This window comes from Girardinichthys multiradiatus, chromosome X (assembly GCF_021462225.1).
Source record: "Girardinichthys multiradiatus isolate DD_20200921_A chromosome X, DD_fGirMul_XY1, whole genome shotgun sequence".
NCBI lineage: Eukaryota > Metazoa > Chordata > Actinopteri > Cyprinodontiformes > Goodeidae > Girardinichthys > Girardinichthys multiradiatus.
This window is the reverse complement of record NC_061817.1, coordinates 25647308-25764519: the sequence shown is the minus strand read 5'-3', so window position 1 is coordinate 25764519 and position 117212 is coordinate 25647308. Positions and strand designations below refer to the sequence as shown.

The following is a 117212-nucleotide window of genomic DNA, read 5'->3' as shown; positions in this document are numbered from 1 at the left end:
TTGCTGAGGAGCACAGCCTTATAAAAAATAAAAATAAAAATTATCAATAGAGAGACATTGAATGCTGAAGGACCGAACTAAGCTCTTTGTCAGTTTACTGCAGAAGCCAGAACATGTTACAAAAACTGAAGTTTTCTACATCAATACACTTTTCAGAGAAATCAAGGACATTCTGAGTTGGAAAAACACAAAATCATTTCTTTTGATTTGAAGTTAATCAGAGTGTGTGTATCTATCTATCTATCTATCTATCTATCTATCTATCTATCTATCTATCTATCTATCTATCTATCTATCTATCTATCTATCTATCTATCTATCTATCTATCTATCTATCTATCTATCTATCTATCTATCTATCTATCTATCTATCTATCTATCTATCTATCTATCTATCTATCTATCTATCTATCTATCTATTATCTATCTATTATCTATCTATTATCTATCTATCTATCTATCTATCTATCTATCTATCTATCTATCTATCTATCTATCTATCTATCTATCTATCTATCTATCTATCTATCTATCTATCTATCTATCTATCTATCTATCTATCTATCTATTAATCTATCTATCTATCTATCTATCTATCTATCTATCTATCTATCTATCTATCTATCTATCTATCTATCTATCTATCTATCTATCTATCTATCTATCTATCTATCTATCTATCTATCTATCTATCTATCTATCTATCTATCTATCTATCTATCTATCTATCTATCTATCTATCTATCTATCTATCTATCTATCTATCTATCTATCTATCTATCTATCTATCTATCTATCCATTCTGTCTGTCTGTCTGTTAAATGTTAGAAAGCCATGTATCATTTTGTTTCTACTTCAGTTATGTGTTTCATCTTGAACTGTGGAATAAAACACAAATAAAACATATTAATTTTTGTAGTTGTAGTGCTACAAAATGTTCAAATGTTAATGGGTGTGAATACTTTTGTAAATCACAGACGGACGTCCGACCGGCCGTGATAGAAATAGATCACACAGAAATGGAAAAGTGTCATTAGTATTAGCTCCTCTAAATCAACAATTTGTGATGCTATGTCTCTACTTGCTTTGCCCATCTGGAGAGTGATAATTGTGCTAATTTTTCTTTACAGAACAGCTTAAGTTTAGTCAGACTGGATGGATCTAACCTGTGAAGAGCAATTTGAACTATTTTCTTGTCATGCTAAATTGGATTTAAATCTGGAGTTTGACTGGGCCATTTGATCACAGGAATATGCTTTTTATGAAACCATTTCATTGTAGCTTTGATTACATGTATAAGGTTATTGACTTACTGGAAGGTGAACCTCTGCCCCGTCACAAGTTCCACAGTCTCTTAACAGGTGTTCTTTCAGGGTTGCCCTGTATTTAGATCTATTCGTCTTCCCATCATCTCTCACCACCGCAGCTACCCTGCTAAAGAAAAGCTTTGCATCAGCATGATACATCCACTACCATATGTCAGTAAGGGATGGTGGGTTCAGGGTTATGTGCAGTTTTCAAACACATAACATTTGGCATGTAACAATTCAGTTTTGGTCTTATCTGGCTTCCATGTGTTTTCTGGGTCCACTACAAACTTTAAACAGGATGTCTGGTATGGTTGCCAGATTCGTCCACCTGAGCTGTGGATCTTTGCATCCTCTCAAGAGTAAATATGGCATCTTTACTGCTTCTACAATGAATGCACCCTATGTCAGTTTAGGTTGATGCTGTCTGTTCACTAATGTTCTTTATTAGACATCTCAGGTTACTTCTGGTCGTCAGTGGACCGTGTTTTGCACTGATCTCTCTGTAACCTTTATATCTTATAACCAGTTTATTATATTAGGCTCAACAGCAGTCTTATGGCTGCAGCAGTGTTTCTTTGTTATGATGAAAAACTGATACATGGTCATATTTCCAACATAATGTTCCAAATTCTCAGGCATTTACTCTAAAGGTCCTTTTAATTAAAGTAGGCTCTTCAAATGTGTGCATTTTTTGCAAAATGTACAAAACATGTTCAGATGTTTTTATAACTTATCTCTGGACCATCTAGAATACAATGTGTTCTTGTGTTTGTTGCTAAGTCTCTAAGTTGGTGAAGAATGAGTCATATTTTCCTGCAGTTTTTTTTATCTCCTTACCTTTGAACTCTGTAGTTTTATATTTTGCCAGCACTGAAAATAATATGAATGGAAATATTTGCCAGAATACCAACATCAAAGAGCTCCGATGATTGTTTTTAACGTGGAAATTCACAGAAAACATTTTGAGATATTAACACTAGAGGGCAGTAATAAGCAACAGTTGATATAAAGTTTGAATCTGATCATTCTTAATTGTTGGCTCAACTTATGTTCACTTTTGCTGTCACTGCAAATGATTTAAAGTCAAATTAAAAATAATTCACCATATAGGTCCACAGATATGTTTAAACCATCATCGTTAATCGATAATATTTCCCACCAAAATCCAAGTTATAAAAGGTATATTTCCTCTCCTATGACATTACTGCAAACCGTTCTTTTCTACGCTTCCTCCTCATCCTCCCCCCCTGTTTCCCAATCCTCGCCTGCACGTCCTCCCTGCTCCGACCTCATCACACTTTTGTTGGAAAACAAAGAATGTCCAGGCATCTGTTTTGAGGAGAAATAAAGACAGAAGGTGCCAGGATAGAAAAGGAGGAGAGCGGGAGGAAGCGTCCAAAGCTGAGATGAACTGATCAGGAAGGCACATAAAAGAAAATAACCAGACAATTTCAACCAGAGTCTCGCTCTGAGACTTAAATTAGACAGCTCTGAGTTAGAAATGTCCCATATTCGTCCTGGGAGCCTTTTTCATTGATTTCCTTGTACCTAATCTCTGTGCACCTTGGCCTTTTCTGTTGTCTCAAAGAATGTCTTTGTTGTTTCAAGGTGGAGCTGGTATTTCCTGTATATCCTGCTCAGTCAGCGGCAAAACCCACTCATCTCTCCCGCAGTTTATTCTCCCTCACTTAGGATATCGTTTTCTCACTCAGGATGAGAAACTGATCCTCTTTATCTTTCCTGTAAACAATCCAAATTTCAGTTTAATTATTTCACAAATTCCAAACAAATACACATACAGTACCTAAAAAAGATTTTTAGGTAAATAATTATGCATAAATGCATAAAAATGTGACTTCACAATATCCCATTAGAGGCAATAAATAAGTAAAAAGCAGAAAGGCAAAGATGAGGCTGCTGGGAAGGAAATACAAGTTTTTTCATGGGATTTTCTGGTAGGCGTGCTGAAAAATCCTGTCGCACTTTTCTATTTATAACTTCTCCAGGAAATTGACATTTTCTGTTACGGTTATTTGCTGCATTGTTTTACGCCTATGAAAGATCTGTAGAAAACGAGATGATATGCATTATGACATATTTATAGATCACGTGCTGTTTTTTTTTTGTTTTTTTTCTTTTTGTCTTTCTCAGATCTCCTGAAATTTAATGTCCAATTAAAGCTGTTTCTTATGATATCAAATAAGGCTTTTTTTTTTGGACAGATGGAAGCTGTGTCTCCGTGTCCACACATTTTATATAATAATTTGGTTTGAGTCTGCCCTGTTTACAGCGGCACTACTAAGGGTGTGGGGGGTGGGGGTGTTAGAGGGGCAATGGCCACCTTTATAACTTGGCTAGCAGGACCGCTTTATTTACAGGTCCTTCTCAAAATATTAGCATATTGTGATAAAGTTCATTATTTTCCATAATGTCATGATGAAAATGTAACATTCATATATTTTAGATTCATTGCACACTAACTGAAATATTTCAGGTCTTTTATTGTCTTAATACGGATGATTTTGGCATACAGCTCAGGAAAACCCAAAATTCCTATCTCACAAAATTAGCATATCATTAAAAGGGTCTCTAAACGAGCTATGAACCTAATCATCTGAATCAACGAGTTAACTCTAAACACCTGCAAAAGATTCCTGAGGCCTTTAAAACTCCCAACCTGGTTCATCACTCAAAACCCCAATCATGGGTAAGACTGCCGACCTGACTGCTGTCCAGAAGGCCACTATTGACACCCTCAAGCAAGAGGGTAAGACACAGAAAGACATTTCTGAACGAATAGGCTGTTCCCAGAGTGCTGTATCAAGGCACCTCAGTGGGAAGTCTGTGGGAAGGAAAAAGTGTGGCAGAAAACGCTGCACAACGAGAAGAGGTGACCGGACCCTGAGGAAGATTGTGGAGAAGGGCCGATTCCAGACCTTGGGGGACCTGCAGAAGCAGTGGACTGAGTCTGGAGTAGAAACATCCAGAGCCACCGTGCACAGGCGTGTGCAGGAAATGGGCTACAGGTGCCGCATTCCCCAGGTCAAGCCACTTTTGAACCAGAAACAGCAGCAGAAGCGCCTGACCTGGGCTACAGAGAAGCAGCACTGGACTGTTGCTCAGTGGTCCAAAGTACTTTTTTCGGATGAAAGCAAATTCTGCATGTCATTCGGAAATCAAGGTGCCAGAGTCTGGAGGAAGACTGGGGAGAAGGAAATGCCAAAATGCCAGAAGTCCAGTGTCAAGTACCCACAGTCAGTGATGGTCTGGGGTGCCGTGTCAGCTGCTGGTGTTGGTCCACTGTGTTTTATCAAGGGCAGGGTCAATGCAGCTAGCTATCAGGAGATTTTGGAGAACTTCATGCTTCCATCTGCTGAAAAGCTTTATGGAGATGACGATTTCATTTTTCAGCATGACCTGGCACCTGCTCACATTGCCAAAACCACTGGTAAATGGTTTACTGACCATGGTATCACTGTGCTCAATTGGCCTGCCAACTCTCCTGACCTGAACCCCATAGAGAATCTGTGGGATATTGTGAAGAGAACGTTGAGAGACTCAAGACCCAACACTCTGGATGAGCTAAAGGCCGCTATCGAAGCATCCTGGGCCTCCATAAGACCTCAGCAGTGCCACAGGCTGATTGCCTCCATGCCACGCCGCATTGAAGCAGTCATTTCTGCAAAGCGATTCCCGACCAAGTATTGAGTGCATAACTGTACATGATTATTTGAAGGTTGACGTTTTTTGTATTAAAAACACTTTTCTTTTATTGGTCGGATAAAATATGCTAATTTTGTGAGATAGGAATTTTGGGTTTTCATGAGCTGTATGCCAAAATCATCCATATTAAGACAATAAAAGACCTGAAATATTTCAGTTAGTGTGCAATGAATCTAAAATATATGAATGTTAAATTTTCATCATAACATTATGGAAAATAATGAACTTTATCACAATATGCTAATATTTTGAGAAGGACCTGTATATAATATTTGTTTATAAATATAAAGTGAAAAAAACACAATTTAGTGTCTTAAAATACAACAATTTAATATTTTTTATGCCACTGTCATTTCAAAAAGTAAACTTTATGTCTTACATAGATTTATTACACCCAGAGTGATTTATTTCAAGTGTTCATTTCTGGTCAGGGCTCCTTTTGCATGAATTCCTCCATCAGGGTGGCGTGGCATAGAGGTGATCATTCTGTGAGTCTGCTGAGGTGTTAAAGAAGCTCAGGTTGCTTTGATCTCACCCTTCAGCTCATGTGGATTGTTAGCTCTGGTGTCTCATTGTCCTCTGAATAACACCCCACAGATTTTCTATATGGTCTAGGTCAGATCAGTTTGGAGACAATCAAGCACAGTGGTCATTAATGCAGGTATTAGTGCTTTTGCAGTATGAGTAGGTGACAAGTCATGCTGAGATAAATATTTCCATTTTGTTTGTCAGCAGAGACAAGCTTGGAGGGCTCTAAAACTGTCCTGGTAGATTATGGGAACTTTGGACTTAATAAAACACAATGGACCACCACCAATAGATGACATGGTTTCCCCGAACCATTATTCCTGTTGCTTGTGAACCTTTTTCTACTACACTGTTTCCTTCCACCCAACTTTACAATATCGTGCTGTGAACAATCAGCTTTCATGTAATGGCCTTTTGTGGCTTACCATCATTGTGGAGTGCAGCGATGACTGTCTGCTAGACATTTGTGAAATCAGCAGTCTTCCTCATGATTATACAGGCCATAACATGGTCATGACCTAACATTTCTGAATTTTTGGTTTTCATGAGCTGTAAGCCATATTCTTTAAACTTAACACTTGAAGTGTCCCTCTGTATATAGTAAATCTATTTTAATCTAATTGAAACATTAAAATAAATAAACTTTGTCATGGTGTTTTAATTGATTAAGATGCACATTTATTATAGAGAACTTTGTAGAGGCACCCCTGTCAGTTTGATCCTGATAGGAAGTCCTCAGCATGATCACCTGCTCCATTCAGAACAGATGCTTCTCCGTCAGGACGTGAAAGAGTTAAGACTGACTCTGCATGCACCGAGCACTCCTCCCTCTCTCCCTCCCTACTCTGCTCTCCATCCATTTTTTTCGATCTGCGTGTATATGTGTGTGTGTGTGTGTGTGTGTAATCTGCAACCCAGAGCTTGGATTTGAGAATTGCACACGCAACTTTAGTTTGAAAACAAATCATCACGTTCAGTTTCAGCTTATTTCCGAGTGCTACGGGTTTCCTCTGCGTTTCTAAACATCCATACTAGTTGTCCCCTGCCAAGAGGCAGCTACGGGATATGTCGAGAGGCGGGGACCTCTCTCTTTCCACCTAAATCCTCCCCAAGTTGGGACCCTGCTGACGTGCTATGACATGAAGGTAAGAGCGGAGGAATTGACCAAGACTTTACGGCAGAATTTTCTGCCACGGCTTCGTCGATGTTTTAACTTTTAAACTCGGAAACATAGCTGAGTCACCGTCACATACTTTCACCTAAGCGATCGTCCCACTTGACGCAACAAGGGCACCAATCAGCCGTCCTGGTTTGGGACAGAAGGACAAATAAGTCAGATTTACTGCCGGGTTTAAATGTCTCTACACGTTTGTTGAACAAATCTGAACGTTGCTCAGAGAGCACATGTTTCTGATTTGGGAGTTATTTTAATGTTGCTGCTGAACGATTAGTGTAAGAGAAAACCTATGGCTTCAAACGAGATTTCGTGTTTTTAGAGAAAACTCTGAAAAACTGTTTTTTTTTTTTTTTTTGTATTTTAATGTACTTAAATTCTAAAGGCGCTCTTGGTTTTTACGGTTATAAAATGTGAATGTCTAAATCAAGGTGCCAGATCTGTCACAAATACTTTCAATTTATAGAAGCACTCAGATTAGATGTAAAATTTGGAGAGTTTACCTGTCGCTTATGATCTTTGATCTTACTATGAAGGCTGCTTCTTTTGTACTAGATATATTAAAACATCATTTGTCTGCCTTATTAGCTTTGAGGAACAGCATCTCTACAGGAAAGACTCGTTTTAAGCCCGGATGTAAGCATGTTGTCTGTTGCACTTTGGTGATTCGGGTTTTAGGATTTAACATGCTGCCACAACTTCACCCTTACTACCATTTAATCTTATCAATTGTCTTATTCTACCTTCTTAATCATGTAACCTATCAGCTTTAGATTTGTCAACTTTTACTCACCAAAAGGATTATTTTACCAGTTACAAAATAGTTGTCAGAACGATCTGGGTTTATGAAACCCTGTATTTAGACAAAATAGTCACTGTTCAAGGACAAGTGACAACTCTTACAACCTTTAAGGTTTAGTCTATTTATTGAAGTTTTCAAAACTTTAGACTGTAACCTTATATCTGCTGGTCTGATGTAATCAAGCTAGAACAACAGGGAGGATCAGTTCCTCCCCTTTCTGATAACACTCAGAGGTAAAACACAGTTGGCGAGTTGTACCTTTGTTTTTTTTAAATCAGTTATTGAGTTATTTTAGGTGTTGTTAACTGATAATGGCATAAAAATAAGTTACAATTGTGTGAATCTAGTGTCCTTAGCATGCTAACAATGCAGATGATCACATTATCTTTGTGTTTTTCAAGCAGGACCACAGTTGTGGACATTACTGAAGTTGGAAGGTTGTGTTGACCTTTCTGTATTTCTCAGCTGAACTGAGCATATATCTTGCCCAAGACAGTGGGCTAGCTATCCTGCTGTTTGTTCTCCCCTTGGCCAGACGTTAAACACAGCAACCATCATGCAGAGTTCATCGCTTCGCCGGCAGATGAAAAACATGGTCAACAACTACACAGAGTCAGAGATCAAGGTCCGAGAGGCCACCTCCAATGACCCCTGGGGACCCTCTACCTCCCTCATGTCTGAAATAGCAGACTTGACCTACAATGTGGTGGCCTTTACTGAAGTCATGGGAATGATTTTGAAGAGGCTGAACGATCACGGCAAAAATTGGCGCCATGTTTACAAAGCACTCATGTTACTAGACTACCTGGTCAAAATGGGCTCTGAGCGTGTGGCCAAATCATGCCGGGACAACATATTCACCATTCAGACGCTTAAAGACTTCCAGTACGTTGACCGAGATGGACATGACCACGGTATCCATGTCCGAGAGAAGGCTAAGCAACTGGTGGCTCTGTTAAAGGATGACACGAAGCTAAAGAGCGAGAGGAGCCAGGCACAGAAGACTAAATCACGGGTGGGGAGAGGCAGCGCTGGATACAAGGGAAGCCACAGTGGGGATGATTTCAACAGATGCAAAGGATCACCATATCTCAGCTGTGAGTAGCACCAACCTTTACAAAACACAAGCATACTTACCTTGAGATGTTACATAACTTGGCAAATGCTGACCCGAATGATATCTGAATGTTTGCTGCAGATGTGACCCGTCATTGTTGAGGAATGCACACATGACAGCTAAAAACATCATCAGATAGATAATATTATGTGGCTGCTGAATGTTAAAACTACATATTCTTCTCTGCTGACTTCTCACATGTGAATCTTTATTAAGATCCAATTTATTCTATTCTGATACCCGCATCTCAGCCCGATATTTACAGCTCAGGATGTTTTAATGGAGCACCTGCTCCTCTTGTTATGGTAAAATGTCAGTCAGACTCTGCCATCACAGTTGGACATCTGCATTCCTTTCATTCTCCTTTACCGTCATGTCAGCTAAACTGGATTTACAAAAGAAAGGGGCCCAGCTGGTGTCCCTCAGAGATGAAACATCAAGTGTCCCAACATTGCTGCGATTATCCTGGTTAGGTGGCATACAGTGCCTAAAAGAGTATTGATACCTATTGACCTTGTTCAGATGTGGTCACATTACAAACTGAAACTTTATTTAAAATGTATTTTATTAAGTGCAGTGAAAATAATGCATGTTTTAAAAATGTTTTAGAAAGAAAAATCTGAAAAGTGCGTCGTGCATTTATATTCAGCCACCCTGAGTCAATACTTTGTAGAGCCACCTTTCATTGCAATCACAGCTGTAGGTCCTTTACGGTGTGTCTTTATCAGATTTGCACATGAAGAGACTGACATGTTTGCCATTCTTCTTTGAAACATAGATTAAGCTCAGTCAGATTTAATGGAGAGCATCAGTGAATATAAACTTTTAAATATCACCACAGATTTGATTGTATTCATCCCTGGACTTATTATTCTGGCCATTCTAAGAGATGGATATGCTATGCTCTAAAGCAGGGGTGTCCACAATGTGGCCCTTTGTTGAAATAATATTCTAGTTTAGTTTATTGCTGAGCAGGTTGAATGAAAAGAACTCAAAATGTTTAATAAAAAAAAAAATAAATGATTGGCCCCTGAATACGTTCAGTCCAAAGTTCAGACACCATTGTTTTAAAGCATTATAATGTCATTCTGGCTGTGATTTATGTGTCATTGTGAACCTTTGCCCCTGTCTCAAGTATTTTGCAACCTCCAACAGGTTTCTTCCAGGATTGCCCTAAGTTTAGCTCCACCCTACTTCCCATCATGTCAGATAAGCTTTTTCTTTCTCTGCTGATGAAGTATTCCCACCATGTTTCACCATAGGGATGGAATGTTTAGGGAGATGTGCCGCATTAGTTTTCCACCAAACATATCGTTTTGTATGTAGGCCAGAAAGTTCAGTTTTGGTTTCATCTGAAGAGAACACCTTCCACATTTTTGCTGTGTCCACATCATTGCTTGTGAACAACTGCAAATTGAACTTTGCTTTTTTGCAAGCATTGTTTTTTTTCCCTTACCACTCTTCCATAAAGGCCAGATTCATAAAGTTCGTCACTAATAGCTGCCTTGTAGATAGATTTTCTAATTAGGTGACTTCTGGAGGCAGTTCATTGCATTGGATTTTATTTAGGGATATCAGAGTAAAGGGAACCGAATGCACATAAATGCTAAGCTTTTTTTTGTTGCACAGGTAAAAAAAACATGATGATAGCAAACTAAACAACAAAAGACAATGTAAACATTGGGAGCTGTAACTAAAATTAAATGTAAGCAAAAAGCTAGTTTTTTTAGGCAAAGTTTTGTTAGGTTCAAATCTTTTAACATTTTGTATGTAGAATATGTTTATTCTAAAAGTTTATTCGACAACGGGTTTAAGTTTTGAAAAAAGGGGACAAAAATAGATGTTCTCTGCTTTTTAAATGAAAATTGAAAGTAAATATATTATCTGATTCAGTGCCAGTTTCAGCTGTAAAAACAATAATTAATCCACAGCAAACATAATAATCTACAGTATTTCAATGTGTTTTGGGAGAGAGGAATCAATTTAACCCCATTGACCTTTCTGTAGTGACTGAATTGCAGTTTGCTTTCATAAATAAACAAAATCTTACAACAAACACTTTCTACTTGAGAATATTTCCTTTTTCTGGTGATTAAGTGATTTTACTTGACTTGATTTGTACTTTTTACTCAGTAAAGAAAACCTTGATGTCTCTGATTAATCAGCTACTGCAAACAGCTCAAACCACAAAACACATGATGTGAAAACCACAATCCCTTTGCAAACATGGTTTTTCTGCAGTATACAACACTTGAGCACTTATGTGGTCTGTATGGTGTTCATAAAGGGTGTTGCGAGCAGAGCTTTGGTTTCATAAAACACTATTTTGCTCCATAGTGATTTCTTCAGCTTGTTTCATGAACATGGACGTGTCCTCAGAGAGTATCTCAATGTTTTCTTACTCATCAATTTTCCATTTTTCCAGCCCATCATAGATTTTCCTTACATATTTATCAGGGCCCTCAGCTTTGGGTTTTCAGTGATTTAACAGGCAGAATTTATGGTTAGCATGGACTTTTTCATGATCTTCAGCTGTCAAAATGCTGATGGATGCTGTAAAGGTTAGGAGGTTGGTAGAAGTTCATTTCCAGCTAGTAATTCAGATGAGACTTGGGATACTGAGAAGCAGCACTCTGGAAGTGATTGGAGCTCAGTTTGTGAACAGGCGGACTACCTCCCTATTTTAACCCAGTGACCCAAAGCCTGGCACCCAGACTGGTATACTGCCAGACTTTCCTCAGTCAGTTCCCCAAATCCACACATGCTTCCTGCGATCCTCTCAGAGGATTTGGGGTTATAATGTGGGCCCAACTCCAAATCCAATGCATCAATTCCTCTCCCCCACCAGCAGCCTTGCTCTCCACACAGCAGCACCATTGTTTTCAGCACAGGCAGAATTGGGCAGGCTGTGGCGAGCCATGCCAGCTAAGGCCTTAAACAAGGGGCAATAGAAAATTAACATGCAACAGGGCAGGCTCTTTCCTGACCTTAAAAATCTTAAAAATCTGTGGTGTTTTTTTTCTTTCTCCTTCTCTTTTCATCTGTCAGTCTATCTACATCCAACCAAATGTTCCCAATTTCTCTCTCTAAAACTCAAATCTCTCTTCCCTTTCTGTCCTTATAGCCTCCCTTGTAGCATCCCCTTCATCTCGACTTGGCCCAGACCTCGAACAAGCCATTCCAGCATCTAGTGGAGAAGAGGAGCTGCAGCTGCAGCTGGCTCTGGCTATGAGCCGAGAAGAAAGTGAAAAGGTATCTCTAACGGGCATAATACAAACACACACATACACCAACACACACACACTCCAGCTGAGTGTGCCTTTCCAGCATACATCTGATGAAGGAGACTTCTTAGCTGTGGTGCTCCACCCTCGTAAAACATTAAACAGCTCCTGCTCACTCACTTTTCCTGGCTGTCGTCTATGCCACCGCTTTCTACAGATGAAAAAGATGCACTTGTGTGTTGTCAGTGACGGCACCATGACCAATCAGTGTGAGTGATGCTGAAGAATGGGTAACCTGAGTGAGTGAGTGAGTGAGTGAGAGAGGGAGAAACCAAACAGGAAATGTGTATCGATCCTTTCCTGAAGACCCACACTCTGCATCAGTCTTCATGGCAAGGGCAGAGTTTGAGACCTTTGCTCACTTATAACATATATGGGCAAGCTTAATTTGAATGAGAAGTTGATCAGCATATATTTGCTCTTTGTACTTAAAAAATACTTATTGTTGTATTATTCAAATGATTTCTCAATGTATTCAGCAATAGCATGGTTAGGACATCTCCCTTTGATCAGTGTTTCTCTTAATCATTCCTGCTTGACTCTAGCCACCTCCCACAGTGGACATTGATGAACATACTCAGCTTCAGATCGCAATGAAACTCAGCAAAGAGGAGGCCAAGAAGGTAAAAGTAAAGCTGGACCAGCAATGAGCCTGCTTTTGCCTTGCAACTCCATGCAACTCCATGCACTATCCCCTTTTTCATCCCCTACAGATCTAGTTCATAATACCCATGCTTTAGTCACTTTTTAAATTGGACAAGGACATCTTTCTCCAAAGATGAACCCCCTTCTAACCTCATCCATCTTTATAACTAACCAATAGATTTCTTCTTTTAAATCCATTTGGTTGAGGTACACATCCCAGATACTTTGGGCTGTTGCTGAAAGGATTCAGCCCTTCACCTTTATTGGAATGCTTTTACATTATTGCATGCAGAGTTAACCAGGAAGATGTCCAAACGTTTTTTTGCTCTGATCACAATGTAAATCATGCGTAATTCCTCTCACAGCCAGTCAAACGTGCACCTGCTCCCGCCCTGGAAATAGACGAGGACGCCCAGCTCCAATTAGCCCTGAGCCTGAGCAAGGAGGAACACCAGCAGGTAGTTACAACAGTTTGATGTTTAGCCAACTTCAACACCCTGTTTAACCTTTCAGGTTTTAAAATGATGACTTTTTAGCCTTGCGTCCCTATCATTTATCTATTCTTATTCTGTTTTTGTCGGTCTATACTTACATACAATGAATCTGCCACTTTAATGCGCTGAAATCTCCACTCTTTAACCAGAGAATTCTCTACTAGTTGCCAACTGTGTGCCTAGGCTGCCTTAGGACAATGCAGAGTCATAAATATAACATAATGTGACAATATGTGTATTTTGCCGAAAGCCGTCACACTTAAAGGCATCCATGTGTCTGTATCTGTTTTTAGGAGCAGCTCACTCGCCGAGGAGATGATTCTGATCTCCAAAAAGCTCTGGAGGAGAGCAAACGTGAAATGCAGGGAAAAGGCGGGGTATGAATACTTCAAACATTTTATTGTCTGAAGTGTTCTGAAATAATAAGTTAGTGTAACACCTATTTATTTCTTTGGTTTGTGTCGTCAGACGGCCTTCATGGACCTGGTTGATATTTTTGCGGTACCTGCAGATGCACCTCCCAGGGAGATTTGCTGGAGTAATGCTACACACCAGGCAGCAGCTGGGGCTAAGGCTACAGACCCCAGGGACTCCCTGGGTGAGCCTTCAGGATTCTTACTCTTGACCAAACAAGTACTCAATGGGTTTTTATGTGATAGACCAACACTATGTAGTTCATCAATTTAAAGTGGAAGGAAAAACTGATTCATGTTTTTTTATTCTGCCTTTAGAATTCACCTTAATAAGCAAATACATTCTAGTTGCATGTAATCCAATCAGTATAAATCCAGATGTTGTGTGAAGACCTCAGAGGTTTGTCGGAGTACATCAGTTAACAAACAGCATCACAGAGACCAAGGAACATACAAGACAGGCCATGGAGAAGTTGTAATGAAGTTTAATGTATGGGTAGCTATAAAACAATATTGCAGGCTCTGAAGATGTTCAATCCCTCATCCAAAAATGGAACGTTTATGGCACAGCTTCAAACCTACAAAGACATGGCCGTCCACCTAACCTGAGGAGCGAAGGAAGGAGAGCAACAATAAAAGAAGCAGCCTGAAGGCTCATTGTAATTCTGGAAGAGCCACAGAAATCCACAGCTTAGGTGGAAGAAACTATGACAGGACAACTATGACTGGCACACTCCACAAATCTGAATTTTTAATGAGAGAGTGCAGAAGAAGGTAATTGTGGTTGTGGCTGTTAGCCAAAGTGTCATGCAGGAGGCACAGCAACAAAAGCTGCTCTTGTCAGATGAGACAAATAAATTTACATTTTGGCCTAATTGCAAAATGATATGTGTGTCAGAAAACTAACATTGCGCAACACTCTGAATACACTTCCCTTACAGTAAAACATGGTGGTAGCATGCTTGTGCTGTGAGGATGCTTTTGTTCTACAGGGACATGGAAAATGCTCATTGCCGAGGCCAGTTGAAGATGGATGAAGCTAAATAAGGGCGATGCTGGAAGAAAACCTGAGAGCCTGCAAAAGACTTGAGACTGGGGCAGAGGTTCACTTTCTACAGCCCTTTAAGCTACTATGATTAAAGCAACAAATGTGTTAAAATTGGTGAGAATCCGTGGGAAGACTTGAATAATGACAGGTGGTCTCCGTCTAATCTGATAAACTTGAGTTCATTTTCTAAAGAATGGAGTCAGGAATGATTCGATAAAGTATTGACACAGGGGTCTGAAACCAAATTCAAGATTTTTATTTGTAAAACATTTTGAAAACCAAGCATACCTTACATTCAACTTTAGAACTATGTGCTACTTTGTGTTGATCTATTACATAAAATCCTTATAATACATACTTAGGTTTGTAAAGGTAACACAACAAAATGAGAAAAGATTTAAGGGTATGAATATATTTGCAAGGTACTGTATTTATAAAGCTGTTGTAGCTAAATATTATTGCATAATCTGTACATAATAACCCGTACATAATCTTACATAAATGTACACTTTAATGTATATTTTTGCAATTAAACTTTTCTGTTTCGGCGGTAACTACGTTTGCTGACTGTTGATTTACTGCTGTTTTGTTAAATGAAGACTACGTCCCAAGAGCTGATTCTCCCTGGATGGTGCCACCTTCCCACAGCCCCCCACCACCGTGGGAACCTCCAGCGTACCCCTGGAATGCCCTGCAAGATGTCTCCCACCCCAAAGCCCAGGACTGGACAGCTGGTAAGTGTGAGTCCTCAGACACACTCATACAACTAAACAAAACAAATACAACCGCCATAAATTCTGGTTAATCTACAGCCTCCTCTAGAGTCGATCCATTCTTAGCTTTCTCAGACAAAACAGCAAGTAGAGGAGCAGAGAAGGAACCTCCACCTCGAAGTGGAAGTCCCTCAGGTACATGTTATTCTTTAACCAAGCCTGTGTCATGTTTTGTGCATGCCACATTCTGACAGTGTTGCTATTCTCTCCCGCTAGATGGGAATCTGTTTGATGAAGCAATGGATGGTGGTCCAGTGAGTGTTAATGGTCGAGATGAGGACGTCTCTGACCTCTTCGACATGTCCGGTCTCAGAGACAGCCTTGCCAACACTAAGCCTCGGAGATGCAGGACACCTGAGTCCTTCCTCGGGCCAACAGCTGCTTCCTTGGTAGACCTAGATGCGCTGATTCCCATGAATCCCTCAGCCAAGACCACAAATCCATTTTTAGCAGGTATTTTTGCACTATAAATGTTTGCAAATTTGCTTTCAGCTTTACGTACCCTGTATAAAAATACACATAACCTTTTTTCTTGCTGTCTTGCATTAGATCAGATAATATTTTTCCTATTGTAGGTCGGTTAAGGATGACCAAAATTATTATTATATGCTAAATACCTAAATAATGCTAGATTTATTTTTTAACTTTCTCCTAATTCAGATGTTTACATAAATGTCCTTAGCTTTTGGTAGAATTGCTTTTTAAACTGTATGACTTGGTCCAGACATTCTGGGTATTCTCTCACAACCACACAGAAGTTTTCTTTGTTATTTCTCAAAGGAAACTAATTATATATTTTTTGGTTAAGGTCCCAGTGCTCCTTTAGCTGCCAATCCATTCCAAACGGAGCAGCCGAAAGTCAGCCTGAATGAGATGAGCTCTAGTTTCACCTCTCCAGCTCCCCAAAGCAACTCCCTGCCATACAGCGCCTCACTGCCCCTGCCTACAAGCCAACAGTGTGCCACCATTCCTTCGTCACTCACTCACCCCACTCCGCCTGGTCTGGAACTGCCAGTGAAGCTCCCCGAGCCTTTGTTGCCCTTCTCCTCAGCCAGTAATGAGGAAATACAAGCCACACAAATCAACGTGAACCCATTCTTATAAGGACCACCCCAACTGGAAAAATATGGGCTAGAAGAAAGAGGAATGCTATTAGTTTATGCTCTTGGAATAACACTGATTTTGCAAACCAAAACTGCAGCCCTAAAGACTTGTATGAGAAGCCTATTATTAATGGTTTTTATTTTGTATAAAACAGTAATCCTTATATTCGCACAAGCTAGTTCTACTCCTCACAACGACCAATGAAAGCTGTTGAACTGTTACTAATGAGTTACAAATTCAAACGAAACAGAAGCACACTTTAATATTACGTTGTACCGATCAAAGGCCTCCGAAGTCTCGCAACGGGCATCATGACAACCTGTTCAGCGCCTGAAACGCTCCTGCATCAATTCATTTAACCGATGTTGCTTCTGTGGACCACTATTGACTGGTTTATTCAATGCATATATAATTTGAGAATAACTGTGGAATGAAATTACACTTTGTGCTTTGGATTTCCAATATGCAAGATAGCATCTGGAATGTAAAACCATTTGCATGTGAAATACTAACTCATCAATTACAGCAGCAGAAACTACAGCCATTTTCTGCATGAAGAATTATTTAGCCTTTTGTTCTCATCTCCTCTGTTATCATCAGTATATTTAATTAGAAAATAATCGCCCAAAGTAAAAAAAGCAACATAAAACAGCTGTTTGACTCTTTGCTTTACATTTACTGGATAAAATCTTGAGAAGAGTTACACAAATAAATCAAAATGTACTGAATTGGTAACAACAGTTTAATTAAATAAAGCATTCCAGACACCAATGAAGGAAAGAAATAAAAAATCACATATAATGGTAAAAAATATACAAACATTTATGCTCTGCCCCAACACTGATAATGGTGTGAAAAACTATTTGCCACAGAAATGGGTGCGCCTTAGTAAATTAAAATGTCACTGAAAAGGTCATATATTTTAGTAATTACAATAAAAAAAGAAACATGTAGATTCATTAGACACATATTTATGTATTTCAGCCTTATTTCTCTGGTTTATTTTGATGCTTATAACTTACAGCTAATGAAAACCCAAATAAAAAACAACTTTAAATACAGAAATGTTATGTCATGACCATGTTATAGCCTACAAAAGAATCATGAGGTAGACTGCTGATTTGAAAGTTTTCCAAAAGACAGTCAATGACACTCCTCAACAGGAGGATAAGTCACAAAAGATCCTTGCTAAAGAGGTTGGTTGTGCACAGAGTGATATATGCAAGTATATTGTTGGAAAGTTGAGTGGAAGGAAAAAGATCCCAAAGTATTGAGCCACACTTAAACGTTTTTTTAATTGTTATATTATGTTGGATTTGCATTAGCTCTAAGGAATTATTATTGAAATTTACAAAAATAAATGCTTGAAATCTGCACTATATGAGTTTTTTTTTAATTGACCTACTAAATAATACACTTTTCAGTGAGATTCAATTTATTGAGCTGCACCTGTATGGCTTTTTAATAGTTTTACAGCCACTTGAGCACCATCCTCCACCTGATAATTCTTGCCACACACAATATTGTGTTTTTAATCCAAGCTCTTAAGTTTGCAGGTAAGAAAAACTTATTGTAAAGGCAGATCTCAGTGGCCTTAAGAGGTCTCCTTGGATTTAACCCAATAATAATCCACAGCCAGTTTTAAATCAGTCCATTTTTTTCTCAATAACCCTTTTTTGTATTTCATGTGTGATTTAGGTCATTGTTCTGCTGAAAGAACTTAACCAGAACCTAATTTTAGTGATACATCTCCCTTTTTGCACTCTTTTATCAACACTTAAGAAATTATCCATTCTTAGGTCTAAGCACAGCTATATGTAACTGCACTTTTCACAGTGGGCTTCATTTTCTTGCCTATAAATAAATATGAAAAGTTGTACTTTGGTTTCCTCTCTAAGCAGCACAGTATCTTGGAGCGACTGTGACCCACTTCTCACTGCTTCAGCAAACATTTGTACTTCTTCTTGAGTCTTTCTCTGAATATTAATTTCCTTACTCGCTCATATCTTTGAAAGATAGTTGGGATGTTTTATAACAATATTCTAATTATATACAAAAGCAGGTAATTAAAATTAGATGCAAAATAGACTTTCAATAGTTTTTAATTCTAACTTAGAGAACCAGTAGTAGGCTCCCTTTAAGTACATTGTCTTTATTGCTAAGTTATACTGCTCTTCTCTCTTTTATGAACTTTTAAAACTGAAGAGGAAAAGTTTAAGTCAAACTCACATCCTTATTTAGATCAGATTGTATTTAATCTTAACTTGCAGTTAAATCACTGCTCATCAGGCCAGAATTTAATTAGTTGGAGTGACCCGTATAAAAGATAATTGGCAATGAAACCTAAAGTCGTGTTACTGAATAAATGTCATGACTTTTTCATACAATCATTCAATTCTTCCATAAAATAATTTTACACATCTCCCTCTAAATGTATCCTTCCTTCAAGATTTTCTTGTATATTATTCAAGGAACCAAGGGGCCCCCACAGTTTGTTTTCTTTTGATATGTCCCATAATTGTTCTAGAGTCTAAATGTGGCATCAAATCACCTGAAAGCAAAGCTGTTACTTTGAACTGGGAATGTTGATGTAATTGTCCATAAGGCTTCTCCAAGTTCTCGGAGAGAAATATCCAATGCATTTTCACTTGACGGCGACAGACTCCAGCCAGCTCAACACCTCTTGCAGACCCTGTCCAGAGCGGGCACTGGCCTCCAGCGCTGTGACAGGCTGAGGAGCCGATGCGATGATGTCATCCATTCTGAACAGTGACTTTATCTCTGTAAGGCTCATGATGCAAGGCATATCCCTGAGGAAGGTTGTAATGAAACATCAGAGAAATACAACATAGCTCAACAAGCTCGATCTAAGAAACAAAGTCGGGAAATTAGATCTTAAAGTGACTTCAAGTGAAAACTGGGCTCATCTGGATGGATGTGGATGTCGTACCTCTTGTTGAAGAGAATAAGCACAGATGCATTGCGCAGAGGCTCAGCAGAGAGCACAGACAGCAACTGGATACAGGAGGAGGATATCTGAACAATGTTGGCTGAATCCACCACGAACTATATAAAAACGAAATAAAGATTCAAACTAAGAAAACAGTCATTTTTTTCAATTGCTAATATGCAACATGTATACAAAGCCCATACAATGACAGAGAAGCAGTCCTGGAAGTAACTGGGCCATATGGGGCCCATGCAGCCTCCAATTTCCCTCACCGTCACCTTCTTCTTTTTCAGGGTCAGGTCTGTTAGGTTGGTTCCTACCTGCGGAATAAATAGTGTGTTGACATTATGGTGATAACGTGCTGTCAGAGCCGACCCAAGAGTGTATCTATGGGGCCCTAAACAGAATTCGATTATGGACTCTTCCAACTACCATTTCTCAGCTTCACTCATTTTTCCTTCATAAAAATGTAATATTTGGGTGCAAAACTGCAGTAAACAAAATGTACCACCCCCATGAAAATGAGCTAAAGGAGCTTTTATAAACACCCTAATTTTTCATGCCTTTATTTCTTGTAATTTTGATGATTATGGCTTACAGATAATGAAAACCCAAAATCAATGTCTCAGAAAATTTTAATATTAGACAACACCAATTTAAAAAAAGTATTTTGAAAGTATAAATGTTATGTTGTGGCGATATTGTGGCCTACACGATCATGGGGAAGACTGGTGACTTCACAGAGGTCCAGAAGACAGTCATTGACATCCTGCACAAGGAGAGTGAGCCACAAATGTTCATTGCTAAAAAAGCATGTTGTTCACAGAGTGCTGTACACAAGCATATTTGTAGAAAGTTGAGTGGAAGGAAAAGGTCTGTTAGGAAAAACAGCACCAGCGACAGGGATAATCACAGCCTTGAGAGGCTTGTGAAGTAAAATCCATTTAAGAATTTGAGGAAGTTTCACAAGGAGTGGCTTGAGACCCATTACGCACAGACAAATCCTACACCTGAACCACAGACAACATCAGAAGCTTCTTATCTGCGCTAAGGAGAAAAAGAAGTTTACTGCTGCTCAGTGGTCCAAAGTCATCTTTTTAGATGAATTCGAAGTTTGCATTTCATTTGGAAATAAGGGTCCCAGAGTTTGGAGGAAGAATCCACTTTGCTTGAAGTCTAGTGTGAAGTTTCCACAGTCAGTGATGATTTGGGGTGATCTGCTGGTTCCGGTCCACTGTGTTTTCTGAAGTCCACATTCAACACCATCTACCAGGATATTTTAGAGCACTTCATGCTTCCTTCTACTAACAAGCTTTATGGAGATGCTGATTTCATTTTCCAACAGGACTTGACACCTGCCGACACTGACAAAAAAGCTGGTTCAAAAACCAAGCTGGTTCAATGACCATGGTGCTACTGTGCTTGATTGGCCAGCAAACTGGCCTGATCTGAAGGCCATAGAGACTATGGGGTATTGTCAAGAAGAAGATAGAACAGACGCCTGACCCAACCATGCAGATGACCTGAAGGCAACTACAAAGCAAACCTAGGCTTCCATTACACCTCGGCAGTGCCACAGGTTGATCGCCTCCATGCCATGCCGCATTGATGCTGTAATTCATGAAAAAGCGGTCCCAATCAAGTTCTGAGTGCATAGAAATTAACATACTTTCAGAAGCCAGGCATTTTTGTTTAAAATATGTATGTTTTCATATTGATCTTATGTAATATACTAAATTCCTGTGGCACTGAATTCTGGGTTGTCATTATCTGTAAGCCAAAATCATTAAAATTACAAACAATGAAAGCTTGAAATATTTCACTCTATGTGTAATGAATCTATACATGAGTTTCACTTTCTGAAATTAGTAACAAAAATTTTAACCTTTTACGAAATTCTTTGTCCTTGACTGCACCAATTGTACATTCATTTATGTAAAAGCTATTTATTAGCACTTCTGATGGTTTGCATCTAATTAAACCAATAGCACAAATATGTCTCTACAGTTTATATTTGTGAACCTGTTCTTTTAGTATTTAAATGCACAAAGTAGACAGAAATATGCTACTTGTACATTTCTAAACCTGATTTCTGTGGGAATTCTGGCGCTCTTAGGAGAAACGTGCTGGATTCCCCAAACAGCTGCTAAGTTTGCTTTTCTTTGGGCCAGCTTTGGATGGTGTCACATGAAAACGGCTTACTGTGGGAAGAGTGGATGGAGGCGAACCCATTTCACACGAACCATGCAAACTGATCAGTTAAAAAAATCTGTAAGGAAACACAACCAAAGCAACTGCTATGGCTTAATTTTATCTGTAAAGACAAAAATTTGTTTCATTATTTAAAATATTGTTTTAAAAGTTATGTTTCAAGCTATGTAACATAAAACATCTTTAATAACTTAACGTGTTGTTTCTAAAGGCTAATAACTAAATTAGCCGTTTAGCTTATCTAATCCAGTTTTTTTCCAGCGTCAGATAAAAAACATCCAGAAGAGCATAAAGGATATTCTGTAGGCGTTTAAGTAATAAAGTCTTTCCAACACCAGTTGCTCCAAGAAGTATACACACTTCTTTGCTGCTCATTTTGCGTTTTCGTGCACTGACGTAGCGGGTAAAGCCCGTGGTATCATGTTTACGATGTTGCTTTTACTTGACAACCATGGTGACGCCCACGTGACCATGGAACTTAACAGCAATAGGTCGAGTTAGAAATCAATCATCCCAGTCCTGCCTCTGATTGGTCGCAATATAAACCGCATAAATAAAGCGGAAGCAAAACAATTCTCATGCTCTAACAAGAGTACTCATTGGTTCACACGACGGAAGCTGTCAGAGATTCCTCTGATATCCTTAACTTTTGGATTCGCATTTTTTTGTTTTCATCTTGGGGTTTTATTTAGAGAAAAAATAAAAATAAAAGAACACCATGGAAGCTAAATTAAAGAAAGAGCTCGGGACAACCATGCTGAAATCAACTGGTCACGCAGGCGGTGGATGCATCAGTGAGGGACAGAGTTACGACACTGATCATGGGAGAGTGTTTGTAAAGATCAATCACAAAAGCGAGGTGTTTAATTTTTTTTTTTTTAGTTATCATAGTGCCTTTCCGTTTAACTGATTGTTGTCTAAATCGAGTTGTACTTTCGGGTTTTTGCATCCATGCCAAATTAGGACATCAGTAAAAAGGATTTGTGTCAGCTGCAACACACTGAATGCATTTGCCAGTGCAGTTATTGTTCCAGTGAAAGTAATGTAGTTATCTACAGAGGCATACCAACCTGGAAATTACAGGAAACCATTGTCTAACGACACTGATCGACAACTATGTTTACTTTTGCACAGGCCAAGTTGATGTTTGATGGAGAGATGGCGAGCCTGGAGGCCATTTTAAAGACAGAAACTGTCAAAGTCCCAAAGCCAATGAAGGTGATTGAGCTTGACACAGGGGGCTGCGTATTTGTGATGGAGCATCTGGACATGAAAAGTCTTAACAAGTGAGTGCTGTTTTCTTCTGTGTGCAGTGCTTTGAAGAAGAGAGGCACGTTACATTTTCTCACATTATAACTTTATTGGGATTTCTGTTTAGCACAGATGAACTATGTTTGTGAAGTAGTGAAATAACTGATCCATAATTTTCCTTTAAAAAAAAAAAACAGAAATAGTTTGTAAATTTGCATTCATCCAACTTAGTTAATACTTTGTGGAGCCACCTTTCATTGCAATTATTGCAAGTCCTTTTGCATGTCTTTTATCAGCTTTGAAATCTGAAGACACGTCTCTATTATTTTTTTACATAAACTAATACTTAAGGGATTTTTGTAAATGCGCATACAAAAAAGAAAACTGTATCATTTTCTTTCCTCTTTGCAATTATGCACTACCTTGTGTTGGCCTGTCACAGAATAACACAGTAAAATTCACTGAAGTTTCTGGTCCGATATAATTTTCTTTCTAAGATTACTCTTTGTCAAATCCACTGAGCAGGTACTCAAAACAGCTAGGAGAGCAGCTGGCGGATCTGCATGTTCACAACAAAAGACAGACGGAAAAGCAAAAGAAAGAGCAGCAAACAGTGGGTAATTCAATTTAATTAAGTACCTCAGTGGATGCAAACACTGGGCAACACTGTATTCACAAGCACATTTTCATTGCTGCATAGTTCCATTTTTATTATCAAATGACACTTGTGAACTAATGTTTTTTTTTTTTTTTTTTATGCCACCCTTTTCAGGTAAAGGAGCCAGACAGACGGAGACAGCTCCTGTTGAGAAATATGGCTTTGGTGTAAATACATGCTGTGGATATATAGCACAGGTAAAAATGCATAACTACATAATGTATCTTGAAACATTGGAGTCAGAGTCTTTTAATTCTTTTTTTCTTTACCTCTTCAGGAAAATGAGTGGCAGAGCGACTGGGTGCTGTTTTACTCCCAGCAGAAGCTGCAGCACCAACTGAACTTGGTGGAGAAATCATATGGAGATCGGGAGGCAAGAGAGCTGTGGGCAAAACTACAGGTGCACCAACTATCAGAAGATTTCCTTACCTCTTTATGACACCCTCAATTGTCTGACAATGCACACACATACAGGTCCTTCTCAAAATATTAGCATATTGTGATAAAGTTCATTATTTTCCATAATGTCATGATGAAAATTTAACATTCATATATTTTAGATTCATTGCACACTAACTGAAATATTTCAGGTCTTTTATTGTCTTAATACGGATGATTGTGGCATACAGCTCATGAAAACCCAAAAATTCCTATCTCACAAAAATAGCATATTTCATCCAATACTAAGTGTGGAGCGGACCAACCCGGACTCCTTAGTAATCGTCGTTGGCGACTTTAACAAAGGTAATCTCACCCACGAACTCCCCTAATATAGACAGTTTATAAAATGTCCGACCAGAGAGGACAACATTCTGGATCACTGTTACACCACCATCAGAGATGCTTATCACGCCGTCCCACGTGCTGCACTGGGCCAATCCGACCACATCATGGTCCACCTGATTCCTGCATACAGGCAGAAACTAAAGCTCTGCAAACCTGTTGTGAGGACGACAAGGAAGTGGAGCAGTGAGGCTGTGGAGAATCTCCAGGCGTGTTTAGGCTGTACAGACTGGGATGTGTTCAGGACTACTACCAACAGTCTGGACGAGTACACAGAAGCTGTGACTTCCTACATCAGCTTCTGTGAGGACAGCTGTGTACCATCATGCACCAGGGTGAGTTACAACAACGACAAACCCTGGTTCACAGCTAAACTCAGAAGGTTAAGACTGGATAAGGAAGAGGCCTTCAGGAGTGGGGACAAAGACATATACAGAGAGGCAAAGTACAAGTTTGGCAAGGCAGTGAAAGAGGCCAAACCACTGTACTCTGAGAAGCTCCAAAACCAGTTCTCAGCCAACGACTCTGCGTCTGTCTGGAAAGGGCTCAAGCAAATCACCAACTACAAGCCGAAAGCCCCCCACTCCATCAACGACCGACGCCTCGCCAACGACCTGAACGAGTTCTACTGCCGCTTTGAAAGACAAAGGGACAGTCCTGCAACCATCCCCCACGACGCCCCCCCAACAGCTGCAGCCACAATCCACCACCCCCACCTCCTCAACCTCAAGGGGGGCCTTGGCACCTCCAACCCCCACCCTGAAGTTCCCCCCCACCAGCCCCCTACCCACGCTGAGGACGGCTCTTTCCATCCAGGAGAGGGACGTCAACAAACTCTTCAGGAGACAGAACCCCCGGAAAGCTGCTGGTCCGGATTCTGTCTCACCAGCCAGCCTGAAGCACTGCGCTGATCAGCTGTCTCCAGTCTTCACAGACATTTTTAACACCTCACTGGAGACATGTCATGTGCCAGCCTGCTTCAAGTCCTCCACCATCGTCCCTGTTCCCAAGAAGCCAAGGACCACAGGGCTTAATGACTTCAGACCCGTCGCCCTGACCTCTGTGGTGATGAAGTCCTTTGAGCGCCTTGTGCTCTCACACCTAAAAGACATCACCGACCCCCTCCTGGACCCCCTGCAGTTTGCCTACAGAGCCAACAGGTCTGTAGATGATGCAGTCAACCTAGCCCTTCACTTCATCTTCCGGCACCTGGACTCCACAGGAACCTACGCCAGGATCCTGTTTGTGGATTTCAGCTCTGCCTTCAATACCATCGTCCCAGCTCTGCTACAGGAGAAGCTCTCCCAGCTGAGTGTGCCCGACTCCACCTGCAGGTGGATCACTGACTTCCTGTCTGACAGGAAGCAGCGCGTGAGGCTGGGGAAGCACGTCTCTGACTCCCTGACCATCAGCACCGGTTCCCCCCAAGGCTGTGTTCTCTCTCCTCTGCTCTTCTCCCTGTACACCAACAGCTGCACCTCCAGTCACCAGTCTGTCAAGCTTCTGAAGTTTGCGGACGACACCACCCTGATCGGACTCATCTCTGATGGTGACAAGTCCGCGTACAGATGGGAGGTGGACCATCTGTTGGACTGGTGCAGCCAGAACAACCTTGAGCTCAACGCTCTAAAGACAGTAGAGATGGTTGTGGACTTCAGGCAGAACCCAGCACCACCTGCCCCCATCACCCTCTGTAACTCCACAATTGACACTGTGGAATCTTTCCGCTTCCTGGGAACCATCATCTCCCAGGATCTCAAGTGGGAGCCAAACATCAGCTCCCTCATCAAGAAAGCCCAGCAGAGGATGTTCTTCCTGCGGCAGCTGAAGAAATTCAACCTGCCAAAGACTATGATGGTGCACTTCTATATTTACTCTCACTCACTTAAAACTGTGCACATATATTTATATTATATTGTAGATATGTTTATATTGTTTAATTTGTATTGTATTGCACCGACTACGCCAAAACAAATTCCTTGTATGTCCAAAAACGTACTTGGCAATAAAGCTTTTCTGATTCTGATTCTGATTCTGAAAAGAAAAGTGTTTTTAATACAAAAAACGTCAACCTTCAAATAATCATGTACAGTTATGCACTCAATACTTGGTCGGGAATCCTTTGGCAGAAATGACTGCTTCAATGCGGCGTGGCATGGAGGCAATCAGCCTGTGGCACTGCTGAGGTCTTATGGAGGCCCAGGATGCTTCGATAGCGGCCTTTAGCTCATCCAGAGTGTTGGGTCTTGAGTCTCTCAACGTTCTCTTCACAATATCCCACAGATTCTCTATGGGGTTCAGGTCAGGAGAGTTGGCAGGCCAATTGAGCACAGTGATACCATGGTCAGTAAACCATTTACCAGTGGTTTTGGCACTGTGAGCAGGTGCCAGGTTGTGCTGAAAAATGAAATCTTCATCTCCATAAAGCTTTTCAGCAGATGGAAGCATGAAGTGCTCCAAAATCTCCTGATAGCTAGCTGCATTGACCCTGCCCTTGATAAAACACAGTGGACAAACACCAGCAGCTGACACGGCACCCCAGACCATCACTGACTGTGGGTACTTGACACTGGACTTCTGGCATTTCCTTCTCCCCAGTCTTCCTCCAGACTCTGGCACCTTGATTTCCGAATGACATGCAGAATTTGCTTTCATTCGAAAAAGGTACTTTGGACCACTGAGCAACAGTCCAGTGCTGCTTCTCTGTAGCCCAGGTCAGGCGCTTCTGCCGCTGTTTCTGGTTCAAAAGTGGCTTGACCTGGGGAATGCGGCACCTGTAGCCCATTTCCTGCACACGCCTGTGCACGGTGGCTCTGGATGTTTCTACTCCAGACTCAGTCCACTGCTTCCGCAGGTCCCCCAAGGTCTGGAATCGGCCCTTCTCCACAATCTTCCTCAGGGTCCGGTCACCTCTTCTCGTTGTGCAGCGTTTTCTGCCACACTTTTTCCTTCCCACAGACTTCCCACTGAGGTGCCTTGATACAGCACTCTGGGAACAGCCTATTCATTCAGAAATGTCTTTCTGTGTCTTACCCTCTTACTTGAGGGTGTCAATAGTGGCCTTCTGGACAGCAGTCAGGTCGGCAGTCTTACCCATGATTGGGGTTTTGAGTGATAAACCAGGCTGGGAGTTTTAAAGGCCTCAGGAATCTTTTGCAGGTGTTTAGAGTTAACTCTTTGATTCAGATGATTAGGTTCATAGCTCGTTTAGAGACCCTTTTAATGATGTGCTAATTTTGTGAGATAGGAATTTTGGGTTTTCATGAGCTGTATGCCAAAATCATCCGTATTAAGACAATAAAAGACCTGAAATATTTCAGTTAGTGTGCAATGAATCTAAAATATATGAATGTAAAATTTTCATCATGACATTATGGAAAATAATGAACTTTATCACAATATGCTAATATTTTGAGAAGGACCTGTACTGTGTTCCTTCATTACAGCTGAAGATCCCTGAGTTTTTCACCAATGTGGAGATTGTCCCTGCCCTCCTCCATGGAGACTTATGGGGAGGCAACACGGCAGAGTGTGCAGATGGCCCAGTCATCTTTGACCCAGCTTCCTTCTATGGCCATTCAGAGTTTGAGCTGGCTATTGCTGGGATGTTTGGTGGCTTCAATAGCTCTTTTTACTCTGCTTACCATGATAAGATTCCTCAAGCACCAGGCTTCGCGCAAAGAAGCCAGCTTTACCAACTCTTCCATTACCTGAATCACTGGAACCACTTTGGAGGGGGCTACAGAGGCTCTTCAATAAGGATCATGAAGAATTTGCTCAAATAAAAACTCTCACAGATACTTAGAAAGAAGCTTTAAAGTCATAATCCTAAACCAGGTAATATATAGTTTGTTTATTAGAAAAACATATGGCAAAGAGATAAAGATACAAAAGAATCTCATCACAGAATTGATAAAATGTCTATTTGCCCATTAGAATTTCTGTGATATTGTGTTGAAAATGGAAAAAACACATTAGCATTACTAAAAAAATTGTAATGCAATAGCTCTTCTTACATCAGTGTGATTCCAAGATTTGAAACTGCAGCCAAATCAGTGAAGGGTATGTTTCTTTAAAGGTATTGAACCTAAAAAAAAGAAATGCTAAATAAAAAGAAAATAAGGTCATACTGCACAAAAGGTTTTGTACAAGACTCTTTTGACATTTTAGGAACTTGTGTAGCCTACCTACCCATCACTAATTAAACCTATGGACAGTTTATGACTAACTTTAATCTTGACCTTATCTCAGTCTTCCTTTCAGCTGTTTATATAATCAGAATTTCCCCAAACCTGCTCATCTGGGGGTAAATACTCAGGTGTGAGTTGACCTAATGACCAACTCGGATTTGGTTTAGCAAAAGAATAATTGCAAATTATTAATCTGCACTTTACATAACTTTTATTTTTTTTACTCTGGTGTGTTTCCTCTCCTTTAGATCTTCAATTGAATGTACCCAAAGTAAATTGCAGTAGTATGCAAAATGTGTTAGATCATATGCAGTCTTGCGAAATGACCCTGATTTGCATTGGTTGTCAAACTGTTTGATGTTAAACCAACAATAAATTATGCAGCGATTCCAAGCATTTGTCTAAACTTTTTTTTCCCAGTCCCTTTTAATACTTTTGAACAATTATATATGGATTATATAAGTAATTTAGTAGCTGTGTGTGTATACATAGAGAGAGAGAGAGATGGTAACTGTCATACTTGACAAATCAAATTTTAAATGTCTCATAGTGAGAATGCAAAGGAAACACTTAGGTTTTGAATACACACTTTAAATATGCTCCAAATTAGTGTACTTGCAGTAGCTACAATAATTGTAAAGATAATTTTACTTTAAAAACAATGAGTACCAATTAATACTGAAGATGCGAAATTATTTTAAGCTAATTAAAATATGTTGAGAAAGACTGGATAGAAAGATTTTTCACATCAAAACGAACAATTAATGTTCACTTAAAAAAATTTAATAAAACTGCAGTAGGACCAGTAAGAAAGAAAGGGCATTTTGTTTGTCAGCAAGCAGACATGCAGCTACTATTAGGAGATATGTGGTGCAAAAGGCAAGACAGAAACATGACTGCTATAATAAACATGAAGAAAACCCATCATAAAACTAAGTTCACAAAATAGGAGGTCAAAGACATGTTTTTTAATCGAGAATTTAGCGTGGTCTAGATTCTAAACTGTGAACTTCTAGAAGATGCAAATTTGAGGATGTTTAGCTTAAGTAAAATCCGATAATAGTTAATGAAGGTTAATGACGAATAATTTTTATTTCGTTGTTGCTGCTTTTTGTGATCATCGTCGCCTTTCTTTCCTACAGTTTACCACATTTATTATCTCTTTTAGGAATCTTATCGCTCGCCGTATCGACGTGGGGCACGTCCAGTGGGGGGAATTCTGACTTTTGAATGGGATCCGGATCTTTTGGTTCAGTTCACTAACAACAGCCAGCTCGTCCAAAGTGGCTTTTTATTTACCTAGACTTATGGGGATTACCCATATTTTTCATAGTAATCATATGTAGGTTTTTGGCTTAAATACTTTGAATTAGTCAGATTTAAAACTGACATGACTTGGATTTTTGTGTAAATTTTTTTTTTACCATTTATCTACGGGAAACCACTGAATATATAAAAAAATCAATAAAAAAAAAACAACCCAGATTTTTCAAATTAGCTGAAAAAAATGTATCTAAACATATATAGAAAACATAATTAAAATAATTCATCATCTTTACCCACTTATTCATGTAAGGTCGTAGGGGGGCTGGTGGCCCTCCTCCAGCAGTCATTGGTTAAAAGGCGGGATTCACTCTGGACATGTCCCCGGTCCATCACAGGGTGACACAGACACACAGGACAAACCATACACACACTCACACCTAAGTGCAATTTAAAGTAACCAGCTAAACTGACATGTTTTTGAACTGTGGGAGGAGGCTGGTGTACCCTGAGAGAAATAACTAAACAAATACCTAAAAAAAAAAAAAAAAAAAAAAAATCTAATACTTTTAAAAAGAATAAGATTCATTTATTGTAATTTTATGAAGCAGTCAAAAAAATCAAAGGAGAAACCAATGCATAATTACTGCTTAATTAGAATTGACCTGATATGTAGAGTAAAATCTAATTTAAACGTTGACGAAGTCAATAAATAGAAAAAGATGAGTTTTCAGTTTTAGCTACGTATTTGCGCCAGGCGGTGCACAAAAACCGGTTCCCATCGTTCATATAAAAGAGTTTGCAAATCCTGCCGGCTCGGTCGCGGTCGTCACATCATCGTTAAGGGGTGGGGAACGTCACTTCTCCGTTATTATGCGCCAGCATCCTTACAGTTAAGACAGTACGGTTGTTTTTTTTCCCCAAGTAGAATTATTTTACGCTCAGTCTGCACTTCACACCAACACCCAATACACTAATTTCTTCTTAAAAGTGTTTTTCTTACTGATTCGGTCGCCTCGTAGCTTTTACCAGTTCATTAGCTAGGCTGAGATGCTAACATTAGCTAGCTGAGTCGTGCAAAACGTAGTCAAAGAACCGCCTGCTACAGACGCTTTCTGTGGGTAAAAAACACCGTCAGTATGGCCTTATCGGAAACAGAAAACAGTTACCAAGGAGGAGAAGAAGAGGCAGATGTTATTGTTAAAACGTGTGTTTTGGGAGGTTTCAGCGAGAGCAGTGAGACCCGAACACTCATCGGTAGTCTGCCAGAGATCCACGAAGACGAGCGAGTAAAGGAGGTTGCAATTGAGAAGTTCAAAGGTGCTGCAAACCACAATCAAGTATTTAAATCACGTTGGATTTTGAGCACAGTCCGTAACAGTTTGTGATTTTTATGTCCACAGTAATAATGGACAGATACCAGGAGCAGCCTCATCTGCTGGATCCACATCTAGGTACACTGCAGGCATAACTTAAAACACTATTTTCTTTTGGCAGAGAATGAGAAGTGCATCTATATACTTTCCATTTAATGTATTCTAATAGAATGGATGACAGAGATGCTGCTGAACTTCACAAGGAGTGAAAATTCACCCCCTTCATTGGTTCACCTGAGCTTCAAGTTCCTCTTTGTCATTTCTAAGGTCAGTTAAAAGTTTATCTGTAAGTGATCCAAGCTGCATTTCACAGATTTTTCATTCATTTCACGTACTTAGTTGCCTGGTTGATTTATGTAATTTTTTTCTTTTCTCCTTAGGTGAGAGGCTATAAAATCTTCATGCAGCTTCTTCCTCATGAGGTGTCTGATGTCCATCCAGTTCTGGAGCTGATGTCCAGACAGGATCCCAAAGACTTAGAGGTACCTTCTGTCAGACTTTACTTTTTTTAATCCGAGAGATATTCATTCAGGCAGTTACAGCTAACTGCTAGCTATCATAATAATAGTAATATAAAAATAAGTTGAAAATTCTTTGCTTCGGACTAACAACTACAAGTCCTTCTCAAAATATTAGCATATTGTGATAAAGTTCATTATTTTCCATAATGTAATGATGAAAATTTAACATTCATATATTTTAGATTCATTGCACACTAACTGAAATATTTCAGGTCTTTCATTGTCTTAATACGGATGATTTTGGCATACAGCTCATGAAAACCCAAAATTCCTATCTCACAAAATTAGCATATCATTAAAAGGGTCTCTAAACGAGCTATGAACCTAATCATCTGAATCAACGAGTTAACTCTAAACACCTGCAAAAGATTCCTGAGGCCTTTAAAACTCCCAGCCTGGTTCATCACTCAAAACCCCAATCATGGGTAAGACTGCCGACCTGACTGCTGTCCAGAAGGCCACTATTGACACCCTCAAGCAAGAGGGTAAGACACAGAAAGAAATTTCTGAACGAATAGGCTGTTCCCAGAGTGCTGTATCAAGGCACCTCAGTGGGAAGTCTGTGGGAAGGAAAAAGTGTGGCAGAAAACGCTGCACAACGAGAAGAGGTGACCGGACCCTGAGGAAGATTGTGGAGAAGGGCCGATTCCAGACCTTGGGGGACCTGCGGAAGCAGTGGACTGAGTCTGGAGTAGAAACATCCAGAGCCACCGTGCACAGGCGTGTGCAGGAAATGGGCTACAGGTGCCGCATTCCCCAGGTCAAGCCACTTTTGAACCAGAAACAGCGGCAGAAGCGCCTGACCTGGGCTACAGAGAAGCAGCACTGGACTGTTGCTTAGTGGTCCAAAGTACTTTTTTCGGATGAAAGCAAATTCTGCATGTCATTCGGAAATCAAGGTGCCAGAGTCTGGAGGAAGACTGGGGAGAAGGAAATGCCAAAATGCCAGAAGTCCGGTGTCAAGTACCCACAGTCAGTGATGGTCTGGGGTGCCGTGTCAGCTGCTGGTGTTGGTCCACTGTGTTTTATCAAGGGCAGGGTCAATGCAGCTAGCTATCAGGAGATTTTGGAGCACTTCATGCTTCCATCTGCTGAAAAGCTTTATGGAGATGAAGATTTCATTTTTCAGCACGACCTGGCACCTGCTCACAGTGCCAAAACCACTGGTAAATGGTTTACTGACCATGGTATCATTGTGCTCAATTGGCCTGCCAACTCTCCTGACCTGAACTCCATAGAGAATCTGTGGGATATTGTGAAGAGAACGTTGAGAGACTCAAGACCCAACACTCTGGATGAGCTAAAGGCCGCTATCGAAGCATCCTGGGCCTCCATAAGACCTCAGCAGTGCCACAGGCTGATTGCCTCCATGCCACGCCGCATTGAAGCAGTCATTTCTGCAAAAGGATTCCTGACCAAGTATTGAGTGCATAACTGTACATGATTATTTGAAGGTTGACGTTTTTTGTATTAAAAACACTTTTCTTTTATTGGTCGGATGAAATATGCTAATTTTGTGAGATAGAAATTTTGGGTTTTCATGAGCTGTTTGCCAAAATCATCCGTATTAAGACAATAAAAGACCTGAAATATTTCAGTTAGTGTGCAATGAATCTAAAATATATGAATGTTAAATTTTCATCATGACATTATGGAAAATAATGAACTTTATCACAATATGCTAATATTTTGAGAATGACCTGTATAGTGGTTTTAAATAAATACATTTCATAGTATTAAATCCTAGCCAAATGTTTTAGAATTTATTAATCTGAACATAAATTAGACTCAGGTTAACATAAAATGACTGCTGTTTAGTAGTTAGGATCCTGCTATCATGTAATTATGTTGGTTGTGGCAGGTTACATTTGTGTGCACATGTTCATCATTTCACATTTCAGACTTGGGAAACGCGCTACATGTTGTTGCTGTGGCTGTCCGTGGCCTGCCTAATCCCGTTTGACCTTTCTCGTCTGGATGGTCACCTAGAATCAGAAGGTGTTAAGATTAGAGAGCCCGTCATGGAGCGTATTCTCGCTGTTGCAAAGGTAACTTATGGATGAAAACGTAAACACATTCAGGTTTTTCCAACAGTACAATGGACCCAGACACATAACAGAGCTGGATCTGGGATGAATAAAACAGGATACGTTTCTGTAATGGCCCCAAGATCAACTATATGGAAAATTGGAAAGACTTTGTTTTGAGTTATATATGTGAGCCTGAAAGAAAATCCACAATGACTTTAAATGTATGCACACAAGTGTTATTTTTAAGATTAGTTGGGGCCTGCCATAGCAATGCATAGGAGAGCAGTGCATTGCATTGCGAAGCAATGCAATGCACTGCCTCCATGCAATGCATGGCAGGCACCTATTACTATTCACCTCTAAACTGGTCTCTTTATTATTTATTTTTCTTCCGTCTCCGTTAATGCGGCCCGAACCGCTGCGTGCACCCCCACAATATATACATCAAAACGACCGGCTCGGTCCCGTGAGGTGTGCTATTACTTTTATTGGCGTTTCGAGTTACCATGGCGACGTAATTAACGAAAAACCACCCCCCCAAAATCCCCATAGGAATGAATGGAGTCAGGGGTGAAGAAATCCTCAAAATTCACTGTTTTTGAGGCTCTACTGTATCGCCATACTTTCACCTAGAAAAACAGTTTGACTTTCAGTTTGTAGGAAAATCCGTCGGCTCTTCAGAAGTGAAAACGGTTTGTTGATAACTGCTACGGTTTCTCTAAAATTAGACTCCAAGCGACACAAAGTTTGAGAGAAAATCACTCTCTTAACAGTGGAGATGGCAGTTACTAGAGTGTAGAAAGAGGGGATTTTTTTCAGGAAAAATGAGTTTCAACTGGCACTCACGGCCACAAATTTCGCTCTACAGCCACAATTTTCGGTCAGATTGTAGGCCCGGGCCTCTGCTTTCACACAATAATTTCAAAATTGTTCTAAGTCTCATAGATTTCTGTCAAAACACCCTCGATCGCCAAGACGCACAGGAATTCTGTAGGCCTTCTCCCATGTATTTTCAATGAGAGCTTGACCTGTAATCCACGAGTGACACCATTTCTTTCCATAATCATATTTTATACTGTGAATGACATAGAGCTATGAAAATATCCATGATTGGGGACGAGGGATAGCTGTCGCCCACAGTTTAAAAAATTTTCAAATACCATGTACGGATTCCGAGATATTAGACTTTGTTCGGGAGCATGTTCAGGCATTTTTGCCTTTTTCTCCATTTTCCCTTACTTTTTACCCAGTGTTGGGTATTTATTATTATATTTTCACTAATAAAGGATGAATATTAATGTTCCCCTGTCCGTTCTGATAAAAACGGTCCAAGAATGACATCGATCGCCCCTACGGTTTCAGAGTTATGGCCAGTTGTTCGGGAGCATGCGCCTCCATGTTATAAAGCCTAGACCAGGGGAGACAGAGAGAGAGGTGCTGCGTGAGTGAGAAACAGCAGGTGTCAAGTTACACTGACGCTCTTTGCTGATTGGCTGATTCATTCCTCACTGTTCTATTTATAGCTCTGTGTATCTCCTACTGTATATGTCTGGATGTGATTCTGTCTTTCTTTCTGCCTCTCTGTGTCTCACACTGGGACACACACCCACACACACTCACACTCAGACACACACCCACACACACTCACACACACACACACACACACAGACACACACACTCACACACAGACACACACCCACACACACATGCATGGATTACTATCTTTCTGAGGACTTTGCATTGACTTTCATTGATTTTCATTCATTTCTATGGCTTAAACCTGACCTGACACCTAACCCTTTGACCATCTTCATAGGGGGCAACTACATGGCGGCCATGTTGTGTGGGGAACTTAAACAGCATGTACTGCTGTTCCAACACCCAGACAACAGTGATTGACCCTAAAGGTCAATTTCTTTCATACACCCTCCATGCTTACTAATGATTATTTAAAGCTTATAATAACATACACAATGGTTTTACAATAGCAAGCATGTTCTATATAACTAATAGACATAACCCAGACCTGAAAGGACAACCATGCTGGATTTTCAAAATAAGACATAATCTGCTCTATAAAATAAAACCCTTTAAACAATAGATGATTGCAGGAGTGGGCTTCACACTACTGTTGGAGCTCCCCCAGTATTGGAAATAGGACCATGTTGGCCTTTTAAAATAAAGCCTACTGAAACTTTCAAAATAAAAGCCTCAACCCCCCATAGTTACTATGGATTTTGTGAGCTCACAAGAGCATAGAAAAGGATTTTGAAATAGCAAGCGGGTTCTATTTAACCAATGCAACTAACCCAGACCTGAAAGGACACCCATACTAGGTTTTCAGAATAAGACAAAACATGCTCTACAAAATAAAAGCCTTTACACTTTAAACAATAGATCATTGCAGAACTGGGCATTACACTACTGTTGGAGTTCACCCGGTGTTGGAAATGGGACTATGCTTGAAATATGGGTTACTGAAACTTTCAAAATAAAAGCCTCAACCCCCCATAGTTACTATGGATTTTGTGAGCTCACAAGAGCATAGAAAATGATTTTTAAATAGCAAGCGGGTTCTATTTAACCAATGCAACTAAACCAGACCTGAAAGTACAGCCATGCTGGACTTTCAAAATAAGACAAAACATGCTCTACAAAATAAAAGCCTTTGCATTTTAAACAATAGATCATTTCAGGACTGGGCTTCACACTAATGTTGGAGCTCACCTAGTGTTGCCCATTTAAAATAAGGCTTATTGAAAATTTCAAAATAAAAGCCTGAGTCCTCCAGAGTTACTAGTAATATTTTAAGCTGATTATAGCATAGAATATAGCATAGACAATGACATAAAAAAAAAATAGCAAGCTCTGGTCGGAGCAAAACGCACCAAGAGGCAGGCCCCGTCTAAATTTCTTCCGAAATTTTCTAGTTCATTTTTGTTGTTCATCTTGTAATATCCAATCCAAACAGAAAAAAATATATATAACATTCAGGAAACTTGATTATATGCCACTGTATATAACCATTCTAGGAACTGTTGCGGTATTCTTCTGTTATTTATTTCTATGCCTTTCTTTTGCTGAGTTCTACTGTAATACAGGTGGAGAAATATCACCATCAGCTGTCTAAAGGCGCTCAACTGCTGTTAATCATGTTAATTAATCTGTCGGGGTAATTGTTTCCTCAGTATGTATTTTCTGCTTAAACCATCATTAATTTATTGAAGATATATGCAAATTACATACAGATAAAACCAGATATTTACATACACTATATATATAAAGCTGCACCCTTTTTTACTCACTTTCTGACATTAAATCAGACAAAATATTTCCTTTTTTAAGTCGGTTAGGATTGAAAAAATTATTTCTATCTCTAAATGCCAGAATAATGAGGCAGTGATTTTTTTAAATAACTTTCTTTAAATTAGAACTTTTACATACATTTTCTTAATGTTTTTTTTTTTTTTTTGCTTGTTTGTTTTTATAGACTTACCTTCTTGTCAGTGACTCTCCTAGAGATGCTGCCTCAGTTCTTGTCTCAAAGTAAGTGCAACAGTTTTTTTTTGGTTTTGTTTATTGTGTTTTTCACGGCTAAACTTATAATAAATAGTAATAAATAGTTGTGTTGTTAAAAAAACAGAGCAATACAAAATAACCATGGTATTTTCCTTTCTACTTATCTCAGTCTGGCCCATGCCAAATAATGTTATTATTTATTGTATTCTGAAATATTAAATCTTATCATGATTTCAGTGGCAAGCTATTTAAAGTAACTGCATAAAAAAAACTAAGTATACCACTAAGAATTGGTTGACTTTCATTTTGACAAACTACATTAGCTAATATTTTGCAGAGAAAAACGTATATAAACTCATATTTGTATTTCACTATACTGAAAGTAGAGTCAAAAAACCGACTAAAATCAGCTTGGAAAAATTGCAGTTGTATCTGGATTGTTAAAACGAAACAAATTTCATGTTAATAAACCTGAAGTGCTGGAAACACCCGTCTTCATTGTCACTAGAGGGCAGTGTTTTTCATGGATTGTCTTAGTTGTGTCTGCAAGTGTTTGTCCTCATAAAACCTCTAATATTTGTTCTGTCTGATTGGACGTGACCCTACAGGTTTATGACGCGCCCCGATGTGAAACACAAACGTCTCGGGGACTTTCTGGACTGGAGTCTCACCACTATATCTCAGACCAGTGCCCACTCAGTGATAGAAATCATGATGCTGGATGGTGTCCTGCAGTCTTTGGTAAACTCCGCACTCAAGATTTAGCGTGCATGTCCGTGTGTGTGGGTGTGTGAAGACGGAGTGTACCTGCTCATTTTTAATCAACCTGCAGTATTTTACAAGAGCTGACATGATTGGTATGCTCTACACAATAGTTAGTGTGGTTTTAACAGGTGTGTTAGCACCTGCTGTCTGTTTGGGATCTGTTACTTCAAGTGCCTTCCGAGAGTTTAATCCGCAGCTTTAGGCTAAACGGTTTCTAGGTGAGAGCCATACTGGGCAAATGTGACTAAGTTCAGTGTTTTGGGCATAATGCCTCACACATGACCTCACTGAAGATGTCTTCTTACTGAAAAATGTTTTCAAATAAGTTTTAATGTGTATTAAGATAATTTTTTGGACCTCTACAGAGGGAACATTGAGATCATTGGAACATAAATCTTCACAACGTGTACAGATGCATATCTTAAATCATGCTTTGGACTTTCAAATCTGGCTAAGTGGGCTCTGTGACCAGAATCCATATAAATTTTAATGAAACTATTGCAAACCACTCTAAATAACTAATATTTAAGCAAATTATAAGATAATGGTAAGAATGAATAAATAAATAATTGTTATTTTTCCAAGCAAAATAATTTCTTAAAGCTGCTGCCGTCTGTCAGTATGTCTTCTTTGGTCTCTGAGCTAACTTTAAATAATATTATAATTTTTTTGTGTCTAATAGGCAAAGCTTTTCAAACATGGGAAACGAGATGACCTTTTACAATACGGTAGGTCCCATTTCTCACTTTTAAAACTTAGGTTTATGGATAAGTAAAGAATACTGAGAAAATTCTAATATTCCTCTTTATTATTTGTCCTGATTTCCCAGCTCCTATAGTTCTGCGTTGTCTAGAGCAGAAGGAGTTATCAGAGAGCAGCGAGGCTAAGCTGCGAAAGATCTACGTCAAACTAATTCAGAGACTCGGCCTTACCTTCCTAAAACCACGTTTAGCTGCTTGGAGGTCAGATATTATATCAACTTACGGCATGTGCTCCGTTTTACTCCAGTAATCGCATGGTTGTTGTATGAAAAAATAAGTTTTTCAAATGAAGGAACCTCGGATAAACTGATTCAAAATTACTAACAATTAGCAATGCTGTGTCACAAAACCTTTTTGTCATCCTCTACCAGTAATGCATGCAAAACCTCGGTTTTAAAAGATGACTGTGCATATTTCCAGGTACCAGAGAGGCAATCGCTCCCTTGCTGCTAACCTTGCTATCTCTCACGCTGCTGCAGCCGCTGCTGCTGTCTCTCCTGAGACAGAAACACAAGAACAGGATGAGGACTATGACATTCCTGAGGAGGTGGAAACTGTGATTGGTAAGTTATCACCTCCCATCACTTTCTAGTGAAATTCTACTGCTTAAGAAAAATAATGTGAACTTTTTTGTTTTCCAGAGCACCTGCTTGTTGGCCTGAAAGATAAGGAAACAGTTGTGCGCTGGTCTGCAGCAAAGGGGTAACAGTGGTTTCATATCACCCAGCAAATTTGAATGGTGGATTAAAAAGTCCTCCTTGTTGTTACTTGTCTTTGGCATTGTCCTTATGTGTAGTAAAGATTAATTTGAACCTTTCAGCATTGGGAGGGTGACTGGGAGGCTTCCTCAGGAGCTGGCAGATGATGTGGTTGGATCAGTTTTGGACTGCTTCAGGTAGGTTTATGCTTTGGGCACATTGACTCTATTCATGAGTTACTGTTTCCCATTTATATTTTTTATATTTATTTAGCTGCAGCTTTTGTTTTATCAAAAGTTCTGGGATACTTTGACAAGATTTTTATTATTCCACCAACATGTTCTTTGTTTTTGTGTGTGTATTTTCTTCAGTTTTCAGGAAACGGATAATGCCTGGCATGGAGGCTGCCTTGCCCTGGCAGAACTAGGAAGGAGAGGTCTGCTGCTTCCATCACGATTGACTGATGGTATGTGCACTCAAGTGGAATTCACATTTGTATCAATAAATGGACAAACGCTTTTATAAATCTCGTCTTTATTTCTTACAATACATTTTTACTGGTATTTACATTGAAAACGTATTTTTACATAATTGTTTTTGCTAAAGATACCTGTAACAGCACGTCTGTAAAATAAACAAGTTTTTTTCCAGACTTGTAACGTTGCACCAGTCTGGCCTTTCATATCGTCATCTGCTGGGAGGCTTTAACTCTCGGTGCTCAAATCACTAAAAGTATTTTGATGTGAAGCCCTCACCTGCTGAAGGTCATAGATACAGTCTCATTACAACGATTCTGCAACAGTCACAGTTTAGTTGTTAGTAGCAGCGAGTCCTCCTCCTCAGAGTTCGCCCTGTTGCTTTTATTTTCTTGTTTGGTTTTTGGCATTTGCTCTCACTCTGGTCACTGCTTCGTCTTTTCAGGCCAGTCGCTTTAACTCTTTTAGTCGGCTTGGTATTTTTCGGAGAATCAGGAGTTGCAGAGTCCATTGATTTTTTAGAAGGCTGGGCTTTAATGTAAAAATCACCCGAAGAAGCTGCAGAGCTTGCAGTGGCAAGTTGGCAGAGAGCCAGAGCTGCAGTCTGCCTCTGGTCATATGGTTCTTCATCCAGGTCTTTGTCACCTCTCTGTGGAAGGTCCTCTGAAGGGCTTGGAGCAGAGCTGTATGTGGGGCTGTGGCGAGAAGCTCGGAGGCTGAGGTTCAGTGGAAGCTCTATGCCTTTCACTTTACCTGCATCTAAACTCATCAGCCTGTGTTCAGGTTTCTCTTCATGGTCCTGGTTTCTTTTTGACAGGTTAAGAGGTGCTGCATAATCTGATTCCTCTTGATGGTCTTTATCTGACAAGGAGGAATGTAGACCTCTTCCATTGGGCCTGAAAAGGACATGTCAAAAATGTTAGAGATCACAAACAGAACAATTTTGCTTGAAAAGCAAAAGAGTAAATAATCAAAATTTTTTCTTACCCTCCATCTAAGTGACGACGCCCTAACTGAAGCAAGGTTTCTTCATACTCCTCTTGCCTTGAATCTTTTGTGACTGCTTCCACAACGATTGGTGTCTGTCCAAGGTGGAGAGAGGTCTCCAACTCACCAGTGGTCATGCACTGTGAAGACTCTGAATCTCTCAGGATGATGTTTGCTTGACTGGGTCTGTCAGGTGATCCTAAAGCTGAGCAGCCCTCTTTAGGACTCAACCTGGTTGCTTTGTCGGCATTTTGGCCGTGGTGACTCTCCCCTTGGGCAGAGTTGTGAGCGCTGTTGTGACTGGAATGCGAATACATATATAAGTCATAATCCTTATGGCCAAAGCTTTGACCATAGCCATCCAAAGGAAAGTATCTGTGTCCTTTAATTGGCATGGAAAGCTCATCGGGTCTGTAAAGGGCATAAGGCAGAGGTGTGGCTGGATGAAGAGTGTGGCAATATCTGTAAGGATAAGGAGGGAATGGGGCTCCAAGAGGTGGGGCAAGGGGTGGTTGCACCAGAGATCTTTGGGGATCTATGAAATCTGGCTGGAAAGATGGAGTGTTTGGATCATTTACAGGGATGTGTCTTGAGAGATAGTATGGTGGATACAGGGGTCGCTCAGGCATGAAATAGTGAGCGTATTCAGGAGTCATGAGAGGAGTGAAAGATTTAAATGGAAGAGTTCTGCCCCAAGGGTTGGTTGGATGGTTAATGTTAGAAGCCGGTGAATGCTCTCTCCTCTGCACAGTTGACACCAAGGCCTCAGCACCGTCACGGTTAGGCGTGACAGGGGAGAAAGCAGATGGGCGTGGCAGATCCTTGGTCTCATCATTCTCTGCGATTTCTCTGTCAGTGATTGTATTTGGTTTTGCAACACTCTGGTTGTCCTTATTCACTGGACTGTCACACCCAACATCTAATTCTTCTGTATCATCTCTGCTTTCTTCTTTCTTCTCTTCCGTTCCTTGCTTCTCGGGACTTATGCTTCGGACTGCTGGAAGGACATTTATACAATCCTTAGATTTGACAGAGACTACCTTTGCCACAGCCTTTATTTGTCGGGGTGTGTGTCCATTTCTTTGAGTCACCAAGGAGATTGAATTTTGACATAAATTGTATTTCATGTGATTAAAGAGATGAGACTTCTCGTTACAGGTGAAAGGACACTGGAAACATTGGTACTTAAAAGGTTTGCCTGGTGGTCGAGGAATGTAGTGAGGCCTTTTTGGCTTGCGTTCCTGATCAGTTTCCATCTTGAATCTGACTTGCTTTCCTGAAAGAAAAATATAATGCATTCTAGGTGAAATGGTAATGCCAGTGTTGAATCAGTGAATGTAGCCTAAAAGGTATTTGTTTTTACTGAGGACGTTGTAAGCAGTCCCTTAAGTGATGGGTTGTTTAGAGTTGTTTGACTGGTTCAGAGGATGGCTTATTGTCAGTGGAAGTTTTAACCAGGTGTTTTTCTAGTTGCATGGCTAGAAAAATCTCCTGGTGCACAAAACACCACGGCCTCGGGCTACATTTGTTCCTACACACTGGAATGGATATTAAGCAGAGAAATATTTAAAGTTGAAAACCTGTTTGCTTTATGCAAAACTCTACCCACATTTTTTGCATATATCCCAGTCCAGTCTTGGTTTAGTTTGAGGTTTATTGACTGTAGGAGACACGTGGCTTTTCTAACCCTGCCTGCTCACTTGTCAGTCCATTTTTAATATCTCTCTAATCATCTTCCTATAAAGTTAGAGGGCTGCTAATTCACAGAGAAGACATTCATTCCCTTAAATTTCGCAGACCTGGAGGGCATGCAGAGACTCGCTTTCTCTTACAGCTAAACTGTGTGCTGTCAGCGTGGGAACTGCAAGTCAACCTACCAACCAATCTGCATCCCATGACTACACCTGCGGGATGCATTAATCACTCGATAAGCTTACTGCCAATGAAGATTTCTCATACTAGCTCATTTTCAGAGCACCCTAATGTATCAACTGAAATCGGTTTAGAGAAAAAAAGCATCAACACGGGTTCCATCTGAAGCATTTGCATGTTATACGCTTTGAATTAAACATCACCTACAGATGTTATTTTAGGACTGCTGGGTGTGCATTGAGAAACCTGCTCACCGTGCGCTGTCGCAAGAAGTTGTCACTCAAGTTTCAGCTAAAGTAGCATGCAAGGACACTCCTTTTCTGAAGAACTCGATCTCGCTTGAAAATACCATTTCTTTTTGTATTATGAATATACACCAATCAAAATGATTTCCTTTAAATTAACGGAAGATTACATCCAGAACACATGAAGTAGAGCAGTTATTTTCCTATCTTTGAGCAACAGTTTTTAAATGCTGTAGTGCTAAGTTCATAAATAGCTTAAACATATAACAAAGGCATGTGTACATCACTTATATATCACCAATAGCAGCTGTCTTAACAGAGGCAAGATGAGATCTGTATATAACAGGTGCACAGCTTGCCTATATCATATGTATCTACAGCCTAATTAACACAATCTGACGGTATAAGCTAATTTTGCCTGATGTGGGTTTAAAAAATGTTATGATGTTCTACTTTTATGTTAACTAAACAAGACATAAATGGAACAAATATTACCTTTTCTGAGTGAGGCAGCAACGTCTGATCCTGTGTGTGAAGCCCACGGAGAGGTGATCCACAGTTCACAGCCGATGTCAGTATCTGGTTTAGAGCGCTTGTTTTATTAGCTTAGAGCCTAGAATGCATTTGTTGGATGTGTGTGATGGGAAGTGTGATCTTAGCTGTGTGGTGGCTTCTCCTTTGTAAGGTGTTGTCTCTCTAGTGGGTGGTGCTCCAGCCCAAACAGCAGGGCCCTCAGGCAACAGTGATGCACCTGATATTAGTCAGGCCTCAAGCAATGATTTAAATGTTGAGTTGGAGACCGAACTCTTTCTGGATCCTTATCTGTTATTTGTTAAAATGGTCAAACAGGCCTTACTGCACACAGACTTTACATAAAGTTTGTAAAATGAAGTTCAGCAGGAAGTTGAAGGGAGCTGCAAGTCATTTGCATTTACTACTTGTTCTTTCTATGTGATGTTAAAGGGTTGGTTTCCATGAAATATGGTCATAAAAACCATACATTTGTAGTTTTGAATATGAAAAAATGGAACAATAAGTAACTATTTGTATTTCTTTTCCCATAAGAAATTTGAATAATATTTCTTATACCCACTTGGACAAAAGATTTGAAGTTGGGTAAAATCCTCAATATTGTTTTCATGGAGCTTTTTTTTTGTCTGATCTCTATCTTGAGATAAACTCCTCATGTTTGTTTTTATATTTTTTCAGTCGTGCCGCTTATAATCAAGTCACTGAGCTACGATGAGAAGAGGGGAGCATGCAGTGTCGGTTCCAACGTGCGCGACGCTGCCTGCTACGTCTGCTGGTCTTTTTCCAGAGCTTATGAACCTAAAGAACTTCAGCCATTTGTCACCCAGATTGCAAGGTAACATCCATCTTTTTGTTGCCACTATTGACAACTCTCAAATGCATCTGTCACTAGTAACTCTCTTAAGACAAAAATTATGTAAAAATCACCTGAAATTCTTTTGTATTTTCTCTTTTGGCTGAATATTTGTCAAAAAAAACCCCATTAAGTCCATTAAGTGAGTGCTGATGACCCCTTTTTCTAAAACAACTTCATTTTTTCAGTTTTACTGTGTGTTTCGGACTGTGAGAAATCTGTTTGGCAAGGCAAAATAAAATAAAAATGTAATCCTTGCTGCTGACGGGAGACTCAGCACACAAGAACATGTTTAATTTGTGAGTGATAGTAGTGGTAAATTTTGTGGTGATAATTTAATCTTTGTAATTTTAGTGGAGACAAACATTAAATGACCTTAATGTCCATGAACAAATCAGCCTCAGTGGTTATAACTAAAAATCAGTTCAGTAATTTGTCAAGAAAATGACTTTGATCTGAAACATTATTGCCACCTTTTCATCGGGTTAGCTACTACACTTACAAAGAAGACTAGATTTTCTATATTATTATTTATTCAACAAACTAACATGGAAAGGTAACAGTTTAAGTTTGCTGAGGAATCAGTTAACACTAATGATGAACTAAAACTGAGGATTATAAAACCTACAAAACTAGTAAACTATAGGAAAAGTTGTTCTACTTGTCAGATACACACTTAATTGAGGAAGAGTTATTTAAAAGAGATCAAGACCCTGTTTGGCTCAGGCTGTAATGTTTTGCTTTTGTTCTCTTTTCGGAATCTTCTATATTTGGATTCAGAAGTGGGTGATATGCTTAAAAAAGCTGCCAAAATTGATGTGTTTCTTCTTGGTTGTCTCTGTCTTTGAACACACAACAATCTCTTGGCAGTGGCGGCTTACTGGAGAGGAGTAATTGTGTTTTTTTGCAAAAGCAAAATTGTTCAACAGTTTGGAAGGACATCCTAAATATTTAAAACGTCACTCCAACCGCTAAACTAAATGTTCATTTTGTCTAAATCCTAATATCCAACTAGCAACCTTCAGTGGCCTCATGTATGAAAGAGTGTGCAGCTGGAATCGAACCCACAACCTTCTGATTGCAAGACAACTACTCTCCCTACTGAGTGAGAGCGAAAGTGTATGCTCCCATGTATGCAGCATGCGTAATACTCCTGACCTCGCTGTGTATTTTCTATATTTCTGTTTCGTAAAACCATCTAAAAGCAAGTTTCTAAATGCAATATGGTCGAAAAATACAGCTGAGTTGTAATTTCATGAAAAACTGCTTTAAATCCACTTAATAGTGGTGGAATTTGTATTCCTTTGCTGCATTAGAAAAAAAGAAACTGCAATATCAATAAATACCATATTTTTTGATTGTGAAAGACCTTATCCTTCTTTTTTTGCATTGAATCTTCACAGTTTGCCTGTAAGCTGTAAGCCTGAAACCAGTTTTTCTGTGACGTGTTGATACCGCTGCCTATCCAGCTCCAGTTTATTGGTTGCTTTTCTAAATACACATTAAATTATGCTGGAGGGAAGAGTAACTGCTTTCATGTGAAATGCGTCATGCAGTCATTTCAGGAAATTGTCAGTTGATAATAGGCAGGAAAATGTGGATTTATAAAATGTGTGCTGGAAATGTTGTATAAAAATATAATAAACTGACCAAATAATTTTCAGTTCAGTTTATTTATATAGCGCCAATTCACAACACATGTTGTCTCAAGGCACTTCACAAAAGTCAGGTACATACATTCCAATTAATCCTAACCATTGAACAGTGCAGTCAGAGTTAGTTATTTATTCAAATTGGATAAAATGTTTTTCTGTCTAAGGAAACCCAGCAGATTGCATCGAGTCAGAGACTTGTAGCATTCCCTCTTCCTGGATGAGCATGTAGAGACAGTGGACAGTCCCTGGCGTTGACGTTGCAGCAATCCCTCATACTGAGCATGCATGTAGCGACAGTGGAGAGGAAAAACTCCCTTTTAACAGGAAGAAACCTCCAGCAGAACCAGGCTCAGTATCAGCGGCCATCTGCCACGACCGACTGGGGGTTTGAGAGAACAGAGCAGAGACACAAAGAGAACAAAGAAGCACTGATCCAGGAGTCCTTTCTATGGGAAGGAAAAGTAAATGTTGATGGATGTAACTCCTTTAGTCGTTTCACCTAGAAAGAAAGAACAGATAAACTCTGAGCCAGTTTTCAAGGTTAGTCTGAAAGAGAGCACTTTGAGTTTGTTACAGTTAAGCTCAGTCAATCGCCATGTCTAGGAGAGAGAAAGAGTTAAACACTAAAAGACAGGGCCATGCGGATCATTGGTAGAGGGTGAGCATTAAGTTGTTGCCAGCAGAAGCTCGGACGATTCCCCTCTCCAGAAAGGTGCCACAGGTAGACACAGTCAGGCCAGGTGTAGCTTCTAGGAAGAGAAAAGAGGGAGAACAAAGTTAAAAGCCGAAATAACAGCAAATAATGCAGAATTAGAGAGCTGTGTGAGAATGTAGCAAAGAGGGTAAAAGTGGACATTATGTCCTCCAGCAACCTAAGCCTATAGCAGCATAACTACAGAGATAGCTCAGGATAACCTAAGCCACTCTAACTATAACCTTTATCAAAAAGGAAAGCTTTAAGCCTAGCCTTAAAAATAGACAGGGTGTCTGCCTCACGGACTAAAGCTGGGAGCTGGTTCCACAGGAGAGGAGCCTGATAACTAAAGGATCTGCCTCCCATTGTACTTCTAGAGACTCTAGGAACCACCAGTAAACCTGCAGTCTGAGAACGAAGTGCTCTGTTAGGAACATATGGAACAATCAGATCTCTGATGTATGATGGAGCTAAATCATTAAGGGCTTTATATGTGAGGAGGAGAATTTTAAATTCTATTCTGGATTTAACAGGGAGCCAATGAAGGGAAGCTAAAGTGGGGGAAATATGATCTCTCTTTTTAATTTTCATCTGAACTCTTGCTGCAGCATTTTAGTGTTGGAGGTTTCATGGCTAAATTGGAGCAGCCTGGTAGCCAGTCTTCATTGATTGCACATTGCACCAGTAAGAGCAGAGTGTGAAGGTTCAATTAGCAGGGTAAGAGCACAGTTTTGCTCAAAATATTGAAATGCACACAACATTATGGGTGACATACCAGAGTTCAAAAGAGGACAAATTGTTGGTGCACGTCTTGCTGGCGCATCTGTGACCAAGACAGCAAGTCAAGAAAGTGAAGTTGAACTTCTCCCATGGCCTGCACAGTCACCAGATCTAAATATTATTGAGCCACTTTGGGGTGTTTTGGAGGAGCGAGTCAGGAAACGTTTTCCTCCACCAGTATCACGTAGTGACCTGGCCACTATCCTGCAAGAAGAATGGCTTAAAATCCCTCTGACCACTGTGCAGGACTTGTATATGTCATTCCCAAGGCGAATTGATGCCGTGTTGGCCGCAAAAGGAGGCCCTACACCATACTAATAAATTATTGTGGTCTAAAACCAGGTGTTTCAGTTTCAATGTCCAACCCCTGTAACTGCATTTTGTGGACATCCTGATAGTAATGATTTACAATAGTCCAGCCTTGAAGTAACAAATGCATGGACTAGTTTTTCAGCGTCACTCCTGGATAGGATATTGCTAATTTTGGCAATGTTCCGGAGATGAAAGAAGGAAATCCTTGAAACCTGTTTAATACGGGATTTAAATGACATGTCCTGGTCAAAAATAACACCAAGGTTTTTTACTTTATTATCAGAGGTCAATTTAATGCCATCCAGGTTAAGTGATTGACTAAGCAGTTTCTTTTTTAAAGACTCGGGTCCAAAGACGACAACTTCTGTCTTGTCTGAATTTAGAAGCAGAAAATTGAAAGTCATCCAAGTTTTTATGTCTTCAAGACATGCTTGTGGTCTGTCTAACTGGTTGGGCTCATCAGGATTTATGGATAAGTAAAGCTGGGTATCATCAGCATAACAGTGAAAATGTATCCTATGCTGCCTGATAATTTGACCTATTGGAAGACTATATACAGTACAGACCAAACGTTTGGACACACCTTCTCATTCAAAGAGTTTCCTTTATTTTTTGACTATGAATATTGTAGCTTCACACTGAAGGCATCAAAACTATGAATTAACAAATGTGGAATTATATACTGAACAAAAAAGTGTGAAACAACTGAAAATATGTCTTTGATTACTGCTCCGCACACTCTTGGCATTCTGTTGATGAGCTTCAAGAGGTAGTCACCTGAAATGGTTTTCCAACAGTCTTGAAGGAGTTCCCAGAGATGCTTAGCACTTGTTGGCCCTTTTGCCTTCACTCTGCGGTCCAGCTCACCCCAAACCATCTCGATTGGGTTCAGGTCCAGAGACTGTGGAGGCCAGGTCATCTGGCGTAGCACCCCATCACTCTCCTTCTTGGTCAAATAGCCCTTACACAGCCTGGAGGTGTGTTTGGGGTCATTGTCCTGTTGAAAAATAAATGATGGTCCAACTAAATGCAAACCGGATGGAATAGCATGCCGCTGCAAGATGCTGTGGTAGCCATCCTGGTTCAGTATGCCTTCAATTTTGAATAAATCTCCAACAGTGTCACCAGCAAAGCACACCGACACCATCACACCTCCTCCTCCATGCTTCACGGTGGGAACCAGGCATGTAGAGTCCATCCCTTCACCTCTTCTGCGCCGCACAAAGACTCGGTGGTTGGAACCAAAGATCTCAAACTTGGACTCATCAGACCAAAGCACAGATTTCCACTGGTCTAATGTCCATTCCTTGTGTTCTTTAGCCCAAACAAGTCTCTTCTGCTTGTTGCCTGTCCTCAGCAGTGGTTTCCTAGCAGCTATTTTACCATGAAGGCCTGATTCACACAGTCTCCTCTTAACAGTTGTTCTAGAGATGTGTCTGCTGCTAGAACTCTGTGTGGCATTGACCTGTTCTCTAATCTGAGCTGCTGTTAACCTGCGATTTCTGAGGCTGGTGACTCAGGTGAACTTATCGTCCGCAGCAGAGGTGACTCTTGGTCTTCCTTTCTTGGGGCGGTCCTCATGTGAGCCAGTTTCTTTGTAGCGCTTGATGGTTTTTGCGACTGCACTTGGGGACACTTTCAAAGTTTTCCCAATTGTTCGGACTGACTGACCTTTATTTCTTAAAGTAATGATGGCCACTCGTTTTTCTTTACTTAGCTGCTTTTTTCTTGCCATAATACAAATTCTAACAGTCTATTCAGTAGGACTATCAGCTGTGTACTGTATCCACCTCCTGCACAATAGAGGCTGACATTTTTTCGGGAGTCCCACGGGTCAAGGGATTCCCATGGGAATCCTGCGGGACGGGAGACAGCATCAGTAAAGATCACGTGATTGGGACGGTACAGGATAAAAAATGAACGGAATCAGACAGGAGCGGGAGCTAACCAATAGGAGGGAAAATAAACTAGGATCAATTGTCCTTGGAAATGTAAAACTGGGACTTTGTTATAAACTTTAAGGAAAAAAACTTGGATCGACACCGCCATTTTGTAGTTTTTTTCCAAGAAGCCTATACTATAATGCGAGTCAAACGAACTAGACGACCCACAAGCCAACAGTGCTTCTACTCGATGTTTTCCACCTGCGTTCAGAATGGAGGGAGCAAACGCAGGTGGAGAACTGGTCGTGGTAAAATTGGATTTGCAATGTAAAGTCAGAAGTAAGGTCTTATCTATTAAACTTATAGAGCTGACAGAAAAGTCGCAAATAATACCGAACTTCAGGAGAGTTGAATGTAGCGCTGTTAAATGTATTTAGTCTGCTGCTTGTAAAATGTATTTAGTAGTAATCAAGTACACCTGTGATTAAGGCACACTTGTAAGGCAAATTCTGGATTAAATCAGCCCTGCATCTCTTTATTCATCAAACCAAAAGTACCCTCATGTGTCAAGTCTCATCTGACCAACAAAATTGCTGCATGTGCAGCCAAGATTTAAGAGCCTTTGCCACAGTAGAGGGGAAAGGTACGGAACCCGCGAGGGGACATGGGGGAATTTTTATTTTTTTTTGCGTCCCCACGCAATAGTTTTGCGTTTGGCATTTTGGAACAGCAGCACAGATGACAAACTGCTCATAAAACAAACAGCACTGATATGGCATTGATATGGTTTATTTGTCATATGCAGGTTAACACGCAGTCAACAATGCGATGAAATGCTTAGGATAAGAAGAACCATTCAAATCACGATAAAAACAAAAACACTAATGGCGTACAAAAAAAAGTACACATCAGCAGCAGCAATAAGGAAATAAAGTGTCACAGATGTGGTTTCATGCAGTATTATGGTCCAGAGTTCAGTAGTTTGACAGCTTGTGGATAAAAACTGTCTTTTAGTCTGATTGAAGATCATTTTATTTAAGGCCGATTTCAGAATAAAACTCAATAAATCTCAAAACGGGTGTAGTGTTTGTTTCATTTTTGCACTTATCTGGTTTGGAAACTATCCCACAAAGTATTGCGAGATAACACAAAGATTATTGCGTGAGAACGCAAAAAGTATTGTGAGCGAACGCAAAAGTATTGCGTGGGGATGCAAAAGATAACAAATTCCCACTTGTCCCCTTGCGGATTCCGTAGAAAGCTTAATCAAGGGAAGATATTAAATAAATATGTTGTGAAATAGAAAAAAATTAAATGTACCATTAAATGTACAATTTATTTAATACATCATTAAATATTAAGTGTACCACTAGTTACGTCATGTCGTATTTAAAATTATACTTAATTATTCAGTGGCACATTTAATTGCATTATAGTCCATTTCATGATATAATGGTACATTTATTGTTTCTAATGATGTATTAAATAAATAAATGGTACCTTTAATTTAATGGCACATTTAATGTTACATTTCTTTCATGTTACATTTACTTCGCTTATGGGACATTCACAACATTTATTTATTTAATGATGATTTTATTGTATTAAATTTGTCCAGTTTGACCCTCCATTCTTGATGCCTGTATAGGAGGTCATGTCAGAATTTGAATCAGGGAATTGAAACTTGCAGGGAAGGGGTCCCTGAGGACCAGGGCTGTGAACCATTGAGGTACAGTTTCTAAATTGTGAAGGTAATGCCTTTTTGCACTTTTGTTCACCAAGTACAGTTCGCTTGCTCGGTGCATTTTTCTTTAATTTCAGCAATTTGAAACATAAAACTGATGTCATTGTTCAAAGAAAACAATCACTTAATAAATGAGTAAAATACAACTATGTACATCTTGTTTATTCAGCTAAGATAGACATGGTCTGTTTCCTTGTTTGATATTTTATTATTTCTTCATTATTATTCTTTTTACTTTAACTGGCCTTTACTACAACTAAAAACAGGGACCTAACTGGTCCTTCAAACAAAGAAATTGCCAAAAGACTAAATGAAGAAAACAAAAATGGGAGAGTCACAGGAGTGGGAGTCGTTCTAAATGGGAGCGGGATGGGAGTGGGAGTCAATTTACCAGGAGTGGGATGGGACAGGATTTTTTTCGTTATGCTGGCCTGGGATTGGGATGGGACAAGAAATTTTTCTGTGGGAGCGGGATGGGACAGGAGAGAAAATCCACTCCCGTGTCACCCTCTACTGCACAACACAACTGATGGTCCCAACCCCATTTGTAAGGCTTGAAATCCCACTTATTAAACCTGACAGGGCACACCTGTGAAATGAAAACCATTTCAGGTGACTACCTCTTGAAGCTCATCAACAGAATGCCAAGAGTGTGTGGAGCAGTAATCAAAGCAAAAGGTGGCTACTTTGAAGAACCTAGAATATAAGACATATTTTCAGTTGTTTCACACTGTGTTGTTCAGTATATAATTCCACATGTGTTAATTCATAGTTTTGATGCCTTCAGTGTGAAGCTACAATATTCATAGTCATGAGACCTGTTTGAAGAGAAGGTGTGTCCAAACCTTTGGTCTGTACTGTATAGTAAAGAGAATTGACCCAAGTACTGAACCCTGTGGTACTCCACAATTAACCCTGGAGTTTAAAGATGATTTATCATTTACATGAACAAACTGGAATCTGTCAGACAAATAAGATTTAAACCAGCCTAGCGCAGTTCCCCTGATCCCTACAGCATATTCCAGCCATTCTAAGAGAATATTGTGATCGACTGTATCAAATGCAGCACTGAGATCTAACAGAACCAGTACAGACACAAGTCCATTATCTGAGGCCATAAGAATATTATTTGTGACTTTCAGCAGAGCTGTTTCAGTGCTATGATGAGCTCTGAAGCCTGACTGAAACTCTTCAAACAGGTCATTGCTGTGTAAATGCTCACACATTTGATTAGCAACTATTTTCTCAAGAATTTTAGATAAGAATGGAAGATTGAATATAGCTCTGTAATTTATTAAGTCATCTCGATCAAGTGAAGATTTCTTAAGTAAAGGTTTAATTACAAGAATCCTTAATGAGGACTAATATATCGAGGCACGTGACGTCGCCCGGTACAGCGAAGCCGGGGTCCCACCCTGGAGCCAGGCCTGGAGACTGCCGGAGAGCGCCTGGTGGCCGGGTTGCTCCTCGCGGGACCCGGCCGGGCCAAGCCCGAACGAGACACACGAGGCCATCCCCCAGTGGGCCCACCACCTGCAGGGGGAACCGTGAGGGACCGGTGTAAAGAGGATTGGGTGGCGGACGAAGGTGGAGACCTCGGCGCCCCGATCCCCGGATGCTTCGACTGGCTCTAGGGACGTGGAATGTCACCTCGCTGGGGGGGAAGGAGCCTGAGCTTGTGCGGGAGGTCGAGAGATATCGACTAGAAATAGTCGGGCTCACCTCCACGCACAGCGTGGGATCTGGAACCCATCTCCTTGAGAGGGGCTGGACTCTCTTCTACTCTGGAGTGGCCCATGGGGAGAGGCAGCGGGCTGGTGTGGGTGTGCTTGTTGCCCCCCAGCTCAGCCGTCTTGTGTTGGGGTTTACCCCAGTGGATGAGATGTTCGTATCCCTGCGCCTTCGGGTTGGGGATAGGTCTCCGACTGTCGTTTTGGCCTACGGGCCGAGCAGTAGTGCGGAGTACCCGGCCTTCTTGGTGTCCCTGTCGGGGGTGCTGGATAATGCCCCTCCCGGGGACTCCATTATTCTACTGGGGGACTTCAATGCCCACGTGGGAAACGACAGTGACACCTGGAAAGGCGTGATCGGGAGGAATGGCCTCCCCGATCTGAATCCGAGTGGTGTTTTGTTATTGGACTTCTGTGCTAGTCATGGACTGTCAATAATGAACACCATGTTCAAACATAAGGGTGTCCAGGACACCCTAGGCAGAAGGTCAATGATCGACTTTGTTGTCGTATCATCAGACCTTCTGCTGCATGTTTTGGACACTCGGGTGAAGAGAGGGGCTGAGCTGTCCACTGATCACCACCCGGTGGTGAGTTGGATCCGCTGGATGAGGAGAAAGCTGGACAGACTTGGCAGGCCCAAGCGCATAGTGAGGGTCTGCTGGGAATGCCTGGTGGAGCCCTCGGCCAGGGATGTATTCAACTCCCACCTCCGGGAGAGCTTTGACCAGATTCCGGGGGGTGTTGGAGACATAGAGTCCGAGTGGACCATGTTCTCGGTATTTATTGTCGATGCTGCTGCCCGTAGCTGTGGCCGTAAGGTCTGCGGTGCCTGTCGCGGCGGCAATCCCTGAACCCAGTGGTGGACACCGGCAGTAAGGGATGCTGTCAAGCTGAAGAAGGAGTCCTATCGGCCGTGGTTGGCTTGTGGGACTCCTGAGGCGGCTGACGGGTACCGTGAGGCCAAGCGTGCTGCGGCCCGGGCTGTGGCAGAGGCAAAAACCCGGGCCTGGGAGGAGTTCGGTGAGGCCATGGAGAAGGACTACCAGTTGGCCTCGAAGCGATTCTGGCAAACCGTCCGGCGCCTCGGGAGGGGGAAGCAGTTCTTCGCCAACACTGTATATATTGGGGGTGGGAGGCTGCTGCCCTCGACTGGGGACATTATCGGGTGGTGGAAGGAGTACTTCGAGGATCTCCTCAATCCTGCCATCAACCATTCCCTGGTGGAAACAGAGGCTGGGGACTCGGGGCTGGACTCTTTCATCACCCAGGCTGAAGTCACAGAGGTGGTTAAAAAGCTCCGCGGTGGCAGGGCTTCGGGGGTGGATGAGATCTGCCCTGAGTACCTCAAGTCTCTGGATGTTGTGGGGCTGTCATGGTTGACACGCCTCTTCAACATTGCATGGCGGTCAGGGACAGTGCCTCTGGACTGGCAGACTGGGGGGGACCCGAGGGTGTGTTCCAACTACAGGGGGATTGCGCAACCAAGGAGGCTGAGGAGTGCGCCAGGGTATTGGAGAGGAGAGTCCGGCCGATAGTCGAACCTCGGCTTCAGGAGGAGCAGTATGGTTTTCGTCCCGGCCGTGGAACACTGGACCAGCTCTATACCCTCTACAGGGTACTCGAGGGTTCATGGGAGTTTGCCCAACCGGTTCACATGTGTTTTGTGGATCTGGAGAATGCATTCGACTGTGTCCCACGTGATGCCCTGTGGGGGGTGCTCCAGGAGTAAGGAATCCCTGTACGAGCAGAGCAGGAGTTTGGTCCGCATTGCCGGCACTAAGTCGGACCTGTTCCCAGTGCATGTTGGACTACGGCAGGGTTGCCTTTTGTCACCGGTCCTGTTAATAACTTTTATGGACAGGATTTCTAGATGCAGCCAAGGGCCAGAGGGGGTCTGGTTTGGGGACCAGTGGATTTCGTCTCTTCTTTTTGCAGATGGCATGGTCCTGCTGGCCCTCTCTAGCCACGACCTACAGCGTGCGCTGTGGCGGTTCGCAGCCGAGTGTGAAGCGGCTGGGATGAAGATTAGCTCCTCCAAGTCAGAGGCCATGGTACTCGACCGGAAAGGGTAGCTTGTCCTCTTCAGGTTGGAGGGGAGTTCCTGCCTCAAGTGGAGGAGTTCAAGTATCATGGGGTCTTATTCACGATTGAGTGAAGAATGGAGCGAGAGATAGACAGACGGATCGGTGCGGCTGCCGCAGTAATGGGGGCACTGTGCCGGTCCGTTGTGGTGAAGAGAGAACTGAGGCGAAAAGCGAAGCTCTCGATTTACCGGTCGGTCTATGTTCCTGCCCTCACCTATGGCCATGAACTTTGGGTCATGACCGATAGAACGAGATCCCGGATACAAGCGACTGAAATGAGCTTTCTCCGTAGGGTGGCCGGGCACTCCCTTAGAGATAGGGTGAGGTCATCTGGGAGGGGCCTGAAGTAGAGCCGCTGCTCCTCCACATCGAGAGGAGCCAGTTGAGGTGGCTCGGGCATCTATACTGGATGCCTCCTGGACGCCTTCCTCGGGAGGTGTTCTAGGCACGTCCCACCGGGAGGAGGCCCAGGGGACGGCCCAGGACACGCTGGAGGGACTATGTCTCTCGGCTGGCCTGGGAATGCCTTGGGCTCCCCCCGGAGGAGCTGGCGGAGGTGTCTGGGGAGAGGGACGTCTCTGCTGAGTCTGCTGCCCCCGCGACCCAGTCCCGGATAAGCGAAAGACTACGAGTACGAGGTTTAATTACAGCTACCTTAAAAGCCTGTGGTACATATCCATTTACTAAGGATAGGTTAATCATATCTAAAATGGGGCTGGTAATCAGAAGAAACACTTCCTTAAATAATTTGGTTGGGATTGGGTCTAACATAAAAGTTGAAGGTTTAGATGAAGCTAATATTTCTGATAACTCAGGGAGCTCCACAGGATCAAAGCAGTCCAAACACAGATCAGGTTCTACAGTTACTTCCATTGTTGTCTCACTTGCTGAGGATGAAGTAATCATCTTCGGGAGTATGTCCAAGATTTTATTTTTAATAGAATCTATTTTATTTTGGAAGAATCCCATAAAGTCATGACTGCTGAGAGCTAAGGGAATGGATGGCTCAACAGAGCTATGACTCTGTGTAAGTTTAGCAACTGTACTAAAGAGAAACCTAGGATTATTATTGTTCTCTTCACCTAGAATCCTCGAGGTGTGTAGAGCGCCATTTTCTCTCCAATTTTCTAACATTGTGCTTTAAAGTACACAGCTCTGATTTAAGCCATGGAGCCAGCCTCCTATGAATAATTACCTTCTTTTTCAAGGGGGGCTGCATTGTCTAATGATGAAGTAACACTGAACAAGAGAATCAATTTGTGAAGGGGCAGAAACAGAATTATTGCCCTCTATTGTGCTTTTCTGTGATAATGAGGAAATCAAAAGTGGAACAGATTCTTTAAAGGTTGTTACAGCATTGTCTGATAATGATCTACTATAATGAAATTTTCTTTCAGGTGTGGAGTACTCAATTAAATTAAACTCAAAGGTTATTAAAAAATGGTCAGACAGGACAGGGTTATGAGAAAATATTGTTATGTCTTTACACTCAATGCCATATGTCAGCACAAAGTCCAGAGAATGAAGACAAAGGTGGGTAGGTTTGTTAATGTTTTGAGCAAAGCCAATTGAGTCTAAGAAAGCATTAAAGGCTATATTTAAGCTATCATTTCAGTGTCAACATGAATGTTAAAATCCCCCACTATAATAACCTTATCTGTATTTAACACTAAATCAGATAAAAGGTCTGAAAACTGATTGAGAATAAGGGCCTGGTGAACGGTACAAAACAACAAACAGAAGTGGTTTTAGTGCTTTGCAATTTGGATGAGGAAAACTAAGGATTAAATATTCAAAAGAGTTGTAGCTATTGATTGGTCTGGGACTAGTCAATAAATCGGACTGAAAGATGGTTGCTACTCCTCCTCCTCGCCCAGTAATTCGAGGAATGTGAAAATTTAAATAATTTGTAGGAGTTGACTCATTTATAGTAACATAATCCTCTTGCTGCAGCCAGGTTTCTATGAGGCAAAATAAATCAATCTGATTGTCACAAATCAGTTCACTAACTAGCAAAGTCTTTGAAGAGAGAGATCTTATGTTCAGTAAGCCACATTTAATTGTTTTATTTTTCTTTTCGGTCTGAGTTGTGTTTATTTTTATTAGATTTTCCCGATTTCCTCGTTTTAGATTATTTTTTAATCTATTCAATTTTGGCCATGGGCGAGACACTGTCTTAATAGGGTAATGGCTGGGTAGCAGTATAGAAGCTGCAGAGAGGAGTGTTAAACTACGACCCTGCTTCCTGGTCTGAACCCTGGGTTGTCAGTCAGAGTTTTGGAGAACTAATAAATTCGGCCAGATTCCTAGAAAGAAGAGCTGCTCCATCCAAAGTGGGATGGATGCCGTCTCTCTGGATCAGACCAGGTTTTCCCCAAAATGTTCGCCAGTTATCAATGTAGCCCACATTGTTTTCTGGACACCACCTAGACAGCCAGGGGTTGAATGACAGCATGCGGCTAAATAAGTCGTCACTGGTCAGATCGGCGAGGGGACCAGAGAAAATTATGGAGTCCGACATTGTTTTGGCAAACTTACACACCGAAGCAACACTAACTTTGGTGACCTCCGACTGACGTAACCGGGTGTCATTACCGCCAGCGTGAATAACAATCTTACTGTATTTACGCTTATCCTTAGCCAGCAGAGAGAGAAACAGCAGAACAGGTAGCCATGGTGGAGCTAAAGCTAACACTAAGCTAGCGACCCCTTACCACTACTAGAAGAACCGTGTAAGACATGGAGAGTCCCCAAACATTAAATACAGCAACAGAAAGTATGTGTTTTAACTTGCTTATGTATTAGAACAAGTAAGCGATATCACAGCAGAGAGAAATCAGATCAAACGAGAGAGCCTTCACCCACCAAACAATCCACCGAGCGCAACAGCAAAAACAGGAAGTGACGAATACGCCTTACCACGCCTGTCCAGCATAGGAGCATCAACTCACATTCCTACAGCAGAACATGAGCCTCAAGGCAACTGAAGGCAATTTTCATTTTACAAATAATATACTAATAATAATGGGGATTTTTTTTTCCCTATCACTGTGGTGCCATAGTTCTTGAGTAGATTGGTTTATGTTTAAGGCCAATTATCTGCTTCACTTAGATCTTTGCACTGCCAGTTCAAAAGTTATACAGTGGTTTATCTTGTCTATTCCCTTGGATGTCGTTTTTCAGGGGTCTTTTCTTGTATTAAATCCACAGTAGAAAAGTAAAAAAGTATTATTTTAAGATTTGCCCATCTAATCTCTAACTGGGGCAGAGACATCGATCATCACCCAGTGAGGTGCACTCAGTCTTTGTTCACAGTAACGGTTTATGTCATGCTTTCTTGCCTTGCAAGTATGTACCTGCAGCCTCTGACTGTGCAGACCAGCTCTGCAGTGTCAGAGTTAACCCCTTTGCAAATCATCAGCAGAACCTGGGACAACACCCTCCCTTTTCCCTGGGCCACAAGACTGCCAGGTTTCGCCTGCTGTTGTAGGTTTCGGTCGCCGTTTGGCAGAAATGCTGGGACAAGCTGGTTCCTGCTCTATTATCAGAGACAAGTCCTGAAAATGTGCTTTTGTGAAAATGGCACTTAGTGACTTGGGGGCACATACAAACAGTTGTGTTAATGCAAAGTTGCAACTTGCATGAAAAAACCTGTTCCCCTGTAGCATTTTGAATATATTTTTCTCAGTGTTACTTTAGGTTTAGATGTTGTACAGAGCTGGTTTGTGTTTCCAAGCCCTCTGGGGCCAGAGCAGGTCTTTAAGGCAAACTGATGCAGTTGGTAAATCACCATGCCTCGCTCTGGCTGTTTGGAGTTGGGGTACATGCTAGAAAAGTAAACAAGGTCAGCAGCCGTTTCTTTTCTCAGCCTGTCACTGCCGTGTATATGTAAGCAACCCCCCACCCACACCGCATTCTCGCACACACTCCCTCAAATTTTCAGATAATGTAGTGTGAAGGGATTTAGTGTGAATAGATAAAACTTCTTATGTTGTTCAAGAGTCATGGGTAATGATACTGATGGTGTTGAACCTATAAACTGTGAGGCACCTGAGTTTGTAATGGTCTGTCTCTGGTTTCAGAAGAGTGTGTTAAATCTGTATGATTGTTTCACATATAATTACATTTTTCCACAGTGCCTTGCTGATCACAGCTGTGTTTGATCGAAATGTCAACTGCCGCAGAGCTGCCTCTGTAAGTTCTCTCCAATAAAATTTATTAGACTGCTTTTCTAATGATCCTGAACGACAAAACTTGATTTTGTGTCTCTTCATCTCAGGCTGCCTTCCAGGAGAATGTCGGCAGACAGGTTTGTGACTGAAGCTTTGGCGACCTGAACATTATGACATTATAACAGTACTAGCCTTATTTGACATTTATTTGTTAGCAGATATACAGTTCATGCTCAAACTTGCCTCATGACGAAAATATTTTCAAGAAAATGGCCTTCTAGTGTAGCTACAGGGCACCTTCAAACACGGAAGGTGCCAGTACACCTCGGGACCTCTTTAGATTTGTCATTACTTGAATAAGGAACGCTGCCACTATGGCTGTCATCTCAAATGTAGCTGGGTTTTGTTGCAACACAGACTTCTTAAGGTAATGTTCTGAAAATGCTCCATGCTTTTTTTTTTTCCCCATTAGGGCACCTTCCCTCATGGTATTGACATCTTGACAGCAGCAGACTACTTTTCTGTGGGAAATATCAGCAACTGCTATCTGAACATTAGGTGAGAACAGTGTTGATCCATAAATGCTGAGGTTTTGTTTCTGTTCATTACAAGCTGTTCTAGTGCACAACACCACACTGTTATATGCATTACCCTATAGTTGCAGATGGTCACAACATTGATATATTTCAAGTGTTTATTTCTGTCAATGTTGAGGATTTTGGATTAAAGTTAATGAAACCCCATGATGCATTTTCTGTGGAAATTAGAAAACGAAATATAAAAAATTAAAACATATCGCGAAATGTCTGCCTACTGAAAAGTATGCATATTTATTGCACAGTTTATGCATTCAGTACTTGATCATGCCATGTTTTGCATGAATTATTGCATCAGTGCAGGGTGGCATGGAGGAGATCAGCCCTTGGCTCTGCTGAGTTGCCAGCAACTACCCAGGTTGATCTAATGGCAGTCTACAACTCGTCTGCATTGTTTGGTCTGGTGTCTCTCATCTTCCTCTTGACAATCCCCCCTAGATTAATCGTCACTGACTGTAGAAACTTCACACTAGACTTCAAGCAGTGTGGATTCTGTGCCTCTCCACTCTACCTTCGCATTCTTGTACCTCAATGTCCAAATAAAATGTAAAATACATTTTTGATTCTAAACAGGACTTTGATTTACTGAGAATAAACGCAGTTATTTTTCTCTTGAGCCCAGATAACACGCTTTAACATTGTCTGTGGTTCGGGTTGGCTCAACACAAAGAATGCAACATTTGTCACCCATGCTTTTTGAATCCCTTCTTGAACACTTTAATTAGTTTAGCTTCAAAATCCCCTCAAGACTGTGTTCACCCCTGTTGCTTTTGTATCTTTCTTCCCCCCACATTGTTTTCCTTTCACTCAATTTTCCAATGATTTAATGGAATGCATCACTCTGGGAACAGCTTCCTTTAGCAATGATCTATTGTGGCTTATCCTCCTGGTGGACAACCATCAAGTCAGCATCTTCCCCAGGATTATGTATGCCTAAACATGGCTATAACATTTCTGCATCAAAAATCCTTTTTTATTGGTCTAAAAATTTCATTCAAATTTTCTGAGAAATTGCATTTTGGGTTTTCATTATTGTCAAAACAATAACAGAAATAAATGCTTGAAATATATCAATGTCTGTGCAATTAATCTGTATAGGTTATATTTTTTTTATGAAATGTAAGAAGTAAATTAACTTTTTGATGATCCTCAAATTTATTGGCATGGACCCATAATGACATATATTATAGCAAACAAATGAAAGTAGTCCGCACTGTAACTGAACCCTGGAGCTTTGTCACAAACAGAGCCGAGCAAACATCACCACATTGTTGGTATAGAAATAGGTTAGCCTTAGGGTATGACTGAACACAGAGGCATATATAAAAAAAGATGAGTCTAATAGATTTTTCTGTTTTTAAGATATTATTGAGACATGTCACAAATGACTCTCATTGTTGGGATATCTTAACACTTTGTTGTTTCTGCTTTCAAAGTGTCTACATAGCTAGTTTTCCAGAGTACACCAAATCCATCATCGACCATTTGATATCCAGAAAGATCAACCACTGGGACAGGTAAGCACCTTTACCATTTCTTAGTAAAACCATTATGATGATGGTTTAGATTCTGATATCTTAGGAAACACTGGTTGCTTTGTTTTGTTTTGTTTTGCAGTGCGATCCGAGAGCTTGCCACAAAAGCACTCCACAATCTGACGCCTCAAGCACCCGATTATATGGCAACAACAGGTAAAATATGTCGCCTTACTTGTCCATCAGCCAGTGTTAAGCTTTCAGTTAAATAGGCCTGAAGAAAAAAATGTTTTTTTTAAAGAGTTGTGAGTAAAGATGGTGCTCTCTTTAAACTTTATTGTTTCAGTTTTGCCACAGCTGTTGACCGCAGCGGTGGCTGTTGATCTCCACGGTCGTCATGGAGCCATTCTTGCATGTGGAGAAATCACATATGCTTTGTACAAAGTCGCACTTCTGACCAACAGGTAGACTTGAAATATATGAAGAAACGTGGTTAAAAATAAATAAACCAGGTTTTTATGCAACGTAACAAGCTTCTCAGTATCATTAAAAAGAGAATAAGGTGAGTAATAATGCTTTCTTTAATAGGAGTGTGATGGATATCATTTCTCCAGAAAGTGTGGATGCACTGAAGAACATTCACAATGTGGTAAGTTCCTAGTAGCACTTGCTGTCTATAAATTGTGGTCCGGCTGTCTGATGTAACTGATTGAAATTTGCTGACACTTTCAGCTTCATGAAAGAAAACAATACAGGTAAGCAGAAATGACCTGTTCAACTTTTTTGCTTGCAACATTGTAAAATAACTAAATGTTTTTCCATATAAATCATTTTTATTTCCACAGGGGCTTCGGTGGAGGGCTAATGAGACCAGCAAGTAGGTTAAAAATGTATTCAATGCACCTAAAGAAGATATTGCAGAAATTAATAAATAAACCTGATATATATTTCTTCCACTTTTTTACTTAGTTTGTAGTCTTATAGAAAAGTTGTCCCTGTCTAAAATGCCTTTCAAGGACGACCCCATAATTAGTAAGTAAACTGAAGGACAGATTTAGTTTTATAGTAGTTTTTTTATTCAAAGCTAAAGGTTTCTGATATGTTTTAGCTGGGTGGCAGTGTCTAATCGATGACACCATAAAGAGTCTTCATCTCTTTTCAAGTGGACCAAAGATGAACATTGTTGTAAGTTAGGTTTGACTCATTTCCAAATATATAAAGCCATACTTCAGTGCAAATATCTGTAAATATACATCTTGTACGGTAATTTAAAAATTTCTACAGATAGAAAAGACTGTAATTGTTTGGGCCTTTACAGCATTGAGCTTTCTTTCCTTCAATCTGCAGGTTGCCGTAGTAACAGCCTTATCCGCCTTGTGTGAGGAGTACTACCAGGACAAAACAAACCAGGCTGACGCACAAATACAAGGTGGGTTTCCTTGTTGTTTTTCCTGTAGACCTTAAATAAAAACATTTAATGTTTTATCTGCCCACTGCAGTTTTATGACAGTCATTCATGTCCGCATGCTTAGATGTGCTCATATCCCAGTACCTCGATGGGCTGAAGAGTTCCCAGGTGCTCACTCGTTGCGGATCTGCTCGCGCCCTCGGCTGTCTGCCGGGATTTATGGTCCACAGCAAATTGAAGCAGGTGGGGGGGTTTAAATATGTGTACATATTCAAGTTTGTTTATATTTCCTCGATAAACGTTGATTTTGTGTTTTTTTTTTTTCTGTCTTAGATCTTTGAAGGCCTTCAGCATATGTGTGCAGTCAGCCAGAAGGAGGGGAATTTCACGGAGGCAAGGAGAGATGCAGTCAGATCAGTAGCTCAGTGAGTGTTCTTAAGCATTTTGCCTTATGTTGCAGGTTTATCATACAAAGGTACCTTCTGTTTGAGAACACATAGCTCTGTCAACACTAATACCAAAGTAAACTGAGGACTGACTCTACCAGAAGGACCAGAAAGGCATATCCATCCATCCATTATTCAGAGATTATTTTACATATTTCCTCTAAAGTCAATTTCTTTTTAAATCTACCCCATTCACCTTCTCTTTCTGGTTTTCATATTTTCATTTTGGATCACTTTGTGAACTTGTTTCATCTTTCTTGTCAGGGTCTTTATGAAGGCAGGAGTTTGTCGCCACGGCTGCCCTGACTCCGTCCTCTGCTCTGAGAATATCGCTGAGGTGTATGGCGTTCTTCTCAGCAGCCTCAACGACTATACAACAGACAGCAGAGGGGACGTAGGGGCCTGGTGAGTTCTGTAATCTGCGGGTTGGTCTCCTGCCTGAGGCTTCTGGTGGTTTTTTCCTGACAAAAATACATTTCTCTCATGTAGCTTCAGGCCATGCTTGGCGACTTGGGGAATGTCACCTGGCTTGTCACTTGCCTTTACAATAAGGGATGGGCTCCCTTTCTAAAGCTGTCTAGTAGTAATTTTCTTTGCTTTCTTTTGTTTCATTTCCTCCTGCTTCTTCTCACATTTAATCCTCCTGCTGGTTTTGGAGCACAGCTTCCTCAAACAGTCCAGACATTTTTGAAGTTAAACTTAGTCATGGTGCAATCTTCAAATGTGTCATGCTTCCATTCATTAGGCTTGACTTACTTTTTGGGTGCCTCCTTTTTCTTTGATCCTCAATGAAATCAGAGGTAATTTGTACATTTGCTCCATGAGCTTAAGGGAAATCAACATCAACACCTCAATTTTACTTCAAAAGTTAACTCTTTGCTCTCTTTGTCAGGGTAAGAGAGGCAGCAATGACAAGTCTAAAGGAACTCACTTTGATGGTGGCCAACAGTGCTCCAGAGATCCTTTCACCAAACCTGTGGGTAGTATTCTCAAAATGTTCAACAGCTTCTCCTTTTTTCTACTCCTTGCCTTTACATCCTCATTTATTTTGACTTGTTTTTGAAGGCATTGCTTACTGAAACTAGGTGAAATGACAGTTTCTTAATTTCTGCTAGGTCTTAAGGAACTGTCTTTATTATATTATCTGGCTTGTATACAGGGTGAAGTCTATGATGTGCTGCCTGGCCCAACAGGCTGCAGAGAAGATTGACCACTACAGAGCCCATGCTGGAAACATCTTCCTGCACCTCCTTCACAACACCGAGCCTGTAGTACCTCACATCCCCCACAAGGTGGAACTGTTGAGCATCTTTCCTGTGTGAGTGACTCAAGTATTTTAATATTTTTATATTTCCAGCAGCATTACAAATTTTAACAAGTTCGGAAATACTGTTTTTTTTTTTTTTTTTTTAAATGGGCTTTGGTTACTTTGGCAAAAACAGTCCGATGTAAAGACAGTCTTTGGTTATCTTTACGTTTGTTTGGTTTCTCTTCCAGTGAGACCATAACCAGCCTAAACTGGAATGCCCCATCCCAGGCTTTCAAGTACATCGCACAGCTGCTTGGATTGCCTGAGTATCAGTACCACACCCTGCTGGGGCTCTCTGTGTCAGTGGGAGGGATCACGGAGTCCACAGTAAGTGGAAGAAGAAGAGAAATTGTCATATCACAGCAGTATAAAGAACAGATTGGCACTAAATGATGTGTAGGGAAATATTTTATTCCTTTGCAACACTCCAGAGACTTTCACAATCTTTGCCATGGAGCACTGAAGCTCTATGTTACGCCTACCTGCACTAAGGGACGGTTTGCCATTATTTTGACACTCAATTTTGTCTGTTCAAGCTCCCCCATTTAACTTATAATTTGGATTTAGTGGGTGCCAGTTATTTTCATGTCAAGGGCATAAACAAAACAGTTGATACAGTAAACCTGATTAAAGCAAACAAAACATCTGGATACACAAAACTGAGATGTTTCTAGGTTTTGTTTTTGTTTAAAATACAGAAATAAGTGGTTGAGGTATTTATTAATTAATGGTGTGTAACAAATACATAATTAGTTTATTTTAATTCAAAAATATAGATTTCATAGTTCAGCATCAACAAATGTAGCCAATAATGCTTTAGTGTTAGTTTGTTGTTTTTTTATTCAGGATGTGTGACCAACAGGGGGAGCAGTTTGTCTATTATTGTCCTCTGTGCAACACCTGCTTTTCAGCGTATTCTCAGAATCTCACAGATCAGTTGTTGTTGCTCTTCTGCAACATTTTAAACTATTAACCTTTGCATAGCAACCAGACGTGAAACATTGATTCATTCTTCATTTGTTCTCTATGCAAACAAAGAAACAATTCTCATGGTTTTAATCTGTGGTTTGTACTAAACGTATGCCTGCTAAAACTCCTCTGCAGCCTTTTTTTTTACGCGACATCTCTCAGGAGGTTCAGCTTTGGCTCATAACTGAGGTTAATCGAACTCTATTTTCTCTCCCACTGCGATTTAACCTGTTAAAACCAGACATTCAGAAGAGGTCCAGGCTGCAAGGATTTGAGGTTATTTTTAACTTTGAATGTTTATAGACCAAATAAAGAAAATACATTTAAATCCTGCAATAACATCAGTGAGGCCCACGAAGTTAAACCACTCTGCCATTGGTGCTTTAAAACGTGCTCCCTCAGAGACCATCCACCTCTGGTCTTGTTTTTATCTCCTGCTCTTATAGTTTTTCTTCTTCTACAGAAACCTCCTCGGAGACGAGAGGCACTGATATATTTTTACAGCATTTAGGAAAAAGGAGTCAAGATTGCTGCAATGTATGGGCCGAGATTATGATTCTCTCACTACTGGCCCATACTCTCGCAAGCCAGAGAAAAATGAGGCATCTGCTTGCTTTCCTGGAATTACTCTGGCATATTTAGATCACACAGTAAAACCTTGTAGAAACAACAGTACAGAAACTGTTTCAACCCCATGAAGGAAAACAATAAGTTTTTAAAAAGTTTTTAACTTTGGCAAAAGGTGTTACAAACACAAAGTCTCAATGTAGCATAAATAGCAGTATTTATAGTGCTCTTCATTTAGCTTATAACAGCAAATTTATTACAGGTCAGGTTTAACTCTTTTTATTTTTAATTTTTTTAGATAATTTTTACTTAATGACCCATTTCTTTTTTATCAGTTTCTACCACCCTCACCTGGATTCTTCTTCTGTTCTGATGATCAGGATGGGGTTTAAATGAACTCCTGCACTCTTCTGCATTTGTTCAGGTTCATCACTCCTCGCAGTCACTCTTTGTCTTCCTGAAAGAGATTCAGAACGACAGCGACGCTCTGACACAGTTTGCACAAACGTTGCTGAGGATCTTTAGGGATAATCTTCACAATGACAGGTACCTGAGCGAGTTAGAAGTGTCATTTTAAGACCTTTTTCTTTCTGTGTGTAACCAAGCCAGCTTAACCTCTGTAATATAACTTAAAATGCTACTTATTGTCTTTTAACCTCAGTTAAATGTATAATATTGTTTCTCTTTTTTTAGAGTATGTGTTCCCTTACTTAAGATGCTCAGTCAGATGCTTGCTAACAGCTTTTTTGAAATCTTCACCACGCAAGAAAAGTGAGTTATTTTTTGGCTTTGTTTATTATAAAACTGTGTATATATACATCTGGGATCACTAACGTTTTTCCTGTCTCTTTGTTTCATAAGTCACCAGGTCTGTGTGGACTTTTTAGTTCTTTGCAAAGAGTTAAGGAAGTCCAGGGATGTAGTCAAGCTACGTGCCTGTGTGGACGTGTAGGTTCCTTCGTGTGCATAAGCCTACAACTAAATCACCAAAGCAGAATGAAGCCTTATTGTTGTTGTTGTTTTCCAGATTCTGTGGACTGATCCAGTTCCAGGGAGACGTGAGGAAGAAAGTTTTGTCCCAGCTGCTGTTGCTGCTCTGCCATCCATTCCCAGTGGTAAGTTCACAGAGCAGAGGTTCACGCCTACACCTGACAGATGTCTATAGACCACCTGCACCCACTGGTTTATCATCACCACATTCACATGCTTCAAATTTCAGCACACTCAAAATGATTGGTGTTTATTTTTAGTCGATGGATTAAATTTTGTGTAGATGGTTGTGGTCCTCCGAAGACTACCGAAGAAAACTAGTAAAACGAGAAATTCGGGTACATTTACATTTGGTTTGTTTACTTGTCCATTAAAGTACAGTATCCCTTTTTAAATAAATGAATAAAAAAATTACATTGAAATTGACGTAGTTTGAGTGGTTCGATTGATATAAAATATGTTTTAAACATTTATAGACCCCATTATCATTATTTTAAACCACTGTTCACACAAATCTGATTATGTATTATTAGTTATTGTGACATTTTAATTTGCTTTTCTTACAACTCCAGATAAGGAAGACCACGTCCAGCGAAATGTATGAGATGCTACTGACCTATGATGACATTACTGATCCAGATGTGCTCGATGATGTCATGACCTTGCTAAGTGACACTGAGTGGTTGGTATCATTTTGTGTTCCCGTTTGTCACATTCAAAACTACTTTATAAATATCTTTTTAGAAAATGCATGTTAATATTGACGTTTTTATCATCCATTCAAGGGAGAGCGACCTCACCACAGTACGGACACACAGGAATCAGCTTTGCGATTGGTTAGGGGTCCCCAGGCCACAGCCAATTACCAAGGTAGCCATTTAAAGTTATTACCATGATTTGCTTCAAAAGATTTGAAATATGTGTCTCTTCAAGATAACCCTGACAACTCTTTTTTTTACTTTACAGGGCCCTGCCCAGGTTTCATGATTACTGGTGGCTGTTAAATCCGGCAGCAGCTCTCTGATAACATCTTAAAGAATTCAAAAAAACAAAAACAAATGACTGAACATGGTGTTCTTCTCTAAATATGTCAGGTAGTCTGTTTATCTCCCAGAAAATCGCACGGCAAGCATTGCAGCCTGTTCAAATAATTGAACATAAATGAAAAAGTAAAGTATATCTGTCACAGTTGCTCCGTTATTGTCGCTGCAGATGCTTACCAATAGCAACCCTTTTCTTTGATGTTGAATTCATAAAACAATAAATGACCTTAAACGTATCGGTAGCAAGTCTTTTGTTTTTTTTTGTCAGTAATACTATTGTTCCACGCTCTATTTAGGCCTCGGTCGAGCTGTTTAGATGTAAGCTGTACCTGGAGCAGCACAGGCATGTGAAATTTAAACTGTACTTTGCAAACACTCCAGGGAAATAGTTACCATTTAAATGTTTTGGCACACGCCGTGGAATGTCACTGAGGCCCCTGCTTCCCCTTAGGGAAGCCAGACCTACTTTTTCTGTGCTGGCGAAGGTGCCAGCGGTTGAAGGAGTCTGAGGCCTGATAGCGGGAGCTTTCGTGGTTGCCTCCAGAACAGAGGCTGTTGTGTCACCATTGGTCTGGGCTTTCTAATTAGTGGCTGATAGTGGCAACATTGTGCCATTCAGTCTCTTCAACAAAGGTGCAATTGTTGCATTATTTTAGAATTTGGTGGTTTTGCTGGCTCGTCATACATAGCAGAAGCTTCTTAAGCTAGTAATCACTATATTGCATTACATTTTACTGCATGGTTCACATAACTCTGTTTAATCCTTTCCCATAGACACTGGCATTTATTTCACTTATGTTTATACTATGTGTTATGTGGTGTGTATCTGAGTAGGGGTATTACCACATACTTGACTTCTAAACATTGGCTTTATGGAAGTATAAACATGGTTGATTATTTTTTTTTGTTATTATTTCTGAGCGAGGAACTTCACAATGTCAAGTCTGATGTCAGATTACAAAACCTGGTGTTATTATTTCACTGTTTATATTCACATGAATTTAAATAAAGTGAGATACTACTTTGTAACCTTACTACAGTGAATTGCGAAAGTATTCATGCCACATAAACTTAAAACAAAAGAGCGACTGTGAACAACTTTGAAGTTTTGCTACAGGTTTTCAAATGTATGGAAGATGGAGATTGGTTAGACTGTATTTTATTTAGGGGCATCAGAGTCAAATGCACACCGCACCATTTCCTTCCATTTCACAATCATGTGTTACTTAGTGTTGGTTTATCACATAAAGTCTTAGTACAAACACTCAAGCTTGTGGTTGTAATTTGACAAAATATGTAAAGATTCAAGGGTAAGAATGCTTTTGCATGTCACTATATTTCTGTTCCATTGTTTTATCACTTTGTTGCCTTGTAGCCGCTGATAAGTGACCAACCTCATTACCCTGTCCATGAACAAGGCCATATTCACCCTCTCCTCCTCGGGTGTTGTTCAACTCTGTCTGGGTTAGCCCAATATTGCAGCCCATAATTCGACTTTAATTAATTCCCAGCCACATGTAAAATTCCTGCAGTTGCTGATGAAAGAAATGGTGTGTTTCTCTTAAAGGCAGATTGACGGGAAAGCAAGCAGCTTTGCTACAGTGCTCAGGGTTCAGAGGAATGCTAATAATTCTGAAAGGCTTACAGTTTGCTGGCAGTATCCATGGCGATTCCTCACACACAATGGTAGCCTTTTTTTAGAGGAGTGGAGCGGGGAGGGGGCTGCTCCCTCATTGACTGGGTTTGGTGTGATGTTAGGAAGGAGCTCCTTCAATTCTGGGGTTAAGTGTTTGCTTATAGCAGTCATTCTGGTTTGAGAATGGAACTGACTTAAAGCCAGAGCCGTCCCAATAAAATAAAGCCATGATGTTTACATTTATTTACATAAATACTGTTTTAGGTGAGCATATATACAGTCTGCTAAAGGCGAGGCTGGATTATAATGTGAGAGCACATTATGTCCCTTGGATAATCGCAGTATTTCTTCAACAAACAACAGATTACTGAACTCGTGGAGCAAATGATTTTGATTATAGTTCATCCTCATTTTGTGCGTCATGTTCCTTGTCCTTGCGGTGGGGTAGGCATTGTCAGTACTTGTGCTGTTTTACCATAAATAAAATCAGACTAGAAAGATGCTTTTACTGTTTTTTGCCTTGACAGTTTGAAAGACTCTTGATTTCCCTGGTGATCGTGTGATTACCATCAACATCACAGAAAGTACTGATTACCAGAATCCCTTCCTTTTTCACAATCAATGACTCCACTGTGGCCAACACAGAGGCACATGTTACACTCATTGCCCTGTGGATAACCTTTTGTTTATTCTGTAGATTTTTTTGTCAACTTAGCAATTACATACAATAAAATCAGTTCAATCCCATCCAAAAAGCATGTAAAAACTCTCATTACCATCAGTACAATGTCAATAAAATGAAATATGTTATGTGCCTCACTGTTTATATTTGAAGCTTTCTGTCAGTGCAGCCTCTCTAAAATTGACCTTTTAAAGTTTATTATTCCCAGGTGTTAACCCCTGCTGAGACTTCCTGTGTATGGCCTTGGCACCTGGTGTAAGACCAACAGCCCTCGCTCGCTGGCCTTATTAGTGGAGCTCAAGGTCTTAATTGCCCTAAATTTATGGAGTGGATGGACTGTGGAGCAGCTGTTACATCTAGACTGCCTTTGAATTCAAGACTCCTTCAAGCATGCCAGATGGACCTTAAGTGTTTTTTCTGAGTCATTTTTAGGTTGTTTGAGCATAAATGCTGAATGAAAAACAAAAAAATGTTTTACCTTACAGTACTTTCTCCACTCTAAAGTCCTTTATAGCAATCATTTTCCAGTGAAGTGCCCAAATAAAGTGAATTAAGTAAACCAGTCATGCATGCCAAAACGTAAAGAGAAGTTCGACTAGACTTGACCGAAGATGATAATTATATGACAGATAAAAATAGTAAATATACAATAATTACATGACTGATAGAAATAGTAGAGAAGCTGTAATTATAAATATGACAGCTGATGCGGTCTCCCTTCAGGAAACCACAGTCTTTGTATGTTTCCAACGTTTTCCACCAGGCATGTGCTCGCTGCTGAGGAAATTACCATGTTGTAAGGGATTATAGTCATTTTGGACTCAAACGCAGCTGGATAGGTTTTGGGAATGTGGGTTAATTGCTGAGCCCATATCCTTTTATAGACCACAGGTTAATGAGGGGTGTGTTTTTATATCTGCCTAACTAGCACATGCTCTTAAATAATTGGACTAATTGAATAAAACAGTTGTGATATCTAAATCAGTATTTATTTTGTAGAAGGGATTGTTCTACCACAATGCTTTCTTCTATTTTGGTATGATTAGATTAGCTTTTATTCATGCTTTGACCGCCTTGTTGCAGCAGTTTTGTTGTCTCCTCAGTAGAATATGGGGTTGCCCAGTTAAAAACTTTTCTTTCTATGCTTTTTGAAGACTGATGGCCCTTGTTAGAGATCGTGCAGTGTCCAATTAGCTGCCTGTCCATATTGCTGTTATTCTGGAGGAGTCTGACAGCTGTTATTAGCGTCGGTACCTCCCAAATTCCACATTGGTTTAGAGTAGCTTTATGCACAGACTCCAGATTTGTGCTGTGTATATATTCTGTACGGAGTATTTTACTAGGAGCATACAGTGCATAATTTTGAAAAGTCCATTTTGTATTCAGCCCCTTTAACTCAAATGAAATCCAGGGGTCATATTTAGAGCCCATAGCAGGATAACAGATAAAGCAATATCCCAAGCTTTTAATATCTAAGAAAAAAAAGAGTGTGGCACATCTAAACTGACAGGGTGGGCAAGGAGAGTATTAATCTGAAACCTTCAGGTTTTCATCCAGGGGGTATCCTGGATGAAAACCTGTTATAGGCTGTGGAAGACTAGAGTCTGAGGTGGAGAATCCAGCAGAGCATCAACTCCAAACATCAAGCAAGAGCTACAATGGAGTGGTTTAAAACATCAAATGTGAACCATATTCAGAATCAGAAAACATTATTTGGGCATGTTTACAGTTCCTATAATAAATTATTTAGGCATTTAAATAAATCCCACTGGTCTAAGTTACAAATATCCAGAAAAACACTAAAACGAAAAAAGTGTAATACTTTTGCAAGGCCCACTCTAAGTGTGATTATTTCAGGATACATTCTTCTCTGTTTCTGTGCTGCAAGGGCTGAAATGATGCTTTCTGGGTTAAGCAGTTTTGGTTTCATATAAATGGCTCACGGCTGCTTATTCAGTATTATTTGGAATTGTCAACCATCTTCTGGTAGATAAGATTTGAAGTTGTCTTTTCCCAGTAGCCTGGTTATGGACATGATACGATTAATTTTAGCCTTGGAAAAAGATTTTTCCCCATTTCTGTCATCCTTAATGGCAGTAACATCATTCCACATCTCTCAGTGGTCCAGCTACAGACTCATTGTACCGCCTCTTCCTGTCATCATTCCGGCCTTGAATGAACCCTCATGATGGTGTTTATGAGCCTGCCTGCAGAGACTGTCCTGCTTCTGCTGCTGCTTCTCACTAAATCTAAGCTTAAGTGTGAACTCATGAAGACAGCCCACACGTCAGGGGTCTGGCTCACCTCTTTTTTGGACGTTAGCCAGAATGAGCTCATCTATGACACTGCCTCCACCTGCTTGGTCGTAGGAGTGCCATTCTTACTTGACCTCCTTACCCCGACCCGGGTGGGTTCTGAGGATGGGGGTAGTGTTACACTATTCTCAGAAGCACCATCGTGGGCTGACCACTGGCAGCTTGCCGTCCCCTCGGCGCCTGCGAAGCAGCATGGCCTTGGACCTCCCATGTTCCCTACGGAGAGGCCCAGTTTGTTCTGGACTCACGCCAGTGCTGAGCGACGGGGTGGGGGGCTAGGAGGCACGGCCAGGTCAGCTCTCAGGGGTGGTCTCGCAGTCAATGTGTGTAAATGTGTAATGTGTTTGGAGCCATAATGATTGGCTTGTATTTTTCTTTTTAGTGTAATTCTGTTGTTTTTGCTTTGGTGCTCAGCTGTCAGGCTCCAAGATCTCTCTGTCTTCATCAAGGCCAGTGTGCACAGAGAGATAGACAGTACAGAAGGGATTGTGTTTCCGGCTCTTTTCCTAGGAGCGAGGTTTTGGTCCTTACAGGTTTCGTCAGCTATAGGGGACTCAAAGATTTGTTCAAACTAAGAACATAAGAAGCTATCAGATAACTACACCAGGCTGCATCCTGTACTTGGTCACTCACATCTTCTTGGCTAACAAAGTCAATCTGGTCTCAATTTGTGGTAAATCTCACAAGCGTGGGGCAGCTGAAGGTCAGATCCTAAGAAGGAGTCATATCTCAGCTTGGCTTCCTTCTCTCTGTCTGTGGCCTCCTCCTTTTAACGCTTTCAGCCACTGCTTCCTGAGCCAGCCGTTTGGAAACAATTATCCGTCAGAGGTTTCTGATAATTAAAAGGAGATGTTCTCTCCTCTTGGTTCACCTAGTGGGAGAAAGTAAATAACAAAAAGGAGACGACACATTTTTCCAGTTGTCTCCAGAACTGTCTTAATTGTTCATAGTAGATTCAACAAGGTGTCTGAAGCATTACTTTAGAAGTTTTAGCACATATTAACTTGACTACATCACCAGGGTTGCCAACCTTTTGAAAGGAGTTTGGAGAAAGATATGGTCTGCGGATGTGTGTGTATGGATGATACTACAACATGTATTAATACTGTAATAAAGGTTTGTTTAAATAAACTTCCTCTTGAAAACAACAGTAAAAGCATTATTATCCACGTTTTGGTGGTTCACTTTAAAACCCCGATGCCATTATTGAAGTCAATATCTTTATTTGTTCATTAGACACTTACTGTGCTGCCACAAATTTGCACAACTTGACCTGAAACATACAGACAGAACTAAAACCACTGGCCTATTCACTATGGTTGCACCATGCAGAAATGGTAAGTCTGATGATATGGGATGAAAATAACTTTCTCACTGTGGACTGCATCATAGAGATTATTTTGGACACAAAGTACAAGATACAACACAGCACCATCACCATCAGAGGGACTAGAGTGTAGAGGACTGATGTTTTCATGTAACACATCAACAAATTAGCTTGGGTATTAAATGTTTATGTGTCGAATATTTGTCAATACTTAACACTTGTCCTTATATAAATGAACTAAGTTATGGAATAATATAAAATAAATATGTGTGTGTGTATATACAGGGGTTGGACAATGAAACTGAAACACCTGTCATTTTAGTGTGGGAGGTTTCATGGCTAAATTGGACCAGTCTGGTAGCCAGTCTTCATTGATTGCACATTGCACCAGTAAGAGCAGAGTGTGAAGGTTCAATTAGCAGGGTAAGAGCACAGTTTTGCTCAAAATATTGAAATGCACACAACATTATGGGTGACATACCAGAGTTCAAAAGAGGACAAATTGTTGGTGCACGTCTTGCTGGCGCATCTGTGACCAAGACAGCAAGTCTTTGTGATGTATCAAGAGCCATGGTATCCAGGGTAATGTCAGCATATCACCAAGAAGGACGAACCACATCCAACAGGATTAACTGTGGATGCAAGAGGAAGCTGTCTGAAAGGGATGTTCGGGTGCTAACCCGGATTGTATCCAAAAAACATAAAACCACGGCTGCCCAAATCACGGCAGAATTAAATGTGCACCTCAACTCTCTTGTTTCCACCAGAACTGTCCGTCAGGAGCTCCACAGGGTCAATATACACGGCCGGGCTGCTATAGCCAAACCTTTAGTCACTCATGCCAATGCCAAATGTCGGTTTCAATGGTGCAAGGAGCACAAATCTTCAGCTGTGGACAATGTGAAACATGTATTGTTCTCTGATGAGTCCACCTTTACTGTTTTCCCCACATCCGGGAGAGTTACGGTGCGGAGAAGCCCCAAAGAAGCGTACCACCCAGACTGTTGCATGCCCAGAGTGAAGCATGGGGGTGGATCAGTGATGGTTTGGGCTGCCATATCATGGCATTCCCTTGGCCCAATATTTGTGCTAGATGGGCTCCCAAGGACTACCGAACCATTCTTGACAACCATGTGCACCCAATGGTTCAAACATTGTATCCTGAAGGCGGTGCCGTGTATCAGGATGACAATGCACCAATACACACAGCAAGACTGGTGAAAGATTGGTTTGATAAACATGAAAGTGAAGTTGAACATCTCCCATGGCCTGCACAGTCACCAGATCTAAATATTATTGAGCTACTTTGGGGTGTTTTGGAGGAGCGAGTCAGGAAACGTTTTCCTCCACCAGCATCACCTAGTGACCTGGCCACTATCCTGCAAGAAGAATGGCTTAAAATCCCTCTGACCACTGTGCAGGACTTGTATATGTCGTTCCCAAGACGAATTGACGCTGTATTGGCTGCAAAAACAGGCCCTACACCATACTAATAAATTATTGTAGTCTAAAACCAGGTGTTTCAGTTTCATTGTCCAACTCCTGTATATGTATATATATATATATATATATATATATATACTGCTAAAAAAAATAAAGGGAACACTTAAACAACACAATATAACTCCAAGTAAATCAAACATCTGTGAAATCAAACTATATATATATATATATATATATATATATATATATATATAGTATATATATATATATATATATATATATATATACTGCTCAAAAAAATAAAGGGAACACTTAAACAACACAATATAACTCTAAGTAAATCAAACATCTGTGAAATCAAACTATATATATATATATATATACTATATATATATATATATATATATATATATATATATATATATATATATATATATTATATACTGCTCAAAAAATAAAGGGAACACTTAAACAACACAATATAACTCCAAGTAAATCAAACATCTGTGAAATCAAAGTATATATATATATATATATACTATATATATATATATATATATGTATATATATATATATATATATATATATATATATATACTGCTCAAAAAAATAAAGGGAACACTTAAACAACACAATATAACTCCAAGTAAATCAAACATCTGTGAAATCAAAGTATATATATATATATATATACTATATATATATATATATATAGTATATATATATATATATATATACTATATATATATATATATATATAGTATATATATATATATAGTATATATACTATATATTATATATATATATATATATATATATATATATATATAGTATATACTATATTATATATACTATATATATATAGTATATATACTATATATATATAGTAGATATATATATATATACTATATATATATATATATAGTATATATATATATATATACTATATATATATATATAGTATATATATATATATACTATATATATATAGTATATATACTATATATATATATATATATATAGTATATATACTATATTATATATATATATATATATATATATATATATAGTATATATATACTATATATATATATATAGTATATATATATATATATATATATATATAGTATATATACTATATATATATATAGTATATATATATATACTATATATATATATATATATATATATATATATATACTATATATATATATATATAGTATATATATATATAGTATATATATATATATATATATATATATATATATACTATATATATATATATAGTATATATATACTATATATATATATATATATATATATATATATATATATATATATATATATATATATATATATATATAGTATATATACTATATATATATATATATATATAGTATATATATATATATATACTATATATATATATAGTATATACTATATATATATAGTATATATATATATATATACTATATATATATATATATAGTATATATATATATATATATATATATATATATATACTATATATATATATACTATATATATATATATATATATATATATATATATATATATATATATATATATATACTATATATATATATATATATATAGTATATATACTATATATATATATATATACTATATATATATATATATACTATATATATATATATATATATATATACTATATATATATATATATATACTATATATATATATATATATACTATATATATATATACTATATATAGTATATATATATATATATATATATATATATATATATATAGTATATATACTATATATATATATACTATATATAGTATATATATATATACTATATATATATATATAGTATATATATATATATATACTATATATAACACTCAAATAACACATCCTAGAACTGAATGAATGAAATATTCTCATTGAATACTTTGTTCTGTACAAAGTTTAATGTGTTGACAACAAAATCACACAAAATCATCAATGGAAATCAAATTTATGAGGGAATAAGTAAATAAATAAATAGATAAGTAAATAAGTATATAATTGTTAGATAAGTAAATTGTAAGTTAAATAGGTAAACTAGTATAATAATCAGGTAACTAATACATGGACAGATAGGAAAAAGATTAGAAACTAAATATTAAAATTTGTAATAAGTTAGTGAATACATTAATAAATAAAGACATAAGTAAATAAATAAGCTAATGAATATGAGAGAAAATAAATGTGGAGTTAAATAAATAAAAAATAAATAAATAAATAAAAAGTAAGCAGATTATTTAGTCAATAACAAGGCATGTGTGTTCATACTTTAGAAAAGGCATGACAAACTAGATCTTAAGATGGATAAGTCGATAACTTTATGAATAAATAGGTTAGCAAATTAATTATTTATAAATGATTGAGTAAAATAGAGAAGTAAAATGGTAAATAAATAAGAAAAATAAGTAATGTAGAGGTAAATAGATAAGTAAATAGGTAAGTGAGTGAAAAAGTAGTTTGACAGATTAACAAGTAAATAGGAAGTGAAGAAAGGTTGTAAATGAATAAAAAGCCAAGAAGGTAAATGAGTTAACGGATAGTTAAATAAAAGATGCATGCATCTTTTCAATGGCTGAAGTGGGTAAGAAAAAGAAAGACAAACATTTTTTCATATAGAAAAGAGTCATCTGAGTCTCTGAGAATTTCCAGAAAAATAAGCAACTTTTTTTAAAATGTTCATAGACAAAGAGTATAACAAGCTAGAAAAAGATGATAGCCAAAAATGGAGCAGCATTGGGAAGTAGCTTTGATCTTCCCTCTTCATGATAAAAAACAATAGTCTTGCAGCTCTGTTCTTTCTAAAAATATTTCCCTAATTCTGTAAGACTGGTTCGGCTGACCTCTGCTCCAAAGTCATGAAAACAAATAAATACCACATTGTTACTAATAACAGCATAGTTTATAATGTAATAGAAAACAATAAAATGTAGATGCAGCTATGGATGAAACAAAGAGCAAAATGAAATTATAAAGTCTCTCAGCAGAATTGTGGCTGCTTCTTGTATCACATGGTAGCCAAATATAACAGCACAGAAGCAGTCAATGCTAAACAAAAATACTTTTTTTGACCCCATAATCATCCGATGTGAGAGTCCTGTGACAACCTTGCAAGCTGGGTGTCTTAAGTTCAAGACCAGACACAGTTTGTCTACTGGCGTGGTAAAACCATCGTTGCCCGAATTATCACACACACACATATAATCCCTTATCACATGCTCAAACGGGAAAAATGTGTCAGTGGAGGATGTGGTTATTTCTGATAATCAGTAACCTTTAAAATTGCCAGAAAACAATGCAAACTTTGTTTTGTTTCATGGAAAGAAAAAGTAACTTGAGGCCACATGGCTGAGCCCTGCAGATATGCGCCTAGATATAAAGGATGCATGAATGGAAAATGACTCATATCACATGAAACTTGTTGATGCAGTCCATGCTGACTAGTTTTTATCTGCCTGCATCACATCTGATAAGCTCAGTTACATTTTAAAAAACAAATCATCAATGTTTTCAGACTGTGTGACCTAAAATATATGATTCGGTCTAGCAAAACCTTTGCAAACCTTTTATTTTACTCAATCTAAATATCTAGAACCTCTCCTCTCATGCAAGGGGAATCTTTTCACCAACTTAAACATAGACATTCCTGTTGAACATGCAAGATGCGCCATGAGCTCAAGTTGACCAGCACTTTTGTAGAAATATTTGATAAGCATGCCTGAAGTGCTTCTGATCTTTGTTTTCAGCAGCCAGTGTCCCTTCTGGAAAATCTTGCAGGCAAATCTGATTATTTTACAGATATGAGATCAAAATATCATCCCAGTTTGACAGACGTTTTTAACTGCTTTGTTTTACAAACACAAACCCCGAGGGACTCAGTTTCTCAGTCCTGAAATTTCCGTTACCTCCTGCCTTTATTTCTTAAATTTCCAAATCAAGCAACTAGCCACTCCCATAAGCTACAATTGCTTGTTAATACAAAAGGTGGATCAGTCAATCACATGGCAGCAACTTATGTATCTAGATGTGGTGAAGATAACTTGCTGAACTTCAAACCAAGTATAAGAATAAGGATGAAACTTATGGCATGGGTGTTAGCCCTAGGAATCATCAAGAAGCTATGACTATTTCAGAAGCTACTGATCTGCTGAAATTTCACGTACAAACATCTCTACAGTGAACAGAAAACATGATGAAAATGCATTGTTGACTTTAGAGGTGAAAATGCAGACTGGTTTCTGATGTCTGAAAGGCATCAATAGCTGAAATAACTACTTAATACTACCAAGGTATGCAGAACATCATCTCTGTACAGGCTCACCAAAATTGGACATGGGTTTGGAAAAAACCTTGAATGGCTCAATAAGCCTCAGTTTCAGCTGCAGGCATTCAGATGGAGAGGTCAGACTTTATCAGAAATAATGTGAAGCATATATCCATCCAGCATTGAATCAATGGTTCGGGTGTGGGGAATATTTTCTTGGCCCATTTTATGCCCCTTTTACAAAATCAGGCTTGTTTGAATGCCACAGCCTTCCTGAATATTGTTACTGATCACGCCCATCCCTTTAGGACCACAGTGTAGCCTACCCATCTTCTGATATCTACTCCAAGCAGGACAATGCACTTTGTGACACATTGTCACAAACTCAAACTGTTTTTTTTAAACATTACAATTTAGAGATGCTACGATTCACTGAAGAGGAGCTAGCTGTGGTTGATGGAGTTTATAATTTAATTTTACAATAGATGCAGCACCAATTATAAAGACCAACTTCAGGTTTAGAATCCTCAGCAGGATCAGCTCAAATTGATCAGTAAAAAAACATATATTTGGCATTTTATGTGCGGGGGGTTCCTTTACACAGAGTGTGCTGCTAAGTAATATTTTGTAAAATGGCAGACACTGATGGTAGGGATGTAGAAATCTCCCATGTATATATATATATAGTCAGTCAGTCATTTTCTACCTGAAGATAATGAAGATAAACATACATTAGATGTTCTTTGGTAAATTAAATATTGGTTTAAATATGTTTTTAAACCTTTAGAATTTCCAAACCAAATCAACTAATTATTTTAAAGTACTTTAACTTTCTGCCATTTCCGCTGTTAAAAATCTGCCATTAACTTAAGGTAAGGACTACTTATTCAATAACTTTACCTAAAGCGGTTACACCTTTTATTGCCGGTTAATTTTCCCTTGTCTGTTATTAAAAAACAAGTCCAGATTTATGTAACCTTGTAAAATAGTAGAATATTGAAAAGATTTTATTGAAGATCTGACTTGTTTCTGGAGAGAATAGCCAAAAATTTGAATATCATGGAAATACATACTACTGGAGTTCAGCACCTTTAACTTCTTTTTTGTTGTTAATGTAAATTTATCAAAATGGAATTTAGACAAAAATTCAACTTCGAAGACTCACCTCTACTTCCTGCTCCGTCTAACTACCCTACTACGTTCTCCACTTCAACCAGTCAGCTTCTGGTCCGCATTCCTCTTCAGCCAATCATCCCTCAAGGCTTCGGTTTAAAAGACCTTCATACGCAGAATCTCCTGCTCTTCAGCTGAGCTTTGACCCTCCTCCACCCCATCTCCACCATCAGGGTTCCAAGCTCCTTCCGACTTCCTTATCTCCTCAGGCCTCCACTCCACCACCAGTATAAGAATCCCAGGGGAAGACTTCTCTAATTCTAACCCTAAGATGTTCATTCAAGCTCATGTCATTATCAGCATCCATGTCTTCCACCGGGGTCCGAGTGCCAAAAGAAAACAAACATCAGCTAATAAACTTCTCTAACTGCCATCTCTGTGTTTCTCTCATTTGTGAGGCCTGGATTTGGAGTCACACACAAAATTAAAGTGGAAAAGCACACTACAGGCTGATCCAACTTTGATGTAATGTCCTTAAAACAAGTCAAAATGAGGCTCAGTATTGTGTGTGGCCTCCACGTGCCTGTATGACCTCCGTACAACGCCTGGACATGCTCCTGATGAGACGGCGGATGGTCTCCTGAAGGATCTCCTCCCAGACCTGGACTAAAGCATCTGCCAACTCCTGGATAGTCTGTGGTGCAACGTGATGTTGGTGGATGGAGCGAGACATGATGTCCCAGATGTGCTCAATCGGATTCAGGTCTGGGGAACTGGAGGGCCAGTCCATAGCTTCAATGTCTTCATCTTGCAGGAACTGCTGACACACTCCAGCCACATGAGGTCTAGCATTGTCCTGCATTAGGAGGAACCCAGGGCCAACCGCACCAGCATATGGTCTCACAAGGGGTCTGAGGATCTCATCTCGGTACCTAATGGCAGTCAGGCTACCTCTGGCGAGCACATGGAGGGCCATGCAGCCCTCCAAAGAAATGCCACCCCACACCATTACTGACTCACTGCCAAACCGGTCATGCTGAAGGATGTTGCAGGCAGCAGGTCGCTCTCCACGGTATCTCCAGACTCTGTCACGTCTGTCACATGTGCTCAGTGTGAACCTGCTTTCTTCTGTGAAGAGCACAGGGCCCCAGTGGCAAATTTGCCAATCCGGGTGTTCTCTGGCAAATGCCAAGCGTCCTGCACGGTGTTGACCTGTGAGCACAACCCCCATTTGTGGACGTCGGGCCCTCATACCATCCTCATGGAGTCGGTTTCTAACCGTTTGTGCAGACACATGCACATTTGTGTCCTGCTGGAGGTCATTTTGCAGGGCTCTGGCAGTGCTCCTCCTGTTCCTCCTTGCACAAAGGTGGAGGTAGCGGTCCTGCTGCTGGGTTGTTGCCCTCCTACGACCTCCTCCACGTCTCCTGGTAGCGCCTCCAGGCTCTGGACACTACACTGACAGACACAGCAAACCTTCTTGCCACAGCTTGCATTGATGTGCCATCCTGGATGAGCTGCACTACCTGAGCCACTTGTGTGGGTTGTAGAGTCCGTCTCATGCTACCACGAGTGTGAAAGCACCACCAACATTCAAAAGTGACCAAATCATCATCCAGAAAGCATAGGTACTGAGAAGTGGTCTGTGGTCCCCACCTGCAGAACCACTCCTTTATTGAGTGTGTCTTGCTAATCACCAAAGATTTCCCCCTTGTTGTCTATTCCATTTGGACAACAAGATGTGAAATTGATTGTCAATCAGTGTTGCTTCCTAAGAGGACAGTTTGATTTCACAGAAGTTTGATTTACTTGGAGTTATATTGTGTTGTTTATTTGAGCAGTGTGTATATATATATATATATATATATATATATATATATATATATATATATATATATATATATATATATATATATAGCTGGAGATAGGCACCAGCTTCCCCGCAACCCACTATGGAATAAGCGGTAGAAAATGACTGACTGACTATATATATATATACATGGGAGATTTCTACATCCCTACCATCAGTGTCTGCCATTTTACAAAATATTACTTAGCAGCACACTCTGTGTAAAGGAACCCCCCGCACATAAAATGCCAAATATATGTTTTTTTACTGATCAATTTGAGCTGATCCTGCTGAGGATTCTAAACCTGAAGTTGGTCTTTATAATTGGTGCTGCATCTATTGTAAAATTAAATTATAAACTCCATCAACCACAGCTAGCTCCTCTTCAGTGAATCGTAGCATCTCTAAATTGTAATGTTTAAAAAAAACAGTTTGAGTTTGTGACAATGTGTCACAAAGTGCATTGTCCTGCTTGGAGTAGATATCAGAAGATGGGTAGGCTACACTGTGGTCCTAAAGGGATGGGCGTGATCAGTAACAATATTCAGGAAGGCTGTGGCATTCAAACAAGCCTGATTTTGTAAAAGGGGCATAAAATGGGCCAAGAAAATATTCCCCACACCCGAACCATTGATTCAATGCTGGATGGATATATGCTTCACATTATTTCTGATAAAGTCTGACCTCTCCATCTGAATGCCTGCAGCTGAAACTGAGGCTTATTGAGCCATTCAAGGTTTTTTCCAAACCCATGTCCAATTTTGGTGAGCCTGTACAGAGATGATGTTCTGCATACCTTGGTAGTATTAAGTAGTTATTTCAGCTATTGATGCCTTTCAGACATCAGAAACCAGTCTGCATTTTCACCTCTAAAGTCAACAATGCATTTTCATCATGTTTTCTGTTCACTGTAGAGATGTTTGTACGTGAAATTTCAGCAGATCAGTAGCTTCTGAAATAGTCATAGCTTCTTGATGATTCCTAGGGCTAACACCCATGCCATAAGTTTCATCCTTATTCTTATACTTGGTTTGAAGTTCAGCAAGTTATCTTCACCACATCTAGATACATAAGTTGCTGCCATGTGATTGACTGATCCACCTTTTGTATTAACAAGCAATTGTAGCTTATGGGAGTGGCTAGTTGCTTGATTTGGAAATTTAAGAAATAAAGGCAGGAGGTAACGGAAATTTCAGGACTGAGAAACTGAGTCCCTCGGGGTTTGTGTTTGTAAAACAAAGCAGTTAAAAACGTCTGTCAAACTGGGATGATATTTTGATCTCATATCTGTAAAATAATCAGATTTGCCTGCAAGATTTTCCAGAAGGGACACTGGCTGCTGAAAACAAAGATCAGAAGCACTTCAGGCATGCTTATCAAATATTTCTACAAAAGTGCTGGTCAACTTGAGCTCATGGCGCATCTTGCATGTTCAACAGGAATGTCTATGTTTAAGTTGGTGAAAAGATTCCCCTTGCATGAGAGGAGAAGTTCTAGATATTTAGATTGAGTAAAATAAAAGGTTTGCAAAGGTTTTGCTAGACCGAATCATATATTTTAGGTCACACAGTCTGAAAACATTGATGATTTGTTTTTTAAAATGTAACTGAGCTTATCAGATGTGATGCAGGCAGATAAAAACTAGTCAGCATGGACTGCATCAACAAGTTTCATGTGATATGAGTCATTTTCCATTCATGCATCCTTTATATCTAGGCGCATATCTGCAGGGCTCAGCCATGTGGCCTCGAGTTACTTTTTCTTTCCATGAAACAAAACAAAGTTTGCATTGTTTTCTGGCAATTTTAAAGGTTACTGATTATCAGAAATAACCACATCCTCCACTGACACATTTTTCCCGTTTGAGCATGTGATAAGGGATTATATGTGTGTGTGTGATAATTCGGGCAACGATGGTTTTACCACGCCAGTAGACAAACTGTGTCTGGTCTTGAACTTAAGACACCCAGCTTGCAAGGTTGTCACAGGACTCTCACATCGGATGATTATGGGGTCAAAAAAAGTATTTTTGTTTAGCATTGACTGCTTCTGTGCTGTTATATTTGGCTACCATGTGATACAAGAAGCAGCCACAATTCTGCTGAGAGACTTTATAATTTCATTTTGCTCTTTGTTTCATCCATAGCTGCATCTACATTTTATTGTTTTCTATTACATTATAAACTATGCTGTTATTAGTAACAATGTGGTATTTATTTGTTTTCATGACTTTGGAGCAGAGGTCAGCCGAACCAGTCTTACAGAATTAGGGAAATATTTTTAGAAAGAACAGAGCTGCAAGACTATTGTTTTTTATCATGAAGAGGGAAGATCAAAGCTACTTCCCAATGCTGCTCCATTTTTGGCTATCATCTTTTTCTAGCTTGTTATACTCTTTGTCTATGAACATTTTAAAAAAAGTTGCTTATTTTTCTGGAAATTCTCAGAGACTCAGATGACTCTTTTCTATATGAAAAAATGTTTGTCTTTCTTTTTCTTACCCACTTCAGCCATTGAAAAGATGCATGCATCTTTTATTTAACTATCCGTTAACTCATTTACCTTCTTGGCTTTTTATTCATTTACAACCTTTCTTCACTTCCTATTTACTTGTTAATCTGTCAAACTACTTTTTCACTCACTTACCTATTTACTTATCTATTTACCTCTACATTACTTATTTTTCTTATTTATTTACCATTTTACTTCTCTATTTTACTCAATCATTTATAAATAATTAATTTGCTAACCTATTTATTCATAAAGTTATCGACTTATCCATCTTAAGATCTAGTTTGTCATGCCTTTTCTAAAGTATGAACACACATGCCTTGTTATTGACTAAATAATCTGCTTACTTTTTATTTATTTATTTATTTTTTATTTATTTATTTAACTCCACATTTATTTTCTCTCATATTCATTAGCTTATTTATTTACTTATGTCTTTATTTATTAATGTATTCACTAACTTATTACAAATTTTAATATTTAGTTTCTAATCTTTTTTCCTATCTGTCCATGTATTAGTTACCTGATTATTATACTAGTTTACCTATTTAACTTACAATTTACTTATCTAACAATTATATACTTATTTACTTATCTATTTATTTATTTACTTATTCCCTCATTTACTCACTTGCTTATCTATTCAGATATTTAAGTACTTATCTTTTTTGACTAATTTATTTACTTACTCACATGGATCTTTAATTATTTACTCATTGGCTTGTTTATTTTCTTATTGTTTACTTGATTACCTGTTTGTTAGCTTGGTTATGTATTTACTCATTCACTCACCTATTTGCTTGCTAATTTACTGACTTTCAGACCTGTTTAATTGCTATGTTACTTATTTACTGACCTATCTATAGTTAAGTCCAAAATTACTACCACTGGCAGATGTAAAATGATTCTCATTCAACTAAGAAGATTTTTTTCTGATGGGAAATGAGTATCTATCAAAAGACAATAATATTAGGTAAAGAAAATCATTACTTACATTTTCTTAAAAATGGCATGTTAAAAAGTATTTATACCTTTTTCAATGACCAATAGAAAAATCCTTAGCATTACAGCACTCATGACCTTCTTATGTTTACTGACTACCTTTTTGCATGTTTCCACTGGTATTTTGAAAAATTATGTTTGGCTGATGAACTCCAGTTGAGGTTGGATGGCCTCCTTGCCATCACCCTAATCTTTAGCTCCTTCCACAGTTTATCTATAAGATTCAAGTCAGGACTCTGTCTGGGCCACTCAAAAATGAAACATGATGGTAAAATTAAAGATTACTTTAACCTAAATCTGACAGGAGTATGAATAATCTTTGACTTAATTGTACACACATGTACTGTAATTACTTATTTTCTAGCTTACTTTACAAACTTTCTGTCTTTCAGCTGTTTCTCTTGTAATTGCCAGCTATTTTTGCCTCATTTCTCTCCACCCTTCAGTGAACACAGTGACCAGAGCTGTTACCCTGTGCCAGACGTGTGTGGTTTATTAACATGATGAACCCTGCACCAGTTACAGAGCTGCCTCTCGCTTGGAGCGGGGGAGTTGAACAGATGGTTCATATAAAATAGGCTCTTCCTGCTTGATGATTTAAAAATCAAACCAATTAAAATGTGTATCCTTAACACAAAGCCTTTTCTGTTGCAGCACAACTTGGTATGTGTAGTCCAGTTTGGAAGCCCATTGGTGTGCTTTTTTGCCCCCCAACAAAATAACTTTTTGAAATCAATACAAATTATGCACTGAAATACCACAGGTTAGAGGTATAAAACACAGATTATAATTATGGAGAGCAGGGGGCCTCTGAGTCTGTGATGGCATGGATCTCTCTGACACATGGCAGGCCTGCTGCTGTAGTCACAAGCTGAAATCAGTCTAATAACAAGCTCCAATCAAAGGACTTCAAATATACACACAAAGCAGTCACAATCTTCTCTATTTCTCTATTTTAGGAGCCGGACCAAGGGGGTGGAATTACACTCCAATATGCCTAATCTTTTCCATCAGTGATGTGAGCTAAAGAGTAGCAGGAAAGCTTCTCCACTACAGCTTTGGGGCTTTTTCCATAAGGCACATTTGTGATCCACATCAGTGTCCTCAAAAGGTTTGCACAAAAGCCTTTGAAATTGCCAGTGATGTGCGTCATTCCTGCTTTGACCAAGTGAGAGCGGAGCTGAATAACTCCTGCGCTGGATGCCAGAGAAGATCCGGAATGAAAGGATGGAGAAGATGGAGGACAGTTGATGTGGTTGCAGTGGTTTACCAGTAGCCGTCATCGTAACAGAGTGACTCAAGTCTAGGAAGTGGCTTTTGACTTCCAGTCAAGAGTAAAGGAAGTGTGTATATTGCTCTAGAATGGTTATCAGATTGCTTGATCAGATCCTTTGCTGTTTGTGTCTCATGCTGCTACTTGTCTTTTTTACCCCATTTTTTCCCAAACATTGTAGTTGAGGTAAAGTTTTCCAGGGCTTATAATGGAGAAAAAAACAGGGAAATGCAGGATGTGGGATTCCCCCATGAAATAATCATTTGTCTTCCTGCCTAACTTTTTATCTTTGTGGTAAGGGAGGGTGCAGGAAGGAAAAAGCACAACAGACCGTCATGCTTGCTGTTTGAAGGATCACAGAGATTTTTTGAGTAAGGCTAGCTGTGATGTGGTGACCCCAGTAATACATGTGGACACCTCTGTGTCCCCGTGAGGCAACCGTGCAATAATGTTCACCAAAAATCCCCATCTGCCTGCAGCAAGACACAGAAAGTGCTGCGAGGGTGACCATATATGTCCTGTCCTTACCTCAGTGGGTCTAACAGGAATCTGACATAAAGCAGTAGACAGTTTGGCATGATCCATCACATTCTCAGCCTCATCTCCTCAACCTGTCAACCCAAAACAAGTTCATGAACTATCTTGGTTAATCTTTTGTTTCACTTCTCGAGCGTCCTCCGCCTGTACTTTCTTAAAGAAATTTAACATCAAAGCTCTCCAGCTGACATCCTGACCTCAGCGTTCACTTAGTTAAAGAGTGCAGGGGCAGCAAAAGTGTGAACAGATTCCTATAATGAGTGAACATGAAGCGTAGGTGAAGTGTTATTATTAGAGTTAATGGAAGGAGAGGGGTGATTTCTGTTCCTACAATGAAGCCAGAACTTAGACAGCTATAGACACATGAAAAACCTTTACAAGTATAATTCTATATTTTTTCATTTTGAACATCTTACCATGAATTATAAAAACATAAAGCTACTTGGTTGTCTAAATCTAAATAGTAAATGCGTTTTTCAGTTAATCTGCAAATTATGTGTTTATGTCAGTGTAAAAGTATTTGCTGTTTTAAAGTGATATAGACTGTTTTGGCACAAGAAGGGTGGCATTAGATTATTGCACATAAAACTTTCCACCAAAATTCCTGAATATTACTACCTTTACACTATCATTCACTTTTTTCTAAGGTGCAGATAAACATCACCCTCCATATTTACCAGTACCACTGGTCAAGATATTTAAAGAGCCTTAAAATGTTTTCATAATTTATCACATTAGCATAACTTCTCACAAGCCCTCAACATCAGAGATCCTCTACCATACTTACCTTACATACAAAAGGTGCGTTTGTTGCCAGACCCATCTGAGGCGTTTGTTGTCTTTCATTTGACCAAAGCCCACTGCTCCGGTTAAAGTCCCGGCAGCTTTTATCAAACTCCATGTTGACATTTGTGAGGGTAAGACAGAAACGCTTCTTCCTGAGAAGACTCCGAACAACTAGTTGGCAGGTATATAGTGTTATGGAGGCGTGGTGACCCGTCCTCATCCAGCCTTGTTTGTCACAGTTCCAGTTGATTTAAACATTTTAATTAGTGCTCTGACTGCAGCTATGGCCAAGTTTATATTCTTGTAGGCATTTGCTGACATACGAAGACCAAGACACCTGCTGTACTTGAATAGACAACGTGATCAATTTAATACCACATTAAATATACATTAAAAAGTACAGCAGTAGGTTTTTTTTTCCTGCTGAATTAATATACTCATATTGAAGGGTTATTTTTTCAACATTTTTTTGTTTGAGATTGTGTTACCAAAATAAAATAAATAAAATAAAATAAAATAAAAATTCTGAGGCTTTTTACTATTATTTTTCCTGAGGTATCTTTACTAGGAGTGACAGTTAATATGGAATGTGTTATAAAATAATTCTGTTAAGTCCAAAAAAATGCTGTGGATGGGGTTAGAACTGCCTATTTAGCTAGGTTACCAGTTTAGTTTAACCCTTTCTATAGCAGTATGAAAATCATAACATTTCCTCCAACATTTATACATTATTCTGAAGGATATTTATAGATTTGTTGCAATTTACAGTTAGACTGGGCGGGGCTAAGATATTTGAAAGTATTTGGAAAACTTTTGTTAACAGGTGACTAACAAGATTACCATTTATTTATAAACTGTAACTTATACTGAATTTCAACTTGAAAAGACTCACAAATGAGAGAAACACAGAGATGGCAGTTAGAGAAGTTTATTAGCTGATGTTTGTTTTCTTTTGGCACTCGGACCCCGGTGGAAGACATGGATGCTGATAATGACATGAGCTTGAATGAACATCTTAGGGTTAGAATTAGAGAAGTCTTCCCCTGGGATTCTTATACTGGTGGTGGAGTGGAGGCCTGAGGAGATAAGGAAGTCGGAAGGAGCTTGGAACCCTGATGGTGGAGATGGGGTGGAGGAGGGTCAAAGCTCAGCGTATGAAGGTCTTTTAAACCGAAGCCTTGAGGGATGATTGGCTGAAGAGGAATGCGGACCAGAAGCTGACTGGTTGAAGTGGAGAACGTTGTAGGGTAGTTAGACGGAGCAGGAAGTAGAGGTGAGTTTTCGAAGTTGAATTTTTGTCTAAATTCCATTTTGATAAATTTACATTAACAACAAAAAAGAAGTTAAAGGTGCTGAACTCCAGTAGTATGTATTTCCATGATATTCAAATTTTTGGCTATTCTCTCCAGAAACAAGTCAGATCTTCAATAAAATCTTTTCAATATTCTACTATTTTACAAGGTTACATAAATCTGGACTTGTTTTTTAATAACAGACAAGGGAAAATTAACCGGCAATAAAAGGTGTAACCGCTTTAGGTAAAGTTATTGAATAAGTAGTCCTTACCTTAAGTTAATGGCAGATTTTTAACAGCGGAAATGGCAGAAAGTTAAAGTACTTTAAAATAATTAGTTGATTTGGTTTGGAAATTCTAAAGGTTTAAAAACATATTTAAACCAATATTTAATTTACCAAAGAACATCTAATGTATGTTTATCTTCAAAATGAAGTAAGGGATATTTGAAACACGGATTATTCAGAGAAAAAATTAGAATCTGAGATTAACGTAAAATAAATACAAATACTTTGAAGTCCCCTAACTGAGTTTTTGAACTTTACTGTTTCAACTAGTCACTCTTGAACTTCAGTGCCGCAGAGTTAAGCAGCACTTAATACAGTGAGCCATCTGTAGTCTGCTGTTCCACCAGAACAATAGTGTTTAGATATTTTGTAGAATCTCAGCTGGACGACTGAGTGTTTAACAAGGACTTAGAAGTGAAACCCCTTTCGAAAAGCAGCAGCTACATAATAGCAGCTTCGCTGTTTACAATCTGTGCTGGCCTTTGACCTCTTCCCTCCTTCACTGACCCACTCCACCAAATCCTGTATTTATTAAACAACCCTACCACCTGTCTGTGCAGGAGGAATGTGTGTGCTTTCAGGACTAAAACCGCCGCTGCTGCTGCTGCTGCTGCTGCTGCTGCTGCTGCTGCTGCTGCTGCTGCTGCTGCTGCTGCTGCCAGCCTCTCTCTTAGTTTTGAAGGAGACAGAGGAGGGAGAGGCAACGAAAGATTAACCGCTGGACTGCTGCGGTTTTAGGCCTACATTATTGGACTGCGTGACCTACTGGTTCTCTCATTAGCCTCCCCCTTTTTCCTTCCAAAATCTTTCTGCCCCCTCGCTGTGCAGTGATGTGTCAGTAGGTTTTTGGAGTACTGAAATAGCCTGTGTCTTGTTTTATTTGTCAGCCGTTCAGTAAGAATTCCCCTTCCAACCCACAGCTGGTTCAGGAATGTCCACCGACTCCCCTCTCACGTCTCTACTCACATCCTCACCTTCTTATCCACCCACTCACATTTACCACTTCTGCTCTCCTGAAATGTCCCTCTATTCTCCTCCTCTTTGCTCATTTTATCTCCCTGCCTCATCCTTTGTTTTGATCTTTCATTAATAGTTCTTAGGATAGAAAGAATAGGTGCCAAAGCTCACATACTATTCACAGCAACCAAAGAATTGCTGTGGAGATTTGATCACATATGGTAAAACTGGATTTGTTTATCTTTTCTCCTCTTCTGACCCTATATCTTCCTCCTCTTGATGGTCCTTTTGTAAATGTTGTTTACACTACCGGTCAACATTTTAGAAACACTTTCTCATTTACTGGTTTATTTTATGTTTGTGACTATTTACATTGTACAAAGATTCTCACTGAAGGCATCAAACTGTGAATGAACACAAATGGAATTATGTAGCAAATCAAAAATTGTAAAAGAACTTTAATTATATTTTATAGTTTAGATTCCTTAAAGTATCCGCCCTTTGCTGTGATGACTGAAATATTAACCTTTGGTCGTCTCTCAATGAACCTATGGGAAGTTCTTTCAAGACTGTTTGGAAAACCACTTTAGATGACCACCTCATGAAGCTCAGGGAGAGAATGGCAAGAGAGCAAAGCAATGATCAAAGCAAAGGGTGGCAATTTTGAAGAATCTAACATATAACAATTTTTAAAGTTATTTCACACTTTTTAAATTCCATGTGTGCTGATTCATAGTTGTGTTGCCTTTGGTGAGAATCTACAATGTAAATAGTCATGAAAATAAAGAGACCCATTAAGTGAGAAAGAAAAGGGGCCCTGGTCGGCCCTTTTATCTGCTGCTCTTCATGGAGCGACACAAGGGGAGACACACGTGAGCATCTGAATGTACTGATCTTGCTGGTCAAATAAAGAATTAGATCCAAGATCCAGAGTTAAGTAAGGTCTGTTTGTGCATCTGACAACCGTATCCTGGCCGAAAATAAGACTAGTCTCCTTAACCTTTCTGTGTGAGCTTCTGCAGAAATAGAATCTGAGCCAGAGATTCCCTAAGAAGAGATGGTGTCTCTAATTATGCCGACAACATGGCATAGGAACCGTGTATGCCAGTCCGAGTAGCACTAGCTGCCCTGCCTCTCTGTAAGCTGCTAGGCCAGAAGCAGCCACCATGTCTCCTTTGTTCATATTCATCATGGCTTTTCATTGCCACCTTTGGATTTCCTATTCTCCTGTTCACCAGAACGGTCCATGCAAGAGGTGGTGTCTGGGTAGAAAAAATTAGTTTAGGATAATGTAATTTAAATATTGTTATTTCATTGTGTTTTGCTTTGCTTGTGGTACTAAAAAGCTAAAACCTGAACTGCTTGAGTCCCAGCAGACCAACTTTATTTCAGTGAGTAGTTTAAACACTAATGGTCCTGTAACATCAGTTTGCACCATTTTTTGTGTTTTCCCTTCATCTCCTCCCACTAACCTGCAAAAATATATCTGCATAGTCCTTAAAAACGTGCTAAAATGGTGCCTCCGGTACCTCTAATGGTAAAGCTAATAGCTCTGCTAGTTGCTAAAAGGGGACGACAATTTGTTTTGTTAATAACTGAGCAGCTAACACTGGGTGTGACATCATCACATCTCTCTGTTTCATATCACTATCTTGAAGATGGCCATAAACATTCCTCGCCATCAGTTTTGTTAGTATGTCACTCCTTGTTATGTCTGGTCAACAACTTTTAAGAATCAGTTGTTCAAAAGTTTATTGATTTTCAATTCAGCAATTTATTCTTAAAATATTATTTTATTAAAACAATACTTTATTTTCCCTCCTGATTTGCATTGTGAACTGGTTGCTTTGTTGTTCTTAATTAGTTTTAAAACTAATTTGACCTAATTCCAAATTCCTCAAGACAAACTTTGCTTCTTAAACAAACACTAATATAATTGCATAATTTTATTGGTTATTAGTTTTATTTATTATATACCACTTTCCTTAAACTCTTGAGACTAGTAAACAATAATGTTTTCTTCAGTTATTTGTAAAACTTCCTTTTGGTTTCTTTTGCTTAGTTAAATCAGTTGAGAGTAGATCTTAGTTTGATTTGAGATTGTGAGACTGATTGATTTGTGATTTATAGACATTTTGGATAACATCCATAAAGATTTCAGGACTCCAGGAGAACATTGTCCTAAGTATTACACTGCCTCCGCTGGCTTCCCTACTTCCCATATTGCATCCTGGTGCCATGTGTATCCTGGTTAGCAATGCACATGGAAGATGTATGATTCATCAATATAGGTCATCTTCTTCCTTTTCTTTGTGGTCTAGTTTTGATGCTTACACGTCCATTGATGGTGCTTTCTACAAGGGACAGTGATCAGCATGGACACCCTGACTGATTTCCAGCTGTGCTGCCCCATATGCATTGCAGATGACAATGGACTGTATATTTAGACACCTTTTGGTCAGAACCATCTTTGACTTCTTCAGGAATCTGAGTTACAGTAGCTCCTTTGTTAGATCTAATGACACGTGCCAGCCTTCGCTCCCCCTGGGCCTCAGTGAGCCTTGGCTATCCATGACTGTGACGCAGTTTCCCCACCCTGGAACGCATTTGAAAGATATTGACTATTGCAGACATGGAACACCTTATAAAAATTCCAGTTTTGGAGATGCACTGATGCAATCGTCTCAGCATGACAATTTGGCCCATCTCAAACTTGATCAGATCCTTATGCTTGGCTGTTTTATTTCCAGCGTACATACATTTTGAAGGCAAAATATTCACTTGCTGCCTAAGTGAATACATCACCCACGAACAGGTGCCATGATGAAGAGATAATCAGTGTTGTTCATTCCACTTTTCATTGGTCATAATGATATACCTGGTTGAATATGTCTGTGTCAAGGACAAGTGTTTAAAAACATATTGTCAACCCCATACTTAGTCTGCAATGTCTCAGCACTGGTTGCTTCATAATCAGCCCTGAACACTCGGCAAAGAAGTATGAGACGATGCTGAGCACGTACTCCTCTTTAAAGCTAGCGCTACTGAGCAGATAACAGCAGCGTTTCTAAAGCAGGTTGCTTTACTCGACTGCTACAAACTACTTCTGAAACCTGTGACTTCATCTGTTTCGAATGATTTACAGACTGGGACTTCCTTCATTTTCCCCTCTTCACACGGGAAACAAAGCGGGCGTTGTTCAGGACAGAAAGACCATGGTGGAAGCAGGTTTGTATTGATCAGGTTAGGTCAATGTTAAGGTGGTTAGGTGAATGTGATCCCTTCTTGTGAAGAGTCAATTAGTGGTGAGTTTCAGACCTGCTTTTAATAGCGAGTGATTATAATCCTGCCCACTGTGGAGCAGGAAGGAAAATGTATTCTTTTCCACAGCCATAAAAAGTTTGCCAACTTACACCCACTGTTTCCAGCTTTTTTGCATCTTGCCTTCCTCTAAGACTTGAGTCACTGAAAATATTCCACATAAATATTAGCATGAATTCCTTCACAGCAAATCACTTTAGTACAATAACGAGTGAACTCATCCAGTGAATGGAGGCTGCTTTTGTCGAGCCTGAGTATTCAGTACAATTCTATTGTTTGGCTCCCAAACACAACAGAGTAGAATGCCATGAATGCTGCATCGAATGCCTCATAAAATAAACATTAATAGATGCTTTCATGATCCTATGTACCTTATATGAGCTCTCTTTGTGTGCAACAAAGAAGAGGAAAAGCATGCAGCAGCTCTGTGTTGGTGGAAGCACTTGTTGATGCTGCAGCTAAAGTGATCCAGATGTACTGGATGGGATGGGACAAGCTGCGTTGCTCTGCACTGAGGTCATTCCTGAAATCCAGTTTGGAATGGTATATAATTTGCAAGCCTGTGTTGGTGTAAACTCTGAAGACGAATAGTAATAGTAGTAATAGTAGAGTTGTGTGCTGGTGTTTAGAAAGTAGGAAGTCTTTAATAATCCCAAAGGATAAAAAAGTGGTAACTTTGGAAAGCAAGCCCGTATGATGATCAACTACACTGGAAGTCATACTTCCTCTGAACTCTGTTTTGGTGAAATAATCAGGTGATTTTAAGCTACAATATAGAAAAAGAAGGTTTGCATTTATTCCTTTGGAATAATTCCTTGCAATGGATAAAAGAACAGAAAGTTAGAGTGCTTTTCTCCCCCAAACCTGACACTCTGGAGTATCTCATTTATAAGTAACGTCTTAGATGTCAAAATATGATTATATATTCAAAAAAACAACTTGAAACAAAGTTACTTTAAAACATCCATGTTGGATTATGTTTTTACCTGTTTAGATGTCTTTCATTGAAGCTTTTCCTGAACAGATAGAAAGGCCTCACTCTCTCATATTCACCAGGACAGCAAATGGATAAATTGGGATCTTAGGCAAGATCCAAAAACCATGTGGATATAGGCACAAACACTCTGGAATGTCAAGTTAACAAGTGATCTTTCTTTTAGGTTTTTGAGATCAGCTGTTGATAACCCATTAATTTGATGCCCAGTGTAAACTAAACATTGAGCATTAACGCAAAAAAACAGTCTTACCATCAGTCTTGTTCTATCAACAGCCACCTCTCACTGGAAGGGCTGTTGCTTTTAAGCAAAGCCCCTCATGTATTTTTGTTGAATGTTTACTTTTTGGGTCAACTATTTTTGTGGCTTGTACATAATTACACATGACAGGTTTAAAACACTGAGGTAATTACAAATATAAAGCAACATAGCCTGAGTTGAATTTAAAACAAATATTTAAACTTAGTTTTAAACTATTTACAACTAAGCCCTTAAAATCATATTCCATGTATGACTATATATTTTGTCCATACCTACAAGAATTGCTAATAGTTGCATAATAGCTGCTGGGTAACCAAACTCTGTATTTGCCTTTTTACACATATAATCAAGAATTTGAATAATGCAATCAACTGGATTAGCATGCCGCATGTCAAGATATCCTACGAGGAGCAGAGTCTCAAGTGTCAACTAAAATACCTTCACCACAGATCTCAGATTAGATTGGTAAAGGAAAAACAAAACATGAAATAATAACACAGGTCCCTGTTGTTTAGGTTGCAAATATATTCCCTTGAAAGATGCAATCTTAGTAAAATATTTTTTTACATTTTCTGCAATTCTTATTTTATTACAAAAAATAATGATACAATTGTGTTAATATGACATAACTGTTTATTGCACACCCTGCAATGGACTGGCGACCTGTCCAGGGTGTACCCCGCCTCTCGCCCATAGACTGCTGGAGATAGGCACCAGCTTCCCCGTGACCCACTATGGAATAAGCGGTAGAAAATGACTGACTGACTGTTTATTGCACATTCTGTTTGAACCTGGTTTGCATTAATTAAACATATCATGCTAAATGTTATAGTAGTGAAGTTGTTATTCATTTTGGCCGTTTTATTTTTGAGTACCTTTTTGTGTCTCTACACGGCCCGGGTCCAGACTTTTACCACAGCTGCTGTTCACACGTGTTCACTTTACAGCAGGGGTTTGTATACTGTCTCACCCATTGATCATACAGACAGGAAGCAGAGCACAAAACATCTGCAAGACGTCATGAGCGAATGCTGTGAGCATTTGTTTTCTTTCAAAGCGTACCTTCAGAGCAAAGACTGTATTGCCTGTGTGGAAACAGCTAATATCTTTGATTTGTAAATGCAGTTAAAACCAGATATTTTCATACAGTGTATAAAAAGATATATAACCATTTATTTCTTACTGTCTGACATTAAATCAAATTAAAGTTTTGTTTTCTGTTAAGATTACAATATTATTTTTCTTTGCTAAATACCAGAATAATGAGAGAGATAATTTGTAAAGAATGTTTTTTTTGTTTCTAAATCAGACCTGGAATTGCTCTGTAAGCTTCTGATTATTTATTCACAATGTCTGAGTTAACTTGAAGCATACCTTTGGGTGTTTTTTTAAGGCAAAACCTCAAACCAACTTCTCTATTGTGTGATATCATAGACAAATCAAAGGAAATCTGCTGAAGAGAGTTGTGGACCTCCAACTCAGTTTCCAGATGCCTGAAGGTGCCAGTTGTCTGTTCAAATGAGATGAGAATGAGAAATGTGTGTATCAACCCCTGAACAAAAGCAAAAGGCCTTGTGAAAATACTAGCAGAAGCTCATAATGGTGTCAATATTCATAGTAAAATAAATCCGGTACCAACATGAGGTGAAAGGCCACACAGCAAGGAAGAAATCATTAAATCCAGATGAAACTAAAATTAAAGTGTTTTGGACATAATGACCATTGTTACAATTGGTACAATTGGTTCAGAACACTGACCTACCTGTGAAGTACAGCGGCGGCAGCATCATGCTGTGGATGGGCTTTTTTGCATGGCATCATGACAAAAGAACATTATGTAAAATTATTGAAGGAACATCCGCCTCTAAGTTAAAGCGTGGGTGCAAATGGGTCTTCAAAATAGACAATCACCCTGAGCAAACAGCCAAAGTACGAAGAAAGTGGCTTGCCAAAGTCAATGTTTTGGCCATCACAAAGCACTGATCTCAGTCCCATAGAAAATTTGTGAGTAGAGCCAGGAGGAATAGGACAAAATTCCAATAAACTGAGAAGCTTGCAAAACATCTGACCCTCGTGGTACATTTATTAGGCATTTCTGCCAAATGCTAAGGACAATCTGACTTTGCAGAAAGTAAAACAAAAGGAGTTTGTGAGAAATTGTGTCATCTCTCTGGAATTTAGCAACCTATAATAATTTTGGCAACCCAAACTGAGCTAAAACTGTTTAGTCTAATTAAGACAGTGCATATACAGGGGTTGGACAACAAAACAGAAATACCTGGTTTTAGACCACAATAATTTATTAGTATGGTGTAGGGCCTCCTTTTGCGGCCAATACAGCATCAATTCGTCTTGGGAATGACATATACAAGTCCTGCACAGTGGTCAGAGGGATTTTAAGCCATTCTTCTTGCAGGATGGTGGCCAGGTCACTACGTGATACTGGTGGAGGAAAACGTTTCCTGACTCGCTCCTCCAAAACACCCCAAAGTGGCTCAATAATATTTAGATCTGGTGACTGTGCAGGCCATGGGAGATGTTCAACTTCACTTTCATGTTCATCAAACCAATCTTTCACCAGTCTTGCTGTGTGTATTGGTGCATTGTCATCCTGATACACGGCACCACCTTCAGGATACAATGTTTGAACCATTGGATGCACGTGGTCCTCAAGAATGGTCCGGTAGTCCTTGGCAGTGACGTGCTCATCTAGCACAAGTATTGGGCCAAGGGAATGCCATGATATGGCAGCCCAAACCATCACTGATCCACCCCCATGCTTCACTCTGGGCATGCAACAGTCTGGGTGGTACGCTTCTTTGGGGCTTCTCCACACCGTAACTCTCCTGGATGTGGGGAAAACAGTAAAGGTGGACTCATCAGAGAACAATACATGTTTCACATTGTCCACAGCCCAAGATTTGCGCTCCTTGCACCATTGAAACCGACGTTTGGCATTGGCATGAGTGACCAAAGGTTTAGTTATAGCAGCCCGGCCGTGTATATTGACCCTGTGGAGCTCCCGACGGACAGTTCTAGTGGAAACAGGAGAGTTGAGGTGCACATTTAATTCTGCCATGATTTGGGCAGCTGTGGTTTTATGTTTTTTGGATACAATCCGGGTTAGTACCCGAATATCCCTTTCAGACAGCTTCCTCTTGCGTCCACAGTTAATCCTGTTGTATGTGGTTCGTCCTTCTTGGTGGTATGCTGACATTACCGTGGATACCGTGGCTCTTGATACATCACAAAGACTTGCTGTCTTGGTCACAGATGCGCCAGCAAGACGTGCACCAACAATTTGTCCTCTTTTGAACTCTGGTATGTCACCCATAATGTTGTGTGCATTTCAATATTTTGAGCAAAACTGTGCTCTTACCCTGCTAATTGAACCTTCACACTCTGCTCTTACTGGTGCAATGTGCAATCAATGAAGACTGGCTACCAGGCTGGTCCAATTTAGCCATGAAACCTCCCACACTAAAATGACAGGTGTTTCAGTTTCATTGTCCAACCCTTGTAAATACCCAGTTTCACCTGTACTGCTATGTCTAGCTGTTATGTTCATTTTGAGCTCAGCTATAATCAGTTTTAATCTTATGTTTAATTTAAAACTTTCAGTTACATTTAATCCTTAGATTGTATCTTTTTTCATGTGATAGACTAAAAGGGCTCCAGGTTTAGTGTAATTAACATTATCTTTTACAATTTTACATCTCTCCCCCTCCTTGTGGATCCACCTCAAACCCCAAGTCCTCAGACTGCATTTGTTAACTTTTTCAACACTGCATGCTCAATCATTGTGACAGAAAAATACAAACAGGGCCCAATCACAGCATGGCAAACTTATTTATTTCAATAGTCATATGTCAAAGATAATTTCGAATCTTTGTGCTGAAAAAAGCTCCTTCGTTCCTAAAATCCTCCACATGGCAAGTTCAGCTAAGACAACGTGCAGTCCAGTGCATACATCCACACTTACAAAGTGGAGTCCTGCTGCCTTCGCTCATTGTTGGGGAGGGGGCCGCAGGCATGCTTGGACACATCAGCCTGAGGATCAGATTGCTTTTGTTGGGCCAGTCCCAGGTCCACACTGCTTCCCGTGATATCAAAGGGTCCCTGTCAGAGTGTGTTAGCAGAGATGAGAGGAGGTACAAGCACAGCTCAGTGGAGTGTGATCAGCAGGGGTCACGGTGCACCCTCAGGACAACACTGTGTTGTGTTAGCAGGCAGGGTAGTCAGGCAGCACTGACAATACAGCCATATACAGGAGATGAGATGCATTACAAAGGTGCACTGGACAAGGAAGCAGTAGGACAAACAGGTGGCAATTAGTGTGGAGAGTGAGAAGAATGGGCAACTCTGATTTAGAAGACTATAGTATCTTATGTAAGACACTATATGGCCAGTCAGAACGTTTTAGTTAGAGTCCCTTCTTAAACTGTGAACTGACACCAAGGTATCAAAATGGCAGGCATGATGAGCTGTATCAAAGCTGTAAAAACTCAAGAAAGGAGCCTAAAGCAGCGTTTAGTTTATACAGTGCCTTGCAGAATAAAATCAGACTTGTTGAACCTTTACACATTTTGTGAAGTGAAAGGAAAATATTACAAGGTTTCGATTTTCCTTCCCAAATAGAAATCTGTTTTTTCTCAAGAAATGTATCCGTGAGATGTGATGTTGCCACCCACATATTTTACCGTGCAGGTGGTGTAATCAGGTATTTTTGCAAGAGACTGTATCTTTTTCTTAAAAATAAGGGTTTGTCCCACAATTTCTTGTTGTTGGAACTTTAAAGAATCCACTCAGTTGCATTGTCATTCTTCTACTATCTAGTATTTCAATGGATTTATATCAGTATGAATTTTAAGTAGCCTATTACAGCTATATATTCATTTTTTGCTATTTTATTATCTACTTAACCACATTAACAAATGTTTAACGTTATAAATCTTAAAGCTGCTCTGGTAAAATACCTTCAAACACCTGCACTTACACACGTTAACAAGATTAAGTGTAGTTATCTTGTTTTGACTACTGTCCTTAAGTTCCTAAGATCTTTTTCCCACACTATCTTTCCATATCCTCATAATAGATGTACATTTTTCCAATATCGTTATTCTGCTGTATTCCCATGTGTACAAAGCTCCGGACTGGATGTGTGAACAACATTCTCCAGTTTGATAATAGCTACAATAGGACAGAGGTTAAAGGCAGATAGCGAGAGGATGGTGGAGGTCAGGAGTCATCACACAGGAGGCAAAACATCCTTTCTGATACTCCCAAAAATCCCTTCCCCCCCTGGTGTTGTTGCAACCAAACCTGAACATCCTCTCTACAGTACAAACACTGCAACTGTCTTCCTTACACACCTAGTAGGTAACTAATAACATGGCTTAAGAATAGAAAGCTACTGTAAAATGTTGTTTGTAAGAATGATCAGACTTTGTATAGATAATGTCTATGGGTAGATGTTGCATGCATACTGTTTAATTTTTCTATGTCCATGTTGCAGTAATGCTGTCTCAGTGTAAAACAAAGCAACATTTATTTCTTTAAGAGGTCAACTGAGATTTAATCAATTTAAACATATGTTTACACAGCAAACAACAAGTGTTTTGGTTGTTATTCATTCTAGTTTGAACAAGTGTAATTCTGGCAAGTTTTTTCCACAGGAGAGCAGGTATCACTCATCAGGTTAGGACTGCTGTTTTGGGGGGTACAGAGAAAAAGGTGTTTCATCAACAGGTGTGACTCCTGACCCTCGTTCTATCTCTGTTTGTCAGCATGTCTGGGCCTGATTATTCAGCTTGGGCATGGAGAGACATGCCACATAACTACCGGCTTTGTCTGCTCACCTGCACGCATGGATACAATATCCACTTGGTTAAAAGAGCGGCAGCACGTACCTCTGACTGGTCTTCATCAGCCATTCCATGTGTGGATCTTAGAATAATTTCTTTAGAATAAATTCTGCTTTTAAATGTGATGATTAAACAGGAATCACTCATTCTTTTTTAGAAAATACTGGATTTCTTTTTGATACAGTTCTGTTGTTAACTGTCCTTTTATAATGAGGAGGAGACTGATTGTAAACCACTTGTTGATGTTCAGCAGGAATTTGCTCATTGCCGGTGATGTCAAAGCCCAAACATCCACTGGCGAATTCACTACTGAGTTTCCTTGATTTATTTTTTTGAGAGGCAAGGTTAATATTTTGCACAAGGATAACAATCCTGGCAATATTCCTAGAAGACACAATCACACACAGACACAGTCTTGGGAGTGCACACTTTGATTCAACGGGCAGATGTTTCCATATGTTTCCTAAACAGATGAAAGGCAGAGGAAGCTCCTCACAGACCTGCATTAGACACAACTAAGACCTGGAAGCCGACCAGGCAGAACCACCCAGGCCTTCGTGATGTTTCCTTCGCAATTAGCCCTCCACACTAAAATCACAGTTGCAATTAATCTCCAGAGGAAGAATCTGGCTCGTGAGGAGCATGAGGGGACTGATAACTTATTGTGTTGTGAGAAGAAAAAAGGGGCTGGACAATGACATAAATAACATGCAAAACAAACGCATATTTTCAACATGTTTATTTATGTTTTCCTAGATTGGACAACATTTTAAATAATATTTCTGAAAACAATGTCTTGTGGATTATGCTGGCAGCAGAGAATTGTTAAACTGTTCCACTTGTCTTTTATCAGAGTTTACTGATCTACCTTATGGAAACATCAGAACATTATTTAATCTGTCACTGCAGCTCATCACAATTGATGGTCGAGGTCTTAAGTTTTCAGCAAAGTAAACACTGCCATAGATTCAGCTGCCGGGTCTGTGCTAGATTGGACCAGGACCACTTTGTTTGATCTAGCAGTTATAAGCCAGAGGGAACAAAGATCACATCTGGTGTTTCTCAAGGCTCCATTCTCAGGCCACTGTTATGTATTGTATTGTGGGGGACTACAGCATTCCTAGAAACAAAGAATTTCTACCTGACAAAGAAATGCAAGGAGAGAGATTATCACTCAGCTACTTAATGGGGATTCAGAACATGCCAGAAACTTGGCATAGTTATGGATTCAGACCTAAAATTTTAACATTCATATAAAGTCTATTTTTTATCAAAATAAAAGGTTTCCAGAAAAAAATGAACTGGATAGAATATTGCAATAGTGTCTATGCTGGTCTCTGTAAAGAAGTCAATCATGCAGCTTTAGCTCATACAAAGTGCTGCTGCCAGAGTCCTGACCAACTTCAGAACAATGGATCATATCAAACCAGTCCTTAAATCACTGCACTGGCCACCTGTTTATAAAAAGATTGATTTCAAAATCTTGTTATTGGTTTATAAAGCACTGAATTGTGATGGGCCTAAAAAATCTGAGTTGCTGGCCATGTAGATCCCTCAGGTGATCAGAGATCTGTTTTCTCTGTGTTCCCAGGACCAGAACTTAGTTTCTGTGATCCTCAGCTTTGGACCTGAGATATGCAAAAATATTTGGCTCCTTTAAATAAGGGCTGAAGTAATTACTTTATCAGTTTTTTTTTCATATTCGTTTGTTTTAAATTTGTATTTCAATGTTTCTTTCGTTTTATGTGATGCTTGAATTTTACTACATTTCTTTCAATATATTTCTCGTCTTTACCTGTTTTTACTGTAAAACACTTCGAATTACCTTGTGTATGAATGGTGCAATTCAAATAAATGTGCCTTGCCTTTTGAGTTGTATAAGACAGAGTCCTTCTGGTCATATCTGATTAATGCAACAACACTGAAAGTCATGAACCCCTCGAAATGCCACTGGGAGTGAAAAATGGGTGTGGCATTCACCTGAATGGGCAGATTGTAACAATTATGGTGTTACCTCAACTGATACAAGGGCCTCTTTGTTGCTTAGTATAACTCCCTGGGCTGCTGTTTGATCTGAGGCTTGGCAAGATGAGAGTGGGAGTGGGTCGAGGTGTGGAGAGAGCCCAGCGCTGAATCGCTGGCTTTGTTTGCAGGCACATCCAGGGATTCTGATCATATGCTTGAAATGGACGAAGCTCAAAACTACTTAGCTCTCCCATTTTACTGAGTTGCACACAGTGTCTGACATGTGAAAGCAAGTTTAATCTTTCCCTGAAAATCATCCAGTATTTTTTGCATTCAGCCACAAACGCACAGCTAAAATTACGAGTGATTTAAATACAATCTGTTTAATTTTACACAAATGTGGGAGCTGACAACTGCTGCACCTGTACATAATTTTGCAGTCAAATCCCTCCTTTGTGTGTGTTTCTACAGTTCATGAGTGGCAGCTGTATCAACTGCTGCAGCTGGTTTGTGATTCACCTGCACAGACGCCTGTCTCATCATAATGACATCTCGAGTATATTAGGTGTCTGTTTCTACCGCATGAACCCTGACGAACCCAAAAGCGACACAGATTTAAATGTACATTGCTGTGAAAAACTAGTTGCCTCTTACAGATTTCTTTTGTTTTTGTTTTATTGCCATGTTTTAAAGTTTCAGGTCATCATACAAATGTTTAATTTAGACAATTATAAGCTGAAAACAAACAAAATGAAAATTTCAAATGATCGTTCAAATTTATTACAGGGAAAAAGCTATCCACATGTTAAATTTGACTGGAGAATCTTAAAATCTTTCCACAGCTTCCAATGTGACATTTGACCTACTGAAGCATGTCTTGAAACCGGATCATGTGACTCAGGGAGCGTGTGCGGAGTGTGCCAGCTGTGTGCATAGGGGAGGGATGGGTTCTGTAGGTTTGTGCATCAGATAAACAAACCAGTTCTACCAGTCACTGATTCAGCCCCAGCTTCTACAGTTGTTTGTTTCTGCGTGCTGCAGATGCTGAGCTACTTTAGCATGGCTAAGCCACCACGCTGCACAGGAATACCACCATGCCCACTTGCAGTGATTCCTCAGCCAATTCTGAAGCAGCAGCCTCTATCAGCCCATCAAGGACTTTCATCTTCATGCAGGTTAAATCAGGAAGATTGATTCTCTTGATTCAGCTTAAACTTAGAGGCAACATTTTCATATAGGTTTTTGCACTGACAAACTAATTCAGTATCCTCATAGATGAATGTTCCCCAAGGCGTCTTTCTGGACATTTCGGCAAACAGAAAACGATGTTTTTCCTGCACCCCTTTTCCCTTATTGTGCCTCCTCAACTTAAAAAAGGCTCATTTCACCACAGGCTGTTTTGGCAGACAGCCTGACAGGACTTCAAGATGAATAAGTAAGAACATACAGCCCTAACAGGTTATTTTTGTATTGGTGTACATTTAGTTTTTTTTCTTAGTGTCTTGCCTGTTGTCTCAGCATGTCTGTATTGTTTTTCCTCCATGACACCAACAGATCATTTTGAGTATTTAGCAATAGCCTGGAAAATTGCACAACCAAGCTGCAGTATTTTGGGAATTTTTTTAAATGTCCAAGTTCATCAACAGAAAGACAATCCCCTAACAGCATACTGAGAAATAATATAACAATGAAATTCAATAATTTTCATACCCTGGGACAACCAACATGCTTACCACTTCAAAAGTTAAAATAATAAATGTACAAAATCTTGGAAAAATATCACCCAGCATGTCTGCTGAGTGTGCATTACCTTTTCACTCTTTTGGTTTTACTAAAAAAATATGCCTCGGTTTCAGTTTTGCAGGTGTAATGTGAAACATCTGAAACAACCAAGATAGAAGTAAAATAATGAAGCCCTGCAATATCATGTAATATTTTTCCTGGTTAGCCTGCTCATACCTGATGAAAGTGATTTGAAGGGAGGAGAATGATCAAAGACACTGTACAGCAAAGGTTTCCAAACTTTTACGTATTTTATTAGGATTTTATCTGAGCAAGCACAAAGAAGCACATTATTGTGAAGTGGAACACAATTGCTACATGCTTTTCTCTTATTTTCAAGAATGGGCTCAAGCTCAGTCTGATTGGATAGAGAACAAAAATTAATTGAATATAAACTTTTAGGTGTTTGATGCCAACCCATGTGGTCCTGCTGGCTCCTTCTATCCAAGACCTACAGTATGCACTGGGGCTGTTCACTGAAGCCGCGGAGATGAGGATCAGCTCCTCCAAGTCTGAAGCCATGGTTATTGGAAAAGGGTGGCTTGCCCTCTCCAGGTTGGAGGGGAGTCCCTGCCTCAAGTGGAGCAGTTCAAGTATCTTGGGTTCTTGTGAGGGGAGAATGGAGCGGGAGATTGTCAGATGAATTGGTGCGGCCGCCACAGTAATGATGCTGCTGCGCTGGTCCATTGTGGTGAACAGAGACCTGTGCCAAAAGGCAAAGCTCTCAATTTACCTGTCGGTCTACATTCCTACCCTCACCTATGGACATGTACTTTGGGTCATGACTGAAAAAATTAGATCCCAGGTACAAGCAGTTAAATTGAGCTTCGGGTTTCCACCAGAGGAGCCGAGGGAGGGCAGAGACGATGTGTACGAGTACGAGCACTGCTGGCAGATGAACCTCCACCCTAGTTTCATGTCTTTTGCAGATTTTCTTGTAGGATTGCTTTCTATTTAGCCCAATCAATCTTCCTATCATCTCTGACCAGCTTCCCTGTCCTTTCTGATGAGAAAAGGCAGCATCCTCACAGCCTGATGCTGCCATTACCATGTTTCACTTCATGGATGGTGTGTTCAGTGTGATGTGTATTGTTTGTTTTCAACCACACATAGTTTAGCATAAAAGCGAAAAGGTTCTTCCTCATGTTTGCTGTATCCACTACATGTACATATACAAAGCTTGTAGCAAATTTTAGACAGGACTACTGACAGCTTTCCTTCAGTAAGTTTTCTCCTGGACATGTTCCTTGGTCTTCACGATGCTGTTTGTTCTGAACTGATGGATTTATACCAAGAGTTAATTTAACAAAGGAAGACTCTATTTACTAATTAGGTGATGTTTGAAGGCATTTGGTTGCTCTGGAGTTTATTTTGCATTTTGTATCAGAGTAAATGCAAAATAGTTTTTGAGAACTTTAAAATAGAAACAGGTTTCTTTTAACTTCACAATAATGTACTACTTTGTGTTGTTCTTTCACACAAAATGTGTTGACATTTGTGGTTTTAATGTGACAAAATGAGGAAAAGTTCAAGGGATATTAATACTTGCTTCTATCTGTTGCTACTACTGTTGACCTATTTGTACTTCATCACTGTGTATTTTCAACTCTTATTTTCCTCTTTAGCCACACCTGTAACCAGACTGTAAATCACCAAATGATGTTATCACTGTCTGTACAGACTGCACCAACATGTGTACTCCGCTTTTCTGAAATTCAGCTTTTATTAGAAGCAAAAAGAAATCTATTAAGAGCCAGAGGATGTTAAAGAGCCCTTTGTATCAACAATTTATAACCGCACCACTGTGTCAGAATATCCTCAGATGGTTGCTGCACTTAGTTTACGCTGAAATTTGAGTAATTTGTTGACCTCTAAACAGTTAGATGATGTAAAACTCAGCATGTTTTCAATCACAATACTCCAACTGTTCTCTGCTGTATTTCCTCCTCTCATTCTTTCTCCTTCTGTGAGCTCCTCAGTATGAACAGAGTTGAGCTGTTGGAGAGAAAACGTTGAGATTATTCACTTTAGTAACCCTCTCAACAATGACAACCGATAGTAAAGATTTTTTTTGTTGCATCCATTTATCTCATCTTAAAGTACAGATGCACTGTTAGTTGTATTTAAAATTACAAATGTTTTTAACAATAATGTTTACCCATTGGCAGGGTGAGTATACTCATGTTGGTCACTGTTTAGTCATCCCCAGAAGTTAATATGGTGTTGGGATTATGAATCTGAGAATAGTATTTAATATTTAATATTAATATTTTATCAAATAATATTTCAGTCTGTTAAGGGTTGTCCTGTGAATACCAGCCCAGTAAGGCGATGGTATCAGGACAAAATAAAAAGATGTGAGACGAGCTCTGACATTATTGAACAGCATTAACTCTGCACATATATGGAATGAATTCACACAATTTCTTAAAATACAAGAATTTATTAACAAAAATAAGTCAACTCAAAGTCAAACATATTTCAATCAACAAACTCTTTACTATGCTAAAACAATCCAACTAAACTACCAAGCAGAATTAAAGAATAGGGAAGACTAATAGGCTTATGTACAATATAAACAAGTTGATTAAAGATGATTGGAAATCATGACCAAAAGAGGGATGCAACATTACCATGCAATGTTTATGTTTGAGAACCAAGGATTATCTTGAAGAATCTGGAAATGGAGTTAAGTTAGTCTTGGAACCAACTTAGACAATAATCAGCAAATGTTTAGATAACCATTCACAATGCAAGATCAGATAAAATATTATTTTAATAAAATAATATTAGCTGCCTTTATTTATTAAAATAATATTTAAAGAGGCTGCACGGTGGTGCAGTTGGTAGCACTGTTGCCTTACAGCAAGAAGGTCCTGGGTTCAATTCCCAGCTGGGGGTCTTTCTGCATAGAGTTTGCATGTTCTCCCCGTGCATGCGTAGGTTCTTACCGGGTACTCCGGCTTCCTCCCACAGTCCAAAGACATGCCTGTTAGGTTAATTGGTCACTCTAAATTGCCCTTAGGTGTATGAATGAGTGTGTGCATCGTTGTTTGTGTGTTGCCCTGTGATGGACTGGCGACCTGTCCAGGGTGTACCCTGCCTCTCGCCCATAGACTGCTGGAGATAGGCACCAGCTCCCCCGCAACCCACTATAGAATAAGCGGTAGAAAATGACTGACTGACTGAATATTTAAAGAAATATTATTAAGGGAATATTTTGGAAAAGAGCCAAATCTTTCTGGAGAAATGGGGCTTAAAGGTGTTTAATTAGTTATCAAATTTAGTAAAATGATGTTTAGGGACTATTATTCACTAGCTTGAAAACTAACAACCTTTCTGTTAAATACTCTTTAGTAGCAAGCACGTGTTCTTACTGGTTAGCAGTTAAGCTAACAAAGGAGGCTGATAGCTTAGCACCAGAATCAAACACACACCTTTAAAATACCAGGGTTAATAAAAAGGGTGAAAATGCATAAGCGCGGACGGCACGTTATGGCCGATCTTCTGTGTTTAAAATCACCCTTTAAATAAAGTTTGTCTTAACTTTAAAAACACACAGACAAAGAACACAAAACTGAACATGTGTTCTGCAGATATTCTGCTAGCACCAAGATAGCTGAGTTCAGCACAAACAAAACCAAACTTCATAAAATGAAAAACGTTTACATCATTTCAATCTAAATCCTTATATTTCTCTGTTCTGCCCAAACCTAACCTCTGACCATGCTGAGGAAAAGCTGTCCGGGGCGGCGAAGTTTGAAGAAAGCATCCACAGTGAACAATGGTTAGCTACAGCTAACCTCCGTAACTGTGGATGAAAGATGGCTCGTTGTGTCCGCCAACCACACTGCACGTTACCGTAACCACGGTGATGCGGTCTCTGGTGTCTTCCTTCCAGACTGGGAGACCGCGTCTCTGCAGGGGCTTCTTTGAAACACCATTTGCTTCTGCAGGCCTCAGAGAGAAAGTCAGGCAATGCTTATACCTTAATTTCCCCTTTGTATGAATGAATACTGGGTACACAAACAGTTAGTCACTCGTACTTAACTGGTGCATACGATCGCGTGATCTTATGACACTCTTGGATCCAGTTGAAGAGTTGTCTTTTTGCCAGCAAAGAGACATTAGTGGGCTTTGTCCCCCTCCTATCCCGATGAACACCGGTGTGGAAGAGGTCGGCTTGTTGGAGAGGGGGTGCTCTTATACAGCCAGTGGCATCATGGGAACTCTGCTGTTACAGTTTGCTTGGCTGTTGCCGGAAGAAGGTTTTTGAAAGTTCCATAAACGTTTGTACCGCAGTTTAATGTTGAAATCCATGGCTGGGTCCCAACAATGGCAATTTTGTTCATTTAAAACAAACAAATGCAGTATTTGCTTTTGCATTAGTGAATGCATTTCAGTGACATTTTCACCACACAGTTTGTTTTTATCGTATCTATGCTTAAAGATCAAGAGATTTTGACATTTAAATGTTGCTTTTTTGGTTCTACCACATATGTTTACAAGTGTGCTGGTTTTGAGTCTGCCCTGGTTTTGATCAGGGTTAATCGTTGTGAGAGAATCTTCTTTCCTGAGGAAGTACAGCTGCACGTATTGTGCAGTTCATCATCTAAGCCACCATGATCTTTGACATCTTAAAATGTTCAGAAACTTGGATGAGAAGTTTGCCTGCATATGCTTTTGATTTCTATTAGAGCTGGCATGTTCAGGTTTCTCTCAAGCAGGATAAGGTTAGATTCAGGAAAAGGAGTAAGATGTTTACATTCTATTTGTATTGGGTGTTGGTTGATTTAGGTCATTTAGATTTGGCCACCAGCCGTTTGGATGTGTGCTAGCAGTTGTCATTTTAAAGTTTCATTTCTTGTCTTTTTGCCACAGTTACACTTTGCTGTAAATTTAACGTAAAATACCACAGAATGTACCAGTTGATTCACCACAATTTGTCTATACAGCATGTTCCTATAAATGCAATGCATTGTGGGTATATGCTGAGCTAGTCACAGTAAATTACTTCACAGTAAATTACTTCTTTTTCACATTTTGAGGGTAAACTGACAGTATAATGCTGCATTCTGTCCATAGACTCTTACTAAGGTTTTCCAGGTAAATACCAGTAATTAATGTATTGTGTTGTTTTCACTAAAATACTGCCCATGCATTGAATTATGGGTATACCTTGAGCTACTCAGTGTGTTTGTGTTTCTCAAAACAAATGGTAATTTTTCACAACTCAGTCATAATTAAATCACATTTACATTCAAATCTATTCATCACAACGCAATTAAACAAAATACACTTCAATACAAGAAGTTCAGAAATTGCTGAACAGGCTAATTTATTTTAGTTACTCTTCAAAGAACACTGAACATGCCATTGAGACGGTGGTAGGGGTTCGTCCTGTGAGTTGCCAGTTTGAACCCCTGCTCCATCGTACTCAGTCGCTGTGTCCTTGGGCAAGACACTTCCCCTGCCTTGCCTGCTGACGCGCCCAGTGGTGCTGATTGTATGGCAGCCTCACTGTCAGCCTGCCCCAGGGCAGCTGTTGCTAAAATGTAGCTTACCATTGTCAGTGTGTGAATATATGAATGGGTGAATGACTGACTGTAGTGTAAAGCGCTTTGGGGTCCTCGGACTTGATAAAGCGCTATACAAGTACAGGCTATTTATCATTTACCATTTTTTAGCAGGTGGGTCTAGAGTAAAACAAAAGACATCCCATGTTAACCAGTAAATGGAGGATCCGTGGGGCTGTGAGCCTTAGATGTGGAGCTTAGTGGAACCTTGTTAGAGTGGATAGTGTCATGAACTCTTTGAAATACCATTTTAAGTATTTATTTTATTTATTCATTTTAAGTAATTATTTTGGGATCTTCGATTACCATATTTGGTGCCGTAACTAAATTCGTTATAAAACCCACGGGGTGAAGAGCAGAGGGTATAAAAGAGAACCCAGGACATGCCATCTGTCTATGCTCCAATCTGTTTTAGATGAGTAAGAGCTGTCTTACTCATGTGTCAAGAATTGTAGTACACGTACATTTATTTATTTTTTGTAATAAAACTACTAAATAAAAGTACTAAAATTAAAAGTTTAAATTTTTTTTAAATATTTTTGTGTGAGTTGATGCTTTTGCATTAAAAGATCATTTTATTTTTAGCAGTTTTAAAAAAATCTTTAACAGTAAATAGCAATAAAGAGTGAAGCGGTTACATCAGGGTGTATTGTTGATGCCGTTACAACTCAGATTTATCCTAAAGTGGTTGTCAATCTCTCTATTTTCCTATTTCTACCACAATATCAATGTTTTCTATTTTAGGCATGCTTTTAAAAATAAAACAATGAGTAATGTGCAATGATGTCTTTTTGTCCATTTGTGGAAAACAAGAAGGTATTTTCTTAAAATAAAAATTGAAGGTAAAACAAACATAAAAAAATCTAAAGTCTCATGCTGTCTGTGAGATCACTGAACCTCATATAAGCTGAAGTGTTGCAATTTAAAAAAAGGTTTTGCTTGTTTTGCCAAAGAAATCGGAAATTTAACTTCTGAAAAAAAAAGCACATTTAAATATGTTTCTTTCACTTTACCCACTGCACAAGAAGATGCACAGGAATCTGGAAGGCTGAGAAGCTGATCTTCTCGTGTAAGCCAAGGAATTTTGGACATAACAAAGGAAGGAGCCCTTGCTTCTTCCCTCCCACCTCTGCACTCTCTTGAGTCTATCATGGCTGTCACTTAACATCAGCAGGAGCAAGAGCTGAAGCTTTTTGTACCCAATGAGTGAATAACAGAGGAAGCGCACCCATCAAGAAAACCTTTAGGTCACAAGGGCATTGAGATGGAGGGCCATGGGCCAGAGGAAGCCATGAGAATCCGATCACAAAGTCTAATCTAATCTGCGGAAATAGTCTTCTGTGTTTGAAACACACAGAATTACGTTCCTTAAAGGTAATCAGATCTTGATACTAGTTCCTATGTTCTTCTTGCTCTTTTGCGCTTAATGTTATACTGCATAGCTAATCCTAAAGGTTTCCTGCCGGCCTTATCCCTATCTGATCCATAGGAAAATCTGCATCTGCATCACTTTTATTGTCTTCTATCTTCATAAGTACCCACCTGTTCAAATGAGTGCTCTTTCAGACTGACCTGTGACCCCAATTTCTTCTAAGAGCCCTTATTTTCTGCTGCGATTGACAAATAAATGTGCTGATAAATAGATTGACGAGAACCGCTCAGCAGTATTAGGACTTGTCTAGGCCAAGGCCTTGACCCTATCTAATCAGACTGTATTAAAGATATTGTAAAGAGCCACATTTTCCATCTCAGCTGTCTCTCTCTGTACTCCAGCATGTTCAGCTTGAGATCACCGTCAAGGCTAAAGCAAAAGACAAGTGTTGTCTTTGCTGGCTTGCAAAAACTTCGGAGAATTCACAGTGAGATGTGCTAGCTGCTACATTCTTCAAATACGTCACTCTCCTCCCACACGTTTCCCTGCTGCCAATTATTGACCATGGTGGATGGTTAAAGCACAGCAACCTACATATCCGAGCCTCTTATTCAAACAAGAGAAAAGTGACAGACAATGCCATGAAAGATTTCAGATGAGATGTAAATGCCATGTCTGTCTTCAGGTGAAAATAATGCTTTACAATGAAACTTTTACCTGTTTACTGAGCTCAGCTGCAATTTTGACACCCTGGAAAGAAGCCAGTGAGGACCGATGACAGGCAGACGGCTGCTCGATGGCATCAGCACCTTCCAATCTACCTTTGCATACCACAACACACCTGACATGCCTTTGTGAATGGTATTTACGGCGCAGTATCAGATCGATATGTTAACTAATCAAACAGGCCATGACTAGCTTTGAAAATGAGCAACAAACAGGTTCAGCATTGACAGAAAGGTTGTTGTAAATTAGCTCCATCTCAAAAAGAAAATACCAAAGTTGTGCTGTGGTAAAAAAAAAAGTGCTGTTGGTGACTCAGTGAAAAGCAAGACCCTTTGTTTGTGTTTCCAATTTAAAAAAACTCAAAGCTGAGGGGATAAAAGACAGTGAAGATACACAATAGTTCACTCATCCTACAAACACATGAAAATTGTGTTTTGTCAGCATCTATCTACTTTACGACTGCTTTTTCACCTGGGGGCAAGCTCTGGGCATAAGTCACATTCAGCAAGAGTTTGGGACAACAGGCCCGTCTGAAAAAACACAACCCCTTCCCCCCTAAAAACTTTAGTCACCTCCCCCATACCCAACTCCTTCCACTTCACTCTACTACTCTCTGCCCAGCTGCATACTTGTAAAACACTTAATCCTCTGCCTTAAACTGCACCTCTGTGCCTTTCTGGTAAATATCTTGAGTCCTCTGCAAAGTTTCAATCTAAAAGAGCACCACATGACTACCTTTTTATTAACAACCCCCCCACCCCACCCCCACCACCAACCCCCACCTCCTAGCGAGTGGAGAGTGAGAGCTGAACCTGCTTCCTTTAAGCTGTGATGAGAATATAACGAACACTGGCAGCAACTGCAATAACAAGACGAGTACAATATTTTCCTCTGGGAAAAATAGGAGCAGGCATACTGGTTGTGTAAGTTTTGCTCCTTCACAGCAGGTCATCAGGAAGGTGCGATTCATGTTATTCCCATGGGACATTAACTTATTTGCCATATTTTCTGATCACTTGTTTTGTCTTCAAAATGTGGAAAAATGTGACTATGCTCAGCACAATTCTCCAAGGCCAGTGGTGACATTTTGAAATGGCATGTTTTGTCTGGCTGACAGCTCAAAAAGCCAAATATTTATTTCGCAATGTTCTGGAAAGTAATAAAGCAGTAGTTTTCTAAATGAAGCATGCATATACACCAGTACAGTGCCTTGCAAACGTATCCACACCCAATGAACTTTTTTTGGGGACAGAAACAAGCTTCAATATGTTTATAGGTATTTTGTGTAAAAGAAAAACACAACATAGTGCATTATTTTGATGTAAAAGAAAATGAAGAAATGGCTTTAAAAAGTTTTTTTGTTTTCACAAATAAAGACCTATGTCCGAGCTACAGCACCCTGTTGGCGGTCAGACGCCTTGGAGCTCCTCTGGTACTTGAACCCCAGAAGCAATCACACATTTATCTAACACTGATTCTTAAAGGAACGACTCTCAAACAGTTTCTAACTTTTAGCTCCTTTAATCTAGATTAAGGCAGAGGAATGATTACAAAGATCAACGCTGAGGCTCCCGTCTCGGACTGTCACCGTCTGTTAGAGGATGACGAAGAGCCTCGATAGAAGGTCATATAGTTTTTATATCTGGCACTCCAATGCAATGGATGTTCCCTCCCTCAGTGATTATCAGTAGACTATGTGTCACCATTGTGGTGTCTATCTGTTAGATTGTGTAGTAGCAGGTGTCCATACTTAATCTAAGTGTGCTGTAGCTTTCTAATCAACCCAGTTATACCAGCTGCTCCACTATCAAACCCCAGTGCCCCAGCTTCAGGTCATTTATGACATACTTTGGGCCATTTATCCTTGTAGTGTGTGTCAATGAGCATTCTTATCCTATTCTAACAAAAGGGAAACATTAGAACTTATACTTTATTTCACTACGGTATAAATGGGAAAAACAGCTATGACTCATATTAATAAAAGTTATTCCTAACACCTAAAAAGTGTAGCATGTATTTGTTTTCTGGCTTAGTAAATCAATGCTTTGTAAAACCACCTTTTGGCGCAATTACAGCTGACATACAGGTCCTTCTCAAAATATTAGCATATTGTGATAAAGTTCATTATTTTCCATAATGTCATGATGAAAATTTAACATTCATATATTTTAGATTCATTGCACACTAACTGAAATATTTCAGGTCTTTTATTGTCTTAATACGGATGATTTTGGCATACAGCTCATGAAAACCCAAAATCCCTATCTCACAAAATTAGCATATCATTAAAAGGGTCTCTAAACGAGCTATGAACCTAATCATCTGAATCAACGAGTTAACTCTAAACACCTGCAAAAGATTCCTGAGGCCTTTAAAACTCCCAGCCTGGTTCATCACTCAAAACCCCAATCATGGGTAAGACTGCCGACCTGACTGCTGTCCAGAAGGCCACTATTGACACCCTCAAGCAAGAGGGTAAGACACAGAAAGACATTTCTGAACGAATAGGCTGTTCCCAGAGTGCTGTATCAAGGCACCTCAGTGGGAAGTCTGTGGGAAGGAAAAAGTGTGGCAGAAAACGCTGCACAACGAGAAGAGGTGACCGGACCCTGAGGAAGATTGTGGAGAAGGGCCGATTCCAGACCTTGGGGGACCTGCGGAAGCAGTGGACTGAGTCTGGAGTAGAAACATCCAGAGCCACCGTGCACAGGCGTGTGCAGAAAATGGGCTACAGGTGCCGCATTCCCCAGGTCAAGCCACTTTTGAACCAGAAACAGCGGCAGAAGCGCCTGACCTGGGCTACAGAGAAGCAGCACTAGACTGTTGCTCAGTGGTCCAAAGTACTTTTTTCGGATGAAAGCAAATTCTGCATGTCATTCGGAAATCAAGGTGCCAGAGTCTGGAGGAAGACTGGGGAGATGAAATGCCAAAATGCCAGACGTCCAGTGTCAAGTACCCACAGTCAGTGATGGTTTGGGGTGCCGTGTCAGCTGCTGGTGTTGGTCCACTGTGTTTTATCAAGGGCAGGGTCAATGCAGCTAGCTATCAGGAGATTTTGGAGCACTTCATGCTTCCATCTGCTGAAAAGCTTTATGGAGATGAAGATTTCATTTTTCAACACGACCTGGCACCTGCTCACAGTGCCAAAACCACTGGTAAATGGTTTACTGACCATGGTTTCACTGTGCTCAATTGGCCTGCCAACTCTCCTGACCTGAACCCCATAGAGAATCTGTGGGATATTGTGAAGAGAACGTTGAGAGACTCAAGACCCAACACTCTGGATGAGCTAAAGGCCGCTATCGAAGCATCCTGGGCCTCCATAAGACCTCAGCAGTGCCACAGGCGGATTGCCTCCATGCCACGCCGCATTGAAGCAGTCATTTCTGCAAAAGGATTCCCGACCAAGTATTGAGTGCATAACTGTACATGATTATTTGAAGGTTGACGTTTTTTGTATTAAAAACACTTTTCTTTTATTGGTCGGATGAAATATGCTAATTTTGTGAGATAGGAATTTTGGGTTTTCATGAGCTGTATGCCAAAATCATCCGTATTAAGACAATAAAAGACCTGAAATATTTCAGTTAGTGTGCAATGAATCTAAAATATATGAATGTTAAATTTTCATCATGACATTATGGAAAATAATTAACTTTATCACAATATGCTAATATTTTGAGAAGGACCTGTATATCTCTACCAGCTTTACTCATCTATAGACAAAAATTTTTCTTTTCAACTATTCCATTGCAGCTCTGGATGAAGATTTAGGGCCGCTGTCTTGCTGGAAAGTAAACCTCTA

The 117212-nt window shown here is 39.6% G+C and overlaps 5 protein-coding genes across 13 annotated transcripts; 3 read left to right on the top strand and 2 right to left on the bottom strand.

Moving 5' to 3' along the window:
- Nucleotides 1–6448: 6448 nt before the first annotated feature.
- On the top strand, nucleotides 6449–17068 carry LOC124862834 (epsin-3-like). 5 transcript variants are annotated; one of them, XM_047356987.1, is made up of 11 exons: nucleotides 6449–6706; nucleotides 7942–8634; nucleotides 11779–11906; nucleotides 12484–12561; nucleotides 12949–13041; nucleotides 13371–13454; nucleotides 13546–13675; nucleotides 15138–15272; nucleotides 15351–15446; nucleotides 15528–15764; nucleotides 16120–17068. In XM_047356987.1, the coding sequence occupies exons 2-11, from the start codon at nucleotides 8094–8096 to the stop codon at nucleotides 16413–16415; spliced, it is 1818 nt and encodes a 605-aa protein (XP_047212943.1). In that variant the 5' UTR covers nucleotides 6449–6706; nucleotides 7942–8093; the 3' UTR covers nucleotides 16416–17068. The 5 variants fall into 5 exon arrangements, with proteins under 5 accessions (XP_047212943.1, XP_047212944.1, XP_047212942.1 ...); XM_047356988.1 differs by having other exon boundaries at nucleotides 7939–8634; nucleotides 15378–15446; XM_047356986.1 differs by having other exon boundaries at nucleotides 7939–8634.
- A 1442-nt stretch (nucleotides 17069–18510) lies between these two features.
- On the bottom strand, nucleotides 18511–22017 carry LOC124862835 (ADP-ribosylation factor-like protein 16). 5 transcript variants are annotated; one of them, XM_047356994.1, is made up of 5 exons: nucleotides 21876–21986; nucleotides 21568–21624; nucleotides 19569–19685; nucleotides 19366–19481; nucleotides 18511–19225 (listed from the first exon to the last, which is right to left on the bottom strand). In XM_047356994.1, the coding sequence occupies exons 2-5, from the start codon at nucleotides 21595–21597 to the stop codon at nucleotides 19060–19062; spliced, it is 429 nt and encodes a 142-aa protein (XP_047212950.1). In that variant the 5' UTR covers nucleotides 21598–21624; nucleotides 21876–21986; the 3' UTR covers nucleotides 18511–19059. The 5 variants fall into 5 exon arrangements, with proteins under 5 accessions (XP_047212950.1, XP_047212949.1, XP_047212948.1 ...); XM_047356993.1 differs by having other exon boundaries at nucleotides 21568–21634; nucleotides 21937–21984; XM_047356992.1 differs by having other exon boundaries at nucleotides 21568–22002.
- A 150-nt stretch (nucleotides 22018–22167) lies between these two features.
- Nucleotides 22168–28851, top strand: LOC124863063 (ketosamine-3-kinase-like). Its single transcript, XM_047357308.1, has 6 exons — nucleotides 22168–22435; nucleotides 22711–22862; nucleotides 23353–23444; nucleotides 23600–23682; nucleotides 23763–23885; nucleotides 27715–28851. Exons 1-6 carry the CDS (start codon nucleotides 22295–22297, stop codon nucleotides 28051–28053), a joined length of 930 nt encoding a protein of 309 aa, XP_047213264.1. The 5' UTR covers nucleotides 22168–22294; the 3' UTR covers nucleotides 28054–28851.
- A 1634-nt stretch (nucleotides 28852–30485) lies between these two features.
- On the top strand, nucleotides 30486–69249 carry LOC124862958 (tubulin-specific chaperone D-like). Its single transcript, XM_047357166.1, has 39 exons — nucleotides 30486–31041; nucleotides 31125–31175; nucleotides 31267–31364; nucleotides 31478–31579; nucleotides 33520–33666; nucleotides 37139–37194; nucleotides 37776–37908; nucleotides 38615–38660; nucleotides 38762–38894; nucleotides 39114–39256; nucleotides 39335–39395; nucleotides 39514–39588; nucleotides 39763–39857; nucleotides 44181–44337; nucleotides 59377–59434; nucleotides 59520–59549; nucleotides 59885–59970; nucleotides 61445–61525; nucleotides 61626–61699; nucleotides 61830–61947; nucleotides 62072–62132; nucleotides 62216–62238; nucleotides 62329–62360; nucleotides 62453–62515; nucleotides 62592–62668; nucleotides 62831–62912; nucleotides 63016–63134; nucleotides 63225–63316; nucleotides 63602–63742; nucleotides 64230–64313; nucleotides 64497–64655; nucleotides 64835–64973; nucleotides 66607–66728; nucleotides 66876–66953; nucleotides 67044–67130; nucleotides 67210–67297; nucleotides 67745–67854; nucleotides 67958–68042; nucleotides 68139–69249. The coding sequence occupies exons 1-39, from the start codon at nucleotides 30861–30863 to the stop codon at nucleotides 68157–68159; spliced, it is 3588 nt and encodes a 1195-aa protein (XP_047213122.1). The 5' UTR covers nucleotides 30486–30860; the 3' UTR covers nucleotides 68160–69249.
- Nucleotides 39909–43623, bottom strand: LOC124862959 (zinc finger protein 750-like). Its single transcript, XM_047357167.1, has 3 exons — nucleotides 43467–43623; nucleotides 40855–42130; nucleotides 39909–40763 (listed from the first exon to the last, which is right to left on the bottom strand). The coding sequence occupies exons 2-3, from the start codon at nucleotides 42108–42110 to the stop codon at nucleotides 40208–40210; spliced, it is 1812 nt and encodes a 603-aa protein (XP_047213123.1). The 5' UTR covers nucleotides 42111–42130; nucleotides 43467–43623; the 3' UTR covers nucleotides 39909–40207.
- Nucleotides 69250–117212: the final 47963 nt, after the last annotated feature.

Excerpts from the sequence above, each read along its gene's own strand:
- LOC124863063 (XM_047357308.1), top strand. The coding sequence starts at position 22,295 with ATGGAAGCTAAATTAAAGAAAGAGCTCGGGACAACCATGCTGAAATCA. Across the intron at positions 23,683-23,762 it reads GCTGTGGATATATAGCACAG|GAAAATGAGTGGCAGAGCGA; the intron begins GTAAAAATGCAT and ends TTACCTCTTCAG. Across the intron at positions 23,886-27,714 it reads AGCTGTGGGCAAAACTACAG|CTGAAGATCCCTGAGTTTTT; the intron begins GTGCACCAACTA and ends CCTTCATTACAG.
- LOC124862834 (XM_047356987.1), top strand. The coding sequence starts at position 8,094 with ATGCAGAGTTCATCGCTTCGCCGGCAGATGAAAAACATGGTCAACAAC. Across the intron at positions 13,042-13,370 it reads GCAAGGAGGAACACCAGCAG|GAGCAGCTCACTCGCCGAGG; the intron begins GTAGTTACAACA and ends ATCTGTTTTTAG. Across the intron at positions 15,273-15,350 it reads AGCCCAGGACTGGACAGCTG|CCTCCTCTAGAGTCGATCCA; the intron begins GTAAGTGTGAGT and ends GTTAATCTACAG.
- LOC124862958 (XM_047357166.1), top strand. The coding sequence starts at position 30,861 with ATGGCCTTATCGGAAACAGAAAACAGTTACCAAGGAGGAGAAGAAGAG. Across the intron at positions 39,257-39,334 it reads GGAGGTGGAAACTGTGATTG|AGCACCTGCTTGTTGGCCTG; the intron begins GTAAGTTATCAC and ends TTTGTTTTCCAG. Across the intron at positions 39,858-44,180 it reads TCCATCACGATTGACTGATG|TCGTGCCGCTTATAATCAAG; the intron begins GTATGTGCACTC and ends ATATTTTTTCAG.
- LOC124862835 (XM_047356992.1), bottom strand. The coding sequence starts at position 21,597 with ATGGGTTCGCCTCCATCCACTCTTCCCACA. Across the intron at positions 19,686-21,567 it reads CTCCATCCACTCTTCCCACA|GTAGGAACCAACCTAACAGA; the intron begins GTAAGCCGTTTT and ends TTTATTCCGCAG. Across the intron at positions 19,226-19,365 it reads CTTATTCTCTTCAACAAGAG|GGATATGCCTTGCATCATGA; the intron begins GTACGACATCCA and ends AACCTTCCTCAG.
- LOC124862959 (XM_047357167.1), bottom strand. The coding sequence starts at position 42,110 with ATGGAAACTGATCAGGAACGCAAGCCAAAAAGGCCTCACTACATTCCT. Across the intron at positions 40,764-40,854 it reads CGTCGTCACTTAGATGGAGG|GCCCAATGGAAGAGGTCTAC; the intron begins GTAAGAAAAAAT and ends TGTCCTTTTCAG.